This window comes from Mixophyes fleayi, chromosome 3 (genome assembly GCF_038048845.1).
Source record: "Mixophyes fleayi isolate aMixFle1 chromosome 3, aMixFle1.hap1, whole genome shotgun sequence".
NCBI classification, from domain to species: domain Eukaryota; kingdom Metazoa; phylum Chordata; class Amphibia; order Anura; family Limnodynastidae; genus Mixophyes; species Mixophyes fleayi.
Genome location: NC_134404.1, coordinates 105,631,986 through 105,747,512, shown reverse-complemented (window position 1 = coordinate 105,747,512; position 115,527 = coordinate 105,631,986). Strand labels below are relative to the sequence as shown.

Here is a 115,527-nt window from a genome sequence, read left to right as displayed (position 1 = left end):
TCGATTCTGGAGCTGCGGGTAACTTCATCTCGGCTGCTTTGGTAAAACAATTCTCCATCCCCACTCAACCTTTGGAACAACCCATCTCTCTCATGGCCTATTCTAGTGCGTTCTACTCCTCTCTTCAGATTGGGGCACTTAATCAGGAGTCAATTTCCTTTTTAGTAATCCAGAAATCTACCAATCCGGTCATTCTCGGACTGCCTTGGCTACGTCTCCATTCTCCCACTTTGGACTGGCAGTCTGGCCATATTTTGTCCTGGGGGCAATACTGCCATAAACACTGTCTTCAGAAGGTGGTTCCTAAAGACCTCCTCAAACATCACAGAAGAATTCCTCTGTCACTTCTACTGGAGCCTCATCAATCCTTCACTGATGTCTTCTGTGAACAAGAGGCCACGAGACTACATCCCTACAGGATTTGGGATTGTAGTATTGACCTCATTCCTGGTAAACTCATTCCTCGAGGACGGGTATATCCTCTTTCCATTCCTGAATCTAATGCCATGGATGAGTATGTTCAGGAGAACCTAAGAAAGGATGTAAGGGCTTTATTCGAAAATCTTCCTCTCCGGCTGGTGCAGGCTTCTTATTTGTAAAAAAAAAAAAGATGGGGGCCTTTGCCCCTGCATTGACTATAGAGGCTTAAACGCCATTACAGTAAAAAATCGCTATCCGTTTCCCTTGATCTCTGAGCTATTCGATCGCATTAAGGGCGCCACCATCTCTAAACTTGACCTCAGAGGAGCGTACGATCTCGTACGCATAAAGGAGGGGGATGAGTGGAAGACGGCATTTAACACCCATGACAGCCATTTCGAATATCTGATCATGCCCTTTGGGTTATGCAACGCTCCTGCTGTCTTTCAAGGCTTTATGAATGAGCTCTTTCGAGATCTGTTGTATCAATTTGTAGTCATTTACTTTGACAATATCCTCATCTTCTCCAAAGACCTAGTATCTCATCGCAAACACGTGTTGGAGGTTTTGTCTCATATTAGAAGGAATCATCTATTCTGTAAAATAGAGAAGTGTACATTTGAGCAGAAGCAAGTACCCTTCTTGGGGTATTTAATTTCTGTGACTGGGCTACAGATGGACCCCACCAAGCTGAGGGCCATACTTGACTGGCCCCAACCTTCTGGTTTTAAAGCCACTCAATGGTCTCTGGGATTTGCTAATTATTATTGCCAGTTTATAAGAGCATACTCTACCTTGGTGGCACCCATTACAGCGTTGACCCATAAGACTGTCAACGCTAAGGTGTGGCCAGCTGAAGCTACCAAAGCGTTTAGTGCACTTAAGTTTATCTTCTCCTCAGCACCCATCCTCCAATAGCCTGATTGCTCACGCCCTTTTTTCCTGGAGGTGGATGTGTCTTCGGTAGGTATGGAAGCTGTCCTATTGTAACGGGATTTCTCTGGCAAACTCCATCCGTGTGGATTCTTTTCTCATCGCCTATTACCTGCTGAAAGGAATTATGGTATTGGAGACAAGCAGCTTAAGGCCATTAAATTCCATCTCCTGGAGGGAGAACTATTTCCTTTAACCATCTATACTGATAACAAGAATCTGTTATACTTATGTACAGCCCGCTGTCTGAATCCTCGGCAACAATGATGGTCCTTATTCTTCTCCCGCTTTGACTTCAACATTACCTTCCGTTCTGGATCTAAAAATCTCAAGGCAGATGCTCTAGCTCGCTCATTTGATCCTGCTGACACGGAGACCTTGGAGGAGAATAAACTCATTCTGGACCCTAGCTGAATTCTGGCGGTTACACAACTTAACACAGGGTGTTCTCCAGGCAAGACCTTCATTTCTTCCCACCTCCGTACCAAACTCCTACGATGGGCTCAACGTTCTCTCTTTTCCAGTCATGCTGGCATTCGCAAGACTTGGCATCTTTTGTCACGAAATAACTGGTGGCCTTGTAAAAAGATTTGTCTTCCGAATGCTCACAACACAAGACTCCCCGAAGAAGACCTTATGGACACTTGATTCCATTGCCAGTTCCTGAGTACCCCCGGTGTCAAATTTCCATGGATTTCATCACTGACCTTCCTCCATCCAAATCATGCACAGTTGTTTTAGTAGTGACAGACCGCTTCTCAGAATAACTGGGTGGATCTTCTCCCATGGGCTGAGTTCACCCACAACAACCATTTCCACTAGGCCATCTCTTACTCTCCTTTTTTGTCCTATATGGCAGCCACCCTAGATTACTCACCTTCTCGCAAATATCACCTTCCGAGGTTCCGGCAGTGGATTTATTATTTCGCAACTTCTCTCACATCTGGGAACAAGCCCAGATTAGCCTGAAGTGAGCTGCCATTCATTCAAAGGAATCTTACAATAAAAGGAGAAGAGCTGGTCAAATTTGACCATCAGTGATGGTATGGCTATCCACCCAAAATATTCGTTTGAGAGTTCCTAGCATGAAATTCGCTCCAAAGTTCATTGGGCCTTTTGCAATTTTGGAGGTCATTAATCCAGTTGCCTTTAGGCTAAGTCTGCCCCGTTCCCTGCATATACCTGATGTTTTCCCTGTTTCCTTGCTGAAACTGGTGGTTACCAACAAATTTTCCACCCCTCCCAGAGCTCCCCCTCCTATTGTTGATCAGGACCATATCGAGTATGTGATAAAACAGATTTTAGACTCTCATAAAACCAGAGGTTCTATACAATTCCTAGTGGACTGGAAGGGTTACGGCCCTGAGGAACGCTCCTGGGTTAGCGCTGCTGACCTTCACGCTCCCCGTCTGCTCAAACTATTTCATAAAAGATTTCCTATGAAGCCCTTTTAGATGTCCGGAGTCCACCTTTAAGGTAGGGGGTATTGTAACGGACTTACCTCTCCCCCGTTCCAGCGCCGCTCGTCTCATGTCGGAAGCCGCGCTTCCAGGTATCGGCGGTCACATGACCGCAACTCGGGGCGGGGAATTTGAACTTATCTCTCCACTTTGACACTCGGTGAGTGTCAGAGCAACGTATGTGCTTCCTGGCTCCAGTTCTCTACGACGATCTCTGTGCTCTCCAGCTCCTTACTCTTTCATGTGTTCCAGTATTGCCTGTGTGACTATTCTTCTTCTCCTGCCCCTGTGTACCGACTCGGCTTGATGACCATTCTCATGTTATCTGGTGCTCCTGACCCGGCTTGTTGACTCTGCTATTGCCTCCTGTCTTGTACCTCTGCTGCCAGCCTGTGTACCGAACCTGGATATCCCCCACGCTGATTTTGCCCGCTGATACTGTACTGCGTTGCTCCATAGTGTACCGGTCCAGGCTGTCTGACTGCGTTCTCCACTTGCTTCCTCTTCCACTATACTACATCTTGAGGCAAACCAGAGGGCCGCGACCTATTCCCGGCAGCTAAGCCGATCCCACCTTGCGGCAGTTCTTGGTGAACACCGGGGAGTCCGTGCCTCAGGTAAGCCAGTGCCAATCAAGATTAATATCAGATCCAGCTTATCCATTACAATATCCCCTTAGGGAATACACTTACTGAAAAAAAAACCAATGAGCACCTTGTATATAATCGTGAATATATTTCTTCCAATATTGGGATATCTTCTGCATTCACCACACCCTCTTGTGATTGTACTCACAAGCTTTCCATATCAATGACAGCATTGTAAACACATTATATAGTGATCCATCCATATCAGTATGTGTGTGGAAAACATAAAAAATAAAACAATATCTAGTGTGATACCATTTGAAAAATATCTCTCTTTAATTAAAAAGTTATTTACAAACAACAATATTTCAAAAATATATAAAAGGACTTCTTGGGCAAAATGAGAATAGATGGATTCTAACCAGATTACACAGATTCAGATTTATTTATACTGTTAGGAAGATGTTTGAACTGGTGGGAGACCTAACTACTATTATATTAATGCTAATCCTGAGTACTCCTGCTACTGGATTAAGATGCTCCACTCGCATAACCAATGTGTGTACTCCACCCACTGGTGTGCTGACTCTGCCTTCTTATGTTTGCTCTTCCTACCAGTGAAATGTTTTACCCACTTGTGTGTTAGCTTCACCAACTATGACAGTCGGACTCTGCCTACTATTGCGTTTTACATTTGCCTCGCCTAAAACTGATGTGGCTAGGGCTAATTGTGAGCTAACTCCGCTTACTTTTATATTTAACCCGCCCACCATTTATTTGGACCTGCCTACATCAGTGGCGCACGCAGGGGGGGTTTCTGAGTCTCCATAACCCCCCCCCCCTGCGCTAACTAAGAGGCCACCATAGCGGCACTGTCCTATACAGCAGCCGCGGCGCTGTCAAAGAAGCGTCCGCGGCGGTGCTGTATTGTAAACAGCACCGCCGCGGATGCTTCTTTGACAGCGCCGCGGCTGCTGTATAGAACAGCGCTGACGAAAAGGAGCTGCGCAGCAGCTCTCTCGTGTTTTTTTTGGGTCACCCCCCCTGACAATCCTGCGTGCGCCCCTGTACATGAGACCACTTTACGTTCTCAATCTGCCCCTGGAAACCTCCCTTCCCCTCCAATGACTGCAGCATGCACTAGTAGCAGCTATATGCTACCTATTCTGCTATGTAGAGTAGCTGTCTGTGGAAGATACCGCCCAACGTTCCCACCCACGGGACAAACATCCAAGGGGGGGGGAGTGGGATGGAGCGCTAAAATCTGGACAGTTGGGAGGTATGTACTATGCCTCAAGCTATACAGACATATTTTACAGTGCCCTGTAACTCTACATGCACATTCAGTGCACTGTGCCTGTTGTTATATACCAAGTTCACTCCTCCGCTGAACTTTATAGCCTTTCCATTAAGCCTTGCCCTAATGACATCCACATTGGGTGTACCCAAACCTTTCCTTGTTTTGTTAACTCTTAGTAAGGTCCAAACTAGTTATGTACAAAAAACCTCAGCTTTTAATTTCCCTCGAGCTTATTCCTTCCCTCAGTTATTATATCAGAAGAAATCTTGGAATCATATTGGGACTTGTAAGTTCCTAAGGATTGTTTTCGATTTATACTGCTATTAATTGTTTATTGTTAGTTTATACTTTTAAACCTTTTATTGTAGATTATCGATTATGTCATAATAAATTTTACAAATCTTGTAACAAAGTCATCTCTGGGTTGCTTCTCACTTGTTATTCTGCCATTAACAGAAACATTTAGCTTGATTTAAATTTTATATTATTAAATTATATATATTTTCTATATATGTATTTTTATTCATTGGGATTTACAAACAGTGGTATTTCGGTCCATTTAGCACTGTCATTAAATCTTTGTTCTATTGGCTACAATGTAAATAGATATTTGCCAATTCTCAGAGAATATCTAGGAGACTCACGAATTCCATATAGATTATGGTATGATATGAAGTAGATTGTGTTGCATATATAAAAATATACGAGGATATGATATGAAGTAGTTTGTGGTGTATATATAGGAATATACAGAAATATGGTGTTTGTGATGATGCATATAGCATAATATAGCATTTGCATGTAGCATAATAATAGGAGTTGGAAGGTCTGTGTGTATTAACAATTTTAGTTGTATACTGGCAGCAGTAATATTCTATTAAGCAAGATATGGGAGTAGTGATATCGTATTGGAATACTAGGATATAGCAGTGATATACATTATATGAATGCTGAACTAAAACTGTTTTATACTATGTGTAAGATTGTACTAATGAGAATACATAATATCTCAAATGAAGCTTTGCATCTGCGTGCAGTCTTTCCTGACAGGGCCGCCATCAGAAATAGTGGGGCCCAGTACAATGAAGCAGGCAGGGCCCCCCCCCCCCGATGACCCGCACCCCCCATGACCCCGCCCGATGACCCTCCCCCCCCCCATGAACCAGGGCCATCTTTCCGACTGGGCACGATGGGCAGGTGCCTGGGGGCCCAGGGGGAAAGGGGGCCCAAGGCAATGGAAAAAAGAAATCCTGTAGAAAAAAACAAACAAACAAAAAAATTACCTTTTGTGGTCACGATCCAGCTCCCTCCTTGGTCCTCTCTTCCATGAAGGGGGTCAGACTTAGGCGATTGAAAGGTAAGTTAAGGGGGACCCTTATATATAATATATATTTTATGTAAAAAAAAAAGTGATTATATGTATGTGTGTGTGTGTGTATATATATATATATATTAGTATTAGTATTAGGGGAGAGGGAGGGAGGGAGATACTTCTGACCTTAACTCCCGCAGTGGAACGCATATGTATTCCACCAACAGGAAGTTCAACATTTTGAACTTCCTGTTGGTGGAACGAATATCTCCACATGTGGATCCAGAACACCCCACACTTAGGGCTAGATTTACTAAGCTGCGGGTTTGAAAAAGTGGGGATGTTGCCTATAGCAACCAATCAGATTCTAGCTTTCATTTATTTAGTACATTCTACAAAATGACAGCTAGAATCTGATTGGTTGCTATAGGCAACATCTCCACTTTTTCAAACCCGCAGCTTAGTAAATCTAGCCCTTGATCTCTTAATCTCTCTTCTTTATGAGAATTGAATGGCTGGAGGCATCTCTTCAAAAAGAAAAATATACCCAGAAATTTGTCAAATCCTGGAAAAGTTATATCAATACATTATTGGTTCCATTAAAAGAACAAATACAGAGGTGCATTTATCAGACAGTTTTGCATGAAACACAAATATTCTTACAGGATCCTCTCATTTATAAATACCCTTCCCCCATCCTGGTCTCCCTGTGCCTCAAGACATGACGCTTAAATGCACCAAGAACTGCCCAATAGTAATTGGTCTGTATGATACCCTTTAATGTCTAAAGAAAAACACAATGGACTCAATATTATACTTTATATTGACTTTATTCAATAGATTCACAATACAAATAACAAATACTATCTCTGTAAAACTTATCATAGTTACAATGCTGTGAATGACAATTTACTTTTCGTTTTAACTTCATTCGCATCTTGATCCTCCTGTTGTTTTGAAACTTGTTGATTGTACGACAACTATTCTAATTTTTTCCTTTTATAAATCTTTGAACATCTTCACTAAAAAGCCCCTGTATCACCGGTCCTAGAAAATGTATCAATTATCCTTGAAGTTTGTACCCGTTATCTTTGCAGCTTGTTCTTCAGCCAGTTCCTTTGGGTACTAATCCATGTAGGCTCTGTTAATCCTTGTAGGTTCTGCTAATAAAATAAAAACTTCCCCAAAGCCCATGTTTACTAGATCTCAAAATCCCAACTAACACCCCTTTTAGTACTGCTGCCTCTTCACCATACACTCGCCTCCCCCCCTGGCCTCCCACCCACCATGACGCTCCCTCCTTTGATCTTGTCTTCTCCCACTACTTCTTCCTCCATAGTTACCTCCTCCATGTTTTGAGGAGCTGTTGTTGTAGTTGAAGATGAAAAATATATCACAATTATCCTTGAAGGTGTACCTGTTATCCTTGTCACTTGTTTATACCTCTATTAGACTAATTGCCTCTTGAAAAAAGGCTCAATAAGTGAACTATCAATCAGAAGGGGTCTTTGACTCTGTATATAAGAGTTGCAATGAGAATGAATAAAAAAGTCAATGAGATTAAACCACTGATTGGCCATTACAATATAAAGAGCATCATAGTGATTGTATTACAAAGCCCTTTTTTAGCTCTGTATTTGAATCTTAAATCAATGGAGAATATTTTTCTTCTGTTTTGAAGTAGTACAATTGGATTTAAAATATTAAAGCATAAGAGTATTATGCTATTTGCTCCTTGAGTAGCTGTAATGAGAATTCATGAAAAGGTCAATAAGCAAGCAGACATTCAGAAGGGCTTGTATCTGTTGACTGGAGCAGAAATACACACCAGGACATCCACACAGCTTCTTACCTGCACTAAGTACCTGAATCTAGATGACTTCTTCTCTGAAAAGCAAGTTATCACCTCACCCTTTTCTTCAGAGCCTTCAGTTTGACAGACCACAATATCAAATTTATTGTATTAACTGTCAATTACATTATAGAGAATGACGACTTTCTATAAGAAAAGTACCCTTCAAAAAATGTGAAAAGCTCACTTAAGACAAAGCGGTGGTGTTGTAGATATAATTTAAACACATGAAATTTAGGGCCGGCTAGTGCATATTGGCAGTTGAGAAAATAATTAAACTTGTGACTCTTTATCATCCCCTTTATTAAATCATGACACAGATCTTTATTTAGTGACATCTTTGAGTACGATGGGGCATATTCAATTGATGGCGTTACTGCCTAAAGTAATGCGGTGCACGCACTATTACCATCATTACGGTAATAGTGCGCGTAAATACCGTTATTACGGTACATTTCCCGCTGGATTTCAGCTCGTGGCTCAGGGAGCTGCGAGCTGAAATCCAGCTTAGTATTACCGTAATAATGGTAATTCTTTTTCCGCAGCGGAAAACGCCAACAATTGAATATGCCCCTATATGTCAGGTCCTAGCTATGGTAAAAACAAGTACATCTGAAATTACAATTAAGAGCCAGTGACTATTTGCTGCAGCTTGAGAAAGAATATAATGAGACAGTAGTGATATAATGGACATCTTCAGAGGGATAATAACTTTTTACTCTCTCCCCATGCGCAAAGGTGGTCAAATGAGGATGAAAATTTAGCAACAAGCAATAAGCCTACAACTGACACAGCAAAAAAGGAAAACGTATATATCGCTATGTATATTATACAAAAAAGAAGCAATGCTAGTGATAATGAAGCCAAGAAAAGCAGCACTGATGCATCCTCAGCCAATTTATTTAGGATTAAAGAACAAAATGTAATGGGTGGCAAATATTTGTCGGCTGTGTGCAATGCAAAGCAACCTGTTTAGTTCAATTACATTCGACAACCGATTTTCATACATTGTTTGCAAAGTTGTATCAAGCAGTGATGATATGATACGGTTAGAATTTAGAAGGCACATGATGAAAAAATTCCAGCTATACTCCTATATACTGTTGCTCTTCTGTCTAGGTTGGCTTCAAGAGCATCTATGACAGGGATAAATGAATTTACCTTAATCTTGTCTCTTGGAAAAAGTTTGTCTAAGGCTTTGGATGCTGCCCCATCATTGTTTCGCATTTTTCGTAATCTCTGCCTTCTTTTGACAGTTTTGTACTCTACATCTGGTAGTGTAATTTTTGCTTACTGTTCAATTGCATCAAAATTAGCCCAAGTGTTTGGTATGAACAGCAATAGTGAGCTGTAAATATTTGCACATGTATTTAATGAAATTTGTGAACTTTGGAGTGTCTTGCCAACTTTATGAAATTGGTCTAGCAAATGTGTTGAAAAGTGAAACATGAAAATGAATTAAAATTCTTTCATTTACTGCAGAAGACTTTCAGCCAGTTGTCTAGTATCTACTTTTTCAGTTTCAAATAGCTGTAGTAGCTTTGACATGAGCTTCCCATATTGTGTCTGAAAAATGTTTACGAACTTTTGACTTAGGGGGCAAGACATTTTTTTTAGCAGTGCCCATCTTTTTTTAGAAGCTGAGAAAAAACAATAAATCTCATTTATTGTGCCAACAAAAATCACTGCATCTTGGCACAAGTTAACTGCGCATTGGCTGCATTGTCCATATGATTGTCCTCTACATTTACTGAAATTTCAAGTTCACTGAAGTAGTTCAGTAGCAGCTCAGCCATTTGTTAACTGCTGTGATCTTTCCCTTCAAAATAACTCAGAAAGAGTTCAACTGGTAATCCATCACTTGGAGAAACATATCTAACAATGACAGTAAGTTGATCAATGGGAAACATTAAAGGTTTAATCGCCTGATATACTAAAATAACCTGCCTGTTTGATGTTGCTCAGTCTTGCTTCTCAAATTATATTAGCTATCAACTAGAAGAGATAACCTCTTCACATATGGTTTTGGATAAGTACGATGGCTGACCATAGCTTTTACCTCCACACTGATTTATGTGAGCTCACAGGAAGGGATCAAATTTGCAATTAATTCAAACAATCCAAGAAAGTTACCTTTGGTTGGTGGACCAAATATTTCATCAACATCAACTCCCCTAAATGTTAAGCCACGTTCTGCCAAATGGGAAATCACTGCAATAACTTGCCCCCAGTAATCCTGCTCTGGTTTGAGTTGCTTTTTGAGTTTTGATGTGAGTGTTTGACCACGCTTTCGTGTTAAGTATGTTATCTTAGAGTTTATATGATTTTTAGAGTTTCCGTGGGTTTGAACAGGATAAGCGTGATGCCAATCATCAAATCCAGTAGAAGCTAAAGCTGTAGTTGAGATAGTTTGGTTAGAGAAAAGATTGCACACAAAACAGTAGACTTTTTATTTTGTGGGAGAATACACTAGCCATTTTTGAGGGTAGGTTTCTTTACTTTGGGGGGATTGAATAAATTCTTTGAGCAGAACTGGGGCTTGTTTTTTGTATGTTCATTTCAAATTGGTTAAAGGTCCATCCCAGTGCTGCCAATCCGACAGACCTTTCTCAATCCAGAATGATATTTCCTCATTATTCAATGTGGTCGAGAAACTTATCATTATTGTCTCTGAAATCAGTTGATATTTTTCTGTCTGCATTGCTAGGGATTTCACTGAGATAATTTTCCTTGTTTTCCAAGTCTTTAAGAAGGTAATGAGCTTGAACTGCTTATTTTGGTGTAACTATCTCATGGCATGTCCCTTCACCACCTTATGTTAATTTTTTGGCTGTAGGTCCTGTCCAGGGGCGGATTGGCCATTGGCTTCACCGGGAGTTTTCCCGGGAGGCCGACAGGTTAAGGGACCACTTAAGGCATTTTAAAACACATTGTTTATTTTTCTTAAGTAATGCACTGAGTGGACCGAGCTTATCAGGGCTGACTCTGTCTCACTAGTGGCTAGTCTCAGCATTAGACTCCTTTCTGCTTTAGTCCCTCCCCTTCCTGCTTCTCACCGCCCTATACGTATTCAGCATGGGCTGTCAGTGTATGGAGAAGCCTGCTGTTTCCCCACTGTCCAAAGCACTGCAGACTCTCATATCAGTGTTTGAGCAGGGAGGTCAGAAAATCAAAACCGAAGAGAGAGGGGGAGAAAAACAAACACTGTCACACATAATCCATACTTGCCAACTTTTCCTCGTTGGCTTCAGGGAGATCCCGGGAGAGGTGGGCATGTGGGGGTGGGGCTTGATGAATCACATCATTTTGGCCCCGCCCCTAAGCGGTCACAATTTTGGCTAATTACAGCGATATTTGCGTCATTAAGCCCCACCCCCACCACTTATCTATTGCAGGGGCGAAAACCGGGAGGTTTCCCTGCTCTCCTGGGAGGTCTCCCAGAAATGCGGGAGTCTCACGGACATTCTGGGAGAGTAGGGCAACTCAGCGGTAAAAAAAAAAGCAGATAATGAATCTCTAGAGACTGAAGTGTCTTTTACATTTCTGTCTCCATTACTGAAGTCATGTTGTCTTCCCCGTCAGTCTTTGACTAAATTTTGGTCTCCATAAAAATGGCCACCTCCATAGGCATCAATACATGGACATAGGACACAATTTCTGAACTGTGTCATCATGCCACAGATGGCGAAGCCAATCACGTCTTGTACTGGCTCAGCATCAGGGAGAATGGCAGACTCTTCAGGAAGTGAGGGAGACCACCCTTATTTCAGGGAGTCTCCCTGACATTAAGGGAGAGTTGGCAAGTATGACATAATCTTTGCCTGCACCGCCAGGGAATATCAGGATCTGCAAGGTGGGAGTTACCAGACACCTTGTTTCCTCCTCTTTCCCTGCACACTGCAGAACGCTGTGGATGATTGGTCACAGGGAACAGCTAAGTCTGTGAGAAGTTGTACAGGACAGGCAAGGTGTCTGCACAGATAACAGTGTGTTGGGCACAGCTTACATTCCGTGGAGAATGGGCTGGTATTACATTTTATCCTATTCTTAGTCTGAGTCTGTGTAAGCACATACATGCTTTTATACACTGAATATTTTGAACTAATGCTTGTTTTCTAAGATTGTATGCTGGATCTAAAATCATTAAAGTAAAAACAGGGACGGGGGTCATTTATGGTTTACAATTCAGCACAAGAGTTGAAATACACAGCACAAAATACAATACACCTACCTAGCACACATAGGAAGATGCAATTGTATGTTTACAGTACAGAAAAAGCACAGCTTTAATGTGACAGGTGCCTATTGTATTTAAATTTAATGGTAAATGACCGGGCAAAGCTGCCCACTTCACTAGGAAGTGGGCAAATCAGGAAGATTGCCACACTCTCCCGGGAGTACGGGAGACACGCGAAATGCGGGAGTCTCCCAGACATTCCGGGACAGTTGGCAAGTATGTTGTAAATACGAATTTCTGTATCTGACAGCTTATGTAGAGTTGTTTCTGCCTGCTGTACAAATACATATCTTTTTGACGCTTTCGTTTACCAGCACCACTTTTTTATATCGCTTACTTATTATTATTTTTATAAAAGTTAAAATTAAATGTGATTGTGATTCACAATGATATAAAGAATCCTCACTTGTTCTCAAAAAGCACACTATTATGTTAGTAATCTGAACACTTGAGTTGATTCATAACTGACTTATCATTTCATTCTGAATAGCTTTACTAAACAGTAAGTGCATACTTGTGTAACTGTCATACAGTCATAGATCACATGTTTAATAATAACACGTCACATGTTTAATGTTATTAAGCAACTGGGCCTAGATAGTAAAATCAAGGATTTAAGAGCAAGTTCGTTTGGCTCTCCCATCAATGTATTCCTGAATTTTGGATTTCTATTTACACATTATGTTGACCTAGTTGCTCCCCTGATTTTTATTGTTACAAATTAAATAAAATTAATCGTAAATATTTTTTTTTAAATTGCAGGAGGCTGAGACTCACCTAGATTGTGCAGCCTGCTCAGCCCATATGTAAATCCGGCACTGGGTCTCACCACTACTAACCAATACAGAGTGGCCTTTCCACGCTCTGACCAATCAAAAGGAAGCTGCACTGTATTCATTATAATAACAGGTAGCAGCTTGCCATTTTGCAGAGCGGCTGCTCTAGGAGCATGTTCTCACTGATGTGATCAACATTTTTTTTTTATTTTTTCCATTGGATTACCAAGCTGGAAGAAAGAAGAGGATCACCTCCAGGATTTAGGTGACCAGTAAAGTAGAGAACGAGGGTGAGTTTTTATTTTTATAAAGTACTTTTGTTACAGTGTGTGTACTGGTTGGTGTACTTCTACTACTTTAATTGAAAAAAAATTAAATTCCATTTACTTACATTGTCCATACTGCTACTTCTACATTTTCACTTCAACCACTGGGTGTGTGTTTTTATTTTACTGTATTTTGTTTACATGTGCACTACAGATCCCATTGGGCCCTGCATGTCAGGGCACACTGGCATGCATAAACTACAACTGCCAGCATGCTCTGGCAGCCATTGGTATTCTGACACTTGTAGTTATATAAGTGTCAGCATACCCAAACACTTTAGGCATGTCAGGACTTGCTGGTACCTGTAGTGCACCAGTACAAAAAACAAAAACGTATTTAATCATTTCAACTTTATTACCTCACAACCACTGCCCTATGGTTGTTGGGAAGAGCCCTAGTGCTTTCAGCATGGGGCTGTTTTCTTCTACGGGAATGGAACCTGTATTTTTTTTGTGGCCCCATTTTCCCTGAGGAATTCAGGCCTGCTCTGAATAGAATATGATTGCCAGTGCTGGTATCACTGTCGAGAGTGGGCCCACACATTTGTTTAAAGTGTATTACACTGTTCGGCCTTTATAAGTGTACAGAGTATTAAGAATAAGATAATCTGAGTCTGCATATAAACTAAGGCATACTTGCCAAATCTCCCGGACTGTCCGGGAGACTCCTGCATTTTGCGAGAGTCTCACAGACTCCCGGGAGAGTGTTGCAATCTCCCGCATCTGGCAGAACTCTGCCCACTTCCTAGTGAAGTGGGCAGAATTATGTCCAAAACGCTGCGATTCACCGGGGATCGTGGCGTTTGGCCCCGCACCCTTCTGTCAAATGACGCATTTTGCGTCGTCACGGTGGCGGGGCCAAAATGGCGCAAATTTTGGAGCCCCGCCCCCATCACGCCCACCGCTCCCGGAAGCCAATTTCAGCAAGTTGGCAAGTATGGACTAAGGGGCCTATATATGAAGCCCTAACCATGTGGTAATGGCTTTTTCCCTATGGTTTAAGCATTTTTAAGTAAATAATAATTTAAGAAAAGCCTAACTCAGGAGATATCGTATTAGGCAAAGTACCATACAATCCAGCAGTTCCTATAATACTCAAGAGCTAGACCCCAATGGCTGACGTCATGTGAAGATGGCGTTAGCTATTCAATTCTATGGGGAGAGCATCACAGGAGAGGGGTCTTTGGATTCCTTTCTGGCAGCCATGCTGCTCACCCCTGCACTGTTTAACACAAATGAGATGTGCGCATGCACGACACTAAGTCATGCATGGAAGGGAAGGAGAGGATGCTGTGACAGCCCCCCTTTAATGCTCTTATTATTTTCTGTAGGTAGTGGTAGTACTGACGTAATGGTGGCAGTGCTGGCTGGCCAGAAATGCTGTAGTAATGGAAAACTACTGGCTTCCTATTCCTTGGCCAACTGCTAATGAGTTGTGGCTCAGCCATGCATGTGCAGGTTATCATCAGTTATGCTAGAAGGGAAGGTCTTATTTTCACTAGTAAATAAAGTGGTTAGTTAAGGAGCAGATCGTTTTTACTGTTTATAAGTGGTCATTTGGAGGGTCAGAAACTGTCCAACAATTCTAAAACATATTGCAGGGGACTTTGAATTCATATTTTAATTGAAAAATCTGTAGCTTTTACAAATGAAAGCATTTGTTTAAAAGTGCTTTTAATTAACGTAGAGAGCTGAAACTTCAACCTATGCAAATTGTTAAGTAGAAAACATCAATATGATCAGACAATTACCTGCTATGTGGTTTGAAAGAAATCCATAGAATTCGGTGGAGGTAACAGGTTACCTCTGACTTCACCCCAGGGGGTAAAGGGAAGTTTCCCTTTACAAGGCAGCGCCGCTTTAAATTTAAGTGCTGAAAACGCTGAACTCGCCGGAGATGAAGAATCCGGAGGTTCATACATTTACCCCCAGGTCAAGCAATGTATTGTAAAGTTTCTTTCAAAGTGACTGAAAGGTAGTATTATTATTAGAATGTTAAAAATAAAATCGCCACATTTACAATTAACACTGATGTGATTTTGCTTAAATAAATAGATGTCTAATATGGTCTATATGAGATAACAGCACAACATTGTTTAGTCTAATTCATCAATTTGCAAACAGAATAAAGAGCTATTTACAACATTTCTGAAGAGCTTTATTGGCTTTTTTCTACGGCGGGTAGTGTTTGAGTATTAAATTAATCTTCAGTTTATCAGTACACAGAAATCCTAGTTTATGTTTGTCACGAACAGCACTCACCTGAGTCTGCGTGATGCAGGTGTGACACAGGGTTAACCAAATCACAACCACCTGGTCTGTCTAAAATTATTAAATCCTTCCCTATCTATGCCACACACTAGCTTTGCGATACTAATTATACCACCACCAAGGTTTTTTCTGACAAGAGCTGACACTCTTATTTAGGAAGCCTTCGGTTCTCCCTAACATTAATCTAACACAATTTACTTTTTATCAGAGTTCACATAAAACCTCAATGTTCTCCTTGTTTCAATTATGTAGCATCTTGACCAAACTGTCGCGTGAATTCGTAAGAACACAGAGACTAGAACTTATTAAGTGTAATTTAATATGGAAAATACATCCATAATGCTTAAGATAAAAAGATAATAAAAGACATACTTATATAGTGCAATTGTTTCTTATAAAATAAAAAGGATAAAACACAGAATTGATACCTCTCTTAGAATCAAGTTTCTGGTGCTGGGAGAAGCAGAAAAAATGGGACCTCTTCAATCAAATGACTCCCTCAGAGTGAACCAAGACTTACAGTTCCACTATAGTTTTAAAACCCAGCTACAGGACCCCCCGCCCAACCGCCTTTCCTCTGACCCTATTCAGCTTCAATCTGTCATTAATATACAACCCAGTCTCTGCAGTCGGGAAGTGTCTGGGGCCTCCCAAACATGTGTTAGATTTCATTGTCTTGCAAGAGATATCCTCAAAGGCTTTCACATTTGCGTCCTGCCATAAATGGTATAAGGTGCTACCCTTATCTACCAGCCCCCTCTGGGTAGCTTAACATACACAAAACCCATTGATCTAAAAGCTTCTAAGAGAACCATGTCACACTATTTCCAGGAAGTAATTCACAAACATATATTTGCAGATTTATGCCTAAGAATTAGCTTGCACATGACAATGTTAACAATCAACTTTTCAGCATATTTATTTGAAAATCAGTTTGTGCCAGAGACAAATCACATGGATTCTCCTTATTTTCAGATGTCAGGAAGTCTGCAGCTTTTATCGTGTCAGAATCCTGAGCGCCTGGACTTGGTGCGGTGTTGCTGCTGTTATTGCATGTAACGGGTGACATCACTTCCGATGGCTGATCTGAGGGCACTGGAGCAGTGGATGACACAGAGCCAGGCAAAGATAAGCTTGTCATATGAAATATATTACCCAAGCAACAGCAGATCTAGAGAGAGGCAAACAGATTAACAGTCATTGATTTCTGATAAATGGTAGTGTATACTGCTGCAACAATCAATTTTATAAGCCCAACTATATATTATTGTAATTTTTCTTCATGTGTTTAAAGATGAAAGTTTGCAGTTTAACAATAAAGACTGGGTCTGTCCAAGAGCCACATATTCTCTCCTAACCATTTGTGGTGGCCGATTACTGATGGGACTTCCTTCCCTTACCTTGTCCTCCAGACACGAGTCAGGTTCTTTTTTATTCGGACATCCGGTTGTCAGGAGATAAATTCTTCAATGAGAGGGACAAGGATTGGTCAAATAACTTGGGTTTATTAATAATGCGGTAAAGATAATTTTGGTAAGCCACCGCGCCACTGACCCCTTCAACTCAATGGTAATGACAAAATATTCATTTGATCAACATAGAGCACAATAGCATTTAACATATAATAACAATAAATCAATTTTTAGGTAAATCACATAACAATAACATCATCTAAAACATTTGGTGCACCATTATTATCCCTGGTAACGTTACCATATTTTACACTCAGTCCTGGGCTGAACTGCGCACAGGAATTTAGTAGAAGTGGTGCACGTGGTTGGGGCCCATAAATTACTTTTTCACGCCAAATAAACTGATGATCTTTTGTATTACACAGTCTCTGTTGTGTGTATTCACAGATCTCTCTATTTTCTCTCCTCTCACACTGTTCTCAGTACATAGCTCAGTCTGTTTAGTGTGATGTCACAGATCTCTATACTGCTTATTTGTTTTCAGTACTTTCCTTTTTACTCACACCTCTCTGGCTCACTTCTTATCTTCTCTTCTTACACTTACTTCACTTTTAATCTGCTTATATTTCACTTTGTCCGATTTTCATTCTGTTCCTATTTTTCTCTCTCAGTCTATGCAGACACAGGGATCTCTCTCCCTCAGAAGTCTAGAACTTTCCTCTCCCACTGCCTTCTGGGAGTTCACAGTTATTACCAAAGTTAGTGGACTTGTTGTTATGCCACACACTCCTATTTCCTGTTACTCCCGGCAACCACCAACCACTCCCAACTGTCACTTCTCCCTCAAGTTTTTTTTTTTTTAAAATCTTTATAAACACTTTTAACAATTAACAAATTAAAAACATAGATACACCCCAGGGTACTCAGATTTTGGGGCACCACATTCACCCCCGCTTTTTCAGGTGCGTGTCGTCACGCATTAAGACATAAAGGTGGTTGTTCTTTATCAACTCAAATCACACATCTACAACATTTATAATAGCAAACATTTTCAATGACAACAGTTTTAATATACATTATATACATTATATACAACAGTTTCAGTGAGAAAGATCTCTAATCCTGATACTGCTAATAGTAGCTCGAAAGGGTCGGTGGGCAGCTGAGGCAAAGTCCCTTTTCTATCATCTGGTTCTTCGTCCCAGTCATCCCTTGATGTTTCTTCTTGAGGACGATGCTTCCTTCTGACAGCCGATAGGCCTGCGCATCCCAGTCGTAGTCTTTCTGCTGCGTTTGTAGAAGAACGGAGGAGGGCGCCTGCGCTGGACAGGTCTCTGCTGAGAGGACACTTCTTCTGCTCTCTCTCCCTCGCTCACTTGCTCTGTACTTACTTCCCCACCAGATTCTGCAGCATTCTCTCCTCTTGGCCGGTAGAAACGTCTGCGGAACCTTCGTCGGTAGGGTGCAAATCTGCTTCCTTTTACTGGTACACCACCAGGGCCAGTCACGTTTGCTGCCTCGGCACCCTTCTCTCCGTCCACAACATCAAATTCCACAGTCTCCCCGTCTCCAACACTGCGCAGAAACTTCCGTGGGTTATTTCGCTTTATTGCTGTCTGGTGGACAAAGACATCTTCTTTGGTGTCATTTCTGTTGATGAAGCCATATCCATTCCGCACATTAAACCACTTGACAGTGCCCGAAACCTTTACATGGGAATCAGCGGACTTTTGGTAACCTTGTAGGAGCCGAATAGTATGTTGAAAGGCCTGATGACCGGGGGAAGCCGCTTGGGTTAATTTACCCTTCAAAGTCGCCACTAGCTCATATGGGCATCTTTGCAGCACATTCATCCCCAGGATGATGGGGGCTATGTTCCCTTTACAGGGGGCGGTGACAAGACAGCCTTGTCTTGGCAACAAGGTCGCTCCGATCTGGATGTCCGCATCCCAATACCCTTCACACGCAATCTCGAGGCCGTTACTGACGGTCAGCTGCAGCCAGGTTGGGGGTGGTGATAACAGCTGCTCTTTGCCTCAATACTTGTGGAATGTAGGGAGCCGGATGGTCGTAATCTGCGACCCTGTGTCAAGTATAGCCAGGGTCTCCACTCCATTAATTGTAACGGGTAAAGTGGGACATTGTCCGATGAACTGGGGCCTCCAGTTTTCTGGATCCGGATCTATTCCCGGGGCTCGACCCGAGAGTCGGCCCTCGAATCTCGGGTGTCGGAGTTTAAATGTTCGTTTTGGTCGCAGTTTTGTTCTATGTGTCCTATCCCATGGCACCGGCGGCATATCGGGCGCCCTTGACCATCGAATTGGTTAGACGATTGCCGTACATACTTGCGAGGTGGTTCCCACCTGCCTCGGACTGGTCTTTGTCTTTCGGGCTTCCACTTTGGTTCCCCGTAGGTGGGTGCCGGTGGCCTCGCCATTTGGCACATCTCTCGCTGGATTTCTGCCATTCCGACAGCCAGCTCCTCCATTTGCTTTTTGAGCATTTGTATTGGGTCTTCGATGGGATACTGACCGCTCTGTATTACCGATTCTTGGGCCCGTGTTGATTTTTCTGTGCTGCTTGCCATGGCTCCCGTCGAGCTTGCGCTTTCTCTGAAGCCCACCAATTCTGAGTATTCTTCTTCCCTTCCCCGTTGGTTACCGACAATGGCGATGGCGGTCTCTTTAAACTCTCGGAAGGTTTTGCCTGGCATATGTGCTTTCATCAGTCGTAGCTGAATCTTAACGCTTTCTTGGGCGACTCCTTTTACGAACTGTACGGTCAGGGCATTGTCCGCATTTCGTACTTCCTCTTTGTCCACTGCCTGAATGGCTCTTAGCATCTCTTGTAGGCTCAGGGCATAGTCCCGCAGTGTCTCGTTCGGTTGTTGCTTGCGAGCATATAGTTTCATCTTTAACTCCGGAAGAGTTCTTGTCTCAAACGTTGTGGAAATTTTTTTTAAAACTTGTGCCGCTTCTTTCTTGTCGTCCATCGGCCATGAGATTACTTCTCTGAGCGCCGACCCTGTGAGTTGCCCTATTAAGATCTCCACTTTCTGCTGTTCAATCAACGGGTATAGTCGGAACATGGATTCCAGTTTGTTCTCGAATTCTGTGAATGAAGTCTTCTGTAGCTTGTCGTCGTCCCCGCTGTATTTCGGGAGCCATGGGGCCCCGAAATAGTATGGTAGGGTTATGGGCCCTGCCGGTTGCTGATCCATTTTTCACTGAGGGTATTACTCTCCTGATGCACTCGGATCCTGTTCGGTTTGACGCCAAAGTTATGTGGTGGTCGAGTACTGATGGGATTTCCTTCCCTTACCTTGTCCTCCAGACACGATTCAGGTTCTTTTTTATTCGGACATCCGGTGGTCAGGAGATAAATACTTCAATGAGAGGGACAAGGATTGGACAAATAACTTGGGTTTATTAATAATGCGATAAAGATAATTTTGGTAAGCCACCGCGCCACTGACCCCTTCAACTCAATGGTAATGGCAAAATATTCATTTGATCAACATAGAGCACAATAGCATTTAACATATAATAACAATAAATCAATTTTTAGGTAAATCACATAACATTAACATCATCTAAAACATTTGGTGCACCAATATTATCTTGGTAACGTTACCATATTTTACACTCAGTCCTGGGTTGAACTGTGCACAGGAATTTAGTAGAAGTGCTGCACGTGGTTGGGGCCCATAAATTACTTTTTCACACCAAATAAACTGATGATCTTTTGTATTACACAGTCTCTTTTGTGAGTATTTACAGACCTCTCTATTTTCTCTCCTCTCACACTGTTCTCAGTACATAGCTCAGTCTGTTTAGTGTGATGTCACAGATCTCTATACTGCTTATTTGTTTTCAGTACTTTCCTTTTTACTCACACCTCTCTTTGGCTCACTTCTTATCTTCTTCTCTTCTTACACTTACTTCACTTTTAATCTGCTTATATATCACTTTGTCCGATTTTCATTCTGTTCCTATTTTTCTCTCTCAGTCTATGCAGACACAGGGATCTCTCTCCCTCAGAAGTCTAGAACTTTCCTCTCCCCACTGCCTTCTGGGAGTTCACAGTTATTACCAAAGTTAGTGGACTTGTTGCTATGCCACACACTCCTCCTTCCTGTTACTCCTGGCAACCACCAACCACTCCCAACTGTCACTTCTCCCTCAAGAATTATTCTTTTTTTTAAATCTTTATAAACACTTTTAACAATTAACAAATTAAATTAACAAATTAAAAACATATAGATACACCCCAGGGTACTCAGATTTTGGGGCACCACACATTTATCTACCCTCGTTTTCCCCAACCTCTGCCTTCCAATTGCATGAGGTAGGCTCTGAACTAGAGAAAGGAGGGTGAACATATTGCAAAATTTAGCAGAGGCTGCATTACAGCATATGAGTATAATACTCTTTCTTGGGGAGCGTCAGACTTCCTTGTGTATAGTTCACTTTATCCTTAGGCCTCAAACTTATGTCAAAACACAAGCATTTACTAGTGTTTTTTTAAAACTAGTACAATGTATGAAAAGAGTAGTGACATTGCAACCATACCAACCTGTACTTGAATTTGGGAGCATTTCGGCATGGTCTCTTGGAAGCTGTCTTCTTTATTTTTGCATTCAGCTCAAGTCAAACGAATTACAAGCTCTTTTTAACCACAGCATATTAACTGTGTTCATGTTTGACAACAGGTGTCACTGGCATCAGTCGAAATAATGCCCTAGATTGTATTTGTCAGGAGCCGCTGCGGCCGCGGGCACCGCTGCGACTCCCCGCCCCTGGTCTCTGGCGTCCCGCCCATCGCTATGATGACCGGGTCATCACTTCCAGTCCCGACGTCCCAGTTGCCTAGGCAACAACCGGGACGCCTGCATTTACCTGTTGCAGCGCCCGGCCAGCTGTCAGATAGCCAGGCGTGTGCGCACAGGGGTTGTTTAGACTTAAGGGAAGCCCATTACTCTTTTACTGCCAGTAATTTATTATGCAGCCACCTGGCCAATTACTACTAGCTGGGTACCTTTATTCTCATTGGCCAACAGCATTACTAATCAATTAGGCTAGTCGTGAGGATGCTTGTGGAGCTCTGTTCTGATTGGCTCTTTGTACTATTTAAGGCAGTGAGGACTGAGCCTCACTGCCGGTTATAGCGTCCTGTCTCCAGTATTGCTGCCTGCTCCTGTACTATTGTCTGGTGTTGAACCTGAGATTGATTACCCGTGTATGGCCTTTGCCTGTCCCTGGATTCTGAACCTGTGCTAGTGACCCTGACCTATTGCCTGTACCTGGTTTCTGAACCTCTGCTAGTGACCCTGATCTATCACCTGTACCTGGATTCCGAACCACTGCCTGTGACCTTGACCTTTTGAATGTACCTGACATCCTCTCTGGTGCTCTGTCCAGTCCGCTGATCTCTGGCCTGCCGCTACTCCGTGTGCTACCTCCTGTACCTGTGCGCTGCCGTGTTAGCATAAACTCATATTACTCTGAGCATAAGACCTGGGGGCATCTGAGTAGCTGTGAGCACAACCAGTCTCTACGGGAAAGGTGGCTGCTAAAGGTGAAGACCTCTTCTACCTGTTCTATGAGTTTATGCCGCACTGGTGGCCATAACAGTATTCAATTAATCCTGAGTCTCAGAGTCGTAACTTAGAATTGCACTGGAGACTGGAGAGTGACAAGAACACCGCTACCCCTTCTGTTTCTGTGTTAGCAATGGCACTGTACAATGAAACTGGAAACTGACGAAAACACTGCCACCCCTCTTGTTTCTGTGTGAACAATGGCACAGAGCAATGGCACTGGAGACTGCCAAGAACACTGCTACCCCTCCTGTGTCTGTCTGAGAAATGGTGCCACATCTCCAGGGAGGGAGATACTTATGGAATCCAAAACCTGCGAGATCTGACAACGCTACAATGATGTTTTGCCTCGATTTCAGTTTCGAGGACGCAGGAAAGTAGCCGACTCGGTTCAGTACTCGGATTTTCTATGTTCGGGGGGGGGGGGGGGGCTCGGTTTTCCGAAAAACGAGTCTGAGCATCTCTAATATAAATCAGATACATCACTTCCAGCTCCCCTGAAAAGGTGTCATTGGTTACAGAAGCTCTATCTCAATGTCATCCATCCAAAACCCTGAATGCCCCGCTGTGTAAGCTGAATGATGCATTGTGCTAAAGAGATTGAAGTGTTTTAGAATGAAAAATATCTTTAGATGCTTTAAAAAAAAAAAATTATCCAGTAAAATTATTAATTATACAATGCCTACAAATTATTTAAAGTCATGTTAAATGGTTATTCCATTATGAATAGATTGCTGACTTGTTGCTGTGGGATATTGCTTATATGACCAATGATAGTAAATAAAGTTGTGTTTTATTTTCTTTCTGTGCATTTTTGTTGTGGTTTATTCCATAGCACAATTTCAGGGTGAAAAGTATAAGTAATACTGCTGCTTATGGCTTTTGTTTCATGCTTTCACAGATGGGTTCTGAATGAGGAGTGTATATAACATGATGAGTTAATAGAAAACATATTAAACAAGCTGGATGTTCTGTAGTGCATGCAGTGTGGCTAGACCGCAGGAGGGTAAGCAAATTAATTACAGTGAGTTCTATGATTCAAACTGCATGACATAAAGATTCCAGAATGTGGAAGACACCGCCTCAGAAATCAGTGAATAGGAAAAAGCCAAATACATCAGGATGGAAAAAGTAAAGTTACTGTGAAAGTCATAACAGTTAGACAAAAAACATAGATGTTACTATAATACTGAGCTAGGCAACGTGTAATTCTCCGGATGAGGTTCAACTGAATGCTTTTCTAACCTTTTTTCAACTAAACGAATTAAAAAAAACACAAAGTACTATCAGGGAGGTAAAAAACATATATATTCAATTCATATTACTGTGGGTAATGGAGAGGTGCATCCATCTGCTGTACACCACTTAATAGACTCAATCATTTATAACAAACATTCAGAATAAATATTCCTTTTTGGCCAGCAAAGGTTGGAACTTACACTTATGGAAGACAGATCGAGAATGTGTCTTTTGAGATGCACAGGAATACAAAGGCTATATAATAACTTAGGTGGATTATTGGGCTGTAAAAGGTATATTGACAAGTGGATTGCATCCAAATTTTTTTGATTGGTATGAGTAAATTTAGAATGCTTAAAATATAGTGTGATTGAGAATGAGTGACTACTGCAACCCATCATTGTTATGTTTTACAAATAGCTATAACTAAGCAGCACATGTGTTGAAAGTTTGGAGAGGTATTGTTTTTGAAAGAATAGGGCTTGGGAAAGTGTGTTTTTGACTATCTCTAAATTAATAATCAAATATAGAAGTATTTATTTGTATTTTATAGGACTTGTCTACTACTATGAAATATTTGTCTCTTGTTTTTTTGAGTATGTGAGTATCTGTCGAGTATGTTAGTATTTCCTGTTTTTTGAGCTTCTGATTATGTGACAGCTGTGATTTATGAGTTGACCTAAATGGATAAAGTGTATTTTTCACTCCCCCTGGAGTATATATACCAGGTAACAGTGGATGAAGTGGCTAATGTATGCCGTACCCCCACTTCTCCTATTGCTTTCATTGTGAAACTATCATATTCCATTCACTTATATTTTCCATATCAACTAAAACCAGGGACGAAAGGTGAATAATATGGTTTTTAAAAATGTCACATAAGTGGATGAAAAATGACTTCCGGTGACTCTAGCTACCGAATATTGGGCTGAACAGTCTCTGTGCTAACGGGTAATTGATGGACTACTGTTTGCTGATCTGCGGGTTTAGTGAATGCTATGTCTAGACTCTTGCTAATTCTATTGGGATTGCATCTTTATTCTGATATTTTGAAACTGGAGCCACCGAATTGGATGTTACCGAGAGGACATCTTTAAACAATGGGTATTCCATAAAGGACCAGGGGAGAGGACTTTTTAACATCCCCAATAGGGGTAATTCTTCTCCTAAGATTAGGATAAGCTATTCCCGTATACTAAAGTTCAAAGAACAAGTGAAAAGAGAAACATGTAATATTGGGGCACTCCGTGACTCCTGTATGTACATGAATTAAAACTAAACACTTCATTGACATCAATTAAAAAAACAGAGGAAAAAGAAATCCCTATAGCTTCCTGAGTGTTACCAGTTGCAAAATAATTAAAAACCTAATTATGTGATCGTGATGTTGTGTAATAAGATAGTGTTTTTCAAAGTCGTATAATTGGATGAACGAAAGTATATTGGGTAATATGATTTTACAGTGCGATTGCGATCAGTTAGCCACGTAACATGTGGCATGGCGTGATCGCACGATAAAATACGCACACATACACTCGCACTCTCACATTCATTTATTTATATGTTTCATATTTATAATGGTTCCATTCCACAGTCGTTTATGAGCAGATGATATTTGGTTTATAGTTCTATACATTACACGGTTATATGTACACTTTAGTGATATTTAAGGTTCAGGTTACAGGAAATATGTCATGTTTAGTATCATTCTAATCCCCTATTTATCCGTAGTTGTCCGGTTCATTTGCCGAAGGGATCGCACATTACATGCTCTAGTTAGTGATGTTAGGGAATAAATGTTTAAAATGATACTGACTGTGTATTGTAAATAGACCAGCTTAAACTGGTTTCTGGGCAGGAGAATCAGAGTCATCATCTGGAGAGCAGACCCCCACCCTTGAAATGTTGACCCCCACCCTTGGTCTATGACCTGCATTACACTGGACCATCCTGAAGCCTCGACCTATAGAAGCAAGCCACATCATCTGTATTGTTTTCTCTGTAACACGGAGTGTATATATACAAGCTCCCTAGGACCAGCTAAAGCAGTCATTACTGACCACCAGGGGCGGGCTGGCTCAGGGGGCAGGGGGGCATGTGTCCCCCGGGCCGGTCAGAAACAGTGTGTTTCGGGCCAGCCCCCCTCCCGCTCAGTGATAGGCCAAGCATTCTGCCTATCATTGAGAATTCTTCTGTCACATGGGACGCGCACCATGTGATTGGTGCCGTCCCATGTCGGCAGAATGAGAAGTGCAGAGCACGCGGCGCGGATGGAGAAAGGTAAGTGCGGTGGAGGGTTATATTAATAGTGGATGTGTACTGTCTATGTGTGTGTGTGGATGGCATATATACCGTGTGTGTGTGTGTGTGTGTGTGTGTGGCATATATACTGTGTGTGTGTGTGTGTGTGTGTGTGTGTGGGGGGGGATATATACTCTCTGTGTGTGTGAGGGGCATATATACTGTCTGTGTGTGTGAGGGGCATATATAATGTCTGTGTGTGTGAGGGGCATATATACTGTCTGTGTGTGTGAGGGGCATATATACTGTGTGTGTGTGTGTGTGTGTGTGTGTGAGAGGGGCATATATACTGTGTGTGTGAGAGAGGGGCATATATACTGTGTGTGTGAGAGAGGGGCATGTATACTGTCTGTGTGTGTGAGGGGCATGTATACTGTCTGTGTGTGAGAGAGGGGCATATATACTATGTGTGTGTGAGGGGAATATATACTGTGTCTGTGTGTGTGTGTGTGTGTGTGTGTGTGTGAGAGGCATATATACTGTGTGTGTGTGTGTGAGTGTGTGTGTGTGTGTGTGAGGGGCATGTATACTGTCTGTGTGTGAGAGAGGGGCATATATACTATGTGTGTGTGAGGGGAATATATACTGTGTCTGTGTGTGTGTGTGTGTGTGTGTGTGTGTGAGAGGCATATATACTGTGTGTGTGTGTGTGAGGGGCATATATACTATGTGTGTGTGAGGGGAATATATACTGTGTCTGTGTGTGTGTGAGAGGCATATATACTGTGTGTGTGTGTGTGTGTGTGTGAGGGGCATATATACTGTGTGTGTGTGTGTGTGTGTGTGTGTGTGAGGGGCATATATACTGTGTGTGTGTGTGTGTGTGTGTGAGGGGCATGTATACTGTCTGTGTGTGAGAGAGGGGCATATATACTATGTGTGTGTGAGGGGAATATATACTGTGTGTGTGTGTGTGTGTGTGTGTGTGTGTGTGTGTGTGTGTGTGAGAGGCATATATATACTGTGTGTGTGTGTGTGTGAGGGGCATATATATGCTGTGTGTGTGTGTGTGTGTGTGTGTGTGTGAGGGGCACATATACTGTGTGTGAGTGAGGGGCCAGTGTAGTGTGTGTGTGGTCAGTGTATTTTGTGTGTGTGTGTGTATTGCTATTTTATTTGTGTTGATGATGGGGCAATTTAATTTAATAGTGGGGCCTATGAAGTTAAGATGGTGTGATTGGACATTTAATTTATTGCTGGGGTGGTTTGTGATCTATTAATTGAATGTAGCTCTGATTGGGGAAAATGAGGTCTATTTATTTAAAGTGATTATGAATTATTTAATGCCTGGGATGGTTGTGGGAAATGGTTATATTTATTAAACGTAAATGCTATTTAATTTATTGCTGGGGCTGTTTGGAGGGAGGGAAATAGGTTTATTTATTAAATGGAAATACTATGAAATTTAATGTCAGGGGTAGTTGGGGGGGAATAGGTTTATTTATCAAATGTAGATACTATTATTGGTTGGGGTTTTCTAAATTTCATGTACCCATTTTTTTCTCCAAATAGGGCCTCCAATATTCCAGGATCCAGACAAGCAGCAAATGAGCTAAAAAAAATTGCAGCCACAAGTGGTGACAGTGACAAGAACAGGTAGGAGAGAGCAGGACAGTCTGCCAACTGTCCTGAATCTAATGAGGCAGTCCTGAATTTGGGTGACTGTTTCGGTTAGGACAGTTGGGAGGTATGTCCCGCTTCACCGTGTACTGCTCGTGAAGGCAGAACTGTGTACACCTAACAGTAGTGCACACAGTATTGCCTGTGTATTTGTCTAAAATGATAACCATGTTACATGATAGGGCGTTACCCTGTCTAAAGTGCCCAGGCTTAATCCAGCTCTGGGCCTGGGGTCCCTGTGCTCGGCCAATGACCGTCGCCTCTCCTCCACTCTGATCACCTCTTCCCATTCCAGAATCCAGGACTTTTCCCGTGCAGCCCCCCTTCACTGGAATGACCTCCCTCGCTCCATCCGCCTCTTTCCCACTCTGTGCTCCTTAAAACGTGCACTCAAAACTCACCTCTTTCTCAAAGCCTACCACCCATCCACTTAACCCCTATCTCCTCCGCTCATTCTCCCCTCTCTCCCATTGCCTCAACCGGCTCCTCTTGTGCCTGGTCTGTCAACCCTCTCTTAGGATGTAAGCTCGAATGAGCAGGGCCCTCTTCCCTCCTGTCTCCTTACCCGTTCTTCTTCTGCTCCGTGTCTATTGCATCTGCCTGCCTGGAGTTTCTGAAGTATTGGTACTTTTTGTTTATTGTTCTGTACTGTTATACCCTGTATAGTCTACTGTTTGTACTATGTGCGGTGCTGCGGAAACCTTGTGGCGCCTAACAAATAAATGATAATAATAATAATAATAATAATAATATATGGATTAAGCAACACTAAAATAGCCTCTTTTTATATAGATAAATATATATTGTACCAAAAACCACCCTTTAAGGATGGGCCGCTACTTATGGGCCAGTGCAGTGTGCTTGCCCCCCGGGCCAAAGTCTGCCAGCCCTCCCCTGCTGACCACAGTCTTCTGCACTGAAGGACTGTTCTAGCTGGATCCAGCAGAGGGCGCAGCGTATGTATGTATTTATTTGGGATCGGCTGTACTGTATTATAATTATGTATTGAACTGCTAAAAGATTTGGATTCTGCTAAATAAATTGTTTGTGCTTTGGAAACACAATAAATCGCTTAGACAATGCTTATTGGAAAACGATAAAATTACTTTAATATGTTTTAAAATGCTAGCTAAGCCCCCATGCCTCGCTATGTTTACTGAATCAATAGATCTTAATACTGTTGAATGGTGTTATAAACCAATATATGTTAATAAATGCAACAAACTTATTTGTGCAAAGGGTCAGGTCAACCTGATTCATTTTTATTATTTACCCATTCCTGACCATCAAACAATTAATGAATAATTTCCATAAATTATTAAAATTATTTCCTAGTATATTGATCAAGAAAAGGGAATTTTAATAATACCCCTTTAATATACAATACGTTGATCTTCCAATGACTAGTTTATAGGTAAGATAAATAATCTGCTTATAGTTAGCTATAAATGATAATCACAGCAGCAACCTGCTGCTGTCTGATATATTTTGTCTTGTGTGTTTTTATTTGTATGTAGCCAATTCATGTTTTAAGTGAACTCTGCATGATAAAAAATATTATTATTATTTTATGTGATATTTTGGGGGGATAATGTTGTCCAAGTGCTGTTCTGTTAAGTAACTTTTTTCAACTAAAGCTTGGCACAGCAGTGTTTAAAAACAGCACTTATTGAAAGCAAAGGCACAACCTTGTAATTTGTTCTCACTTTTAACAGAGTATTCTAAGCATGTTATAAAAGGTTTCCTGCACTATGTACTTAATCAGCTCTTAAATAAAACACCGTTATATTTTAATAAGAGTTAAAAACATTGCAGGCAATTTTGTAATTGATGCAAAGTAAACGCTTGTCAGAAAGTGTGTACAGGTCCATTCGTTTACATAATTTTTTTGCCTGTCATTTAGCACATTTTAAGACTGCTCATTGAATGCCTGCTATTAATGCCCATGTGTACAAGTCAATACAATACAATATTTAGATTGTAATCGTTTTTCTTTTTCTGTGTGATTAACTTAAAGTGCAATTGTTATTTACTCTGCAAAGTCTGTACATACACAGTAGTTATATATCATCCTGTGTAATGTTCTTCTCTTTGAAACTAGGCCCAATCACAAAGCTTCTGTGCTTCTTTTCTATTTATAGTAGTTATGAGATATAGTCATTTATGGCCAACAACTTCATTTAGTTATTTTTAAGTCTAAGTGACAGGAGGCATTTTCACAGAACTATAGGAAAATATAATCATTATAAATGATAGTAATATATGACTATTGTACACAAAACATCCGGCACAAAAATATGCCTGTATGAAACAGCTATATTAATATTCATGTAATTCATGTAATGGACGTTGTGACCAGTCACGTAACAATAGGGATGTTGCAGTTGCTTTGGCAGCTGGGCTCTAAGGCCCCATAAGGAAACATGATACAACGCCTACATGGATCTGGTGCTTATGGAACCTGTGCACTAGACAGAGTCTTGGCCACACGGCAGGAGCTACCTCTTAGATGTAAATCATGTGTGGACTCTCTGGCACTTAGGAGGGAGTTTCATACTGCAAAATTACATGGAGTACACAAAGACAATAGGACAGTGGTTCCCAAACTGTGCGTCTAGGCTCCCTGGGGTGCCTTGGAGATCTCACAGGGGTGCCTTGGCCAGGGCCAGTGGTAAGCAAGACAGGGGACTACTTGGTAATTATTTTGGCTTAGGGGTGCCTTGAAAAGATTTTGCAGACCCTAAGAGTGCCTTGAACTGAAAAAGTTTGGAATCCACTGCAATAGGGTACAAACAGAAGTAGGCTCAACAGACAAAATAGAAAGCAAAACATATAGACACACAATGAAAGATAAACAAAAAAAAACATAGAGTTAATGGGAGAAAAATTGTTAAGGTGGCAGGCACCTGAGTAGGTGAAGTAAACCCGAAACATGAGGAAAAAATTAATGGAGACAAGCCGAGGGTTCATACAATTGGGGGTTCATACAAGGAACAATTGGAGGGTAGACAAGAGACAATTAAGGTCATTTAGAAGACTGCAAAAGTGAAGAGTTTTTCTTTTTGTATAAATATAATTACTTGTCAGCTTAGCGCATTTATATACACTATTAAGGAAATAGAGAAGAGTTCTACCTACTACCACTATAGGACCAACCCCTCCATTTATTACTACTTTTCAGTTTTTATTTTTATATCTTAAAGCCATTAAATATGGGAGCATTGGGACTGCCTTTATTTTATATTTCACATTTGTAACATTCAAATATTTTTAATTACACCCCCATGTTTTAGTTCTAAAAGCATCTTCGTGTTTTTGTTATGACTTTGACCAAAAATCCTCATGTGTTTTGGTTTTGGTTTTGGATCTAGATTTAATTAAATATGGTGAAAAACAAGTACAAATCATGTGATTTTGAGCAGGTGTTTTTTTGCTACATTAACATTTAACATTTATTTACAGTTATTTACAGTCTATTTTCTAATGATCACTTCTCAACTGACAAAATTTTTACCAATTTTGGCCTCATGCTGCAGTGAGCTGGCTGGCTAAAATTAGTGACTGAGCAGCGGCACACATACATGGCAGTGTAATAAAAGATACAATCTCTATGAAACATAGCAGCACAGCAGTGGTTGTTTAATAAAGTAAAGGACACCTTTAAAACAGATAGAGCACTGGTAATTTTGAAAAGAAAATATCCCTCGGTAGACCCCACTCCACAACTGAAATGGTTTTAGAATATTACTGAAGCATATAAAATGTGTCATTCCACCTTGTTACTACCTCTGACTTCAGTTGGTGGCCTGGAAAGTCATTTTTTAAGTTGCTGCAAAGATGTGGTCGATGAATGCGAAAAATGGCCAGAAGTTTTACGGGCCACAGACAGCATCTTCTGCACCGACCTCTAATTTTTTAAGGAATTCTGAACAACCAAATTTTGTGTGCAAAGCATGCTACAATCCCTATAAAGCACAGTGGCAGAACACTGGTTTCCCTGGCAGCCGGGACGTCACTTCTGACTCCAGCGTCTCGACTGTTGCCAGGGCAACCGGGATGCTCTGCTGATCACCGCCGCGTCCCGGCAAAGAATCTGATAGCCAGGTCGCGTGCACAGTAGGTACTGCTTAATTATCTGCCTCCTGTGGCGAATTTAGTGGATTGCCTGTGATTAGTCTTTTTCTGTATTTAAGGCAGGGAGGGCTTAGCCTTCCTGCCGCTTGTAGCATTTGTGCCACACATTTGCTGACATGCTACCTGCTACCTGTTTTCCTGTTGATACTCTGCCATTCTAATTTGACTCCTGTTGTGACCCTTGGCTTGTTTACCGGAACCTGCTTAAACTCTGATAGACCTGACCTCTGCTTTGTTTTCTCAACTTCCGTGCTTGCTGCCAGCGCTGACCTTTTGGCCAGTCTGAGACCACCCTGCCTGCTTCTGTCCCACGACCCACGGCCTGTTCCTGGTTATCCATGTGTTCTCGCTGGTTCCTGTGACTCCTACCTCTGCACTACGGTGACAGTACATAAGCTTTTACTACTCTTGAGCTTAAGTCCTGGGGGCATCCAAGTACCTGTGAGTGCATTTAAGTCTATGGGAAAGGTGGCTGCTATAGGCGAAAACCTCTACCACCTATTGGTTTTAAAGGTTATGTTCGTTGCCACTAGCCGTAACACTTTTGAGGCTGAATGCTTGATTTGTTTGGGCCCCCACAAAATAGAACAATTTGGTTGTTGATTGTTGAACTGGACAATACAAATGGGCATTTGGCTAACAGTGGTCATCTTCCTCAATGGTGACAATGTCATCACTCTCATCATCGTCCTCATGACAGATGTCAAGATCCATGTAATCGACATCATCATCACTGATGTCTAGATCAATAAAACTGTCATTTTTGGGAAGCAGTCTCCTCAGACGATCACTCACAATTTTCCCGGCTGTGCTAAACACACACTGGCGGGTGGCAGCTTAAGTGCACCATAGTTACTTTGTACAAGGCTTTCCAAATAGCCTTTTTTTCTCCCAGAATTCAAAGGGACTGTCTTAGATGCTAATTTGTACATTATCATTAAAGTAATTCTCCAACATTCTACTAATACAAGGTGTATCAGGTTGAGACATGGTAGAGGTGTCAATTTAATTTGGCATTTCTTTTAAGCCTAACCATATGTAATAATAATCTTTCACAATGGTGTGCTGTGTTGACTCATTATCAGTGTGACTCTTCAAAACGGAAAGTTCTTTTCTGTCAGTAGCATTTTTAGAAGAAGCTGAAGCAGGGAACGTATCATGTGCAACTTGAGCCACCAGCTTGCTCACAGGGAGCTGTTTGCATCTGTGAAGCTTTGTGTCAGTTGGAAAGAAAGACATTACATATGACTTAAACCTAGGATCAGGCATGGTTGCCAATATGTAGTAATCAAGATACTGCAAACACTTGAGTCCTGGTGAAGTGAACAAAAAACTTAATCTACAAGGCCAACATACTTAGCAGAATCCTTTAGTTTCACCTCCTCCTTCAACTTCTCCAGCTGCTTTTCCAATAGTTTAATTAGAGGGATGAATTAACTTGTGCTGGCAGTGTCTGAACTTCATTCATATGTTATAATTTGAAATAGTTGGAGTAGCTTGTATAAAACTGAAAGGATTCTCCAATATGCTGGAGTAATGTAACATGTCCCCTCTTTCCCTATGCTGAAAAGATGAGAAGGATGATGATGAAGTAACCAGCACTGCTGCTCCTGCTGGCGATACACCTACCCACTGGGCTGTTACGGTCATGTAGTCTTTTGATTGACCAGTACTGCTTGTCCACATATCCGTAGTTAAGTGGATAGTCGGTACAAAGGCATTTTCTAAAGACTGAATTAGTTTTTATTTAACCTCCCAGTACAGCTGAGGATTTGCTGTTTGGGAGAAATGGAATTGAGATGTTATTTGGTAGAATGGACACATAAGCTCGACTAATCTGCTAAAGCTGGATGCATTGATGGCGGAAATTGGACGAACGTCCAATGCTAACATAGCTGTCATGGCTTTAGTGATTTGCGGTGTAACAGGATGCTGGCTCTCATACTTGGTTCCTCTTACAAATGCTTGCTTCACAGTCAGTTGTTTAAAACTATGTTTACTCTTCTTGGTTCCCTTCTGTATAGAAGTATAACCCCAGCAGTAGTAGCCATAGAGTGCAAGGACGCCTTTTGGGAACCATGGATTGGATTAGGGGACTTAGTTTGAATTTGAAAATTGGATGCTGGATTACGTACTAATAACAATGAGGTTCATGATGAAGATGTGACGTGAAGATGCTGGGCTACATGTTACTATATACAATTTTCCACCTTTTGATAAACTACTTAAATGAACTCGCTGCAAATGACATAACAGGGAGGAGCTGCCTGGATGTACAACACCCCTACATTTACTTGTTGTGGCATCACAAAAGCTACAAATGCCTTGACAAATGTTGTCTGGGTTGGGATAAAAGTATTTCCAAACTCAATTGGTCCTTTTTTGGTCTTTTGCTCTGGCATAACAATGCGCTTATCATGGGCATGAGGTGGTACCACTGATGGCTGCTTTACTTGAACACAATCATTATCATTATCTTGTTCAAGTACAACACATTCATCATTTTCGGATCCGCAATTATCCATCTCATCCTCATGCTCATTAGCAAGTTCCAAAGTAGCATCCTCAATTTCTATGTCTAAATCATCATCATTACTAGTCATCCTCACATTTCCAAATAGTTGAGAAATTTTGAAATTTTTGAAACTATAATTATAGTGTCAGAATCTAAAACATCAGATCAGACTCACATATAGCACACATTGATACCCTGAGACTCTCATCAGGATTCTGTGAGTGTACAAGCTTCAGCTTCACTGTTGATTTCATGCACTGATGCAGGGGCGGGCTGGACCGGGGAGCAGGGGGGCAGCGGGCACCCGGACCGCTTAGTCTAACGGCTGTTCAGCCGGCCGCCTCCCATCGTCGTCGCCCCCCCCCCCCCCCCCCCCGTGGATTGAATAATTTGTTAATATTAGCGGCGGCCGCATTGCGCATCACGCGATGCGGCCGCGTCAGCGCACAGGTGGCCGCATAACATGACACGCGATGCGGCTGCATCATTATGACACAGCCGCATCGCGTGTCATGTGATGCGGCCGCCTGTGCGCCCCCGGGCTGAAACCTCCCAGCCTGCGCCTGCACTGATGTTGCTGTTTTGGACGTGATAGACTTACATTCTGAGTGAGAAGGTGGTGCATGGGAAGTTAAGGAAGATGCATGACCGTGTTAGGCACTCTCTTTTGCAATGGGCATTCCAGTACGTGTACCAGAAGTAGAAGGACCCCTACTAGCAAAATGTGGGCATGGTCAGAGCCTTTTGTTCCCACTGTGGGTGGTGTATGTAATGTTAGCTATTTTTATTTTTTTGACAAATCACCACATTCATCAGAAACTTTTCCCTTAATACTTACATCAAGGGCTGATGTTTTTCTTAGAGATTGACAAACAGTATTTGAATTTTGAGCACACTTTATTACATTTTCTTCCCGCATTTTTTCCCCTTTTCTACTAGTAGAGGTTTAGAAATTACTACTACTGCCAGTACTGCTACTGGGATGCTCCTAAACTGTAGACTGATCCATGGTTGACAAGAGGAGTTAAGCTAATCGAAGCTGCCAACACACCAGGTGAATGCCCACTGAGATAGGGAAAGGAGGAAATGTTACCTTACAATTATTCTAACACTGCTCCACAATAGAATTCAAATCTATACTATTGAGTCTTTAAAAAAAATATTGTTGGGTGGGCATGAGCTGCTCAGAGTCAAAGAGCACCCTGTTTTTTGGCTGCTTGCTAGTAAAGATGTCACTGATACTGGCTCTCACACAAGTGCATTCAGATTGAAATACTTGGTATTGTAAAAGCAAGAAATACTGTTTTTTGGGGGTGTGCTGCTCACTGTCATACAGCATCCTGCCTTTTCTCCACTAAATAGTTCAGATGTCGCTGATACTGACCCTTGCACTACTGCCTTCAGATTGAAATACTTTGATTTTTACTTCAACTTTTTATTTTAGTTTCCTAATATACTATTACTACCAGTAGCCACTGCACATATTTCCAGCAGACTGATCTGTAAATAAACTCTTAAGATTTGTTCAGTAAAATCACAGCTATTTCAATTTTAATTGCCTCTTTGATCCTGTCCAACCCCCTACAAGAAACTTTCTATGCACAGAATTGTAGCAAACGTCCTACCCACATGCTATCACTTCTAAAATGGCAGCTAAGAACAGGAAGGAGGACTATATATAGAAGATATTGATCCCAAACTCATGAGATCCAACATTGGGCAGCACAGTGGCTAAGTGGTTAGCACTTCTGCCTCACAGCACTGGGGTCATGAGTTTGATTCCCGACCATGGCCTTATATGTGTGGAGTTTGTATGTTCTCGACATGTTTGCGTGGGTTTCCTCTGTGTGCTCCAGTTTTCTCCCACATTCCAAAAACTTATTAGTAGGATAATTTGCTGCTATCAAATTGATCCTAGTCTCTCTCTCTCTCTCTCTGTCTGTCTATGTGTGTGTATGTTAGGGAATTTAGACTGTAAGCTCCAATGGGGCAGGGACTGACTGCGGAATTAGTAGCGCTATATTATAACTATTTAGCGCTATAGTATAAATATTTAGTGCTGCTGCTGATGGTGATGATTATTTCACCGGAAATTAAATTTTGGCTCGTTTCAGATCTGAATTTGGAGCGAGACACCAGGCACCAGTAAATGATGTCACTGTCAAATGCGACACCATTTTTCCTGCTGTTAAGGCGTTAATGGAAGAAGGAGGCGCCTGTACAATGTATCAGCCTTTGTAAAAAAACATTGTACAGCCGCCGCCTCCTTTCATTACCCCCTTAACAGCAGGAATAGTGTCGCATTTGACAGTGATGTCATTTACAGGTGCAGGGATGTTGATTGATCGCAATTGTTGGACATCACTTTTTCAAGTCAGTCGGGATTATAGCTGGTAATTGTTTATAAGATTGGGTTGAGCGTCATTTATTGCTATCTCTGCCTGTACATATTTACAGGCGCTTGTATATAGATTCATGTCACGTCTATATTAGATAACTCTATGTCAAAAGTGAGTCTTATATTTACCTGTGATCGGATTTTGAGTGCAGGTCCAAGCTTCAGCCCCATTGTGTCCAGTAGATGGTCTTCAGTGAGTAAAGGTAGGGTTAACCCATCAATGTCATGGTCTTTAAAAACCTAGAATACAAAAATCCATGGCTGTCAAATGTAAACTAATACGTAGTGGCAGACCAGATCTAAATCATTATGAATGTTGGGCAGCACGATAGCACATTTTTTTTAGCAATACTGTTCACAGCATTGTGGTCATTAGTTTGATTACAACAAATATGAATTTAAATATTCCCTGCAAAGCGATTCATAATCTGTTGGCGCTATATAAATATATTTTAAGAAATATATAAATATTTAGCTATGATTATTATGATTATGTTTACTTGATTGCCTACTAAACTAGCACATGGCCCTCCAATTGGCCTATCTTGATATATATCACAAAGTTCCAATGTTGAATACACCTAAAGAAAAATGTAAACATGAAGACTACAGTCTTCCTTTTAATGGTGTAGCTGTGCTCCTCACAGTGACTGGGAAAGGAGGAACCTTATGATCATGTCCAAATATATGACGATAGGAATGAGAACGATTTTTAACAATGTAAAGGAAAAAGTTATAGAAATAATAGGTGGGTTAATATAGAAGGCAATACACTGTAAATCAATGCACAATTATATTGGCTGCTGTACTGGAGGAGATGCGGAAAGGCAGAGGGGCTTGGTGGCAACAGTTATCTGTGTCAGTAGAGATATTACAATCCCCCATGAAAACTGAATTGACATAATTGGAAAAGAATGCAAATAATTCTGAAGCTGTACATGTGTTTTTTTTACATGGGTTAAAGAGAAGGTCTGCATGAATTATAAAAGGCAGCCTTGTAAAATGGGTTGCTTGTTCCAATGCACAATGTGTGAATGCATTAAGCTACAGGTGTTGCGTTTGCTACAAGCACTTTTACTAGCGTTTAGGAGCTCAGTGTAGGATTCCCCAATGTGTTTACCTGTTGTAAACCCAAAAAATATCACGCAATTCATTCTAAAACCAGAACACAAACGGGATACTACTGCAATGCTCACAAGTGCTAGTAACAAAGGCAGAGGACATAGTGACATTACAAACAATGATTTCTATTGTCAGCTCATTTACATGCATGTGACTAGCGTTAAAACCGTTAGTGAAACACAAGTAATATTAGGTTTGTGTTAGACAGGCTTGTTAGAAATCAAGGTTTATTGTGGCACTTAAAGGACAATTAAACATAAATATATATATATTTAAAGCACATAAGTAAATTGCACTCTTCAGTCTTATCCTGAATTTCCACTTTAGCTGTGTTACAAAGTTAATCGGGGGGATGTTCTCCCTCCATCTATGTCAAACAGCAAAAGATACACTCACATCTCTTGGCCAGTGGTTAAAAGGCTGCTGATATGGGCTATTCATCCTATCAATATATGCAGCAATTTCTGTTACCTAGGAGACGGCAGGCCGATCACACACAGACAGACTTCTTTTCTCCTCTACATGTGCAGTATATTCCAAAACGGATGCTAAACGTGATGTGATGAAAAAATTATCTTTTTATGTCTGCAGCATAAGAATGAAGGCAATTTTGTTTTATGATCAGGCGCTTAAGGAATATCTAGGAGCTGCTCTTATACAGTATTCAGCAGATGTAATTCTCGTTGGTCAAAGGAGTCTTCTAGACATATTAATTGATGTTGTAAGTACATATGGTACACCACTGGACTGTGAATCAGCAATCTGCTTTATTCAGCTGACAGACAGAACTGCTAGCTTCTGAATTCAGCTTGTGTTTTTCTGCACTCTGCATGAATATAAAGTAGCAGACACTTCCGAAATGCTTGGAATTGTCCTTAAAGGAACACTCACATTTAATGTGTTCTTGCATTAGTGAATATGTATGTTTAGATGATATTATGTGGCAGGACGCACCAAGCATGTCACCTTAAAGAGGGGTTACAATACAGGGCCTTTCCTCTGTATTAAAGATCTTTGCCTATACACAGAGAAGGCAGCCATTCGTGGGATGAAGGAATATTCACAAGAATGTAGAGTATTAATTCTCTAGTCAAAAACACTTCATCTCATTAATGACCCTACGTCTCATTAATGTTCCTAACTCCCCATGAAATTATAGGCTGTGTTATTATGAATATAGTTTTAGTTCCTGCGTGAAGTTAAAAGGTACCCTGTAAAATATATACAAATATATATATATATATATATATATATATATACCCTACAAAAATATGGTTCATTAATATTAACACATATCAAGTTAAGGGTGTGTATGCTTGAACTGCACAAATAAATTACAAATATTAACCTGTGCCGAACTGAAACAACCTGGCAGACTGGAGACAAAGTTATAAACATCCTGTGAAGACCATTTATGAATATCTTGAACAGTTGGATTATCTTCTCGGTTCAGGAAGAGGCTGTGTGTTCCTGCCAAAAGATGGGAAAACATGCATTAAGGTTAGGTGATATGAACAAAACAATAATACGGCTGCGCTCTACTCTCAAAGTGCAAGAGCTGCTAAAATTCAGGGTATCCCTCCCTGCGTAACCATACATATAACACATTAATTTTGCGCTCAATTGCCTTCAATGAATCTTGTGAATTGTATGGATGAAATGAGGTGTGGTGGTGGTAAATCCCTATATTGTCACTAAATATGATATAAATGAATATTCCGTTTATTACATGACAATCTTGTACCATTAAATAACCTTAAACACAACGATGAGATAGATACAAATATAAAAATATAAAAAATTAAAACATAATATGAAGAACAAGAAAGTTAAAATAGCATCAATGTGTTGCTAAGTGACTGATGTTAAAATCTCATATCACAAAAAGCATCAAATAACATCTGAAAGCATCAATCCAGCCTAATGCCTGTCCAAATTGTAAGGGTGTCCAAATGATCCAAGGTAACAATAAATGTCAATATATGTTGTATTAAATTTTGAGTCTGGTGAAAAAAAGTCAGGTGAAATAAGATTGCGGGTATTTGGCCCCAAGTGAACTCACTGTTCGTTGTACTGTACTGGATGCCGATGTGATGAGTGGGGATGCGCTGTAAAAAATATCAATATATCCAGGCAATCTGTGTAAGCGGATCATCGGAGGAGTATAGTCGGACAGGTGAGAGGATGGAGGATGTAAAATCCAACATGCGGCGTGCGTTTCAAGTGGAACACAAGAACTGTTACTTCCTATATGACATCAGGGGGGCGTGCCCAACGCATTTCATCTGTCTAGCAGATTTCCTCAGGGAGTTGTGTCTTTCGTTATAGGAGGTGGATATTTATGCATGTTTGTCTATGTAGCCAATCAGTGATCTTATCCAAAACAATTAAAGGCTGCGATTGGTGGGTTAGAGCTGGATGTCAGTCATTTCAATAAAATACATCATTTGTATAGTAATAAACATAGCATACACAATTATAAAAGTATATGTGTCAATAAGTCATGTTAAAAGCATGCATAACAATAAAAAGTATGGATATGAAATAGACTGTATCGTTGTTGGCTGTATAAAAAAACACTGTATGTTTCTTGACAAAAGGTAGAGCCAGATTGATTTCTTTTTTTTTTTTTTTTTTAAAGTAATTTTTATTGGGGTTTTTTCAAAACAAAACAATGAGATTGAAACATACCAAGAGAATGTATAAACATACTGTATACATGTGAAATTCAATAGAGTTTACACATAATAATAGAAAGACTTAGATTAATTCTATAAAATCTGGTACGTCATTTATGGAAAAGAAAAAGAAAAATGTTGTTTGTTTTTATTTTTCAGAGGGAGGGGGGAGACGAACAATAGGGGAAGGAAAGGGAGGTTATGGGAATGGGGAGGGGAACAGGAGAATATTCTACTCATTGTATTATGCCTCAGATTGTAGGGTAGAGAAGCATTGACCCGTGTGGCTATATGAATAACGAATTAAATCAGAATTTTCCAGAACTTATATGTGCAATGATCCTTCTTAAACCTGACAGGGGTACCTATCCAAACCAACATAGATTTGTCAACCGGTTGTCAAGGGAGGTTCAGCATCGTAGTGATTCGCTCAGGAAGACCATGTGTTTTTGAAGTTCACTGGTTTGTCTTTGAGGAGAGCTGTGATGCTTTCCATCCTATAAACTGACCAAACTTTGTTGATAGTGGCCGAGAGTGAGGGGGGAGAGGTGTTTTTCCATAGAGCGGCAATTAAACATTTAGAGGCATTTAATATATGATTAATACGTTTTTGCGTGGAGCGACTAATGCCCGGGAGCCGTCTAGGAAGAAGCGAGTATAGGGGGGACGCTGGCATTTTAACCAGTGTAATATCCTTGATGAGATTATGAATTTGTTGCCAATAAGGTCGCAATTTAGGGCAACACCACCAAACGTGCAGCAGGGTACCCCGCAAACCACACCCTCTCCAACATCTGTCATTAGCAGTCGGAAAGATAGAGTGGAGACGAGAGGGGACCAAATACCATCTATAGAAAATTTTGTAAGAGTTTTCCTTTATCCTAACTGATATAGCTGACTTAGCTATATTAGCTCTTACCTTTGACCATTCTTTAGGAGTCAGGGTCTCCCCGGTGTCCCTCTCCCAGGCAAGCTCATGAGGGTCTTTATCGGGTTGGCTAAAGTTGTTAATCAATTGATACAAAGTGGAAATTAAGCCTCTAGTAGTTGGTGAACAGCGACACAGAGATTCTAATGGAGAACAATGAACCGAGGAGGGGGGCGCGTTTAAGGAACGATAAAGGTGCCTAAGTTGAAGATATTGATAGAAGATTTTTTGGGGCAAATGAAATCTTCTCTGTAAGTCTGAGAATGTAGGAAAAACCCTAGCTGGGACCAGATTCCAAATGAAGAGCAAATTATGTGCGGACCAGTAATGAAACATTTTATGATCTAACCCTGGCACAAGTTTTTATTATTCCAAAGTGGGACAAGGAGTGGGTAATTAGATCGCAACTTGTAGAATCTGGTTACTTGATCCCATAATGAGACAGAAAAATGAGCAGTGGGGAGCTGAGCTAAACGTCTAGTCCTATGTTGGGATGGTATCCAGAGTAAGGAATATGGAGAATATAGTTGCAATATGTCTGCCTCAATCTGCGTCCACACTCTATAATGAGGGGGTGAGTGCCATAAGATACATTGTGACATATGTGTAGCTCTATAATACTTTATTATATTTGGGAGGCCCAGACCTCCAAAGGTTTGATGTTTAGAGAGTATTTGCATACGCACTCTAGGCTTACGTCCTGCCCATACAAATTTAGATACGCCAGATTGATTTCTTATGTATGTGATTCACATGGCTTACATCTGGCCATGTGTGAGTATGTGTAAAATTAGATACCACAATGGGAATCCCTAGTGTCTTGTGACATTATTACACACTAGCTCCTGATTGATTACAGTATTTGGGAGCATATGTAACCGATTTCCAATAACATATGCAAAAGAGGTCTTTGGATCGAAAAGTTGGTGAGGATCTATCATAGATCCTAGAGGGTGTAAGTATCGTGTTTATGCAAATGGCTTAAAAGCACATGACACATGACCTAGAATAAGATCCAAATATGAATACAACTCAAATAGAATTCATTCTTATCAATATAGATTTCATCTTGAAACATAATTATTTTTGGTTTGAGGAACATTTCTAATGGCAACTACAAGGCACTGCTATGGGCACGAGGTTTGCCCCCAGCTAATTTATACATGCGCTTTTGGGAAGATCAGATAATTTGGTCTAATAACAGCTGGGGGACAAATCTAGTGCTCTGGAAACTATACATTGACAATGTCCTCATCATATGGGAAAGTTCAGAAGCATCCCTCCTTCAATTTCTGGAATACATCAACACTGCCGAATATGGCTTGCATTTCACCGCTAATAACAATAAAACCGCTATAGAATTCTTAGACTTAGAGATATTTATCCAGAACAACACTGTAGCCACCAAAACATACAGAAAGTCAGTAGATGTCAATAGTTATATCCTATCAGATAGCCACTATTACCACTATTACCCACAATGGCTTAAAAGTTATCCATTCAGTCAGTTTACATGAATACGACTAAACTGCACCAAAACAGATGACTATATCACTCAGGGCACACTAATGAAGTCCCAATTCCTTGAATTTGTATCTGACTATTCCAGTGGATCCCATCAACTCAAACACATACTTAAAAAGCATTGGCACATCCTACAAAAAGATGATATTATAGGTCCTTCACTCCCAAAAACAACCAAAAGTGGTTTTTAGAAAGGCTCCAGACTTAAGAAAGGCATTAGTCACTAATAACATCAAAAAAGGTATCGACAATAAGAACACGAACTGGTTAAATGACATCAATCAAACACCAGGTTTTTATTATTGTTGCAAATGCATCAATTGCACAACTCTGAAGTGCAGGTCTACTAGGGGCTTTTCACAGTTTCATTCATTATACGATAAAAAAAACATATAATATTAGGGAATTCATTACAGTAGTACCAGAAACGTGATTTATCTTATACAATGTCCATGCGGAAAACAATATGTTGGTCGCACTTAAAACCCAGTTAGGAGAACATCTTAGGAACATTAAGAATGGATTTGACAAACACCATTTTTCAAGTCACTTCCAGACCACACTCAATTGCGACCCCATAGGACTCAGCTTCTTAGGTATTAAACAAGTGCAACAACTGGTGAGGAGGTGATACAATTAAAAATATCAATAGAGAAGAAGCTAAGATGATTTTGACTTTGAAAACCCTAGCACCGCGAGGACTTAATATTTAACTTGACCTCTCTCTATGAAACCTATTAAGTAGGTGGAACTATTAACAGATTATACCAAAAATCATTTTCCACTCCATATATTGGATGTACGATGGTGATGAAACTGGTATCTAATTTTACACATACTCACACATGGCCAGATGTAAGCCATGTGAATCACATACATAAGAAATCAATCTGGCTCTACCTTTTGTCAAGAAACATACAGAATTTTTGTATATACCCCATAACGATACAGTCTATTTCATATCCATACTTTTTATTGTTATGCATGCTTTTAACATGACTTATTGACACATATACTGATTTTAATTGTGTATGCTATGTTTATTACTATACAAATGATGTGTTTTATTGAAATGACTGACATCCAGCTCTAACCCACCAATCGCAGCCTTTAATTGTTTTGGATAAGATCACTGATTGGCTACATAGACAAACAAACATGCATAAATATCCACCTCCTATAACGAAAGACACAACTCCCTGAGGAAATCTGCTAGACAGATGAAATGCGTTGGGCACGCCCCCCTGATGTCATATAGGAAGTAACAGTTCTTGTGTTCCACTTGAAACGCACGCCGCATGTTGGATTTTACATCCTCCATCCTCTCACCTGTCCGACTATACTCCTCCGATGATCCGCTTACACAGATTGCCTGGATATATTGATATTTTTTACAGCGCATCCCCACTCATCACATCGGCATCCAGTACAGTACAACGAACAGTGAGTTCACTTGGGGCCAAATACCCGCAATCTTATTTCACCTGACTTTTTTTCACCAGACTCAAAATTTAATACAACATATATTGACATTTATTGTTACCTTGGATCATTTGGACACCCTTACAATTTGGACAGGCATTAGGCTGGATTGATGCTTTCAGATGTTATTTGATGCTTTTTGTGATATGAGATTTTAACATCAGTCACTTAGCAACACATTGATGCTATTTTAACTTTCTTGCTCTTCATATTATTTTTAAATTTTTTATATTTTTATATTTGTATCTATCTCATCATTGTGTTGAAGGTTATTTAATGGTACAAGATTGTCATGCAATACATGGAATATTAATTTATATAATTTGGTCTCAGTGACATTATAGGGATTTACTACCCCCACCCGTCATTTCATCCATACAATTCACAAGATTCATGAAGGCAATTGAGCGCAAAATTAATGTGTTATATATAAGGTTATGTGATAAACTAATAAACAAAAATACAAACATTCTTTTTATATACTAGATAAAACTTTTACTTTCCTGTAAAAAACTTGGAATATGTATTGTAACATTAGCAAGGAATGACAATATTTCAGTTGTTATCACTGATGATAATTACTATGCTGTAACCAACATATGAAATGATATAATATGGAATATATTGGTTAAAGGGTCACAGAAAAGTGTTGCAAGGCAACATCCAACAAACAAGACATAATTGGACAGCTCTATTTTCTTAGTACTTTATATTTGAGAATAGACATTTAAAGGGAATTAACTCATGAAGTTATAACTAGACATTTAATAGTAATATCACAAAAATTAATAAACAGTCTAGGTTAGGCTAATCAGGACTAGCAAGGTAATATTTTTGATACATGTCATACTAGTTTGCAATATTGTTGAGCAGACAAAACAGTGTAACTAATAATTTCATTTATTTAATTAAATAAGTCACTAGACATAAATGCAAACCTTGATGGAGTGATGGAGTCATAGCTACTGGAAAACTATATGGACTTGCTGAGAGATGAACAGGAGATTGGTAAATGTATCTGTCCTCAAATGCAGGCCCGGGATTGGTAAGTTCTTTCTCAGCGACAGTCCTGCCTCTGTTTGTCTCTGTAGGAATGGGATGGATTGTCTTCTCCTGTCTGTCTTGGATTTCCATAGCACTCTTGTCCACTGCAGATTCTGTATTTGCTTTCACTTGGTCACATCTGCTAAATGTCTCTGTCTCCTCTTCTTTTTTATCCTCTTTGTCCTCCTCAGCAGCAATAGGGGAGGGATGAGATTTAGATTCTGCCTGGACCTTGGGCACACATATGTTGCTCTCTGTAACCTTTTGATTGCCAGCTCTTCTGCCGGGTCTGCGGGCTCTTTCTCTTTGCAAGCTGTTCATGGGCGCATAGGGGCTGGCAGTCTTTAGAATTGTGCTACCATGTAGGATCTCCAAGGCGTTGCGGTGGACAAACAAATCAGAGGACATCTGGCCTTCTGGACACATCTGCCTACCTCTAACAGCTACTGGGGTAGATGGCAATGTGTGGTAGAGAAATGGTGAGTCTATATCAACATAGCCTTTCCTCTGGTGCTTGTCCACCTCTCTCTGGTGATACATGGCATTCATTTCCATGTCCATCCTGAGGGGAGCAATTAATAATCAATTTAATATAAACCATGAAAGAAGGACATTTTATCGACATGCTGGTTATGTGCTTTGTAAAGTTCTCCTTGATGAGCAAAAGAAGGTGTTGCCATGTTGGAGATTCGCTTTAGTAAAATGCCAATGAAATATTGTACACATTTTTCATGAGGATTTCACCACCAGAGACACTATTTCATTGGCATCTATTGCAGTCTGATTCTGCCAAGTAGCCAGCCAAGAAAGTGGTAGAGCAGCTCCCATTCATCTTACTAAGTACAAATATGCTCCTTTTTTACATCATCATCCTTTCCACTCTCTCCTGTGTGTATAGGTTCAATATTTATAGTAACATTATAAAAAGTACTTGTTAACAGATTTGAAAATAATATATGAATGAAATCAGGTTTGTATTATCAGATACATCAAGTAGTTCCTCAACAACAATCATACTTTATCTGAAGTCAGATCTATTATCATAGACCACAAACCTTTGTTCAAACAATTGTGCTATTAAATGTCAGAAAATTCAACTTAGCAAATATAAACTAATGGTGGCAAGAAAAACTAATTCCAGGCCTTCATGACTTTTCTCAAAGTCCCCTCTCTCCAGCTAGGACCACAGCAAGTCCATATATGGGACCTCCCCATTCCTGGTGTATCGTCCTTGTGGTTCTCCTACTTGGGGAGAGGTAAAAAAGCAATGGTAGATTTTCCTAACATATTTGTATAAGAATATGTCTTCTTGGACTGATTGCACTAATATATTATGTTATTTATTTATGTATTTATTTATTTTACTAATGAAGAATGTTCAATTATGTACCTTGTCATATTTTGTTTCTGTAACAGTTCCTGTCTCCTGGCCACAAAATCCAAAGGCTCTGTGTGTAGGAAGTTGTTGTAACCTTCAATATATAGAAAATAGTTTTTCAGTACATGTAGTTGGACACATTTAATTAAACTGGTCAAGAGGATCTTTTTTCTTTGAGCTTTGAGGATAAAAGGGAATAATTCCATTTCAAGGCAATCAGAGAATAATAATAATAATAATAATAATAATAATAATAATAATAATAATAATAATAAATAATGTTCAGTAGTGTATAGTATCTAATAATACGTCAAGGAACTGGTATCTTTATCTATAACGTCACTAACATTACCTGGGCTTGAGAAAGCTCTGTTGGACATGACACTTGTATGAGCAGGAACTGAGGAACCAAAGTGTGAGGCCATATGCATTTGTCTTGTGTCGCTGGGGATGATCAGATCAGTCGAGGGTAATAATTCTCCTCTATCAAAGAGAAATAACATCAGTGTTTGCTTAATGTAGAAGAACTTGCGGTGGGACCTACTGGTGTGTAAATGGTAGTCAGTGTCTGTTGTGGAGTGAAAGTAATTGCTTGTTACTGGTATACCAATAGACACCAGCGCTGACCAACTGGGTACATTTCCAACTTTGCCAAAACATGCAGTCATACATGCACCAGCTGCTGATAGGATTCTCAGCCATGTGCAAAAATGATCCAAACAGTTTTGATCTGATCATTCTTGGGCATCATGCTTGTTTTGAATCCACATACACAGAAATGTGTCACCTTTGTTGGCGATATCACACCGTCCCTTTGGAAAACAGTTTTCAGTCTATGATTTTGCCCAGTTTCATCCAAGACTTAAAGTTGAAAAACATCGGTGGAAAGGAGCGGGGAACGCATCAGAATCTCATCTTATGACTAGGTGGCACTTCAATTTTCCAGAAACAATAACATCTTTTTTTTGAAGGCATATATTATACCATCAGACCTGGTGAGAGACTTGCAATCCCTTAGGGGGTATCTCTTTTTTATATGAATGTTTTATATTAATGAGTGTTAATATTTTTTGGATATAACGAATTAAAAGGAATAATATACTGTGTGGAGCATCTCTTTTATCTTTTTTGTGAAATATGAGTACTATTAAAAGAAAAAATGGTCCATCCAAGGATATTAACCCAGAGAACAGCAGTCAGTCTATAGGTTGATGGGAAGCATGGGCCTGATTCATTAAGGATCTTAACGTAAGAAACTACTTATTTAAGTCTCCTGGACAAAACCATGTTACAATGCAAGGGGTGCAAATTAGTTTTCTGTTTTGCACATAAGTTAAATACTGACTGTTTTTTCATGTAGAACACAAATATCAACTTTACATTTCAGTGTACAAATAAGCTATCAAGTATTTGTGTGTTACATGAAAAAACAGTCAGTATTTAACTTATGTGCAAAACAGAATACTAATTTGCACCCCTTGCATTGTAATATGGTTTTGTCCAGGAGACTTAAATAAGAAGTTTCTTAAGTTAAGATCCTTAATGAATCAGGCCCCATATCTCTATTATATTTCTTATAAAAGTGCATAAGAAATCAGATAGTGTGGTATGCCATTGGGTGAATAAGAGTGCACATTCCCTGTTATTCTGATACACACAATCTCATGCTAATGCCTGTAAGTGGATTGACAAAGAGGTGAGTGTGGTCCCAGTTAGGTGACGGAATTCTTCTTGCATTTAATACTGTTCTATCCATTCCATAAAGATCTGACGTAATGCACTATATTACGCTTCTAGTATGCTTTGAAGATTGCTTATCCCTATGAGGTTTTGTGTTAATACAGCACTAATAGTCAGTGATTTTATTTTTTTGTATAAATTATGGCATATTTGATAAAATCTGTTTAATATGGCATTAGATAAAATCATTGTGATGGAAGTAAAATTCTACAAAAATAAATACATAAGAAAGAGTAGTTACTTTTTTGAAAAATAAAAATCAAAGCAGAACATTTCTCCAAAACAACCCCAAACTTTTCAGTATAATAAACATTTCTATATATTGTTTCTCCTTTTAAGATGCCTTTTATTTCATCAAAACCTAATTATGAATGGTGAAAGATGCTTCCATTACGGAGTATTGTTATTTTTACTTAAATTGTACAACAGTTCTACAAACTGAGTTCATTTAAACCACACCCATTTTGTCTTACTACCATACTTTCAACTGAAGATGACTTAAATAATTTTAAACTTGTGTATTTTTTTTTTTTATAGAACATGACTCACAGCAAATTTAGCTTTTATATTTACTCCATTTTTGTTCCAAACTGTTTTTTTTTTCTTTTTTTAAACAATGATCCCTGGAGTGCTTGAGAAATATTTAATAGAAAATGACACTATTGGATATAGGAGAACTTTTCCTTCCTTGCTGAAGCTGTAGTAGTGCAAGTCTGGGAGTTAAGAGCCTTATTAAGAGACACCTGCCATATTTATAACACTTTAACTTGTTACTGCAGCTCCACCCGCCAGGTGGATTTGGACGAGTCACAGTGCTATGTGCTCTGGGCTGGTTTTCCCGTGGGACCTGCCTTTTTTTCACAGGCCTGATTCTCCTGGGGAATACAGTCATGTGGTGACCAGGCTGAGAACGATTACTAGTGTGACAGAGGGACTCTATGCTGAGGGTCTCCTTGTGTTCATGTAACCAGCCCACCCTGGTATAGCCTGGTGTTGGTTGCAGTTTTTGCAGGGGGCACCCTATTCTGTTTGTATCTCTTTAGCTGTAACCAGCCTGGGCTTTGAGTGTTTCATGTTTTGGGGGGATCATTTTTAATTCATTTGTTTATTTTTTTAAACTAGTAATAACACAAGCTGTTTATTATGATCATCATTAGCTGGCTCAAGCTGCAAAAGAAAAGCCTCCTTATAGGAATATCTGGAGATACGCCTACTGTGAATAGACCGCCTCTCCAGGGGTCATGCCATACATTCATGCGCATGTGCTTGCTGTAAATCAGTTGCGTTGTATGCCCCCTATCTACCTCTATAGTTGTAGGGAGCAACGTACGCTGTACTCTAAATTGCTGCACATGAGCCTGATAAATGCTAAAAAAGCCATAAGGATTATAAGCACTGTCAATGAACAGCGGACTAGTTACTGGGCATTTATACTCCACAATATTTAACACATTTAGTTCTCTGCAGCGGACATTAACGTGCTAAGCCCTCTCAGTTTATGAAAAACAATTAAAACTGGCACCTTTCTAACAATCGTGGCTCAAACTGATTGGGCATCACTGGCATCCTCTGCTGATTTGGAACCATTACTTGAGGGTTGACAGGCATCATTTGATTTCTCATCATTATCATCTCTTGTCTCTGTCGCAATTCTACATAAACAATTAGAAGAATAATTAGATTTTGGAAAAATGCAAAAAAAAAAATTGGAACTATATAATATATAATATTATAATCAGTGGTTCAAGTGGAAACTTAGAAGTGGCGGTATGGAGAATGTCAATGAATAGAATTTGATAGCAGTATGAGAAGTCACGGTATAGCAGCCCACTGTATACTGGCCTCGACCACTGACTATAATACCTGTTCATGATATAGTGTCAGCATATTCTGTATATCATTCAGACACTCATTTCTTCCCATTTCAACTGGGATAAATAAGTCCTAAGCATGCTTACTTCTTAAAGTATCAGACAGTATCTTTGCCCATCACATTGGCTCTGGGGTTGCTCTGTGTTGGCTAATTAGGCCATGCATATCAAATATCAAGCAAACTGGATGTTTCGTTATTTTGAATCAACATTACCCATGTGTGGGGATAAAAATAACCTGTACGTGATCAAATCTCGTTGTTGGTTTTTTTATGTGTAATTTATATTTATTGAGTTTTTGTGGCAGTTTCGACAATGACATACTTAAGCATGTAAACGGAGAACAAAACCATCAAAATAGGTACATATTGTTGTAATAAAACAATCAGCTATATATTATAAAAAGAAGGAAGAAAGAAAGAGAAAGAGAGAGGGGTAGGTGCCACCTGGGCGCCTGCAGGGAAAGGCAAAGTAGTGGGTGAGAGAGGAAGGGGGGGGGGGGGGGGGGGATTGTTTCCTGGTGCAGATAGCGATTGAAATCGGCTTATGTCACAGTGAGGGCGGAGGATGAGAGAGCTGGGTTGTTCAGATGAGTACATTTCCAGAGTCCTGGAACTCGAGCCAGAGGCACCAAATGGAATAATATTCTCATAGCCGTAACTTAGAACTCTAGCGCCTGGGGCGTGAAAGACAACTATTCAGCTGTTGAGAGTAAAAGCTTGTCCATTGCTCTGTAGAATTCCAGTCTCTGGATCCACTCCCGAATGGATGGGGTGTGGGCAATCTCCAATGGGTCGGTATCACTGCTTTCGCAGCCGAAACAAGATATTTTAAAATGGATTGTTTTGAAGCTGGCAATTGAGGAATTGATATTGTTAAGGAGCCAGAAGGCAGGGATGGGGTTTTTTAATCACCATGCTTGGAAATCTGACCACTGATAACAGCAATCTCCATGTGTGTGCAGCCATCAGCTAGACATATTGATTTAATTACACATGATCGTATCATTCACCCTAATCACCCCAAGAAAAATAACTGAGCAATTTTACACTTCTGTGACCAATTTGGACATTGATCTTGTTATTCAAAAAACTGATTGAATGTGAAAACTTTTAATCAACTAGAATATTACACTATTGTCAATTTCTTGCAGGAGAAGCCTTTTTCAGCTTTCACAGATACACACAGGTATAAGGGTGAGTGTATTATTACCTGCAGCAGACATGCAGCCTGTGAGCTGGTAAAGATGTTTTGCCTCCAAATTAGCCTGGTCACTGATCATTGACATCTGTTATAGAAAGTTTAATAGATATGTGGCAAAAAAGAAGTGTACTCTCCTGTGGAATAAATAACACAATTATATGCATTATACTCAGGAGAGGTCCTAACTAGGTGACAACTAATATGCAGATTTTATAGTTTAGTATACACCATGAAAGAGAAATAGTGTCATTTTAACCATCACTGGCAATTATCCAGTTGTTTCCCGTTTTAAAGTATAATCATCGAAATAAAAGTGTGTGATTTACTGTGTTCAGGGAGGGGACAAATAGGGCCGAACAATTAAGCAGACAGCCTTTTAGTTATACAAACATATGCAAACACATAGTCTAAATATACCTACCTAGTGCTCTACTTTGATCTGAGAATGACCAATGCCTATCATCCTCCCTTATTGCCACTTTTTATTCTTTCCTTCAGTACTTTTCATACTGTACCCATACTCTGGAATGCAGTAACCCTACCAAGCGTGCACTCAGTGTGGGTTTCCAATTGCCTGGAAACACCCCACACACATATACACACATCAGGCTGTGCACCTGCTTGCTCCCGAATCACTGATAAAATAGTTTATTTTCTTAATAAACATAGTAGTAGGTAGACTAACCTCTTGGTCCACAAGAAAATGGCCATCACTCATAAACAGGGACATTTGTTGCTATTCATTTAAGATGGATTAGTGACTTCCATTATTTGCCACATTACTGCTATCAGGCCTGCATAGTTAACTTGTAACAGGGTTGGTGTTAGGAGCTTCTGCAGTAACCTGAAAACAAGTTGTGCTTGAATGTAGAAAGCAGCTGTGTGGGGGACAGAACAAATTAGGTACTTTTTACTCTTCACTTCCTTCATCTGTGAGGGAATGTTTAGAGAAATATAAGAATGTTGACAGGTATGCTTTCTGTACATGACCTAAGCTGTCTGCCTGCCTGCAATAGTAGGACTGGATGCTGAATCTGGACAGCGTCTTTACTTGGTGTTTGCTGTTGTCCATTTATGAAACACAGATATATCATTAGTAATATGTATCTATCAAAAGGATTTATATTGACTAATGTAATAACATAAGGAACAGCGAGCGTTTTTACACATAACACTGCTTTGCCCCAATGTAGTTTTCCTCCCTTACAGCCATAGGTTTATGTAAGTACTGGTTTCTTGTGCCAAGTAGGCACATAAGATACCAGAGTTAGCTGCTGGATGGACACCTGGTTTCCCTTAAGATGTTCATGGGTCACTAGCAATCCTTATGCTGTTTTCTAAGTGCAGTTTAAAATAAAGTGTCTTACTCCATGCTGATTGCCTGGAGAGGATTCTCGGTGCTGTTTGGAGCATGTCTGAATCAGCAGTGTTTAGTTTCTACAACCTTAGTTGAGCCTGGAACTGACAGTGAGGGCTCTACCCTCAGGGGAGCCCCACTTTATTTTATGGAACTTTGTGTGCGATTCTGCTTGCTGATCTTTCTCAATATAATATGATGATCATTAGGGTCTCTATATGTATGTAACCGGACTCCCAGCAGAGTCTGGTAATTTCATATATACTTTCCATCTGTTGGTACTAGACACATTGCTGGTTTTCACTAGATACGCCCATGAGTGGAGCTAGACCAGCCCACTGGATTACTGTATATCTCATTTTAATGAGACAGTTAATTAAATAAATATTTACATGGAAGAAGGAGGGTGGGAAATTAATTACAAGGAAAGGGGAGTTTTTTTACTCAGTTCCACTATTCCGCACAGGCAGGACATTGTCCCGTCAGCAGGGACAGTTGGGAGGTATGTCCCCCGTTGTAATGCAGGATAAGCAAGCCAAACGTAGCATTACAAGGGAGCAAGGAGGGGGATGGAAGAGGATCACCGTTAGTAAGTGCCAGTCACGCCTCTTCAACGGGCTGACCACACACCCTCAACATTCAAACATTTGGAAACCCTCTCTAAAAATCCTGCGTATTCCCCTGCACTCCCTATTTGTCTAAGCTAATCGCTTTAAACTTTTAAGCATTACCAGAAAACACCACTCTTTAAAAACCTGTCAAATTCAATAACCCTGGGTAAATTTCTAACAACAGAATTACTGTCCACACCATTTAAACTAGTCCAGACTGCAGCTTTTCTGTGTCCTAGTATACTAATCCGAACCTAATAATTCAGGATTCTACAAACAAGCACTTTGCTATTTGTTTCAATGTTCGTAGCGCCTCTAGATTGTAAACTCTTTAGAGCAGGGCTCTCTTAACTTCAGTCTCACTAAATCCAACATTTTGTCATTGCATGTTAAATATGATCTATGATCTTTATGGCTATGTGAAATACGCTGGATGTATATAAATAATAATAATAATAATAATATAAATATTTTATTATTATTATTATTATGACAATAGTCAAAAGTGCTAGATTATAGTCTTGGGGCTAGATTTACTAAGCTGCGGATTTGAAAAAGTGGGGATGTTGCCTATAGCAACCAATGAAATTCTAGCTTTCATTTATTTAGTGCTTTCTACAAAATGACAGCTAGAGTCTGATTGGTTGCTATAGGCAACATCCCCACTTTTTCAAACCCGCAGCTTAGTAAATCTAGCCCTTTGAGTTGAAAATGATGACCTTGGACCTTTGGACACATTTGTCTCATCCCATTTTTCTTCATTTATTTTTCCTTCTGCTGTTTTCTCAATAGATGTATTAATACGCATATGTTTTGTGCAAATTATTAAAGTTTGTGTGCACTCAGAATGTGCCAATCTCAACAACAGCAATCATACTAGCTCCCTTATACTACTGCTTCAAATTGTGCGAAAACAAATTTTATACTTTGATCAGAAATTATAAATTAATTTCCAAATGCAACCCAACAACAGTTTAAAACTAGGCAAAAGCATTTTTAAAACTAGCCACTATTACTACTGTTAAAAAAAATCTAATTAAAACATACTGAATCAAAGGATGCAATATTTCTGGCCTTAGCTACAATTGACTCATATAACTAAGATTGGTTTCTTTCCACAATTTAGTTTAAGTTTACATATCAGACCTGAAGTGTGCCCTGTAGGTGGTGCAATCTGACCAAATACACAGCACATGGAAAAGAGAGAAAACATCAAGATTAAAAAGCATTGTGCTGGCAGCTGGGTCACAGACAATGGTCAACTAGTACCAAATGCACTTGGAAACAAGGCAACCTGGCAAACCTTTAATTGTGGTTATGCTGTAAATCCAGCCAGTAGCGAAGCATAGTAGAAATTCTCTGTACCCAGTTTTGTATATATAGGAGCCTGTTTATTTTCTGGAGTTGATAAACTAGATTATCAATGGCCTCTTATCTCACGGACACCTAAATGTCGCAGGGGCAGCTGAGTGCAGCTCAGATCCCCTTCCATATGGGCTGGTAGAGATAAGAGTACTCTTACTGCTTCACAACCAGTCCAGGAGGTATTGCCGATTCACACATGCACAGTGGAACTGGAAGCCCAAACTTTCGTTAAAAGAAACGTAAAATGAATTAAAATTGAAATGAGTAAAAAGGCAGAAAGTAAATTAACATTGAAAAATAAAAATAAAAATGCTTTTCTTCTTAACTATTAAAGCTTTTTTTCTTGTGCACCGGCTCTGCTATCGCCAATAGCATTAGGAGGACAGCAGCGGTACATGTGAAATAGGGAGGCTTCGCCAGAGGCCTCCAGCCATAGCCTACTGCCAGCGATGGCTTCAGCTGGCATTACCCTTTACTAAATAGGAAGAGGCCCTATCTCTTGTGAAAATATTGTCACCGGATTTAAGGCTTTTCTAGGTTTCAAAAATAGACCCCCTTAGAATGCAATGAATATTAAGCTAAAAATACTAGCCACGAAATGTAATTGATAACCCCTACAGCATTGTATGTATTAGTACCAATAGAAACAAGTTGTGCCCATCATCATATGGCATTAGGGTAATTCTCTGGTTATTAGTCAATCACAAGGTCTGCAGACTAAATAAGGAGAAACTCTGGGGCTGGACAGAATTGTATGGGAGTAATTCAATTAGCAACAGAAGGAATATGTTAGTTGAGACTAGTTTCAGACATTGGATCACACACTGCATTTTCATTGCAATTTGTCTATTTGAAGTGTCTATCTGACATTTTGTAAATATTTGATAGAGGCATTTGGAGGCCGAGAGCTATGAGTTGACCTAAACCCAGGAATGCAAGTATGAGCTAGATAAGTGTTAAACACTGTAATATCTCAGTGCTTTATAAATGAAAGATGATAATGATAAACTGAATTTAGAATGAGGGTCTTGAAGTATATGCTAAAGAACATGGCTATATGTACTTGCTGTTTGTGGCAATTAGTATATAATACAGGCTTGTTGTGTATATTAAATGCTGTACAGATAAGATGACATTCTTGCTGTATGTTCTATTGAAAATTTACCTAAAGTGGTTGTAGTAGATATTAGTGGATTATGTTTTCATGGGTGTTTTTAGCTTTGTATTTTTGTGTTATGATCATTTTAATCTGAAAGTCTGCTGGGGTATATGGATGTGTCTAATTAAATATAGAAATGCTTTTTATAAACAAATGGAAGCATTGATTAGTTTTATGGGCTGCAAAATTTTCATGTAAAACATTTGAAAAGGGTATCCAGACTTTTCTCTCGAGGGGGACTATAATTATTTATGTGTGCGCACATGCTATATGCTCTTTGACAAGACTTATCCTGAAAAGTCTGGGTTCATACACACAAGAGTTTAAAAATAAAACTAGTTAAAAGGGTAGACAAAATCTTGCACTTTGCTCTCGCTTTAAAAGAGCGCTATTTAACCAGTCTTAAATCTTCTCTGCAGCATAGTGTACTCTGTCCTTAATGACCGTTCCCATCAATTGGAAATGATTGAGTGCCAACGTATCTGAGAGCTGCAGGAATGCCAGGGTAGGACCCCACAATATAGTGTGTGCTGTGGACGATGCATGACCAGGCGCCATAGGGGATGTAGCCAGCCACCAGAGAGACATGGCCAACCACTACAGGGGGCAGAAGGATCACTGCCCCAGTCACCTCACCTGAGTTTTCTACTTTCCTTCTGGCACAGTGTCACAAGGAAAGAGGAATCCCTCAGGTGTCTGTGGCAGTTATTCTCCTTTCCATCCGACATTCCGCATGGGACGTATGATGGGATAGAGCGCTTGTTTGGCAGGAGCAAATGCAATGTTTCTAGAGGGATGAGGGGGTTCTACACCACACTGCCAGAGTCAGAATGACCATCATGCAAGGAGTTTGGCTATCATTTTAGCCAGAGCGAGGCCACTGTCCAACCCCTTCCCATCAAACACACAGGCAATGCTGCATGCACTATTGTTAGGCTCTCTCTTCATGAGCAGAGCAGTGTGATGCAGGACATACTTCGCGACTGTCCTTGCTGCCCTGATTGAACAAGGCAGTCACCCAAAATCAGGACTGCCCCACCAATAGCAGGAGAGTTGGCAGCCTGTCCTGCTCTCCTACTTGTTCTAGCAGATTTCACTACCTGCTGCTTGTCTGGACCCTGGAAAAAAGATTGGCACATGAAATATGGCAAGTTTAGCAATTATTGAACCCTATAAGCATGCCTCCCCAAAACTAGCCCCAATGTTAAATCAATTGCACCCATGCTTAATAAATACGCCTCCCACATTAAATTAATAGCATTCACTTTTAATAAATAGACCTAATACTCCCCAACCTGTCCTGACATTAAATTAATAATATTCACATTCAGTAAATAGCCCTCATTCTCCCCAAACTCAGACCCACATTTAATTATTAACCCCCAAACCACTCCAGCATTAAAAAAAAGTTCCATCACCTCACATTAAATTAATAGGCACTACCATGACTACCCTGTCAGCAGCATAGATAAGTACAGTGGGCTAGGGAGGGGTGTCATAATACGTCTTGCGGAGTTATAATGTCTCTTGAGGTCTTTAATATGTCTTGGGGTGTTTCATAATGAGTCTGGGGATTAAAATGTGTCTGGGGGATTTATACAATGTCTTGGGGGGGTTGTAAAATGTCTTGAGGGGGCATAATGTGTCTGGGGAGGGTTATAATATGTCTTGCAGGCGTTGTAATATGTCTTGGTGAGGTCATAATGTGCCTAGGGCCGCGGTTCCCAAAGTGTGCGCCGCGGCTCGCGCTGTCACAGGGGTGTCGCAGCTAGGTATAGATTAAAAAAAAACGTAAAAAAAAATAAATACTTACCAATCTGGCGGTGCCCGGGACCCAGCATCCTCCTCCCTCCTCGCTTCTCACTGAACGTTAGGTGTGACTTCATCTTGCCCAACGTTCAGTGTCAAGCGGCAGGAGAGAGGAGGATGCTGGGTCCCGGGCGCCTCCGGATTGGTAAGTATTTTTTGGTTTGTTTTTTTTTACCTCTTCCTGGCCCCCGGGATGCAGAGGGCGCACAGAGAGATGAATGGAGAGGCAGGAGGGCACAGAGTGAGATGAATGGAGAGGCAGGAGGGCACAGAGTGAGATGAATGGAGAGGCAGGAGGGCAAAGAGTGAGATGAATGGAGAGGCAGGAGGGCAAAGAGTGAGATGAATGGAGAGGCAGGAGGGCACAGAGAGATGAATGGAGAGGCAGGAGGGCACAGAGTGAGATGAATGGAGAGGCAGGAGGGCACAGAGAGATGAATGGAGAGGCAGGAGGGCACAGAGTGAGATGAATGGAGAGGCAGGAGGGCACAGAGTGAGATGAATGGAGAGGCAGGAGGGCAAAGAGTGAGATGAATGGAGTGGCAGGAGGGCACAGTGTGAGATGAATGGAGTGGCAGGAGCGCACAGAGTGAGATGAATGGAGAGGCAGGAGGGCACAGAGTGAGATGAATGGAGAGGCAGGAGGGCACAGTGTGAGATGAATGGAGTGGCAGGAGGGCACAGAGAGATGAATGGAGAGGCAGGAGGGCACAGAGAGATGAATGGAGAGGCAGGAGGGCACAGAGTGAGATGAATGGAGTGGCAGGAGGGCAAAGAGTGAGATGAATGGAGAGGCAGGAGGGCACAGAGAGATGAATGGAGAGGCAGGAGGGCACAGAGTGAGATGAATGGAGAGGCAGGAGGGCACAGAGTGAGATGAATGGAGAGGCAGGAGGGCACAGAGTGAGATGAATAGAGTGGCAGGAGGGCACAGTGTGAGATGAATGGAGTGGCAGGAGCGCACAGAGTGAGATGAATGGAGAGGCAGGAGGGCACAGAGTGAGATGAATGGAGAGGCAGGAGGGCACAGTGTGAGATGAATGGAGTGGCAGGAGGGCACAGAGAGATGAATGGAGAGGCAGGAGGGCACAGAGAGATGAATGGAGAGGCAGGAGGGCACAGAGTGAGATGAATGGAGAGGCAGGAGGGCACAGAGTGAGATGAATGGAGAGGCAGGAGGGCACAGAGTGAGATGAATGGAGAGGCAGGAGGGCACAGAGTGAGATGAATGGAGAGGCAGGAGGGCACAGTGTGAGATGAATGGAGTGGCAGGAGGGCACAGAGAGATGAATGGAGAGGCAGGAGGGCACAGAGAGATGAATGGAGAGGCAGGAGGGCACAGAGTGAGATGAATGGAGTGGCAGGAGGGCAAAGAGTGAGATGAATGGAGAGGCAGGAGGGCACAGAGAGATGAATGGAGAGGCAGGAGGGCACAGAGTGAGATGAATGGAGAGGCAGGAGGGCACAGAGTGAGATGAATGGAGAGGCAGGAGGGCACAGAGTGAGATGAATAGAGTGGCAGGAGGGCACAGTGTGAGATGAATGGAGTGGCAGGAGCGCACAGAGTGAGATGAATGGAGAGGCAGGAGGGCACAGAGTGAGATGAATGGAGAGGCAGGAGGGCACAGTGTGAGATGAATGGAGTGGCAGGAGGGCACAGAGAGATGAATGGAGAGGCAGGAGGGCACAGAGAGATGAATGGAGAGGCAGGAGGGCACAGAGTGAGATGAATGGAGAGGCAGGAGGGCACAGAGTGAGATGAATGGAGAGGCAGGAGGGCACAGAGTGAGATGAATGGAGAGGCAGGAGGGCACAGAGTGAGATGAATGGAGAGGCAGGAGGGCACAGAGTGAGATGAATGGAGTGGCAGGAGGGCACAGAGTGAGATGAATGGAGAGGCAGGAGGGCACAGCGAGATGAATGGAGAGGCAGGAGGGCACAGAGTGAGATGAATGGAGTGGCAGGAGGGCACAGAGAGATGAATGGAGAGGCAGGAGGGCACAGAGTGAGATGAATGGAGAGGCAGGAGGGCACAGAGTGAGATGGGTGGATGAAGGGGGGCACAGAGTGAGGTGTGAATGAAGGGGGGCACAGAGTGAGGTGTGAATGAAGGGGGGCACAGAGTGAGGTGTGGATGAAGGGGGGCACAGTGTGAGCTGTAAATTATTCTTTGACAGAAATATAATTGAAAAAAATATATAAAAAAATTATTTTCCCTTAGATTTATGTGTAGTATTTTTGCATACAACTAAATAAGTATTTCTGTCCTGACCTAAATACCTATTACATTTTTTGGACCCAACTACTTATAAAACGGGACTGCTCGGTAATTATTTTGGAGGGGTGCCTTGAAAAAATTATGGAGACTCTAAGGGTGCTGCAAACAGGGCCGCCGAGAGGGCATGTCAGGGGGCCTGGCTCGGGCCCTTGCGCTGCTGATTTTTTCTTTCTTTTTTTTTTTTCTTTCTTTTTTTTTTTTTTTGGGCGGCGGGGGGGGGGGGGTGTCTCGGTCGTTGGTGGGGGGAGCAGGCTAGTTTAAAAAAAACCAAACATACTCACCTGATCGCGGAGCCGGCATTCCTCCTCTCTGCTGCTCTGTGCTCCATTCAGACTGTCTGAATGCCGGGTGTGATGTCGTGATGTCATGCCCAGCATTCAGTCAGTCTGGAGCAATGGAGCACAGAGCAGCAGAGAAGACCAAGAAAGGAGAAAAGGTAAGTGAAGGGAGGAAAACGAGGGGGGGAGGGCACAGAGGGGGTTAAAAAATGGTGGGCAGCATGGCACAGTGGGGTTAAAATGGGGGGAGGCATGGCACAGTGGGATTGAAAAAGGGGGGGGGAGCAGCATAGTATAGTGTGATGAAGGGGAGCCAGGTGAAGGGGGCAAAAGCAGCATGGAGGGTGCAGTGTGATCATAAGGCATGGCGATGATGAAGGGGCACATTATTGTAATATTGGAGCTGGAGGAAGGCCTAATTATTAATCGTGGATGGTATTGATTTAACGCCAGGGTTGTTTGACACGCGAGACACTTTGCTGCGGACATTTGACAGAAATCTCCGCTCATTTTTCCTCACACTTCTATGGGGAGATATAGTAAAATCACTGCCTAATTTGTACTCTCTGATAACACTTAGGGGTAAATGTATTAATGTCTGGATTCTTCAACTCCGGCGTGTTCAGTGTTTTCGGCGATTAAATTTAAAGCGGCGCTGCATTGTTCCCTTTACAATGCAGCGCCGCTTTAAATGTAATCGCCGAAGACACTGAACACGCCGGAGTTGAAGAATCCGGACATTAATACTTTTACCCCTTAATGTAGTACAACAAAGACAGGAATTATATGTGAATATGTGTTTGTGTTTTTACAACTGGCTCTGCATTGGGTAGCAAAGACAACAGATCTTTCTCTTTTAGTAGCCAGCACTGAGGCCCACACATCAACAAGTCATGTTTGTATTGTTAAGAATTAAAGCAATATTAAAACAGGTGTCTAAATGACACAGGTGTGCTATAGATCAGTCAGGCTGAATAATGGTTACAGGAGAAACAAAATCTTATGGTAAACTTATAAGGATGAATAATTATTATGTTTGTATTACACTATGGTACATTTATTTCTAAGGCTAAGGCCTCTGTGTGTCTTTATTATTTACTGATAGCTCTAATGCCCCTGGAAATCGATGCTTTTCATCCCAGAATTCAGGTTCATTATGCACTTGGATTGATAGAGTTAATAGAACTATGCTGATCATGCAATAGGAAGCCAGAAATGGCAAATATGTAGAGAAAGAAAATTTAAAGTCATGAGTGTGTCCTTATTTTCTATTGCAACGTGATATTGGATTTTCATTCATAGGGGGGTATTCAATTGTTAGCGAGATCCCCGGAAAAAACGAGCGCTCAAAATATATTAGCGTTAATACGGTAATATGCGCGTAAATACCATTAATACGGTAGTTTACTCCCTGAATTTGATCTCGGAGCTATGAAATTCAGCGAGTAATTACCGTATTAACGCTAATATTTTTAGAGCGCTCGTTTTCCGGGGATTTCGCTAACAATTGAATACCCCCCTTAAAGTCTATCCACACGACTAAGATGTAGAACTATACTGCCATCTGCAGGCAATTAGCTGAATTGAAGTTATGATTTCTAAAAGTTTCACTAATTTTGTCCTTTGCCAGTTTGCCTTGATTGTTTTGTTGCTTCAGTTTGTTATAATTTAATTGTTATGGATAGACTCACTCAACTCAGCCACAAAACATAGGTGGTGTGCCTCAGCAGACACTACGGGCCTGAGTCATTAAGGAGAGCAAAGCATAAAAAATAAGTAACTTTGCAACTGGGCAAAACTATGTTGCATTGAAGGGAAGATTTTAAATTTAAAATGTGGAGATAGAGCATGTCCTAGATCAGTGTTGGCTAACCTGTGACACTCCAGGTGTTGTGAAACCAGCATACCCTTGCAGAAATAACTTGCTATATATTGGCAAAGCATGATGGGACTTGTAGTTTCACAACACCTGGAGTGTCACAGGTTAGCCAACACTGTCCTAGATCAACTTTAAAGTTCAGTGCAAAAATAAAGCTATCAAGTAATTGTGTGCTACATGAAATAGCATCCAGTATTTAACTTATGTTTAAAATAATAAACTAATTTGCACCCCTTGCATTGTAACATGGTTTGTCCTGGAGAACATTTATCTATATTTTTGACTTACTTTCCTTAATGACTCAGGCCCTCCATGTAGTAACTGCAGCAACAAGGAAAAAGTTCCACTAAACCAATAAGCTATGGCCCTGACGCATGACTTGATTTGTGCAAGTGCCCCTAGATTTCCGCCAATGCACATGGGTGTATGCAGCAGGACTGCAGCATTTGCAGAGGGGCAGAAGGTGGCACAGATAGAAAGGGCTGGGCAGAATGAGGCCGTTCCTAGTGGAGCATGGGGTAGGGGCACCTGAGCGCTTCGCACAGAAACAAATTGTCCTTTTGTGGAGCGAGATTGTTGAAATGATAGAAAGGGGTAGAGAAGGTGCATTTTTTGAACACTTATTGCGGTCGCACCTCCATGCACACTGCAAGTAATGTAATAAAATCTGTCCTCTCACTATTATGATTAATGTGAGCCATACATGCAACTAAACTGAACAGTATATTAGGAGAAAAATGTTTATTGTGCTGTAAAGTGTCCTGGGAGGACCACTGGTTCAGAACCAATGTGTTTTGCAGTGTGCTTTGTAAATTACTTCCTTTCTCCATTTGGGCTTTATTAATATGGATAACAAGTGATTAAACCGCCATCCTTGCACATTGAGAGGTGGACATACCGGCACGCTGTGAGATCTACCACCATCTGTCAGCATAAGTCTGGAAACACCAGTCTTTTCTGATCCCATCTTGCAAATCCGATGTTGTTTAGTATTTGGCAGGGATGAGAACACTAATCTATTCTTTCACAGTCTTAGCCTCACAGAACCTTTGTTGCCAGAAGCCAGAAATCTCACTCACAGCTCAAATCTGTAATTATTCCTGAGCAGAAAGTGACAAGGAGAAGACACAGCCAAGCACACATCACGTCTTGTCCTACCACCTGTAACTTCTAAGGCTTACCTGTCTTACCTCCAGTTCATACGTACAAAATGAGTTATTGAATACTGAATTCCGCATTGTTAAAATATTTAACAATAATAATTACACAATATGAGCTTTCCAATCTTTTTATGCTACTTTCCTAAACTGCGAATGCCTTTAGTGGCCAGTTATTTTAATTGGCATATTGGTCACACAGAGCAGGAAATATCATAGAGCGTTTGTGAAGTACATTAAATAATCATGATGTGCTCTTCACAAACACTGCTTCATGTCTGTGCTCACAAAAACCATAAAGGCCGACAAGCTGTTGTGAAATGAGTGAAAAGTCCACATATACCTATAATATACCTATGTCACACATAGAGCAGGACTGCGTTAATAAGTGAAACTCAATCCTTTATTGAATAAACATTAAAGGTCCGGTACCTCTCTGTTCACCTTCCTAAAAGGTTCCTATGACTGTGCTGAAACTGGTGACATAATATATTCCATAAAGGATTAGCTTAGTCCGATTGGCGAGTTCTGGCTGAGAGATAATTCTAGACACTTTACTTTTTTATAGAACTAGAGTTAAATATATGAGTTATTATTATTCTTCTTCTTCTTCTTCTTATTATTATTATTAATAATTTTTAGTAGAACTCTAACATGCAGCACAGAGCTGTCAGGGGAGAACTGTCAAATTTTAGCAGGGAGGGGGGGGGGAAGACTTGGCTCAGCAGCCTATTTTAATGGGAAAAAATGCAGGTGGCCCTGTGACCCAGCCCAAGGTAGTATTTTGGCTAGCACTCACTTTACTTAGACACATATTTACTTACTTTCCTCTCTCTATTCGCTGGGGTTTCTGGTTGCTCTCAGGGTCTCACTTTACATTCCACGTTTCACTTCCTATTGGGTCTTTTTGAAGCAGGCCAGGTGGGTGTAAATGCCCCTTTCCTTGTCAATGTCCCATTCACCTGAAAACAAAGTTCACAGGAGATGGTTACAAACTGTTTGACTTGTTTTAAATAGGTCCAGCATGAAGAGGAGAGTGGATTGCAACGTGGCACCATTAGATCCATCGGGGAGTCCGTCAAACAAAGCGTCAAATGTGAATAGACATTCTTTCTGTATAATATCTACCTGAACACCATCCAAAAAAGACTGGGACAGCAGGAGTGAGGAGAAACCCATGCTGTCTGCCGCAATCTCCTCGCCCCTCCCCCCAAAGTAGTGGGGAAATAACCGTGGCAGATGTATGTGGGGAAGGTGGGAGTGGCTAGTCCTAGGAAGTCTCCTCTTCATTTCAAACAATTTATTGGAAACCAAAGCTAAACAAGTTGCAGTCCAGGGCCGTAACTAGGGCTGGGCGACAGGGGCGACCGCCCAGGGCGCAACGCTGAAGGGGGGCGCAATTTAGGAATATTTTAGGTTAATTTTGTTAAAATTGAGGGCCAGAGGGCGGCATTTGCCTTTCTCGCCCCAGGCGCTAGAATTTTAAGTTACGGCTCTGTTGCAGTCATCCATCCCGTAGGCAGTATTTTCATGCTGTCATTGATAAATAGGGGGACAGTGATAAAAGCTGATGCACAGGTAAATGGGAAGGGAACAGCAGTAAAAAAACATTTATAAACATTTTATTGGTCACTTTACACATTCGCTTCATCATCTCATATTATCTGACCTGTTGTGTGAAAAGAGTGTAAGCTGTGCTTCTACTAAATACAAACCCTAGTTCAACACCACTTCTTTATTGGCCTAGAACAGTGTTGGCTAACCTGTGACACTCCAGGTGTTGAGAAACTACAAGTCCCAGCATACCCTTCCAGCAATAAGCTGCTATATATTGGCAAAGCATGCTGGGACTTGTAGTTTCACAAACACCTGGAGTGTCACAGGTTAGCCAACACTGGCCTAGAATATGTTTGATTAGTTTGTACTGTAATCTCAGATTTACAATACAATCTTTGGTCTTTACCTTGATATTGCATTGCTCATTACAATGCTTTAGACTTCCAGACTTCTGACATCCCAAACTTGGCGTATATTAAAAGACACAAATGCAGGACTTTTTCAGGGATTTCAAATTGATTTTCACCAAAATGCTATATATATTCAATATATATACTCTAGACATGATTCATGCAGGATATAAAGCAAGCATTAGATCTATCTCCTGCTCTGTAAAAGCCAACATTACCCACTATTCTAAAAAACAGTCTGTTTAAGTGCGTACTTCTACGGTGTTAAAAATTGTAGTGCAGCATTGTTTCATCATATTTTAATGCGTATATATAGTCTAAAGCCGGGGTTCAGGGAACCTGTTCTGCCTCTTTCACATCTATGGTTAGAATGCTTCTGGTAGAATCGTTGTCCAAGATCTACAAACCTCTCCTACACATTTGCTACCGTACGCAATACAATCATCATCATCACCATTTATTTATATAGCGCCACTAATTCCGCAGCGCTGTACAGAGAACTCATTCACATCAGTCCCTGCCCCATTGGGGCTTACAGTCTAAATTCCCTAACACACACACACACACACACAGACAGACACACACACAGACTAGGGTCAATTTGTTAGCAGCCAATTAACATATCAGTATGTTTTTGGAGTGTGGGAGGAAACCGGAGCACCCGGAGGAAACCCACGCAAACATGGGGAGAACATACAAACTCCTCACAGATAAGGCCATGGACAGAAATTGAACTCATGACTCCAGTGCTGTAAGGCAGAAGTGCTAACCACTTAGCCACCGTGCTGCCCACAATGAGAATAACATTTCCATGAACAAAGATACAAGGATCAAACTATCAATGTCAAACCAAGGTTTGGTTTATTTGAGAACTGAACATATAGACCTATAAACCTCTACACTCCAGAGTCTCATAAATTCACTATTTACTATACATGATCATAGACATTGAGCAATAAAGGTGAAGGTCTACTTTTTGCTCTTTGGAGACACAGTGGGCCTGAGTCACTAAGGAGAGCAAAGCATAAAAAACGAGTAACTTTGCACCTGGGCAAAATCATGTTGCATTGGAGGGAGAGGTAAATTTAAAATGTGGGGACAGATTTATAGTTGGAGTAAGGCATGTCCTAGATTAACTTTAAATTTCAGTGTAAAAAATAAGCTATCAAGTATTTGTGTGTTACATGAAAAAACAGCCAGTATTTAGCGTACGTGCAAAATAACAAACTAATTTGCACCCCTTGTATTGTAACATGGATTGTCCAGGAGCAAACTTACTTCTTTCTTTTGCTTTGCTTTCCTTATCTTAAATAAAGTGCATCTATATGTAGAGAGGCAGAAAACTCTGAAGAGAAGCACTGTGCAAAAGTTTAATAACAAAGTTCAACCTCAAGCCACCTTTTTCAATAAATAATACCTTTTGTTTTTCTCCTAAAATTCTGCTTGGTTTAGCCTGATTTATGGATTAAATTATTGATGAGCGTTCGGTGACAGTGGAACTATTCTCACTGCATGTGTCACTGCTGAGTGTAAAGCTGTATATTATATATAAAGCTTTAACAAGAACAGAAGACCATCTATGGCTATGTGCCCCTCATAGCCTGGAACACACCCCCTCTTCATCACACAATAATTTAATATAAATGGCTAAATTACTAATGTTCTTCCCATCCTAAGGAAGCTAATTTATTTTCGAATCTGCCATTGTGGGTTTATAGTTGTGTTTACAAGAACAACATGTTGTACAATGCTTAGAAAGAACTTGAGTGACATTTTGCTGGAGATTCCTTACATATGGGTCAGAACCCAAAGCATGCCTTGACCTACAGGGTGGGTCTTTATAATTCTCTCTTTGCAAACCTATTGTCTCTTATCAACAAATAGGAAATATTTAATCATGTTTAAGTCTTATCATTATGTATAAACTATAGTAATTAATTTTGTAAATAATTAGTAGACAAATGTAACATAATTAAAATAAATGATTACATTATTTATTAAACAATGAACCTTGGGCCACGAAGCTAGTACACAGACATAATTTGTGTCTTCTGTAGATGTACATAGAGTACTGCACCCTTCTCTCAGCGTGACATGGACACTGAGCATAACCATATATACAAGTCTATAGTTAAATAATCTTACCTTTTGTAGCCTGCAGACTAAGAACACTTAGGGCTAGATTTACTAAACTGCGTCTTTGAAAAAGTGTAGATGTTGCCTATAGCAAACCAATCAGATTCTAGTTATCATTTATTTAGCACATTCTACAAGATGACAGCTAGAATCTGATTGATTGCTATAGGCAGCATCTCCACTTTTTCAATACTGCAGTTTAGTAAATATACCCCTTAGTCACAATCAGATAAAATGGTACTGAGCACCTGGCCTATTACAATAAAACAAGATAACTTTGTAAGACCTGGTACTGTGCTGTCAAATCAGGGACACTTAGAAGCTACAGTATGCTCTTCAACTTGTTTCATCTGTGCAGTGTGGACTTGTATCTACTACTACTAATGTTAAATTGACCCTTTGCACCATTTTTTCAATCAAAAAAATGTGCCAAGTTAAAAGGCATATATTAACGGATGGTACTCATATCCCCTACAAATGCTGCATATAAGCTCATGAGACAGGTATCAGAAAATCTTAAATAGATATTTCTTTGAACAAATATTGGGGTAAACATTTTGCCTCCTAAATAGCTACTTTGCACTTAGCTGAATACTTAATGTATATGAATAACGTGAAAACAAGATACATATGTAACTAAATGGAAGTTTTATATAGAGTGACCTGTCTAATTGACACAATAACATTATTTACTATTTACCCATTTACTGTTGCTAATTATTTCTGAATCAACATGTTCTACTGTGATATGTGATGTCCTGGTCCGTTAATACATCATATCACCATGAGCCCTCTCACAGTGAACTAACATAATTTAGTGTTATAATTAAAAGTTTCTACTAATAGGCTCCTGGCTTCAACATATAACATATATGTGCATATGACATTTTAAGAAAATTACATTTACTTGAAAAGAAGTCTTTTAAGTTTGTATTGAACAATACTTTTATTGTGTGTTTCTTACATGGGCTAAAAAGTATGTCCAGCTATATGTAACTCAAACAAATCATTGTAAATTATTATGAAAAAATATAATTAAAATTAGCAGAACTGTAAATAGAGCTCATCAACTACACCTACACCATCTAACAAGAAATAGCATTCATGCAGTACATTGTCATAAAAGGTGAATTTTTATACTCTCAATGTATACTATATTGGCAATAAATCATATATTGTGCTACAGACTAGTTTACATTTATTAAAGCTGTAATTCTATACCCTAACTTTTGTATAAAATATTATTATCTTGGAAACAGGTGTTTGTTCTGTCTGAGTGTTTCCAAGGAAGAATATCGAAAGTACATTTCTCCTCCATAAAATCACAATATTAATAGCAAATAATGTATCTCTAATTGAAAGGTTAAGAGTCTCTTTGGTGAATCTACACTGCCACATCAAAGATGATCAATAGAGGTTTTGCATATATGCCCTCCCTATTGAGAAGGAAGGGGAATAAGCAACATTCCTATTTAAAGTGTAAAAGTCCTTTAAGTGTATATAAATAATCAATAATCAATAATACTAAAAATATTTTTATATTGTGAATATATATATATATTATATATATATATATATATATATATATATATATATATATATATATATATATGTATTAGTACCCACACTACTATAGAGAGACAGACAGACAGGCAAAAATAATGGTTTTCTTATGATAGCATAACAATTTGAAGACAGTATTTTCTGTAATCCATTAAGAATTCAGAATATTAATTTATTCAACTATTCAGTATTATTGTTATAACATTTTAAGAAATGTTATTAATAATCCGACATTATAACACTTTGATGTGACCTGTTATCCATTTCTGAGGGTTTGGTCCAGAGAGATGAGTTTGATTGCGTATTGAATGTGTACAAGGTGGAGGACAGCCTCATGTAGATGACAGTAGTGCATCCCACAATTGTGAATGAATAGTAATAGTAATGTTTTAAAACTCATTTTTTATTTGAGGGCAATTTGATTTTTCTTCTGAGGTATAAACACCAGTACATGTTAATACTAACATTTCTGTAACTTTGGTGTATTATAGTAATACTATTAGTAATTTCCAGCATAGGTCAGCAAACATATGGTCTGGCAGTTTGCTGAAAGATTGAATGAAATAATACATAAACATCTGTTCTACTTACATTTACAGGAGATTCTTTCCAACTGCGTGTAAGACAAGTTATTCCAATTCCTGTGTGATCGCTCTTTCATGAGTCTGTCATGTCCACGACTTCACTCACATGATAAAGAGCAGATTAACAGGTTTGATGTACGCGGATTAACAGACAGAATCCAGTTTTCAAATTGAAGTGGTGGAGAACTGCAAGGCAATTGGATTGCTATTACACTATGTCAATGTGCTCATGTGCCATTTCCATCACTGTTAGCAGAATCTGATAATCCATTGTGTTGTGGCTAACAGATGTCCACAGACACTTTCCCAGACAATATCCAACAGATAACATATAGAATCATTGTAATACATTTACATTTACTTCTAACAGAGGTCCTCAATCAATGCCAGGACAACTGGTTTTATCTGCTCAATGTCAAATGATTAGTAAATAAAATAAATAACAGATTATAGACAATATATTACAACAAATCATTTATTAAATTATCTGGCACCTGAATCAATTATCTATGGAGTAATGCTTTCTTTACTGTAAATTATATGGATATTAGAGTTCTGATAACATATATAAATGCAGGGTGTCAGACCCTGATTTACCATTGTCTCATAGGTTATCTACTGCTGTCAATGGGGCATTGGAGCACCCAATTTAGTAAGTTCACCAATAAATTTTAAATGACCAAACCTGTATATGACAACTGAAGAAGTTATATCTTCGGAAAATATTCTGTTACTTTCCTGAGTTACATAATAGCTAAAGGTCAAATTAGCAGTCCATTTGAGGAACACAAGAAAATTTCAAATTAATGAAATCGAAGTTCCAGTGAGGAGGAAACTGTTTTAACCTGATTTATTTACCATTGTTTCCCAATGTAGCGATTTAAGGAATGAGCTCAATTGTGCTCATATCGCAAAATCAAGTTCAGTGTCACTTCACTTCAGTACCATTACCCTGCCTATTAGTTACTAATAAAGTGACTCACTGATAACATTTTTAACATATGTGTGTGTGTATATATATATATATATATATATATATATATATATATATATATACATATATATTTATTTAGACAGATAGATAGATGAGTGAGTGAGTCATGTTGATTATTGAAATGAAAAAGCTAAAAAAAGACAATAGTTCAGAGCACAATGGAAGGATTAAGAATTTTGATTGGAAGTTGAACGTAAAGATTCCCCATTTGTGAATGAGTTAAGATGCATCTTTATTTTTAATTGCCAGCATCTTAACCTGAAATCTAGCATATACCGTATTTCCCCATGTATAAGACGCACCCATGTATAAGACGCACCTTAATTTTGGGGCTCAAAATGTAATAAAAGATGTATTACAATAAGTTACTGAAGCAGAAGGCTTGTCTGGTTGTGATTTTAGTCAGAGATCTCACATCAGGTCTAGAGGAGCAGAGTTTACAATGAAGTCCCACATTCAGTTACAGGAAGGCAGCGCTACTGCACAGCGCTGTACATACCATACTAGACGCTGGGCTCAATTATCGGAGGACAGCGGAGCTTCCGGTCACGTGACGACAGCTCCGAGACATCAGAGACTGTGGGAGGCGCCTGAAGGTCCTTTAACCTGAAGCTTGCAAGCACAGATCTGTTCAGCGGGGACTCCTCTCTCATACCCTCACACCAGGGATCATCTTCTTCATTCAGGTAAGTAGAGCTGGCAGTGTATAAGACGCACCCTTTTTTTAGACCCAAAATTTGGGGGAAAAAGGTGCGTCTTATACATGGGGAAATACGGTATGTCTCAGGAGCAAAGAAGCAACAATCATCCTTATCAATTCCCAAACCTACACACACACTGTTCACACAAAATATATATCTCGTAACTTAACGTATTTCAAGAACCTGATAAGATACATCTCAAAGCGGTGTGTGCTTAACCTGCATTTGTATATCCTTACTATGCTGTACTTCCATGTTAATGCCCCTGATCCAACTCTCCAAGTGCAAAGGGCCACAAGGGCAAAATGCCTGTAACTCAAAATACGGTTGCAAGCTTTGTGCATACACAGTGCAACAATTTTGTACCAAGACGTATCTTTACGTCACGCAAATACACTTATGTGTAACTCTAAATCAGGATATATACATAGGAAAGGAACAATTCAGTATTAGCATCTCCCTTTATTTTGTCATTGATTAGTACATTAGTCAGCACGGGCTGCATTAAGAACCAGTGAAGTATGTGCCCATCTGCAGAGTAGATTGCGGTTGGTGTTTAAGATTCTCCTGCCAATTCCTTCCTGCTAAACCATTTTGCTGAACTAATCTTTCTAATGGTTTTAATACATCACAAAGCATGTCATATTAAAGAGTCACTGTGAGGCAAAGTACTAAAATCCAAGTTAATCTTTTAACAGTAAATACAAGTCAGGCTAATTATTCAACTTTGTTTTTAATAGGATTGTTTCTACAAAGTCCAAGCTGTTTAGTTTTACAGAATAGTTGACTAAACCCCCATACATATTGACCAATCCCACCTGTAGATCGTATGTCACAATGTAGGCAGAATCTGACATGACAACCCAATATTACATGTCCAATTCTGATTGAAAGTGGACCTACAAAGATCTTCTGATTAACAGGAGTTATTGGGTGTAATTGTGCTAGGGTCCTGGAAATATAACAAAGTCATTACTTACATGTTGCTGAAATAGATGAGAAAAGCAACAGGGCTTACTGTAGCCCTACCGGTCCCTCCCTAACTTGCTGCTATTTCCTTTGTTTCAGTGAAAAACATGTTATCACAAATGGGGAGGATTTATTTTAAAATAAAACAGATATCTTTATTTTAGTGTTTAGTTAATCAGACCCAGCAATACAAAGTCAGCTCTTGTTCAAAGAATTACCTTTACATGTAGTATTCACATTCTTTTTCAAATGAAGTGCTTTGCGAGTAAACCCCTTACCAAAATATCACCAGTTAGGGTTGTATTAATCTCAGTGCTGTGCTGTGTAGGCTGTATAAATCTCTCGCTCACACAGCTCTTCTTACAAAATCCCAAAGAGAAGTCTGGGCAATGTGAGGGACTATATCATTACTAGCCATCAGGTCTTTCTAAACCATATCCAGGATTAAATATTACTTCTGAATTATCATTTTTTCTTCTACTTTTGTCATCATCATCACCATTTATTTATATAGCGCCACTGATTCCGCAGCGCTGTACAGAGAACTCATTCACATCAGTCCCTGCCCCATTGGAGCTTACAATCTAAATTCCCTAACATACACAAACAGATAGACAGAACTGACAGACAGAGAGAGACTAGGGTCAATTTTGATAGCAGCCAATTAACCTACCAGTATGTTTTTGGAGTGTGGGAGGAAACCAGAGCACCCGGAGGAAACCCACGCAAACACAGGGAGAAGATACAAACTCCACACAGATAAGGCCATGGTCAGGAATTGAACTCATAACCCCAGTGCTGTGAGGCAGAAGTGCTAATCACTAAGCCACCGTCATTCATTTATTCTGCTAGGTCTGCCTGCTTTTTTCATTTTACTCCTTTTACGTGTTGTGATTTTTTCTTGTTATTCATGTGAATGAATGAGGTATGTCTTCTCCTTGTTACTTGCTATATGAAACACACAAAATAAACTGTGAAACCAACTGATTTGTTCGCCTTTGTCTCCATAATACCACTATGTACCACGGGGATCCACATTGTTCCATTGGTATTCTTCTGCAGTTGTTCTGTGCAATGTCACCCCCAAGTCAGCTTAGAAACGTTTCTTGACATAGAATCCAACAAATATGTCTGTTTTGTGAATACATAACGCATTTCTTGGTAATACGTTTCCAAATCAGGTACTTTTGTATTTCATTTTTTTTTATATTCCAAAACAAATTTGAATAGTTGATTCTCTTTTTACACTGGATGCTTTGAGTCCTGGTTGCCTAACAACCAAGAACGTAATGAAAAGCCATTTAAAGGATCTGCTATCAGTAGTTAGCTGTCCCCGGCTATTTCTCTTATCCCAATAGTGGGTTTGGTTCCTACTTAAGTTCTAAAGGTGTGAAGACCAAACCAAGGGTATTCAATTCCCATAAGCCCCAAGCCTGCCACCCCTCTTCCATCCACACATGCAAACTCAACCCATCCACCCCTTCTGAGTCACCGCGCTCCTGTTGATTACAAGTGTGACACCAATAACCTGGAACACTGCATTAGTAGAGCAGTAAAGATACTGGCAGGAAGAATTAGTGTCCTTCCTTCCTGAATGTCCTTCACTCCACTGCCGGTCCCCGCTGTGCTAATGGAATGTTTGGTGCCTTCACTCTCCAATCAGTAAGCTTAGTAACTTGGAAGAGGGAGTAGAAGACTGGAACTAGGACAATAGCTGAGAACCTCTTCTCTGCTGCCACTAGAATGGTGTTAGCTGAGATATTTCTACCCTATCTCATAGAAGGATGGTCCTGTACCTAATTAGTGTCAGGGTAGCAGTGCATTATGTCAGGCTTGTGGAAAGGTGAGTCTTGCATTTTTCGGTAAAGAACAGATTAATGTAACTGAGTTTGTGCTAGATCCAGAAATATGTTGCTATGTGCCAGCGGAAGATGTAAACAAGACAGTGCTAGGACAGAGTAATGTATGCTGTGTATAACCAATGGTGGAATATCCTTGGAAAGAAGATTGCCCTGCAATCCTTATCTGTACCATCTACTTAGAGATGCAATCCCACATGGGTTCTTTTTTTTTAGAGCAAGTTTTGTATATCTTTAACAGAAAGCTGAAGCTGATAGTCAATTTTCCATATAACTTTCTCATATTACTATGCTTTGCAAAAGTGATCTGTGTGGCTGATCACATTTATATGGCTGCCACTGCAAAAAAAAAAGTCTCTCTCCTGAGCCAGTCAGTCAGGAAGCTTTTTGATGGTCATCTGGTTTCAGAGGAAAGGGTGGGGCTTATGCTATGAACTCTCTAAAGCCTCTGTCAGATGTGATTGTAGTTGCCAAGGTAACCTGTAAATCATGTTTAACAGGCTTGAATCAAAACCCTATAGTATAATGAAGAGTTTCATGTGTCTTCTTACAATAAACTACAGCAATTTATGTTTAAAATAAATAAATAAAGTGGCCTGCACCTTTAAACAGAATCAGCTAAACAGACCCAGTGAGGTGTGAAGATCAGGTTTTTGGTTACAGAGAGATAAGCGCTATAACTATGGTGGATTGTGTATAATCTGTGGAGAATCTTTTAAACAACTCAGTTTACAGAGAATACAATCTTAACCGTTTAAAAAGACAGAAATCAACCGACATTATCATTAACAGTGACAATTTGTGCTTAATCTTGTGAGAAATTATTACTCATATTTTGTCTCTCCTTAGAGCCCCATTAGTAAACTAGTATTTGCTGTATTTATGTTTTTGTTGTGTGAAAGATTTGTCAGTTCTGTACAACAACTTGAAGTGAAGACACTGCACTGTGTACAGCAGAACAGGGTCCCTGCACCTAGCAGGACAATTGCAGAATCACGCAAATGTGCAGTAAAGCTAGCAGGCAAGATCCATACTAACAGCATCTGCGGGCCCTGGGCTAATACAAACTGCTGGAAAAATCATGATAAAATTAAATGAGTAAAAAAAAAGTAACCTTCTACCCGAGACATAAGGGAAGTACAAACGACTGTTAACACAACCACTTAGAAATATACAACCTAAAAAACCTGTTTGTAAATTGTCTTTATAAAGCACACAATGTATGTCTTTTTTTTCTTTCTCAATCTGTAACCTGAGCTATTTTCTGACTCAGCCTCTTAAAACCATTACAAGCATTCTTCTTGGCAACTCAAACTTAATAGGAAGTTACAAGCCAAAGTCCACCTGCTGCATATTTTCTGGGTAGTTACGTACCTGCTGCATTGCTTGTTCAGGTATAGTAGACATGACTTTTCTGAGCAGCGGAGCTTGTTTGGCTACATGATCACACCTTTTTCACTCCAGTCCTGTATTGTGGAAAAGAATGCAACATGGTTTACATGCAGGCAGTTAGCTTGAGATTTCATTTGCGTGAAAGGATTAAAGTTCTGCGGGAAACTGCTGAAACGGACGTAGAATTATAGCCCAGAGGACAATTTTCCAGCAGCTGCAACATCTTTGGCCACACAACCTATGTAAAGTGGTGGAGAAATATGGACAGTAAAGGTATGTCATTGTACACACTGTTAATTCTCTTTACAGATGCATTGTGAATGTAATCTTGTGAAATGAAACCGGGAGTGGCAGGGGCATTTCATGTACACTGTGACTGAAGTGCAGGCTACATGTAAAGAGTTGTGTACATTCAGGGCTGTATATAACATGCAGGTAAATTATGTACTTGCTCAGTGTAGCACTCACTGTTCAGGAAGAAACATATAAATTATTTATTTTAATTTTGATCACATTTTTATTTTTTTATTTTGTTACTTTGTCTTCTTTATGAAGCATCTATTTTTCTCCTAATAAATAAAGGAAGACAATATGGACAGTTGTAGGTGTACAATCACTTGTTTAGCACATACAATACCTACAACACCATCAGCTGTATATATGGTCCTGATATTCTTACTATCTAGTCATGTACCTCATTCGCTGACTCTATTATTCATTTCATGAGTGGCATCATGTTTACACAGCACAAACAGATACACAGATAAGACACCCATCAGTAGGTGCTCGAAATGTGGGCCATAGACAATTTTTTTTTATATGAGGTGCATGTTTTATCCAAAAGGAAAGTACATAATAAAGTCACATTAAATTACAATTTGATAAATACAAATTATTACCAGTTAAAAATAGAGGTATAAATAGTGGGTATATTTCTAACATAAAATAGGCATTTTTAAACTAAACCAGTACTAAATATTTTATACATCTCCCACTGTTATATATGGATGTGTAAGAATAATTGCCAGATTTTGCTGTGTATTTAAATTGCCTTTGACAGGAAAATCTGGGTACTTGTAAAATTTTAAAGAAAAACAGGACGAGACAAAAAAGCTTCCTTTTAAACCCGGCGCAGTTTGGATGTAAGGTGTCCAGTCTCTGGAATGTTGCTGCACCTCTAATTATAGATTCAACTCTTTGGCAACAACGTGTCCCTGAAAATTGCATACAAATGCTTGTCTCTACAGTGGGAATAATGTTGTAACTTCATATTTAATAGGAAGATGTAAATGTTTGATTATAAGTGAAATTTTAATATTCTTATTTCCATCCAAAAAGGATCAGAGAAGAAGGAAGGAGAAGGACAGAAAAGGTCTCCATTTGATATTCTCTTCGGACAGCTACAAAGAAAAAAGTCAGATAAAGCAAAGAGTGACATATTTCAAGTAAAGAGATTTTTCAAGGCATTTGATAAGGCTGCAACCGAAGCAGCAAATAAGAAGGATGAACAAGCACCTGACGATAAATCTACAGCTGGCGACCATAACCCAGAGAATGTGGACATCAGTCCTACAAAAGGTGAGTATGTGTTTTATACAAAGGAATGCTATATTATTGCAACAGAAGCTCAGGACATTGATGTGACATGATGGTTTCTCAGTATGTAACAATTACTTCCATGGGCCACAGGATATAACTGCAGCATTTTGTACCTCTTATTTTTAAAGTAAAGAGAGCTGACATTGGACTCAATCCATTGAATGGTGAAGGTAGGTATAGTGGTCCTCTCCCTGCCCCAGACACCATCTGAGAGCAGCAATCATCTGTTACCTATTGGGCTTCTTATTCATTCATCACCCAGACCCTCACAGTCAAGGACCACCAGTGCTTTTCAATGCAGAGCTGGTAACCTCTAGGTGGTGGGGATTATGCCGTTTGTTTTCCTCCTTCCTCTTTAATAGAGGCACCAACCCTGCACTGACCAGTATGGGGCTGGTTATTATTATAACAGGACCCAATGCTGCTCTACTCCCCAATTTTCTTATATTGAAAGCCTGAGATTGGTGCTCTCATGCACCACGTGCAAAAAAAAAAACAGGCAAAACTGGGAACAAGGGCACAGTCATCTTCATGTCTTCCATGAAGTAGGAAGAGACCCTTTGTCCTTGAACCCCAGAGTCATAAGAGCTCTTAAGGGACAAGGGTCTTTAGAATACTCTTTGTAGCAAGGCTGGGCATGTGGTTATATCCCCAGCCTAATGGCCAAGCAAATCAAGCAAATATAACAAACTAACATGAACCCCCATCGAGCTTTGTGGTTCTTACGTTTTCCTGAGTCCACTCCAGGAGCACAACGTCATGGGCTCTCTCTGCTGGCATTGGCCTCTTGCCCAGAGAACCAAGGTATATTTGCCATCTCACAGTGCTTTGAGTTCTGCTAGCAGAGATTTTAGGTTAGTAAAACTAAACATAAACCGTACCTGGCATTTCTTTGGTACACCACTACAACAAGAGACTATGAACAAAATGCTGACATTATTATTATATCCCTTTATTTATAGAGCTGTAACATATTAAGTAGCATGTTACAGAGAAGATTTCATCATTCACGTCATCTCATTAAACTGAAAGGAACTATATTTTAACAAAAACATAATTGACAGAACAATCACAATATGTAATCAATCTATATCAACAAAAGCATGTAGGGGTTATACTGTTGTTTGTCTTATTCAGTAATACCATACAATATTGTTCAATACACAGGAGAGGATGAGCTGGATTCAAATACAACTCAGTGGTGGAAGGTGACACAGTTTATGGAAAAGTTTGGGAAAAAAGCAGATATTCATTATATAAACCTGAACAACTGTGGTCTGACAGCTACTGATATAAAAGAGCTCGGTATGTAGAATACTGTAATTCTTATTTTATCTCTTGACATGTCTTTATTACATGTGTCATTTCTGTGTACATGTTTTTATTACATTGGTAAAAGTGCAACAAGAAGAGCAGTTTCAGCAAAAGTGCAACTGAAAGATGCAGCATATATTCCATTGGAAGCATAGGACAAGACCTGGGGGTAAATGTATCAAGCTGACAGTTTTTCGACGGGTTTGACAAATCAATCAGATTCTAGCTATTATTTATTTAGTACATTCTACAAAATGATAGCTAGAATCTGATTGGTTGCTATAAGCAACATCTCCACTTTTCAAACCCGCTGGAAAACTCTCAGCTTGATACATTTACCCCCTGATCTCCACCACCTTAGCGGTGTTAGAAAAATTAAGTAATTTGTGAGGATAATATTTCTGAGCACCTTCCCATAAAGAGTAGAAGTGGCCACCTAATTGCATCTTTTGCACTCCTTGATCTCTTTTAAATAATATTGACCTCAGTGGTCAAAGTGAGGGTGTATACGGTGGTATGCCATACTGCCATACCGCCACTTCTCCTACTGCCTTTATTGTAAAACTACCACATTCCATTCACTAACATTGTCCATACCACCAATTCTAAATTTCTACTTCGACCACTGGTCGTCCTTCAAAAACCTCATTCATCAATCAATGTCTCTGATAGTCCCAACTCTTCTTTTCAGACGGTGCAAATATTTTCACTTTACAGATGTAGCTTACAAATCCATTCGCTGATCCATAAATGTATGTTAATTTGCATAAAAGTAGGTGTGTAACTTTAAACAATAGCATTTGCACTGTAATTTTACACATTTGCAGTGCAAGGGGCACTCTTACTGTCTGCTTTGGGAAGACGTCTTTGAAAACTAGAAATGCGACTGGGTTTCTGGGAACTGAAACATCTGTAAAGATATATTGTGCAACATTGGCACATACAATTCCTGCCTCCTTGAGGAACATTGGCCTAGAATTGTATTTCTGCACTGTGCAGCTGGAACAGGTGCAAAATTCAAGTTTTTTTGTTTTACAGAGTGAAAATGCTGTGCACCATTCCTCTTAGCAAGGGACATCCCTAGAAATGTACCCTCTCCAGCCCAATTTCAGTAAACTTATTCTACAATATTAAGACGATCTATCAAAGGTCGATTTTGAGCAAATCATCTATTTTTTAATTAGTATGGTAATTTGCAAATGACTTAATCTAATAGCAGCAAATGGCCCCAATTTGCTAAATCACCATGGAAATCTCCATATATAATCTCCCTGGTTTCAGGCAGTAGATATTGCCTGAAAACGAGTGTGATTAGAGGGAATTCCCACTCAATTACATGGACATCACATTTCAACGGCCACAATTGAAATGCATTGCTTGTTGAAATTATTTTTAAAGTAAAGTCTATAGTAAAATGCTCTGGTCAAGTAATTAAATAAATAATATTTTTTTTAAAAAAAGTCAAAATATATTGCACAAACATACTCAAGAGGGTATATTTATTAAACTATGGGTTTGAAAAAGTGAGGATGTTGCCCAGGGGGGCACGCAGGGGGGGGTTTTTGGGTCTCCAGAAACCCCTCCCCTCCGCTAAAGAAGTGCCCCAACATAGCGGACGCATGCGCAGCAGCTCTCGCTTTTTTTGCTTAAAAATTCTGCGTGCGCCCCTGTTGCCTATAGCAACCAATCAGATTATAGCTGTCATTTCTTTAGTACATGCTACAAAATTACAGCTATAACCTGATTGGTTGCTATAGGCAACATCTCCACTTTTTCAAACCCGCAGTTTAGTAACTTTACCCCAAGGAGTCATAAGGAAACAGAATTTCCAAATAATTAATAAGTATTGTGTTATAAAACAACTGCAGTGAAGAATACTCTATTACAATAAAATCTGTACAAAATGCAAGCAATTAAACTGATCTGGCATTGTTTCATTATTGGTATGCTAAATACATTGGTAATCACTCTAACAATTTTAAAGAGACTTAGGGCTAGATTTAATAAGCTGCGGGTTTGAAAAAGTGGGGATGTTGCCTATAGCAACCAATCAGATTCTAGCTGTCATTTTGTAGAATGTACTAAATAAATGAAAGCTGGAATCTGATTGGTTGCCATAGGCAACATCCCCACTTTTTCAAACCCGCAGCTTAGTAAATCTAGCCCTTAAACTTGTTATTTTAAAAGAAAAAGGGACATTTCTGATGCTTCCTTCATGCAATTATTAGAAGAGATAAGAAGATAAACTAATCTTTATTTGGTATAATCCTCCTGAGATAATGGAAATCAGCAGTTTTTGCAGTACTGATGTCTACCCATAATTGTTTTACCATCACGGATCGACCCCCTTTCTATCAGAATTTTATTCTTTCGTATCTACCATTAACTGGCTGTAGGGAAAACAGACATAAGCAATGGAATAAGAAAAGTAAAAATTGGGATCAAACTTGGGCTTATATTTTAACCCCTTCACCATTGAGTCTATTTTGGGTTGATCACATTTCAACAGCATTATCAGTAATTTGTGCTGTCCCCACACAAATTATACGTTGTTTTATTCAGAAGTCTTAGAATTTTAAGAAAATATCATTTGTTTTCTTATAGCTCATGCTAAAAGTGTTTTTGTAATTGAAATTGTAAGACGGTGAACTAAAAGCAAATGTGTGTTTTATTTTTGTTTTGTTTTAAATGACACTTGTTTGTGGTTCTTGCTTTGACTATGTCCACCTTTCCAAAAAACCAAAAAGGCAGTATTCTACACATAGTTTTTCAGGGTTGTGTATGTTTTCCCGACTCTATTAGCAAAAACAGTAGGTATGACTACGAAAAAATCACGATTACCAGAAATCCGACATGTATAGAAAACAGACTTGCCATAACACACCCACACACTGTATCTGGCACGGTTTATATTAATCACGATGGAGGAAAATGCCGCCTGTGATATTGACGTCACTTAAGAGCCTGACACTGACATTTCTGGATTTAAAGCGGAAATGTGTGGACCTGCCGCCTATAGCAGTGTTGGCTAACCTGTGACACTCCAGGTGTTGTGAAACTACAAGTCCCAGCATACCCTTCCAGCAATAAGCTGCTATATATTGACAAAGCATGCTGGGACTTGTAGTTTCACAACACCTGGAGTGTCACAGGTTAGCCAACACTGGCCTATAGTATCTAGAATCTCTAACCCTAACACTAATCCTAACCGTAACCCTATCCCTAACCACTACCTCTAACGTTCAGGTCGGGTCCATGCATTGCCGCTTTAAAGGCAAAAACATCAGCGTTGGGCTCTTAAGTGACGTGAATATCACAGGTGTCATTTTCCTCCGTTTTAATTATTATGAACCTTGCTGGATACAGTGTGTGCGTGTGTTTTGGCAAGTCTGTTTTCTATACATGTTGGAAAATTTTAGACAGGAGTTCCTTCTCTTTTCCCAGCTCTTTTTTGTTACTGCAATTTAGGTATGTTACATCTATTCAGATACTGCTGTATAACAGCTGGTGTGGAGAATGAAAGGGAGGCACCTTTATAGAGTTATAAAGAGAATTATAAAATTGATGGAGAGAGTCGTTAATGACATTAGGATCAGTGGTAGAAGTGGGAATTTAGAAGTGGCGGTATGGAAAATGTAATGGGAATTTAAGTGAATAGAAATTGATAGTTCCTCATCATCATCATCATTTATTTATATAGCGCCACTAATTCCGCAGCGCTGTACAGAGAACGCACTCACATCAGTCCCTGCCCCATTGGAGCTTACAGTCTAAATTCCCTAATATAGACACACACTCACACAGACACAGACAGACAAAGAGGGAGATAGACAGACAGGGAGACAGACAGAGACTAGGGTCAATTTTTGATAGCAGCCAATTAACCTACTAGTATGTGGAAGAAGTGGTGGTATGACATATCACCGTATACCAGCCCACTTCCACCACTGAGTATAATCATGACTAATTTTCACCTTCTTGTCCCTTGTAGCCATGATGGCTTGCACATCCCATTTAGCTTTTTACTTGTTTGCAAGCATAGGGTCTGACTTATTACTCTTTCATAGAATTTCTGGTTCAACCGGTGGAGGGCTTGTTCAGCTTTTTTTTTTGGCGAGGGCTGATTGAATTTCACCCCTAACAGAAAGGATTTGCATATAGGTCGAGTCCGAGTGACTCTGTTTATGAATGCACTCAAGCTCTGTAATCTAATGGTAAGGGAGTCTGAATTATGAGTTTGCTTGTCCCTGAGAATTGAGGCATATTTGATAATATTACCTATAATAACCGATTTATGGGCTTCCCACCCAATGAGGAGTAGAGAATCAGAGATCGAATTGATCAAAATGTTTGCATTTAATCTCCAGTAGAGACGGCCTCTAGTATTGTTCAAGATAGCAAATGTAGTCCTGACCACGTAGAGGTGTCAGACCATGGATTAGGAAAACTATATGTTTTTCTAATTGATTAAATAGTCTTACTACATCCCATAATCATGTAAATTCTAGAGTAAGATTTATGGGGATGCGAAAAAAAAGTATAGTCCCGAGACGTGGGATAATGGGGCCTCCAGAAGTCAAACAGACCAGTCCCAGCCATATGTATGAGTAGTGCTCTAGAATTCGTTATAGGGAATGAAGTATGTCTCGAGCCTGACCAGTCCAATTCTCCTGAAAGAATAATATTGAAATCTCCCCCAAGTAATAGAAGGCTTTTTTGTATCTTTTGTAATTCTGTGAAGAATGTATAAAAAAAAAACAACTAGACCTTAATTGGAAGTGTACAGGTTCACCAATGTGATGATTTAATATCCTGCCTGACCTACCAGTATAATGAAGTGTCCCTTATGATCCAGAGTCGATGTAGTCAGCTGAAAGGTTAAAGAGTTATGGATCATGATAGCATCTCCATTCCTCTTGATGGGCAGGGGGGCGTATTCAATAATTGGAAATCTACGTGAAGGATGTTCGCCATGCCTAAAATGTGTTTCCGGTAAAAAATACAAAGTGTTAACATCCCCTACTAAAGTCCCTTAGCATTAAGTGAGACAAAGGTGAGGGACATGTTCCACCACGGGAGTATCAAGAGATTAAAAAAAAGAAACAGATAAAGGAGGACAAATGTTCTTATGAGTACAGGAATGTGGGAGGAGGGACAGGGAATGGACAAGAGTAAGGAGGTAGGGAAAGGAAGTGTCAGCTAACCTCTCAAACAAGGAGGAGTGGCAGCTGAGGTTGAGCCCACAGAAAAGATAGGGAGACAGCCTGTCTGAAGAACTACAGGTTGGTGGACTATCATGGGAAGGCAAACTTGTGTAACTGTAGCTATAATTGAGAGGTAGGAGACTATTCAGTCTGCCCTCTCACAATTCCCAAGTTAATGAGGGTGAAACTATGTAAGTAAGCATTTCCTGCCCATTGGAAAACTAGAATAGAATGCAACCAAACATCAAGGTATAAAAGAGAAAAAAACCTTTATGCAATTTAACTGTAAACCAGTAGAGCATGTTAGAGTTAATAAAGAACAACATAAGAGGCCTAAAATCTAAAAAGTACAGACACATAGCTATTGTAATTATGGAGAAATTAAATGTAAAGCTGGGTGCACACTACAGAAATTTCGACCAACTTATTATGCCGAGCGATTTTACATGCAATCGATGTTCCGATCGCTCGGTCCATGGACTGCATACACACTAGCCTTGTTTAGGACGATAAAGGGAAGAGTGGACGTCCCTTTAGCGACTTTTTACAGCCATGTTGTCGTGAGCAATGACTGTAATGACTTCGTACTGTTGTGGATCGGTCAGAAGTTTATACACACTACACAGTGGAAACGAGATTGGAACAAAAATATTAAACGGTACGACCAACCAAATGAGGCGATAATCGTCCATTTGGGCAGACTTTCGACCATCGTGTCACTGCACACACTGACCCGACTTTTGAACGAGCGGTCATATGTCGTCTGTTTAAGCCGATTATTGGACGAAAACAGTGTAGTGTGTACCCAGCTTAACAAGCCTTCAAGATCTTCCTTCAGGCATTCAGGATAAAGAGAATAGCTGTGGTCGTCAACACCACCACAATCCTGAATTCAAACAGCTTGAAAACTGGGAGAGAACAGGGAAAACTGTACTCAAGAAATTAAATTAATGTTACTGAAAATAGTACACAGCAAATATACTCTTTAGTGAGCCATGGTTAGCAAAAACTGAAACTAAACAGAGTGTCATGAAAACAAGAGGCTCACGAGAAACAACAAACAGTCCTGGTAGTAACAGACTCAAAGAGGTTCAGTGTAAGGCCGACTCTACTGTGGTAGGGTAGCATCAGCGACAGGTCTCTGCCATTGTCAGAATCTCGGTCAGCATCAAGACAACCCCAACTTCCACAAACAGCCTGAATAGAAACAACAATGACTGGTTTCTATAGTGAGGTGGAATCCTTTGCTGCTTGACCCAAGTTGAGATCCTGAAGCAAGTCCCTGCCCTCCATGGGATTTCGCTCAGTAATTTAACGGCTGCCAGCCTCCACAAACAGCCACAAAGGAAAGCCCCACTTATTATTATTATTATTATTATTAATTTTTATTTATAGGGCGCTACTAGGTGTCCGTAGCGCCGAACAGGGACAAACGAAATTACAATACGAGGAGAGACAGCACAGCTAGGGGTGGGGGAGGGGAGAGGGGAAGGTCCGCATACGACGGAGCCCAAGAAGGAAGGCACGGATGACACGGAGACCCCCAGGGGGGAGAGGAGGAAGTGAGAGGGCATGGGGGGGGGGGAAGAGGGTCCTAGAGGAGGAGGGCAAGGTAGCTGAAGAGCAGAGTTAAAAGTGGTGAAGACAGGAGGAGTGGGTGACCCTGCTCAAAGGAGTGTACAATCTAAGGGGTGGGGGAGATAGACAAAGAGACACGGGGGAGAGAAGGAGGAATGGAGGATAAGGATAAGGGAAGGGGAATGAGGGGGAAGAGGCATAAGAAAGGTAGGTAATTAAGTGGGAGACTGGAAGGCTTTAAGAAAAAGGTGGGTTTTTAAAGCCCGTTTGAAACTGGACAGATTAGGGGAAGTTCTGATGGAGGGAGGGAGCTTGTTCCAGTGGAGGGGGGCAGCGCGGGCGAAGTCATGGGAGGAGGTGATCAGGTGGGAAGAGAGGCGACAGTCATTGGCAGATCGGAGATGGCGGGATGGAGCATGAATAGAGAGGAGGGTGGAGATGTAGGGTCAGTGGAGTTGCCGAGGGCCTTGTATGTAAGAGTGAGGAGTTTGAAGAGGATTCTGTAGGGGAAGGGGAGCCAGTGAAGGGATTGGTAGAGGGGCGAGACAGACGAGAACTTATATTGTTAGCCATGATCCCGTAGCATTCTTGTCACCTCCCAAAGTTCTCTGCATTTAATAATTGTGGAAGGTGACTCAGGTACATTGCGGATTCTGAGGTTGTTTCTTTGTTCTCTATTCTCAAGATCTTAGGTTCAATTTAATAAAACACTGAAGTGAAATTATTAATGTGGCTTTGATCAAGCTGTTAGTAATAAAAGATGGATCTTGTATTTATGTATCAGACATATTAATCATTGTTAATTATGTGTCAGACCTATTAGTCATTATTGTCTTTTACCTTAGGCAGATGTATCAGTATTATCAATTCTTTCTTTATAGCTGTGTGTTTCTGGTTCTCTTTCAGGTTCATTGATGCCCTTTCTCCCAGATGTTGAAGAAATTGATCTTTCTTGGAATGATTTGGTTGGTGGGTCTGTGTCGTTGATGACCACAAACCTCCGTCATGTCAGTAGATTAAGAATTCTAGGTTTAAGTAACTGTGGTCTCACTGCTGATGACGCTGGTACTTTAGGTATGTTTTCTTCACTGACTATATGCAGTGATGTCACATGAGATCACTGTTGTGAAAAATAAGGGGATCACTACTTACCACCCAAGTCAGTTTCCATGAATTGGAATAAATGTAGACCCAAATGTAATTGTATATATGTGGCAGCAATTACATCTCTTGTCTGATCCCGGGGCACTTAATGATCTGGAGCAAGATGCTTGAAGCTGAGATATGCAGTCTATTCACAGTATAGAAAGTTGTGTTATTGCAACTTCCTGTATTTAATTAAACCCTGCTGATTGGCTCTAGATAAATAAGAACAATGGGCCTCTTTCATTAAGGAAGTTAAGCAAGAAATTGAGTAAGTTTTCTTACTTAAGTTTTCTGGACTAATCCATGTTGCAATACAAGGGGTGCAAATTGTTTTTTATTTTGCACATAAGTTAAATACTGTATGTTTTTTCATATAACACACAAATACTTGTTAGCTTATTTGTACACTGAAATTTAAAGTTGATCTAGGAAAAAAGAGCCAGTATTTAACTTATTTGCAAAATAAAAAAATTATTTGCACCCCTTGCGTTGTAACATGGTTTTGTCCAGCTGAAAACTTAAGTAAAAAAATGAATACTTTCCTTAATGAACCAGGCCCAATGTTTTTCAGATCATTAAGAGCCTGAGTAATAGATCAGGAACTTGAGGGATAGTTACAAACTATATTATATTATAAAATATGAAAATGCTGTGGTTAACTAGAATAATATACAGGGTAATATCTCATTACCTGAGACAGCTTTCTCTTTATAGGTACAACCCGGTTGTAAGTATTACTCAATTGGTGCACAATTATCTGTTTTAGTTATTGTAAATAATATCTTTATAATCATATCTAGTAATGTTATTAATATAATGAACACCCCCTACTGTGTACAATAAGAATCTGTGCCTTTCATCATTTCCTCTAGATTTTAAGCTCTTGCAACCAGGGGCTTCAGCTTTTTACAAGTCTGCACAATGTTACAGAGCAAGAAAGGTTGAAATAAAAAAACACAATCCTATCAAGTTCATATAAATTCTAAATCTGTTGATACAAAGGAAGAAAAAAGCAAAGTCCCCAGTGAGACAGTTGCCAATTGAGCCTCACAAGTGGGTGTAGAAATTCCTTTCTTTAACCAAAAATGACATTTGGATAAATTCTCTGTACATAACCCCATAATGTTCTCTAGTAATTATAGCTACAGATTACATTTCTTGTAATACAGGTATCCTATCCATGTTTAAATTCTGTGAATTTGCCATATCGCCTTGTGCGGTAAAATAAATGCAAAGTGTAACGATTATTACAGTAAAGAATCCCTTGATTTGCTGATGGTGAAACCATCCTTCTATTCCCAACTGTTGACTCCTTGTCCATTGTATGGTTCTTGGTAGGAAAAGATTATTAGACATATCTTTGCCTTGACCTCAGATATATTTATACATTTTAATGAGGTCTCCTATAGGCACCTTTAAAAAAATGTTTAGTTCCTCTAGACTCTCATTATAATTTAATCCTTCCATTCCTGTTATTAATTAGGATGTCCATCTCTGAACCCTCTTGAGTTCAACCTAAGTCCTTTTTATAATGAGGTGCCCAAAACTGTACCCCATATTCCAGATGTAGTCTAAGTAGTTACTTATACAATGGTAGTATTATGCATACAGCCAATGCATTTATTCCCCTTTTTATACATACTAAACTTGCATTTGCTTTTGTAGCCATTGCCTGACATTGTACTGCTATTGCTTTCTGTCAACTAAAAGTCATTTTCTTTTCAGTTTGTCTAATTTTATTCAACTCATTATATAAGTAGCATAGTTCTTACCATGGCCTAAGTGCATTAACCTACACTTATGTACAGTAAATGTCATCTGCCATCTGCCCACAATTGTTGTAAGGTCATAGGGCTATAATTTCAAGGCTTTGTTTTGTTTTTTTTATTTTTTCTCTTTTAAAAGATTAGTACCACATCTGCTTTTTGCCAATCTTGTAGCACTGCTCGGAAAAAGAGGAGTCCATAAATACAAGAAACGGTGGTCTATCAGTTACTGAATTTAGCTTCCTTAGCACACATGGGTGGATGTCATATGGACAAGGTGTTTTCTATAATCTTGTTTAGGTGTAACCACACCTCTTTGTGTGTTAGGCAAGTAACATTTAGTAGTGTGCATATGCTACAAATTTTCCTAGTTTATTATTTAGTAGGCAAGAATTATTTTATATTTATAGTCAGACTTTGGCAGTAGCCTCGGATGCAGAGGGCCACTAACCCGTATTAGCTCCACTGAATTAGCAGTTGCGGAGTCTAACGTGCCCCTGGTGTGCGCCAGGGACCCCCGCAAGGAGGTTTTTACTTCGCTGCTCAGGGCACGTAGGTCGCGGTCCTACTAGCCAGTTGCCAGTGTAGTGGTAAGGAAGGTCAAACGGTCCGGGTCAGAAGCCAATCAGGAATGTGTGGTACCAAAGGGAGATTCAAACGGGTAGTCAGACAGGCCAAGGTCGCAGGAACAGAATGGGGCAAAATACAGGAGAATTGTCGACAAGCCGGGTCACAGCAGAGAAGCACAGTACAGAGGAGTAGTCAGGAGCGCCGGGTCAAAATCCAAATAGCAGACATAGAATAGGAACAATGCTGGAGACAGGAACCTGTTACTCTGGCATCCTAATGGTGCCAGAGCAGGGTTTAAATAGAGGCAGGGAGCCAGAGATAGGAGGAACAGAAGGGGCGGTCAGACATGCAACGGGACGAGTCAGAGCGCACGCGCCCGATATCCAGAAGGCGGCTGGGGACGCTGCGTGCCTATTGCTTGGCAACAGGACACCCTGGCCGAGTCTTATTAGGTGTCCGTCCCCGCACAGCGAAGGAATAGCGGGGACGGCGCCTGACATTTATTAACTTAAAAAAAATGTTGAATTTAGATTTTCTCTTGTTGCACAGTTCTTACAAAGGTCTAAGGGCTAGATTTACTAAGCTGCGGGTTTGAAAAGGTGGGGATGTTGCCTATAGCAACCAATCGGATTCTAGCTGTCATTTTGTAGAAAGTACTAAATAAATGAAAGCTAGAATCTGATTGGTTGCTATAGGCAACATATCCACTTTTTCAAACCCGCAGCTTAGTGAATCTAGCCCTATGTGTACTCTGTTCTTTAGCCTCAATCTTTGCTAACCTGATTTTCTGTTTACATATTTTGCTACATACCTACATTATATTTCCATAATGCAGTTTCAGTCCCTTCTAATCTTAGTAATTTCATTGCTGTCTTTTTTTCCGTTGTTACCTCAAAAAGATTGCTTGCCTTTGGTTCATAGAAATTTTGTTGCAATACAGTATTTATTTGCAACAGTATCTATTGAAAAATATTTTTAAATCTGTCTTATTTGGTTTCACTTTCCCATTCTACAAACTTAAGTACTCTGAGCTGTCTCAACTTCGCCCATCACAAATTCATAGTTTTTGAAGCTGCCTTAAAAAATATTTAAGTGTTGTTATTCGCAAAATGCATACTCAACTGCACTTAGGGTAAGTTTCCAGTTACTCAGAAAGCCCCCTTGCTCCAAACACGTGCTCTGCTGACTTCTAAGAATCTCCCAGTTAGTATCTGCATTAAATGAACTTTAACACATTGTATACAGTCTAGGAATCATTTTTGTGAGTATCTATGTTTTAATGTACATTGGCCTCAACAAAATAGCAACTTTCTCTTTCTTTGTATCTTTCTTTGATATATAAAAATGTAAATATAGAAAGTACATGACCTGTGTTCTTCTGCAGTTTCCTGGTGTGAATCACTAGCCCTAATTTAAATATTTGTTTTATTTTAATTCGGTGTGTAGGAAGATGTCACGAACACCCAACCTGTCCCAGATACAGCAATCTGAACAGCTGGCAGTGACTGGAATCACCTTAATCACTTAGCAAGGGATACACCTTTTCTGCCACCACAGATTATTATGGTGTCCTTACGTTCACCAGTACCACTTATTAATGTTTCACACTTAAATCATATACACATGTAGCATGAGCCTCCTTGGGCTTCGTAAATTCACAAAGAATCACGGATAACACACTAGATTAAATTTATTTAATCTGAAAAATGGTTCCAAGGCTTAGTTACAAAAATTAATAACAAGACATACAATATATTTGCACAAATAAGTTTCAGAAAATAAAATAGGAGATCAAATCAGAATTACTACTTACTAGTTAAGACCTGGGGGTAAATGTATCAAAGTGCAATTTTGCAACTCCAGCGATTTTCTCGGGAGAGTTGAAACTCGTCGATGTATGAAGCTGAGATTTTATGCAAAATCGCCAGAGTTGTGCTTCTGTCAAAATCGCTATTTACAAAATCGCCAGAGATCAAACTCCCGACTGTTTTCCACTGCAGCTATACAGCTCTCAAATGTATGAAGCTGCGAGTCAGCAAACTCAGGAGAGTTTGCTTCAAAACACGCCAGATACAACACGCTGCTTGATAGCAGCGTGTTGTATAAACACATCACTGTTACACTGCCCTGGCAGTGATAAAACTGGGGGAATCACCTAATACAGTAAATAGAGCTTACGCAAGCAACGTAGCTCATTGTGCATGCGCTACGCTACTTGCGTAAGCTATATTTACAATATTATAGCTTACGCAAGTAACGTAGCGCATGCGCAATGAGCTACGTTACTTACGTAAGCTCTATTTACTGTATTAGGTGATTCCCCCACTAGCGTGGGAAAATCACATAATACAGTAGTTATAGCTTACGCAATGAACATAAGTTCATTGTGTACCGGACCTCCAACCTAGTAGGAGGTGTTAGCAGCGGCTCCAGAGTTTTTTTAGTTTTCTTCAATCAAGATTACAGTGTCGGGATCTTACAAATATGGGGCCCCCCTGGCTGAAGCAAAGAAGACTTCAATCAACAAGGGGCCCCTTCTGGGCGAAGTGATGAAGATATTATTCAAGCCATTTTGGAAGTATAATTATTAAGGGACTGGAGCAAGCACGGAGCTTTGGAAGAAGAAAGAAGACATCTTTGGTGAGTATTTTTTTTTTGGGTGTTTTTATTTTTAATAAATAGATGTGGTTTAAATGAGAGTGGTTAGTGTATTTATTGTGGGTTTTTTATTTTTAATAAATAGATGTGGTGTTTACTAGGGTGCTGTTGTTTATTTAACAATTTTGTGGAACTACAGGTCCCAGCAAGCCAGGGATGTCAGGGCATGTTGGCACTTGTGGTTCTCCAAGTGCCAACATGCCCTGGCTGCCGTGGGTATGCTGGTGATTGTAGTTATACAAGCAGCAGCATGGCCACACTGTTTTTGGCAACCTGGCTGGCTGGGACTTGTAGTTCCACAAAACAAAATGGCGTCCATTTATCTTTTTCATTCTTTTTTGCCGTAATACCTTACTACCCACAGCCCAGGGGTAGTAGAAAGAGCCCTAGTGCTATCTGCACTGGGCTGGTTCTTTCTAGGGGGGGGCCCGCTAGTTTTTTTCGGCGGACCGCACTCCCTAGGGAATCCAGCCCAGCACTGAACAGTCTAGGGTTGGTTAGTCATTATAACAGGGGGACCCCTGCCGTGTGTCCCACTGCTATAGTGCCGCCAACCCTGGCTGGTTTGCCTAGTGCTGGTAAAGTAAAAATCAGGGGGACCCCACGCAAAATTTCCCCCTGATTTTCACGGGACCAGCACTAGTCAGGCAGCACTAGGGTTAAGCATGAATAGAGGGGGGACCTCACACTTTTTTTTTTTTTCACTTTGATCTATTCTTTACAGTTTTTACAGCTGCCGGATCTCCGGCAGCTGTATGACAGGTCAGTGTAACAGTGATGTGTTTACAACTCACTGTTACAACACAGGAGAGTTTACCAAACACAGGAAAGTTAGCTAAACTCGGGAGTGTTTATATCGCACAAAATCGCCAGAGATGACCAGCGATTTTGAACATCAGTGTCTAAATCGCAGCTTGATACATTTCAGTTTTTTTTTCTAAACTCGCGGGTAAACACAGTTGCGATTTGCCGAGATTTAAACACGCTGGCAAACTCGCACTTTGATACATTTACCCCCTGGTGTGTGAGGGAACACAATTGAGGAAAATAGGACATTTCAGTCTTGATAGACTCCCTCGTGAAAATGCACATGTTATTGTCTAAGTCAGAAGATTTTAAACCTTTTTGTCGCATAGCTCTCACCCCCCACATTTGGATTTTAGCTGTCAATAAGGACAGATTGATCTCCCAAATGTCACAGGGCTTTCAAAGGGAGCTAGGGATGTCCTGAGATCGGAAATGTTCACAGGACCTTGAATTCTCACCTCTGATCTGCTTGATTGGCTAGATGGTTTACAACTTTGGGGCTTCAAACTCCTCCAAGATCCTATTTCTCCCTGGTCTGGCTATTTTCAACAGACTAATGACACTTGCATAATTTCAAACTCATGTAATCTAGCAAAGCACACGTTGAGATTACATTACAAGGTTACATACAATATACATTGCCATGCATGAATTCAACAGAAAATAACAATCAGTCATTAGATATACTACATAATCGTCACAGAAGATAATATAAGTTTTGTAGAGTAGTATTAATTTCATTAGATGGTCAGATTTATGTAAAGGGGGTTAATATTAACAGGAGGTTTTACAATAATGTACAGCTTACTTTACGCCCAATTCTTGCACTACTGCTTAATTTCTGTTGTGCATACAATTCTGAATTGCTTTACTATGCTGTACATATGGACAACTGTACAATACCACTTCTCTTTATGTCATTTTCATCAGCAGTTATGCGAGGACACGTGCACTTCCATTTGTAGCGCTATGGGGGGGCTCTATGTTTGATCTTTCCCTTGGCCGCTTCTGCTGTAAAACCAGCTCTGTTTCTACCACCTAGAATGAGGTACTGCTGCTTGTTTCCTGCTCTGACAGTGTTCTACCTAGAGATGGGCGGGTCCGGTTCTCCGAGAACCGAACCCACCCGAACTTTGGGTATCCGAGTACCGAGCTGAGCAGCTCGGTACTCTCCCGCCCGTTCCGAATCCAAATCGAGGCCGAACGTCATTGTGACGTCGTCGGATCTCGGGGCTCGGTTCTCGCGATACATCAACTTTATAAATACACGCCTCCACAGCAATCCATCGCCATTTGACAGAGGGAGAGAGCAGGGTGTAGTCATAGGCTAATTAGAGCAGGGACAGAGAATACAATATTGTTCTTGCAATTGCTCTAACCAAAATCGCTACTGCAGAGAGGAGGATAGAGGTTTATTATTTTTTCTTAATATTTAGCACTCCCCAGCGCTTTTGGGGTGTCCCCCATAATTGTGCATAAATATTTCTGGCTGTCAGAAGTCATATCTGTCAGCAGTATCTACCAAATAATTTTTAGCACTCCTTAGTGCTTTTGGGGTGTCCTCCCTAATTGTGCATTAATATTTCTGGCTGTCAAAAGTCATATCTGTCAGCAGTATCTACTAAATAATTTTTAGCACTCCTCAGTGCTTTTGGGGTGTCCTCCCTAATTGTGCATTAATATTTCTGGCTGTCAAAAGTCATATCTGTCAGCAGTATCTACTAAATAATTTTTAGCACTCCTCAGTGCTTTTGGGGTGTCCTCCCTAATTGTGCATTAATATTTCTGGCTGTCAAAAGTCATATCTGTCAGCAGTATCTACTAAATAGTTTTTAGCACTCCTCAGTGCTTTTGGGGTGTCCTCCCTAATTGTGCATTAATATTTCTGGCTGTCAAAAGTCATAACTGTCAGCAGTATCTACTAAATAATTTTTAGCACTCCTCAGTGCTTTTGGGGTGTCCTCCCAAATTGTGCATTAATATTTCTGGCTGTCAAAAGTCATATCTGTCAGCAGTATCTACCAAATAATTTTTAGCACTCCCCAGTGGTTTGCGCTCAGAATGGATTCAAAGCAGTCCACATATGATCTGAATGAGAAACCAGGTTCTGTCACCAGTCCTGATGTTAGTGTTCCCAGTACGTCATCTGGCCAAGGCGATGTCAAACAACAGAGTGTTTTCAAATTAGTGCAAAAAACCCAAAAAATTTTTACTGTATTGAAGCGAAAAAGAAGTGTAACTGAGCAAAAGTTAAGTGACGATAAAAAAAAAAATGGAAGCATGCCATTCTACACACGCAGTGGCAAAGAGAGAATGAGGCCTTCACCTTTGGCTATTAGTGGCAGATCCCAAAAAGTTACCTAGCCTACAATTGGTGCACAACTACTGTTAGGCGTCAAAGCCGAGCTGCAAGATAACAGTGAGGCATTACAGGAGAATATTTGCTCTGATTCACAAATGACAACAATCCCTGTGGAGAGTCCCTCCAACAGTGGGATGTCTAATCGTGAGCATTCTGCTAATGTGTGCCTTAATAGCCCGAGTGTAGCCGGTGATACCCAAATTGAGGATGCCACTTTGGAATTAGAAGAGGATGAGGGGGAGATTTGTGTAGGCGAGGAGGGCGCTAATGAGGATGTTGATGAGGATGAGGTTGTTTGTGTAAGTCCTGCACCAGTGGCAGCAGTTCTGGCACGTGACAAGAAAAAGGCCATTGTCATGCCTGGGCATAAAACAAAAAAATCCACTTCTTATGTGTGGAATTATTTCTACCCAAATCCAGACAACAATTGTATAGCCATTTGTAGTGTATGTCAAGCCACAGTCAGTCGAGGGAGGGACCTTAACCATCTTGGAACCTCGTCTATGTTACGCCATTTAACGAGAGTTCATGGCAAAGTGTTGGGAAAAGCTGAAAGTTCTTCCCAAAAGAATACAAGCACTTCCTCATCAGCTAAGACCCTCCGCTCACCGACATACCGACGGCTACAAAATACACCCACCACACCATGCTCATCAATATCCTCAGTAGCGCTCGGAGTTAGCCCGGCATCCCACTTAAGGCTGGATGACTCCGGCACTATTATTGATTCCTCTGAAGAAAGCATTAGTCCTGCTGCTGCTGCTGCTGCTGCTGGGGGTGAATCGTCACCCCAGAGGCAGGTTAATAAAATGAGCAGTCCTACATTTCAGCAATTAACTGTGAAACAATCATTTGCGAGGGGAAGCAAATATGACAGCAGTCACCCAGTCGCCAAGCGAATCACAGACGCCATGGCTGCAATGTTAGTGTTAGATCTGCGTCCAATCTCCACAATAAACGCAGCTGGTTTTTCACAGTTAATTGAGGTTTTGTGTCCGCGTTACAGAATTCCATCGCGACACCATTTCTCCCGTAAAGCTATTCCACAACTATACCAAAAAGTGTGTAAAAATGTAGAGATTGCGCTGAAAAATGCCATTCTGCCCACTGTTCACTTAACCACAGATATGTGGACAAGTGGAAGTGGCCAAACCAAAGACTATATGACTGTGACAGCCCACTGGGTTGGTCATTCACCTTCACCAGCAGGAACAGCAGCAGCATGTACACCACTACGTAACATTTGTCACAGGCAGGCCACTCTTTGTATCACCGGCTTCACTAACAGGCATACGGCTGACAATTTGTTACGCAAACTGAGAGATGTGATTGATGCATGGCTTATACCACTCGGACTCTCCCCAGGGTATGTCATTTCAGATAACGCCAACAATATAGTGCGAGCATTACAGCTGGGTGATTTCCAACATATTCCCTGTTTTGCTCACACCATCAACTTGGTGGTGCAGAGCTTCCTACGAAATAACCGTGAGGTGCAGGAGATGCTTTCGGTGGCCCGTAAAATTTCAGGCCATTTCAGGCATTCAGCCACAGCATGTAGGAGATTACAGCAGCTCCAAGAGCAGTTTAACTTGCCCTGCCACCAACTTAAGCAAGAGGTGGTAACTCGGTGGAATTCCACCCTGTACATGCTTCAGAGGATGGAGGAACAGCGCAAAGCCATCCAAGCATATTGCACAAGCCATGACATTGGGAAAGGAGGGGGGATGTATTTCACTCTTGCACAGTGGGGAATCCTTTCAGTGCTGTGCAAGGTGCTGAAACCATTTGAAGTTGTGACATGTGAGGTGAGTGCAGACTCTGCTAGTTTGAGCCAAGTCATTCCTTTAATTAGACTATTGGAAAAGCAGCTTGAGAAAATGAAGGAGGAGCTGAAAGCAAGCAATTCAGCAAAGTATGTTGGCCTTGTCGATCAAGTACTTAATTCGCTTCACAATGATCCTCGAGTTATTAAGATCTTGAACTCGGATCAGTACGTTTTGGCCACTGTGCTTGATCCAAGGTTTAAAACCTACATTGAGTCTTTACTTGTAAATGAGCGAGATGTGAACTTTTGCAAGGAGCTATTGCTCAGCAAGTTGGCCGCTGAACTGGGCCTCGGCTTGACGACGTGTCCTCCTTCACTTTCTCAAGCTGTTGCTCGTAAAAAATTAAATTTCCAAAAAAGAAGCAGGGAAGACACAGGGGGCAGACCAGAACAATTTAACATCTGGGCTGGTTTGAAGGATTTTTCAAAAAAATGTGTCACTTTGCCCATAACTCCATCCAATATGAGTATAAACATGCAAAGGATGGTGGAGGATTACTTTCAAGAGGTAGTTGATATGGAAATGTCAGACAGTCCCTTTCCTTACTGGGAAGAAAAGCAGGCCATTTGGAAACCCATGTACAAACTTGCTTTGCAATACCTAAGCTGCCCACCCTCCAGTGTGTACTCTGAACGAGTGTTCAGCACAGCAGGGAACTTAGTCAGTGATCGCTGTAGAAGGTTACTTCCCAAAAATGTGGAGAAAATTATGTTTATAAAAATGAACTACATCTTCCACGAGGAAGGCCTTCACCATCCAAGACATCCAAGCACTGACTGTTCTCTAATGGCGGATTCAAGCGGCGATGAATTGATAGTCTGTGATGATGACGTACACACTGATGAGGGTGAGGATTAAGCTGAAGATGATGCCGATAACATCTTTTTAAAACTTTCTATGTAAGTGTAGGGTGCAATCTACCCCCAAAGAGGAAAGAGACTTGTGGCATTTCCAAATAACATACCATCTTGAAAGGCTGCTGTTAGGGCAATTTATCCTTAAGGGTAGGGTGTCAAAGACAGAGTGACCCTAAACTGGCTTTGTCCATTTTTCATAATATTGTACAGTCTATAATGGCTGAATTTTTGGGTATTTTATACAAGTGGAGGGGGGCCTAGAGAGACAGAAACCAAACTGGCTTTCTTCATGTCAATTAATATTGTACAGTCTATAATGGCTGAATTTTTGGGTATTTTATACAAGTGGAGGGGGGCCTAGAGAGACAGAAACCAAACTGGCTTTCTTCATGTCAATTAATATTGTACAGTCTATAATGGCTGAATTTTTGGGTATTTTATACAAGTGGAGGGGGGCCTAGAGAGACAGAAACCAAACTGGCTTTCTCCATGTCAATTAATATTGTACAGTCTATAATGGCTGAATTTTTTGGTATTTTATACAAGTGGAGGGGGGCCTAGAGAGACAGAAACCAAACTGGCTTTCTCCATGTCAATTAATATTGTACAGTCTATAATGGCTGAATTTTTTGGTATTTTATACAAGTGGAGGGGGGCCTAGAGAGACAGAAACCAAACTGGCTTTCTCCATGTCAATTAATATTGTACAGTCTATAATGGCTGAATTTTTTGGTATTTTATACAAGTGGAGGGGGGCCTAGAGAGACAGAAACCAAACTGGCTTTCTCCATGTCAATTAATATTGTACAGTCTATAATGGCTGAATTTTTTGGTATTTTATACAAGTGGAGGGGGGCCTAGAGAGACAGAAACCAAACTGACTTTCTCCATGTCAATTAATATTGTACAGTCTATAATGGCTGAATTTTTTGGTATTTTATACAAGTGGAGGGAGGCCTTGAGAGACAGAAACCAAACTGGCTTTTTCCATTTCTTTACATATTTAACTATAAGTGTAGGGTGTAATATACATTCAAAGACGATGGCTGCATTGCCAATATGCATAGATGGAGAGGAAGATAATCTGTTTTGTGTGTAGAATAGGCCTACCAACGAAGAATTAAACTGTTTTTTTGGATGATTTATTACCTCAACAATTAGATTACTTGTCTCTAAAACAGTTGGAGCACTAAATTGGGTTAATTTAGGCCCAAAAACATGGATTTTCCAAAAAAATAGCAAAACAAAACCAAAACCAAAACACGCAATGGCGGTTTTGCAAAACCAAAACCAAAACCAAAACACGACGGTAATCCAGATCCAAAACCGAATCCAAAACCAAAACACGGGGGTCAGTGACCATCTCTAATTCTACCTAAGCATCCTCCCCGCTTTCACACTGTTACAGCTGGCAATGACAGGTGAATCGCATGACAGACAGATCTGTTGTACGATTTCCCTTCTGGATGCTAGTAAAGTCACTGTGTCACTGGAGCGAATTGGCTCCTCAGTAGCTGCTTCTGTAGGAGTACAGGAGCATCCGGGTACGTGGTCACTAAAATTAAATATCTGCTGTAATTAAATTACATCTTACATTTATGAATAACAACACTTTGTCACTCAACTGACAGTAAAACAAATTGACTGTTGCAGGCTTATTTTTACCAATTTCTTTTTGCTTTATTCCAAAATCAAGCATTTGGAAACCCCTTATAGAAATCCTGTATTTGCCTGTGCCCCTCATCTATACATTAGATAAAATATCTGTTCTACTAGATATTACCATGTCCAACAGATATCCTCCTGTAGTTAGTTCTACCACTTGGTAGATAGATTAGATAAAAAAAATCAGCTTCCTTTGCCAGAACCATTTTTTTAATTGTCTTAATTTATATCTGGATAGTTAATTAAGTATTTCATTACTGCTCTTTTAGTTTGTATAATAACTGAATTTGCGTACAATCGTTTAAAATAGGTGACTTATTACAAATTCCAATCAGTACTTACTGATGTTTTTTTCTTCACTATATCTACCCTTTACGACTGTACGTAGTCATCATTTTCACAGGTAATCGTCCTTTTGCATATATATATATATATATATATATATATATATATATATATATATATATATATATATATACAAAAACTCATCCCTCTTTTGTACATTTCCTATCCTTCCCAAATATGTAGTCGATATTATCTATTCCCCATACATACAATCAGCATAGTTTTGGAATATGTTGTTATAATGAATTAATAATAATGTTTCATTATTATTTCATAATATTGCTATACGTCTTACGGCAATTTGTAACACCAGAGAAAATAGACTATTTAGTGCTGCATTCTCCAAGTACATGTTGACATTCAAGGTGTGGGAGAGGCATCATTTTTTCATATAGAATATTCAACATGCTTCAACCTCCTCCCTGAAAACAAATATGTGACTAGATTATGCAGAGTTGTATTTTCACTTGTCCATTTACTTTGGCTGGATAGCGATATCCAGGAAGAGAGCCAGCGTAAAGCACACGGCATACCACTAGTATAATATATTATCCAGGCATGTACAAAGAACTGTTACTATAAAAATGCACATTTTCCCCACTGTAGAGCGCTGCAGAACACTGTGACGTCTTATAAATCAATGACAATAATAAAAGTAATCATCAGCACCATCAGCATTTGGGCATTTCAAACAACTTCGCTTTGGAAAAAGTATCTCTAACTGGTACAATGAAAAGTATTTTAAGCAAGTTTTTTAAAAGAAAAATAAGTAGTAATATATCCTATAGCTGTGCCCATGAATATAGCATTATAGTGGCTATAACATACATGCCAACTCTCCCGGAATGTCCGGGAGACTCCTGCATTTTGCGTGAGTCTCACGGACTCCCGGGAGAGTGTGGCAGTCTCCCGGATCAGCCCATTTCCTAGTGAAGTAGGCAGAATTAGGTCCAAAACGCTGCGATTCACAGGGAATTGCAGCGTTTGGCCCCACCCCCGCTGTAAAATGACGCATTTTGCATCATTACATCATGGGGCGGGGCCAATATGACACGATTTTTGGAGCCCCGCCCCCTACACGTCCACCTCCCCCAGCAGGCTCCCGGATCATACTTGCCATAAGTTGGCAAGTATGGACTATAATAAGTACTCACTTTTGTTCCATCAGGCCTTGGAAGCCAGGGAATGCTGACACTTGTAGTTCTACAAGCAGCAGCATGCTCCTGCAGCCATAGGTATGCTGGTATTTGTAGTTCTACATGAACCAGCATACCCAAGCAGTTTATGGCTACCAGGGCTTGCTGGGAGTCTGAGTCACATACAAAAATGCTTTTAGTTCACTTTATCATGTTATTATAATATTACCCCAACACCCACTGACCATGGTCATGGGAGGAGCTGCAGTGCTATCAGCACAGGGCTGATTTTTTTTCCTGATTGGGGTCACATGTTTTTGCAGGCCCGATTCTCCTAGAGAATTCAGCCCCACGCTGGGCTGGCAGAGACTGTGTCACTTTAGGATATGTGTCCAGTCTGGGGCTGTGTCACATCAGATATTTGCCTGAAATCTGTTCCTAGGGGGGGTATTCAATTGTTAGCGAGTTCCGAAAAATACTCGCGCTCTAAAAATATTACCGGTAATATGGTAATTTGCACGTAAATACCGTTCATACGGTAATTTACTCGCTGGATTTCAGGGAGCTGCGAGCTGAAATCCAGCGAGATATTACCGTATTAACGGTAATAGTTTTAGAGCTCGAGTATTTAGCGGAACTCACTAAACAATTGAATACCCCCAGGGGTATTCAATTGTTCCTCCAGGTGCCGCCGGAACGAGCGCATTAAAACTATTACCGTTTATACGGTAAACATGCGCGTAAAAACCGTTAATACGGTAGTTTACTCGCTGAATTTCATCTCGCAGTTCTCAGCGAGTAATTACCGTAGTAACGGTAATAGTTTTAACGCTCGTTCTGGCGGCGCCCGGAGGAACAATTGAATACCCCCCTTAGAATAAGATCTATTTTATGATATTCACATATAGTAGGAATTATTTGTCCCATCAGGAGACTAGTTGCAGATACTTCTCCCTTTGTTTTAGATTATTCTCTATTTTTCCTTTGAAAATAGTGACCTACTAACATTTTTATACCACAATCAGTACTTGGGCCGTTTTCACTCTTGTTTATACATGTCCCAGTGTTCCAGATACTGAGTATTGAAATGATAGAGCCAGTACTAACCTATAATTATAGACAGTGATATTTGACAAATTGCTTTCTGGTTGCACATTTTGAGATCAGTAATTAATAATTTCAAGTATATTATCTTCAGGAGATTGTACAATTATTAACATTCCTAATGTTTTATACCATTTCTATTTTACTCCTTATAGGAGAATCACTACAGTACATTCCTAATTTGCAAGTACTGGATTTATCATGGAACAGTGATCTGGGAGGGTCTATCTCCAGGCTCACGCAGCACTTTTCAGGCTTTTGCGAATTAAAGACATTGAACTTAACAGAGTGCAACCTTACAGCAAAAGATGGTGACTCACTAGGTAAGTCAAGTTATTTCTAAACACACCATCTAAATCAGGTTTTCTTTACCTATGGGGCAGCACCAGAAACATGGGTCAGCAAGCTATTTAAGGAGCATTTTCAGAATAACCCGTTTGTAAATCTGCTATATACTACTATCTTTAAAAAACATTTATTAACCCTGTTTAATGTATTGCTTTGTACATTTACCATGAATATACTTCATTTGCAGACACAAGTAAATTACGGTTCTTCTGAATCTTGCTCTGGTCATGTCCTAGCTGTTCCCCTGGCAGCAGGGATGTCACTTCATGCCACAGCGCCCTAGCTGTTGCCAGGGTGACCTGAACGCTCTTCTGATCACCACCGCTTCCCAGCAAGAAGTTTGACAGCTGGGGCTGATGTGCAGTAGCAATTATTTATTTACTCCTGTTGTGACCCTTGGCTTGTTTACCGGACCCAGTTTGATTGGCCTAACCTCTGCTTTGTTTCATGGATTCTCATGCTTGCTGCCAGCCCTGACCTTTGGACTGTCTGAGACTATCCTGCCTGCTTCTGTCCCTCGACCTTCTGCCTGTTCCAAGTTATCCATGTACTCTTGCTGGTTCCTGTGCCTTCTACCTCTGTGTGACGGTACATAAGCTTTTATTACTCTAGAGTTAAGTCCTGGGGGAATCCAGGTACCTGCGAGTGCAACTGACTCCATGGGAAATGTGACTGCTATAGGCGAAGACCTCTACCACCTATGTGTTCTAAAAGCTTATGTCTGTTGCCACTAGCCATAACATTATAACCGCCCTAAAGAAATTATTGGAGGATTTCACTTTGATGGATCCCAGTCAAACAAGCCTAAGTCCAGCCCAGGTCCTGACGGACAGATCCAGACCCTAGTGAGTGGTCCAGGAGCTCTCATCCAGTTTTTCGCTCAGATAGAGGCCTCAAAGTCTTCCCAGGGCACCCTGGAGCCTGTAGCCAAACCCAAACCTAATCTCCCAGTCTGCTTCTCCAGAGACCAATTTCAAGGAAGGCTGCAAGCTTTATTTCCATTTGAGACCCCGGTCCTCTGGCTCCGAGCAACAAAGGGTGAGGATTGTTATCTCCCTTCTTCGAGGTGACGCTCAGACCTGGGCCTTCGGCTTATTTCCTAGCAGCCCCACGCTCCAATCCCTTGGGTAACTGTATGATGATCCTGACAGGGTGGCTTCCGCTGAATCAAAACTGAGATCCCCTAAATAGGGACAGCGAACCACTGAAGAATATTGGACTAAGTTCAGGCCCTGGTTCACTGATAGTGAGTGGCATGATCCTGCTCTCCAAAGAAAATTTCCCCTAGGCTTGTCCAATCAGATTAAAGATTCCCTGGTTCAGTATACATCGCTGATCTCGTTGGAAAACCTTATGCAGTTCACCATTAGGATTGATGGGTGGATTAAGGAGAGAGAAGCTGAAAAGGAATTACTGTTCTTCCTTTGCACCTTCAGCCTATTTTCATATACTTGTGGATACTGCAGCTTAACGTCTTTCTCCTAAAGAAAGATCAAGAAGATGTTCTCTGGGTTTCGACCACCTCCTTCGCTCCTTTCCTAAGAAGGCTAGAAAAGATCAGGCCTAGTGGATGAGGGAAAGGTCCATCTAGGTCTTCAGATTTTCTTTTCCAAAAACTCGCTATTGGTTCCCAGTCAGATCTCTTTTTTGCATTTACTTTGCTTCTGTTTCTGCCTGCATGGATAACGGTGCAGCCGGAAACTTCCTAGATTGACAGCTGGGTCACATGTGCAGTATAAATTGTTTAATTATCAGCCTGCTGTGGCTGATTTAATGAGCTACACAGTGATTGGCTTCTTGCAGTATATAAGGCAGGTAAGGCTTAGCCTCCCTGCCAGTTATAGTGTTTGGGCCACACACTTGCTGACCTGCTACCTGTTTCCTATGAATACTCTGCCATTCTAATTTGACTCCTGTTATGACCCTTGGCTTGTTTACTGGACCCTGCTTGAACGCTTATTGCCCTGACCTCTGCTTTGATCAAGCAGTTTGACATACAGTACATGTTGTAGCTTTATGTCTAATCATGACTGAATTATATTTAGTGAATAAGGTGTATTTTGTATCTTTTAGCACATGCTGTTAGCAAAATGCCAAGAATGGAAGTTTTGGACCTTTCAGAGAACAAAGAGCTTGGAAGCGCAATCAACAATATCACTAACCAACTCAAAAACTGCTCTTGTTTATCTGTATTAAAACTCCGTTCCACTGACTTAAGACAGGACAGCATCCAATGTTTGGGTTTGTAGTTAAAGTTCTTTCATTTTTTTATTATAAAGGTCTAATTGGTGTATATTAGGTAAATTAATATGAAGAACTTTAAGTTATCAGTACAGCAAATTTCAGATTCGCGATTGGCCTCACCTCCTCCCGTTTTGATCGGCGGCTGGGACCTATTTTAAAGGTAGACTATCTGCTGCTAGGGGGGGCGAATGCCCCGATCGCCCCCCCCCCCCCTCCATGATCCACCACTGATATATGTATATATATTATATATATATATGTGCACAGTCAACAGTCAAAGCTGCCTCATTATTTTTGGAAAAATTTGGAAACCCCCTTTTAAAAATTCTGTGTTTGCCCCTGAGTGCATTAGACTTTATTGCTTGTTTTTTTTTTTTTTTAGCATTTAACACATTCCTAGTTGTAATTTAACGTTTCCACAATGTATTCTATTGCTTGTGCTTCTAGTACACAAGCCTACTCATTTTATCTTAAAAAATATTAATTTGATATGTATTTTATTTACAAATGATGACTTTGCACCTACTGCATTATGTCAAATAATTTGCATGGTATGGAAGATTTCCCCAAGGCCAACATGGCTTAAATGGATCATGTTCTGCATCAAATGATTAAAAAATGTGCACCAAACCTGGAAGAACATGATTAACTTGTTTCTGAAAACACCTAAGATAGCAGTTACTCACAGAGACTTTACTGGTTATTTAAATAAAAAAATAAATCATATTCTTTTTTTATTAGTGTCGTGGTTAAGGGCCAATTTAATTTTACACTTTCATTTTAACATGGTTAAATAATAACATTCCTTTGTGTGATATTATTATACATTAATATGAAATCTGACAGCCGGAAGGTACACTTTATTAATGGCAAGTTATGATAAAACTATAGTTATTGTAGCATATAATTAAATGTATCATGTGGCTACATGTATCTAAGTTCAGTAAAAGTGCAGGTGTTAAATATTTAAAAGTATTTCTCATGGAATCTCCTTTTGCATGATTCCATTTGTCTTCATAGGACCATTTTTCTTTCTCATTTAAAAGCACAAGACAAAAATTTTATCATCATTATTGTTTATTTATAAGCCGCCACAGATTCTGCAGCGTCATTATAAAGAACACAAAATAAAACAAGAGCATAAAAACAGAGCAAATTCAGGTTGAACATAATAAAGAGGAGCTTTAAACAAGGTAGACAGATCATGTGCAGAAAGGAAACAGAAGAGAGGGCCCTGCTCGTGAGAGCTAAGAGTTTGCTATAGCTTAAGTTACTTGGTAACTTATTTGTTTCGTGATACCTGACAAAGTGCACACCTTTTTCTTCCCTCAAGGTTCAGCGTTCCAGTACTGGCCTTATTTACGAAAGCTGGATCTGTCATGCAATAAGGCAGCAGGGGGTGGATTCCGAGAGGCGGCAGCACATCTAACTGCTTTCAAACAGCTGGAATTACTGAATATTCATCAGTGCTGCCTTACCGGAGATGATGTTGCTGCACTAAGTAATACAGTGCTTTTTATTAATATTCTTTAATAATTGCAAAGGTTCTTTTTCTTTTCTTATTTTTCAAATGTAATTTTCATGCTACAACTCTGAGCATGGGGTTTAAAAATGTAAATAAAACATTAAAATGTGAGAGTAATTGTACTTATTTTTGCCAATATTTATGGTAAGATATACAGCAAATGATGAGTACCCCATAGAACCCCCCTGAATTAACTTGGCACAAATTATGATCAGATTATGTAGAATATGATGCAGAAAAATAGATAATTCACAAACTTTCTATCACCGTAGTATAAAGTAATTAGGAGAAATGGATAGGTAGATACACTGTAGCACTTTATAGAGGATTTGTGCAATAAATATATGTTTTTGTTTTATAGCCCAAGTCATACCACTGCTATCCAATCTTCAAGTCTTGGATATATCGTCCAATAAAACTGTAGGACCTGCCCCTGAGCATCTCTTCAGCAGATTACGTTTTTTGCCGAAGCTTAAATCTGTGATTATCAGCAACTGCACCTTAACGAAAGAATCTTTTGCTGGATTGGGTATGGATTCATAACTAAACAATTTTACTTTAAGCAGTTATGGAAGACAGATTACACAGGTCTGCAACCAAAAAACTGTTTTCATAATTTCATCTGATTCTTATGTTTTTTGGTGCGCTGAATTCGAAAATGACCATCGTTTTATCCTGGGAAGTCAGGTTTTTTCACAATCGAAATGTGCCTTGGTCAAACAGGTAGCTGGAAATCGCTAAATTTCAAATTCATCATACTTGGGGGAAAAAAAACTGAACATGGATAAACAAATTTATTTTCACTGCCAGTGCTCCTAAAAACATGAAAATACATGTTTATTGGTCCTGATGGTGATCACTGCATTGTTGAGTGTGCTTGTTAGGGCCTGCCTGGACATGTTCTTTCATGCATTAACTTGTTCTCTGATTCCTCCACAATCTTGTATTTAATTTCAGTCGTCATCCTGCTATTGTTTGTGTGGTTCAAAATTAGTGCAATGCCTCCAAGAAAGTGTGTAAATTCGCATGACAGTTTCAGTTTCATATGTGGAGAGTTCATGGTGATTTAGAGGGGTTGATGGCTCAGTTCCACATTCAGTATGATTCTTCTGAATGGAGGCTTTTCATTGACTCTTCCAAAAGAAGCTTAAAAGCAGTTTTACTTCACAATGGTGGCCGTTATGCGTCCATTCCTGTTGCTCATTCGGTGTACTTGAAGGAGACTTATGAGAACTTGGAGTTGGTACTCAAGAAAGTGGGTTATCAAAACCAAAACTGATTGGTATGTGGGGATTTAAAAGTATTGTGTATGCTGCTGGGACAACAGGCTGGGTACACCAAATATCCTTGTTTTCTATGTTTATGGGACAGTAGAGACCGACAAAATCACTGGAAGCAAAAAAATTGGCCACCAAGAAGTCTAGTTGTTGGTGAAAAGAATGTTCTCAGAGATACATTGGTACCCCCTGAGAAGGTTTTATTACCACCACTCCATATAAAATTAGGATTAATGAAGCAATTTGTTAGGGCACTTCCCAAAGACAGCGAATGCTTCAAGTACTTGGGATCCAAGTTTCCAGGTTTAACGGAGGCAAAACTGAAAGAGGGGGTTTTTGTTGGCCTGGATATTAGAAAACTCATATCCGACAAAGACTTCATCAGTTCAATGACTCCAACTCAAAAAGAAGCATGGGTTGCCTTTACTGTGGTCATAAAAAACTTTTTGGGAAACCAAAAGGACCCAAATTACAAGGAAATGGTGGAAACAATGTTGAAAGCGTTCCACAAGCTTGGTTGCTCCATGAGCTTAAAAGTCCATTTTTTTCAACTCACACCTTGATTATTTTCCTGAAAATTTGGGAGCAGTGAGTGAAGAGCAGGGAGAATGTTTCCATCAAGATATAAAAGAAATGGAAATAAGGTATCAAGGGAAATGGAGTGTTATGATGATGGCTGACTACTGCTGGATGTTGTACAGGGATCTTCCGGAAGCCACCTACAAGAGGAAAAGCTCAAAAAAAAGTTTAGAGTTTAAAAAAAGACGATTTCACAAGCAATCTACTTGAGTGTGGTGTTAATTTTGTCGTCACCTGTGCAAATGAGTTAATATTTTTCATGTAAATAAAATATTTGCGTAAAGAGATTTTTTTAAACGATGACCACCCGTTTGTTCGAAAACCTGACGTCCCAGGACAAAACGGCTGTCATTTTTGGATTCAGCGCACCAAAAAATGTAAGATTCAGTCAACTAAACCAAAACAGCTGTCCAAAAATATTTTTTTGCAGACCTGTGTTATTTTTCCCTTGGAGTTTGTCACTGTGTCCAGGCTGAATAAGAGCTTCTATTTGTGAATATTTTGATGTGTATAGGATTACTTATCTTATAAACTTTGTAATGAGATTTCAGTAAAAACTGAGGATGTTTGGGCAGGAACAAAAGAAAATCCTGGTATCTTGGGGTTTAGGATCTCCTCTGTAGGTCCTTTTTAAACTGTCCAAATTTCTCAGTGGAAATTCTACCATGCAGGGTTATTCCCAGGTCAGCTGTACCAGGATTGGCTGGAGTGGGATTAGGAGTTTCTGATGGGCAAGGGCTCAGGAAGCTATCCATGTGCAGTTCTCCACTGCTGGGCTGGTGTATCAGGGTCTCTCAAAGTCCAGGGGAGAACAATAGTGTTCAAAACTGGTTAATAAGAGTCTCAGTCCCAGTTAATGAGGAACAACTCCTCATTTTTCCTGTATGTCTATAGAGGAGGGGATGTATGGCCGCAAATAGAAAAGTGACCATATTGTAATTCAACGACCATGCCATGTAGCCCACCTGGCTCTATTTAAGAACCTGGGGACTAATTCATTAAGGATCTTAACTTCAGAAACTTCTTATTTCAGTCTCCTGGACAAAACCATGTTACAATGCAAGGGGTGCAAATTAGTATTTTGTTTTGCACATAAGTTAAATACTGACTGTTTTTTCATGTAGCACACAAATATCAACTTTAAATTTCAGTGTACAAATAAGCTATCAAGTATTTCTATCACCATTTCTACCTCCAAGTGGAGTCCACCCTCTCATAAATACTTCCCCACACATACATTGGTTTTCTTATTTTCAGTAAGATAACTTCCCGTACTGTATATTTACGGTACAATGACAACTTTAGCAGCAGAAGGAGCTGCCGTGTACTGATGAATCAGGTGTCACTTACAGAGTGTGCTGCCCCCGAAACCTTTTGAAATCTTCTCTTCAGCTCCTCCACACCACTGTGAGGCTAACAAGAGGGGGCTTCTGGCACCACTCAAGCAGTAATTATATAGTAAGGTAAGGGGCTTCAGCGGAGGAACCTTCTCTGGTCTCATAACCAGGGTGGAAGCTTACAGGCAAGTGGAGTTCTTCTTTATGGAGCAGTGGTTGAAGTGGAAATTTAGAAGTGGTTGCATGGAAAATGTAATAGGAATGTAAATGAATGGAGGATAGTTTTACAATTAAGGCAGTAGGAGAAGTGGCAGTATGGCATCTCACTGTATACAACCCCACTTTCATGACTGATATGGAGGAAAAGGAAAATTAATAGCCCTTACTACATTGCTTTGTTATTCATTATTTAATTTATTTTTTCAATTGGGGAGAGTATGTTTTTAATGAGCACCTGTTTGCTATGTGTATAAAAGGAGAACAGAGTTAGCCTCGACCTCTCTGAGACTGTTGTCTTGAAATGCAAATGAGAAATACCTCATCTGTTGCCAAAAGCCTGCATTTGTTTTTGTATGTATCAATAATAGAAAATAACTGTTATCTAAATCCACATTTGAACCCTCCATGTTTGCAGTCAACATTTGTTCAATTTATGTTAAAATGTTTGCTACCTCTTACCTGAATTAGGAGGTCCGAGACCTACCCCATGGAACCATACTTGCCAGTTTTTACTTTCTCCTCTCTGGGAATTCCTGGAGGGAAGGTTAGGTGGCAAGTGCAGTAGGGGGCGTGGGGACACAACCATGTCACTGTGGCCTGCCTCTACTACTGTGCCATGCCCCAATTTGCGGTGTCATGCAGGGAATAGGGTCAGGATGACATGAATCACATCATTGAGCCCATTCTCCGCCCAGTATCTGGAAGGGTGTCTGCTCTTTTGGGAGGATTCCCCAAACATCGGAAGTCTCCTGAACATTCCGGGAGAACAGGCAAGTATGCTGGGAACTCTTCCTCTGTGCTGTTGGGGTCCATTGGGGACAATATGCAAGTAGGTGGCAAGCTGGTTCCTACATTTGTCCTACTCTGGTTCCTATTTTTGTCGCAATGCCATTTCAGCACAATTAAGTGACACAATGATGAGGCCAGGAGGCAGTGCCAACATTCTACTCGGCTTGTGGCCTATTTAAAATATTCCAGGTTTAGTAAGACTTTAAGCACAATGTGGAAACAGCAATGCCCACAAGTTTACATTGATGTGGCTAGAAGCATGATTTTACTGATCATTGCTTATTGCTTCACAATGCTGGTGATCTGCTGCCTTCCCACCGTGTGTCACCTCAGCTTGATCATTTTGATGCCCTATTTCTGTGTCAAGCCCTGAATGTAAAGCATATGTTTAATTATAAGATTTTGACAGCAGATAGTAAAAGCTTGTTGCTTTTTACACTACAAATAACTAATCAACGTATCCTCAGCTGAAGCCTCACGTTATCTACCGGACCTGCAGAAGCTGGATCTTTCCTGGAACAAGTGTGTTGGAGGAAACCTGAAACTGTTTGCAGAAACTCTGAAAAATGCTACAGTTCTCCAAAGCCTTCTACTGAGCAGCTGCAATCTGCTTACACAGGACTTGGCGGTTTTAGGTATTTATGTCTATTCCATATTAACAATTATCTGTCAAATTACTTCTGATAGTAAGAGGCAATTAAAACAATGTCTAACAAAACTGATGGGATAATATACTAATATGGTATGTACAAGGGCTTTACTGGACATTTTTGGGCCTATAAGCAAAATTGGGTGTGGGCCCCCATGTATATGAGGCAAACAATTTCTCACCTCCTCCGGCTCACTGAAGCTCCTCCTATTGATCAGTCCAGAGCTGCTGTTATTGTAACCAATAGAAAGCAACCTACACTGTTTATCAATCACATACTTCCTTCGATCACTATGACAACCATGAACTGATCAGTTACTGGCAGTAAGCCGTAGAGGGTGAGAAATTGTTTGTAGCCCAACTATTGATGAATGGGGCTTTGACAGTGAAGGCAGACCTCCCACCCACCTGTGGGACCTGTAGCAACTGCACCCACAAGTAATATGGTAGTGTTATGTCTGTAACTACTGTTACCAATAAAGATTGTCCGATGAGATTAGAGTGATTCCAAAACACAGAGATTTAATAACAAATTATAACAAAGTAAGACCGATTCATACGCACGTGCACTGGATCCAGTAACAGCTCATCAATCCTAAAGTCTGTGAGTGAGAGTGGCTGTTACTGAGCCAGTGGCCAGGTTTTATACAGTTTGGGTTGAAAGAAAAAAGTGATGATGTCACAATGTACACAAAGTTAACATTAAGATCATTCTTCATTGGTTCAGGGTTTCAGATAGTCCAGTACAATGCAGGTCATAGGTCCGTTTAAACAATGTTTCTCCAAAGGTTGGGGCAACACACTCCAACAGCTGTGTACATGTCTTGCCTCCGGGAACTGCCAAAATCTGGTTTAAACGAACCCGTTGTCAGAGTATTTTTGAGTATTAATCTTATACTAATCATAACTAGAGATCACAATGTGTGATTGCTTATCTGATGATACTAGATTCCTGCTGGTGATTGGTGGATTAATATAAGACCAAACACAATACATTTATGACCTAAACCATAAATATCTTTAATGTAGATTTACCTTTATGCAATAAAATCACTAAGTCTTAATAATAATGGAAACTTTTTTAAAAGTAAACTATTTACAAATGTAGGTGTGAATATAGATGTATTTACTGTGTTTTCCTATGTGATTGTGTGTTTAACCTTTGTACACCATTGCATACTAATCGCAATCGCACAGGAAATTATATTTATTAATTTAAAACGATTTCATCCAATTATTTGACTTCAACAATAGTTCCGCTCCCAGGGAAGGGCTGCCAAATTTCAGCCCAGGGAGCAGGACTCAACTTAGAAGCCTATGTTAAAGGAAAAAAAATGCAGGTGGCCCAGTATCCCAGCCGAATGTAGCCCATTATGGGACCGGCCCGGGGGGCAGACGCCCCCCTGTCCGCTTCTGGGCATGTACAATTTTAAGAAGCTTACTGAAATCATAGCGAGGAAAGCAATTAGTTAAAAAAACATGGACTTTTGTCCGCATTTGTCCAGCGTTGCATATCTGCCATCACTCCTAATCACTAATTATTTTAATTTTTCTTTATAAAATGCTCCATCATTATGCTGCTAGATTAGGGGTATACAGAGGTTGGCATTTGAAAGAGGGTGACATGAAATGTAACTAATATTCCTGAATGCACATTTGGTAAGAGACGTGTTGGGTTGATGACAGAAGTACAGAGGTACAGTAATATTAAGAAGGGAGCATTGTGTGTTTCTCTTGCTATCTTACTGTATTGGTCCTTAGGTCTATCCTGATATATATATATATATATATACACACGCACACACACACACATACAGTTAAATAAGTTAGCACCCTTAATCCCTTAATATCAAATATACTTTATTCCCCAATTGTAATATTACGTACGTCATACATTAAAGTGTTCTCTGTGTATTCCAGCCTCAGCAGCACAAGCTGGTCACCTGGACAACTTACAGCAGCTAGACCTTGCCTACAATGACACCATCCCTGATGAAGGCTGGTCCCTTTTCTTTGAAACTGTGTCTGCTCTGAAGAACGCTGTTGAGTTAGATATTAGCTTGAGACCTGCTTCTACTCGTAACTGTGGGCCATGGTTCATTCACTTACTATCCAGTCTGCAACAGCTTCCGAAACTCCGGGAACTGGGAATGCAGCGCTGGCTACTGTCAGCAGGAGAGCAGCAGCAGCTGAACCGCATCCATAGGGAAAAAAACATCAATATTCACCATGACTGATCTTTGTGTATAAACAAATGATACAGGGGTGTAACTAGACATTTGTGGGCTCCGTAGCAAAAAGTATACGGCCCCCATGTATCGTTCAATGCTGAAAGACTGACATATACAGACGTGGGACTTTGACTCCCCTCAACTGTGATCCCAATAACAGGTACACCTCCCTGTACCTATGGTAGTTACGCCCTTGAGTAAATACAATTACACATGAAGATTGAAAAGAAATTCTGTTTGACTCTCCCAAAGAAGGTATATACTGTTCTCAAGGATGTCAAAAGCTAGCACGAGCATTGGTATATCATTAATGTGTACGCGTACCAGCGAGTAAAGCTTTCAGATTCTATGAGATCTTGTTTAATTAGCACAGAACTGGTTTTGCAGGTATGAAAAACAACTAAACACATTTTTTTCTAAACATTAAATTGCACTGCAGAGCTCATACAACATCATCCTCTGAGTATAGCATGTGGGACATGCTATTTAAATGGTGGTATCACATGATAACATTCGGAGGAAGGATATGTACTGATCTCTCTTGTCCATGGTGGAACGCTGTCTAATAATGTCTATATCAGAGTATAGGTATTGATGGGTCCTTGTGGTGGCAAATAAGATTGTTACGTCCGTAAAGACAAGCAAATAAAATCTAGAACATAACTATTGGGCTTTACTTATAAACTAAACGCATATTTTGCCCAGTGTAAGACACCGCCTAGTGGTTAATGTTTACAATGGCATGTATTCTAAGCCTAAATGCCAGTCTATATATGTCATACTTTATATGGCACCAATATATTACATATGTGGGAAGGACTGTAAGAACATTAAAAGTCAGAATTAGCGAGCACATACACAATATCAAGAAGGGGTCTCTACTACATAGTGTTTCAGAACACTTCCACAAAGTACACAACTCCAATCCAGAAGGTTTAAAGTTCACGGCCATTAAACAAATCAAAAGAAATTGGAGAGGTGGAGACATTTTGAAACAAATCAATAAGGAAGAAGCCGCATGGATATATAATCTGAAAACTCTTAACCCCCAGGGGTCTCAAAATCGATTTTGACCTCAAACCACTTCTGCTTTAATTTCACACCAATCATCATCAGATTGTATTCTACATGTCACCCCCAAAAGTGATCAATGGCATTAACAAGTGATATCCACTCCTTTGAGACATGAAGTTCTAACAATACCACCAATACCATTATTTAATGAGCACTTATATCCCCCTTTACTTCTCCGTTTCCCTTCTCTCATTCCCCCCCCCCATTCACACAATGTAGGGGGCTGTAGTAATGTCCTCCTCATCTGATACCCATACCGTACCATACTATATATGCAACAAACAAGGGCCACCTGCGTCTGCAATTAGTCATCTTACGCAATTCCGACAGATTTCTGTATTATATTGACAATGTAGTCTAGCTGGTAATGTTTTATGTTTTACTATTTTAATGTTTTTCAAATGTTTTCTGATGCTCTTGACGATCTTAAGCTACACACACCTGTATTATGAAATAATCCCAATGCTTTACTGACTACAAGCTCAACCAATGGGAGGAGTGATACTTCCGAACACTCCCATGTTATTCTGGCCTATCATTTCCCGTTATTCTTACCCAAACAGATCCTGACCCTCCTCCTGTGCCGACCACTAGTTCCACCATTGGAAGGCCTTACGCTTCCCAACACTCCCATGTTGTCCTGGCCTATCAACTCCCGATATTCCAATCAGACTCCGACCCTCCCCTTATATACCACTCTACAGTACTCGAACACCTACTCCTTGAGAAAGTCCTCTTGGGACAAAACGCGTCGGAGACACTACCACTCTCTGCACCTGTACCCTCATTTACGTGCCTAAAATCAAGTCATCTTGATGTAAGTGTATTCCTGTATTCTGCAATAAACCATTTAGCAGTGCTTCACTATGTACCCCTTTTTCTTATTCCTATTTCGAGCCACGCACGCGCGGCACGCGTAGCTGCATAGGCACCGGTTTGCGGACACGACTGCTGATACACCCGCCGACCATACAGCGCCTGCCGACTACATGTGTTGACATACAAACGGCTACTAGGAACGGCGCCTCTCTCACGCCACTACACCCTGAAACGGGGAATTGCAGGCTTTCACTTCACGATCTGACCCAATACACTACGGACCACTATTGGAACATTAACTCCAGTCGTCAGAAGCGGCACAGAACGGCCTACCTCTGAGCGATATTGCATCCATAATAAGGTAATTGCATTAACGTGTTACCCAGGATAGCTGAGCCATCATCAACCTCACAGCGAATTCTGCCGAACTTTCACGACATACCGTTCACTGCATTGTCACTAACCTACAGCATCTGACATCTGTACTGAATCTCTCAATCAGTGTCAATATCATCACCTTTACATATGCACAGCATTGTATCAAGAATCATTCATGGTCACATATCTACTTGTTTTTAATTTACTTGATTTACTTGCTTTTGAATCACTTGTGTTTTTGCTTGTGTTTTTGCTCTAGTCTTTTGTTTTTGTTTCTGTTTTAAATTTACTTTTGTATTGGTTTTTGCTTTTGTTTTGTTTTGGTTCTGTTTATCATTATAGTACTGAGTGCTTTTGGGCCATCCTATTCTTGCAACATATTACATAGCGTTGTACAG

General features: G+C 40.2%; 2 protein-coding genes across 2 annotated transcripts; one reads left to right on the top strand and one right to left on the bottom strand.

Moving 5' to 3' along the window:
• Window positions 1-16,368: 16,368 nt before the first annotated feature.
• SAMD7 (sterile alpha motif domain containing 7) lies at window positions 16,369-75,785 on the bottom strand. The gene is made up of 11 exons (XM_075202098.1): window positions 75,703-75,785; window positions 69,813-69,991; window positions 64,380-64,517; window positions 51,672-51,796; window positions 50,111-50,240; window positions 47,201-47,331; window positions 46,861-46,942; window positions 45,365-46,032; window positions 39,163-39,284; window positions 36,822-36,932; window positions 16,369-16,645 (listed from the first exon to the last, which is right to left on the bottom strand). The coding sequence occupies exons 4-11, from the start codon at window positions 51,745-51,747 to the stop codon at window positions 16,376-16,378; spliced, it is 1,590 nt and encodes a 529-aa protein (XP_075058199.1). The 5' UTR covers window positions 51,748-51,796; window positions 64,380-64,517; window positions 69,813-69,991; window positions 75,703-75,785; the 3' UTR covers window positions 16,369-16,375.
• Window positions 75,786-75,876: 91 nt separating this feature from the next.
• LRRC31 (leucine rich repeat containing 31) lies at window positions 75,877-113,757 on the top strand. Its single transcript, XM_075202097.1, has 10 exons — window positions 75,877-75,993; window positions 77,059-77,298; window positions 78,487-78,624; window positions 86,322-86,489; window positions 101,816-101,983; window positions 104,082-104,249; window positions 105,586-105,753; window positions 106,139-106,306; window positions 110,446-110,613; window positions 112,548-113,757. Exons 1-10 carry the CDS (start codon window positions 75,981-75,983, stop codon window positions 112,862-112,864), a joined length of 1,716 nt encoding a protein of 571 aa, XP_075058198.1. The 5' UTR covers window positions 75,877-75,980; the 3' UTR covers window positions 112,865-113,757.
• Window positions 113,758-115,527: the final 1,770 nt, after the last annotated feature.

Excerpts from the sequence above, each read along its gene's own strand:
- SAMD7 (XM_075202098.1), bottom strand. The coding sequence starts at position 51,747 with ATGTCAATGATCAGTGACCAGGCTAATTTGGAGGCAAAACATCTTTAC. Across the intron at positions 50,241-51,671 it reads AGGCTGCATGTCTGCTGCAG|AATTGCGACAGAGACAAGAG; the intron begins GTAATAATACAC and ends TTGTTTATGTAG. Across the intron at positions 16,646-36,821 it reads CACTCAAAATCCGATCACAG|ATCTGCTGTTGCTTGGGTAA; the intron begins GTAAATATAAGA and ends GCCTCTCTCTAG.
- LRRC31 (XM_075202097.1), top strand. Across the intron at positions 78,625-86,321 it reads TACTGATATAAAAGAGCTCG|GTTCATTGATGCCCTTTCTC; the intron begins GTATGTAGAATA and ends GTTCTCTTTCAG. Across the intron at positions 86,490-101,815 it reads TGATGACGCTGGTACTTTAG|GAGAATCACTACAGTACATT; the intron begins GTATGTTTTCTT and ends TACTCCTTATAG.